The sequence below is a fragment of the Calonectris borealis genome, chromosome 3 (assembly GCF_964195595.1).
Source record: "Calonectris borealis chromosome 3, bCalBor7.hap1.2, whole genome shotgun sequence".
Lineage (NCBI taxonomy): Eukaryota > Metazoa > Chordata > Aves > Procellariiformes > Procellariidae > Calonectris > Calonectris borealis.
This window is the reverse complement of record NC_134314.1, coordinates 85,454,870-85,556,639: the sequence shown is the minus strand read 5'-3', so window position 1 is coordinate 85,556,639 and position 101,770 is coordinate 85,454,870. Positions and strand designations below refer to the sequence as shown.

At 39.9% G+C, this 101,770-nt stretch overlaps 2 protein-coding genes across 9 annotated transcripts in view; both read right to left on the bottom strand.

Annotated features, from left to right (window-relative positions):
* Positions 1-20,327: 20,327 nt before the first annotated feature.
* On the bottom strand, positions 20,328-72,742 carry MTR (5-methyltetrahydrofolate-homocysteine methyltransferase). 2 transcript variants are annotated; one of them, XM_075146528.1, is made up of 33 exons: positions 72,605-72,742; positions 68,226-68,440; positions 65,527-65,616; positions 64,631-64,700; positions 63,421-63,513; positions 63,222-63,328; positions 61,707-61,766; positions 59,402-59,496; positions 55,220-55,320; positions 54,807-54,868; positions 53,913-53,980; positions 52,717-52,793; positions 51,456-51,568; positions 49,921-50,061; positions 49,073-49,258; positions 48,307-48,486; positions 47,189-47,305; positions 46,950-47,090; positions 43,180-43,269; positions 42,397-42,549; positions 41,712-41,819; positions 37,968-38,068; positions 35,842-35,909; positions 34,856-34,976; positions 31,224-31,305; positions 30,336-30,434; positions 29,032-29,107; positions 27,689-27,844; positions 26,852-27,048; positions 24,150-24,350; positions 22,711-22,903; positions 21,874-21,986; positions 20,328-21,740 (listed from the first exon to the last, which is right to left on the bottom strand). In XM_075146528.1, exons 1-33 carry the CDS (start codon positions 72,639-72,641, stop codon positions 21,654-21,656), a joined length of 3,798 nt encoding a protein of 1,265 aa, XP_075002629.1. In that variant the 5' UTR covers positions 72,642-72,742; the 3' UTR covers positions 20,328-21,653. The 2 variants fall into 2 exon arrangements, with proteins under 2 accessions (XP_075002629.1, XP_075002630.1); XM_075146529.1 differs by lacking the exons at positions 20,328-21,740; positions 21,874-21,986; positions 22,711-22,903; ... (5 more) ...; positions 31,224-31,305; positions 34,856-34,976 and adding an exon at positions 35,172-35,312.
* An 11,843-nt stretch (positions 72,743-84,585) lies between these two features.
* The window catches only part of ACTN2 (actinin alpha 2), a 67,214-nt gene continuing 50,029 nt past the window's right edge, over positions 84,586-101,770 (bottom strand). For 3 of the 7 annotated variants that reach the window (XM_075146523.1, XM_075146520.1, XM_075146522.1), the window contains 9 exons: positions 99,684-99,792; positions 98,713-98,853; positions 98,138-98,320; positions 96,850-96,984; positions 96,182-96,361; positions 95,670-95,816; positions 88,334-88,399; positions 87,258-87,416; positions 84,586-85,925 (listed from right to left, as the gene is read on the bottom strand). In XM_075146523.1, the coding sequence (XP_075002624.1) occupies positions 85,767-85,925; positions 87,258-87,416; positions 88,334-88,399; positions 95,670-95,816; positions 96,182-96,361; positions 96,850-96,984; positions 98,138-98,320; positions 98,713-98,853; positions 99,684-99,792 (1,279 nt within the window). In that variant the 3' untranslated portion in view covers positions 84,586-85,766. Of the gene's footprint in view, positions 85,926-87,257; positions 87,417-88,333; positions 88,400-89,541; positions 89,620-95,669; positions 95,817-96,181; positions 96,362-96,849; positions 96,985-98,137; positions 98,321-98,712; positions 98,854-99,683; positions 99,793-101,770 lie in introns of all 7 variants that reach the window. The other 4 variants (XM_075146526.1, XM_075146524.1, XM_075146521.1 and 1 more) reach the window with 4 other exon arrangements.

Sequence of the window (101,770 nt, the reverse complement as noted above, 5' to 3'; positions counted from 1 at the left end):
CCTCCTGGAAAATTCATTTAAGAGGATCAGATGTGAGCCCAGAACATCAAAGCATTTGAAAATAACACTAATCTCTTATGGAAAATCACTGCAGAGAATGAAGCATTTGTATGAGTTAGGTAAGATTTTCAGTTGTGAAAAAACATTTTATATAGGCGATGAAATTAGGTAATGCATAACAGCCGAGCCAGGAGGAAGCTCTTTGCCCCAACAAACTTGCTCTTAGAGTTTGCATCATAAGAATCAATGGTAGAGATTGATGCTTAAGTAGTCCTTGAAGCAAAAGGTATTTGACAATGGGAAAGCACGATACTGTGTCTTGTTTGACCATTCAGTCCTACACCACATACCAAAACAGTGAGGAACAGCAGGGCTAGAGAGACACCAAAATGGTAGGAGAAATAAACGTGTATAAAAGAAGATTAGATAATATCAATGGACAAGGAAATCACAGAAGCTTAGATCTGAATGTGCATTTTCCTTGCAGAATGAATTTCATTGTACAGATGGTTACTACTTTTTTGTCTCAAAATAAAGACCACTACACTGTACACGCTGGCTTCTGCTCAACAAATACGTTCTGTTCCTTTCCTACCCCCATGAATATCCCGCTTTTCTTTAATATGAATTTTAAGACGTTTGAGCTTACATAGCCCAGTCACAGATCCAGAAACTACAGTTGAAATGTAGCTCTGAGCTGTGCTCTGGCCCTCCCTCAGAGAGAGCTCTGGCTAGGTAAAGAGCTATAAAGTCTCCTTTAGGTGAGCAGAAGGCTTGTATATTTGTGTGCCTCCTGACTGGTAATATTCTCCAGACACTCATGCATGTATTTAGGGGTGGCAGTAAACATAAAACTCAGGAGCTGAAATCTAAAAATCTGCTATGCTAAATGATGGAAAGTTTCCTTCTTGGTCTGGGTCTGTTGGCTTTTCTTTCTCTTTCAGTGTTACATAAAAAAATCTTACAGGTTTGATTCCATTTAGTTGTCAGCTCTAGTGGATATTTTTAGTCCAAAAATTTCAACACTATCTTGAAACAGTGTTAAGCTAAGGACGGACAGCGATATGAACAAGTGTAACTTGACCCTATTTTTCTAAACAATATAGATACTGAAACTATTAATCTCTCATGCTGTATCTATGTTTTCAAACTAAAACTTCCAAGAGGAAAGAAATTCAGTAAACATCTTCAAGTACACAAATACTGTCCCTGGGTAATTATCAGAGAACAGAATCCACTGTAGAGAAGATGACAGATGACAGGTTACTTAAACGTTTTTAAGAAATCCAGACTTGGAAACGGATACACTAAATTATGTCCTTGTCCATGACTGCTTCTGTGTTTGTCTCAAGTAGCGTTCTTCTTTTTCTCACGTTCATGTGCAATTTGGTAACTTTCATTAAAAGAAAATACATTATTTCACATCGACCCTATAACAATGGAAAGGACATTTAAAAGAATCAGAATAAATACACTCATGCTATTTAGACTTCTGGCAATCTTTATGAAGATGCTGGAATGCAGATAGCTACATCCTGTGATACAGTGATGCCTACACAAACACTTGAATTTGTGGTAAAATTTAAGCCATGTGAAAAACCAACCTTAATTCTGCGTCGCCCCTCACAGCACTGGCTGTGCCTGCCCCACCAGCGCAGGGCTCGGAAGGAGCTCTGCAGCCACCTGGGGCAGAGCAGCACCCTGAGAACAAGCTGCAGGAGATAAAAAGATCCTTTCTTTCTAAGAGCTCCCCAGAATCAGGTGAATGACAATATTTTTTGGTCTTTTGTTTCTAGCCTGAGAAAGGATGAATATTGACAAAGAGAAAATTGTCATCTATTGGAGATGTACTCTTTTCTTCCACTTCAATGGAAGAAAATTTAATCCAGTTAAAAGAAACCTTTAGATGCAAAGCAGCCCTAGTTCCTTCAGTAATATTATTCAGTATTTAAATAACCAATTTATCAAGAACACAAAGGCCTAATTTCAGAACTGGATATCAGGTGGATATGCAATTAACAGCCTAAAGGGAATTAAAGTCCGAGCCTATTTAAATGACTGTTGTGATTAAGATGTTTGACTGTCCTGTTTCTTTCCTTCTTGGACTTTTTATTAGCCCCATAATACCTCAGTGATTCTATCTAGGCAATAGGACTTTCAAAGTGTACCTTCCCACTTTCAAAAATGTACCTTCTAGGGATGTCACTATGAAATTTCATATACCTGCATGAAGTTTTTGCTTACATATCTTTAGTATTTTTATACCAATTACTGTTTCAGATTGCCTGTTCTGTTCTCCCACTGAATATAAATACTTATTCATTATCCCAGTTTCAATTCTACCTGCAAAGCCTATTCATTTTTAGCTTTTACCATCTTTAATTTTGTTTCTGAATGGTCAGCTGTACACATATACGTTACTACATGCTGAAAAATCCATTATTATACTTTGCTTATAGTAAGAATTGCTTCTAGTTGAACAGGTATTTTTGGTGACTGGTTTCAAAATCATACTAGATAGCATTTTGATTAGACATAGTAATTTGTCACTGAATCAACAACCATGTTTCTCTAAAATTGAGAAGGTGGCTGGCTATACATCCAGCTTTGATATTAAATCCCCTCTAGTTAGCCATCAAAGTAATTTTCCTAAACCACTTGAATACCACAGAAAGTGAAGTTTGATCAATTGCAAAATCGTACTCCACAAGCTTTCCAAAGGGGTATATGAGAAGAGGGATGCCAGGGTTCCCAGGCAGAATATTCAGCACTTTTAGCCTCTCATTTACTGCATTAAAAAAAAAAAACGACCAAACACTAAAATGAGAAACATCATAGGAAGCCAGAAGACCTACTGTACTATAGATAAGTAAATATAAGATGAATAATATATTTTTAAGATGATAAAGCTGCAAACAGAATATTACAACTTTATTCTGTTCTGACTGTACAGGTAGAAACAAAATATTGATTTTTACAAGATTATTTTTTCATGAATAACTGGCCAAAGTGAGGGCTCTGTGTTTTGTTTACTGTTAGCCAGTTTAAATTTACAGTACTATAGAAACAGGCTTGAACACTAAAGATGCCTAGCCTTCAAAATTTGCTAAAGACAACACAATTACGGCAAGGCACTCATCGAGACAGAACTTTAGATTTGCTTGGATTTTATACCGTCTCTTTGCCTTTCCAACTACTGATGAATAATTGCATAGTGGGAAGCCCCTGCAAATCTAAATTCTTAAAGAAAAATCTCAAACGTTAACTTAAGCATATTAAGTTTTCCCTCCCAGTAAACTTAATTAAGTGAAATCTCCTTATAACTGCTTTTTCTCCTCTTGTATCTTTATAAATATTATTCAGAGGTCTCAGAGTGACCCTGAACAGATTGTGATGACTGAGAAAGCTAGCAAGAAATGCCCCAAGTGTTTTTCTCTGGTCTTGCCTTACTATCAGAGCACAACTCACAAAGAATAAATTGCAGAACTGAATTGCAAGGTTCAGGGAGGGGAAAAGTTTAGCCGGAGCTTTTCAGCTGTGTTGTTGTCTGCAAGCACATAAGAGGAATCATATTATCTACAGGGCTCTGTATTTCTGAAACAAAATCAAGCATCAACTAAAGACAGAGATTTTTAATCCTACAGCCTACGTGGCTTTCTAAGAAAGACGATGTAATTTAAATAGGAGGTAAAGGTATTATGCAGAATTAACTAGTAAGGTTCTACAGCCTGTAGAAGAGATTAGAGTAGATGATGATTTTAATAGTCTCTTCTGAGCTTAAAAACTGTGAAAGCCTTGCTCTGCTTTTTTCCCAAAGTTGACCATCACGACTGCAGTGCCTTTTGACATTTTTGGACAAGTCCCAGGCTAATATAGATACTGCACAGATTTTCAAAACTTAGAACATTTGCTAAAACTTCCAAAAAAAGAAAATTTTGAAAAACTGGCCCCACACAAAGTTTAGGAAAAGGGACGTGTGTATTACCAAGATTTTTCATGCATACAGGTTTGTCTGTTCTTACTGCACTTGCTATTTTGCTAACTCCTAGTGTGTCCATCATGCTGGCAATGCTCATGTAAACTTGTTTTGCAGCAGCTCAGTTTTTATCTGGTCTTTGCAGCTTGGGGGACTGGGAGTGCTTCTCTGTTTACTTCTCTGTTACAAAACCACAGAGTCTCTTCCAGCACATAGAAACCATTAGAATGATGAATTATCTCTTCTCTCTGCTCCCAGATATAACCGTCTCAGTTACTTGTACGACTAAATATTTGTTGTCATCTCACATTCGTAAGTATTCTACTGTGGCCAAAAGTGGCAAAGCAGCAACACTAAATCAAAAGTTTTAATTTTCCATTCCATATGCCACTGTCTGCTAGAAGATTCAAAACACACTGAAGAAGCTGTAAAGGAACACAGACCTTACAGCTGTGTGTATAAGAGAGCAAATGTAGACATTTACCAGACCAGTTAATGTTGTGTAGACCTTTTATAACAATTATTTGCCTAGCGCTTTTAGTGTGTCATTTTTATTATGCTGAATGGAAAAGCAGTTCAGCTGCTGCCCTGAATCTCTCTCTGAGGAAGGATTTTTCTTTCCGCAGCCCATACAGGGAACCTAGCACAGTTGTGTTCCTAAATTAGGTGCCCGAACTTAGGCAACGTGACTACTCTTGTGCGTAGAATAGCACGCACTTACACCCACAACCAAGGCAGCCTTCTTGCCATTTGAAGCAAATAGCAGAGTGCACTCTCCCAGGCGGGCTTGTTTCGTGCAGTGGCAGTGTTTTGCATTCAGTTGAAACCTGTGTGAACAGCATGCATCTGCCAGAAAGTGCCCTATAGCTGTTGCCTTACACGGCCAGCTGGGAGGCCAAAAATAATTGTGCTCTCTCTCACGCTAATACAATGTCCAGGTGCTGCAGTAGGGTCGGGGAGCATCAAAGGAAGGTGCCTGCACTTACCCCTTTATGCTAGTGCACACAGCTCCAGAAGAATGGACTATGTCTGGGGTAACATTGCTGTGCAACCGCCCTTCTCCCAGAAGAGCTGCCCAAGCTCTCAGCTCTGCCAGCAGCACATGACGACGTGCCAGGGGAAGCTTTAGGCTGGGGGGAGAAAGAAAAGCTCAGACCTGACGGGTATGAGGAACGTGAAAATACAGGGAAGGGGATAGCAGGATTCAGGGCCGAGGACTGATGTTTTACAAGGGGTGTAGGAGGCTCCAGGGATCCGTTGTGCGGGGCTGTATTTTAAGCAGTAGACCTGGGAGCAATTGTAGAGCTTCACTCTAAGCTCTGTCTCTATTCCTACTTCAGCCCCACAGACCTCCTTTGCTGCGTTTCTGTGGCAAGGAAACCACTGAAAAAGAGGTACCCCATGCTCCAGCCAGCCCCACCAGGCTAGGAGGAGAGTAGGGTGATGGGGTGCAGGGCATGGCAGTCAGTCTGGGTACAGCCCCTCTGTCACCCCCCCTTCCCCTGAGCCTGCCTTCAGCTTCACCTCCTCAGTATCCCCTATGCGGCCCTCTGTGCGAGGAGGAGGAGGAGGAGGAAGCCTTGCTCCTTGCAGGACCCAGAGAGTAAGGACACAAACCCGCTGAGAACCATCCTTCTAGCCCTCAACATTATCAGGAAGGGCAGCAAATGCTGGCTTGGGGAAGGAGGCCCCTTGCAACACCCCGCATTTCTTCCACTGTCCAGGTGCAAATTCAAACTAGAGCTGGCCCTCCCCATCCTTTTAACTTCTGTCCCTTCCCTCTAAGAATTTCCTTCCTTCCTACACAGTGGGTAACATTGATGGACTCCTTCTGGCATATGCTGATAGGACGCTAATAGAGTAACATTTAGGCGTGAACAAATTCAAATGTCAGTGACCTGGACTTGCACGAGGTTTAGTTATTTCAACTTTTTTTCTTTTTTTTACCATTTGTGCTGGGGGAGAGGGTGGGGGGAAGCTGTGTGAAATGACTGGCTTTGTACTGTGCTCCAAAGTACACTGTTTGGGGCTCATTCTCATTGTTTCTAGCAAGTTATTCTGCAGCTTAAACTCATGGGATTTGTCTCCACAGTAGGGAGCTTTTGGTTCGTTTGTGGTAAGTGAGCAGAGATATATTTTGGTAGTAATCCTTTAGGCTGGCCAAAGATAAGATAAAATAAGCAAAAAAGGGAACAAGTTCTTGCCTAAAATTAGGCAAGGTGTTGACAGAGGCACTGCAATGTACCATCCCAGTTAGGAGTTTCAGATTTTGACCATATTATCTGACTTCTCTATAGCACAACAGAGATTTCACTACGTGACTCTGGCACTGTAATTGCAGATGAAAAGATTGATATCTTTCAGTAAATTAGTTATATGTTAGAAAATCCTTACTATTTTCGCACTTGGTGATTTGTTCATCAGGTAGTTACTCTGACTATAAAAAAAAAAAAAAAAGGTATGTTTTTCATTTCTCATTTGATCTACAGGCTCCTGCAGGCCTGTTTCTGCAAGATGGGCAGGAGGAGGTGGGTTCCTCCTTGACACAGCCTGGGAGACAAACCCCCGAGTGCAGCCACAGTTGCACCAGGAATGCAGCACAGGTCTTGGCATAGCTCCTCTGTACTGTACAGAGCAATTTTATTACACTGTTGTGTAAAGCAGAGCCCCTCCGCAGCTGAGCAGGGTGGCAGGTGTTTGATTGCTCACAAAAACATGATGCAGCTATTTAAGACAAGGGCTACGGAGTAGCGTGCTGAATACGGGAAGGATGTAGCTGTCCTCATTGAAATATGGCTGCTGTTAACATTTCTGCTCTTGTGAAAATCACTATACTCGTGCACTCTTCCATGACCACATTTGGGCAGGACTTCACTTTAGAGCTTATGAAGAAGCCTTTCTTCCCACAAGAAAGGATTTTGCAAAACTGTCAAGACTTTTCTTTCTGCATTTACTCCTTCAAATAGTTCAGCAATTCTGAAGCCTTTAATTTTCAGTGCTTGGAATAAGCAGAATGCAACAAAGCTTTAAGAGCCTAAAATATTCGTTTACACAGTACTTCTTCCTGTTATACTTTGTATCTGCCACAGGTATTTTTACTCTGCTTTTTAATTCACTGCAATGCCATAACTTGAAACATACTCCTTAGATGTCAGTGATTCAATACTGAATAAACAAGCGATAAGAATCACTTTAAGTCAATTACCCTTTTAGTCAAAGAAAAGTGTATGGCTGAACTGCGGACTTTACAGCCAGATCTCATTACCACACCTTTCAAGCAAGCACTTCTGAATAGTTTAAACATCACCAGCAAACCAGGAATACGAACATTTGCAGGGTAAGTTAGGTGTCCTTCAGTAGCATTACACCCTCCAGCTTAAGAGATGACTGCTGCTTTTGCACTACCATCTCCCACATTCATAACCTTAACTACTGTGGAGTCAGGACTGCCATTTAGCAAACTACTGAGCTATGCTTCAACATGTATTTAAGCTGACACTCACTCCTACCATGTATTTAAGCTGACACTCACTCCTACCAAATAAAAGTAGTCCTCACACCTTGCCCACCTTTCTCTCTGCATGTCTCTTGGACATTCTTAATTCACAGTAAGCAGCTGGACAGTAAAACAAGACGAGGTTACTTTTCAGCTGCTTTGGCTTCGCAGGCAGGGTGGGGAGAGGGTTAGTTCTGCAGCCACATTAGTTCGCTGAGGCACCTCCCCGCAGCCACGAGCACTGGTGCCAGGCGGGAGGAGCGCGGAGGCTGGGGACAGGGCCAGGCACCGACAGCACCAGCATCCAGGCACGAACACCACCAGTTGGCCACTGGCAGGCTTCCACTTCGCACAACCTGCTGTGCATTACTGCAGTCTAAATAGGCATTTGGCAAGCCTCGCACCACCTCATACAAGAGCATCTCACTCCCCAATGTCATCTTTAATTCGGTACTAAACGCATCTCGTTTCAAGTAGGAAACAATAAAGAAAGGCAAAATTCTGGAGGCAACAGTGCAGAGAAGCCTCAAGAGTTGTGCTTCCAGTGGATAGTCCTTAGCAACAACATTCCAAGGCTTTCAATAGGATTACCTCAATGCGGTGAAAATCAGAAAATTTGGATTAGAAGTAGCCAGAAAAGTATATAGATCTGAGCCAACTCAGTAACACTTTAGGTATTAGAAGTAAATCAATTCATCTTGAAAATCCTAGGAGTTTGTCTTCGTTACTGAACAATAAAGCTGCAGGACAATCTTTCACATAATTCCACGACAAGCCATGATGTTGCAGTAGACATGTATATGCCCAATTTTAAGAAACACAGAAAATATAAGCAATTTTAAACTGTATGCAAAGAACCTACTAAACTATTATGACAATGACACACATGGAAATTAAAATATGCAATCTCAAAAAGAAAAGGTTTGGAAACAAAGGCACTCAAATTGCATTTTTCTGAAACAACTACTAAAATAATCTGAAGGTAAAGGGGTGCAGATAACACCGTTCAGAGGATATCTGTGGCGGCATGTTACAAAGATGCCTCTTTTCACAGTCTATGTATATCTCAAAACCTTTATTTCTAGTCAGCTAGAAAAAGATTCAAACTGTTTATCCAACTTCCACATGCATGGTACATACATTTATTTGTCTGCTTACCCTCTGATGCTGATGCTAAGCAGTTTCTCAAACATGTACCTGACAATATGTAGTGCATCCTATAAATTTGCAGTACTTATTGCAACATGAAGGATGACGAAGGAAACAAAATAGAGTTGCTGTCAGTGGCAACCAAATCTTTTCGGTTGATGGATGATAAACAATTCCTCAGTAAGGACCTTGATAATTAAAGTGTGGACAAAGTTATGTTGTCCTTCCCATATGAATGATATCTCTAATTGTCCTAATTAACATTTCTGTTGCAGAGAGGCTGGTATTCTCTATTTCACAAGCAACAAGGAATACAATCCCCCACAAAGCATGTGAAGACTTACAAACTGTGCTTAGCTATACTCTAAAGGCATAGCATATAAAAGCTGTAAACTCTCGAGCTGAATATAGAATTCTCCCTCTTTTTAGAGAATATTCATGCTGATCCACACAAGCATTGGTGATTAACTACACTGTGCTCCTCTAGTCCTCCTTTATGGAGCATAAGGCTGTGCTTGTAGAATAGCACACCTGCTAAATACATATTTATGGAACAAAATCCAATCTATGCTTACCTCATCTGCTCCCATAAATGCTGTCCAGTTATCTTTCTGAAAGCAGGAAATATTTTATGCTTATACAGCATTTTTTCCATCAAGAAGTTACTTCTTAAAATTATCGTGCCTTTGGAAATATAACACGCTCAGCTATGCTTTGTGTCTAGTAATCTAACATTCACTGTTCATGCATTCTAGAATTAAAACAAAGTATGTAGCAGACTTCAAATTTTGGGATCAGTAGGAATTTCTCTGGCTAATAAAACAAACAACCTATAGGACAGTATATCTGGCTTCTGCAGAGTAACTGGGTACCTGTATTAAACAATATTTCATTTTACTGTGAAAAGGCAGGGTGGTTACTCTCTACCAACAGAATATATTTTAAAGCCAGGCCAACTGCATTCTAAGATGGATCAGGTTTGTATTACAAATTGGAGTTCAGCCAATGTTTGAGTTTTGATTAAAGGATCAAAAGATTACAGTGGCTACATTATCTAGGAGTATTTCATTAATGAGTCATATTCATTGGTTTTAAGAGGCCCTTTTTGGGGCTCAAATTGGAACACAAATTGCAGGCTGGTTAGACATATCTAAAGTGCTCTGTTGCACGGCTATCCAGCTGCCGATTCCCCAGCCCTTTAAGTAGCGGTGTCTCTCCACACTGTGCTACACTGGTTGCTTCTGCAGGCAAAACTTTCATGATTGCTGCAGCTACTCTGTGGCAGCAGCTGGTCAGGAATCCCAAGAATCAAGACTAAAATTCACACAAGCTATTAGAAGAAAGCAATCTGCTTTTTGTGCTGACAATTTTGCATGGTAGCTTCACAGTAAATCAAAAGAGGGGTCATATGGGAACTGGATTTCCCTGATCCCTAGCCATCAGACAGGGTAGGTCTACATCGTACTCCATGCACAAACTTGGCTCTCCTCCCCGTGCTTGGGCATACAGCCATGCTGAAGCTGAGTGGACCAGAAACTCTATGGAACCTTGTGCTGGTTTAGGCTGGGGTAGAGTTAATTTTCTTCATAGCAGCTAGTATGGGGCTGCCTTTTGGGTTTGTGCTGGAAACAGTGTTGATAACACAGAGATATTTTAGTCACTGCTGAGCAGTGCTTACACAGTCTTTTCTGCTCCTCACCCCACCCCACCAGTGAGGAGGCTGAGGGTGCACAAGAAGCTGGGAGGGGACACAGCTGGGACAGCTGACCCCAACTGACCAAAGGGATATTCCACACCATATGACGTCATGCTCAGCATGTAAAGCTGGGGGAAGAAGAAGGAGGGGGGGACATTCGGAGTGATGGCGTTTGTCTTCCCAAGTAACCGTTAGGCGTGAGGGAGCCCTGCTTTCCTGGGGATGGCTGAACACCTGCCTGCCGGTGGGAAGGAGTGAATGGATTCCTTGGTTTGCTTTGCTTGTGCGGGCGGCTTTTGCTTTCCCTATTAAATTGTCTTTATCTCAGCCCACGAGTTTTCTCACTTTTCTGATTCTCTCCCCCATTCCACTGTGGGGAAGTGAGTGAGCGGCTGTGTGGGGCTTAGTTGCCGGCTGGGGTTATACCACCAGGCAAACCTGCAATCAACATTCAGCCCATTTCCCGTTGCAGCAGTGTTGCATGGCAAACACTCACCAATGCAGTCACGACAGCCTGGGCTTCAGCTGGCTCTGCAGCATGGCCACGTGGGCACCATGCATGCTGCAGCTAGCAACGTGGCCCTTGCTCAGCAGGCACCACAGGCGTTTACCTGCCTCTTGACCTGCACCTAACATTACACTATTGAAACAGCCAAGTTCTGCAGCGGGGTGTGGGTGTGCTTTAAACACCGTTACCATGACTGGTAACAGGTCTGAGCCTTCATGTCCCACTGCCCTTCTGCAACACCTGCACTGTTCTGCACCACAGCTGGGAGAAGTCACGGTGCAAACTGTTGCCGTTCACAATCGGTCTCCCTCCAACCCTGATGGAGTAGCAGCACTAAACACCAGCCAGGTGGGCTGGCAGCAAAGTCTTGTGGCTCTTTTTGTTTTTGTTTTTTTTTTTTGTATTGGTTGGAAACAGAAGTGCTGAGGTACTAACAGGCTGACTCCTGTTCTTACCGCTGCCATCGGAGTGGTTCCAAAGAATGTTTATCAATATGGTGATAAGTGCTTTATATATATAAATACTGGCTCATGGTTACCAGTAGCAGACTAGGAATAATTTCTTTAAAATATTCCCATGCAAAGACAACTGTTAAGTTTCATGTGCGTTACATAGCTGCAGGTAAAGCATGTAACAGTTCATGGAAATACTAACTGGACTCATGGAAATACTAACTATCGCAGACTAGCCTGGAAATTAGCATTTAAAGTTATGGTTGTTTGCTGTTAGTTTTTTGGGGGGGTTTTGTTTGTTTGTTTGTTTGTTTTAAAATCCAAGACTTGCAACCATTTAAATATGTAGAAGCAGAGGCCCTAATGACTGCAGTCTTCCAAAAAAAAGAAAATACCAGAACTCTCCGCCATGTTGTGCCAGAACTGGACCCAGAAAGTGGCTACTGTGGCTATGAGAATTCAGCCTTTGAAAGACAGAAATGTATCTGCCAGTCATGAATCCAGTGGCAGATTACTGTTCTTAATCTGAAACATTTCCCTACGTACGTGGCTGTTTCCAGGGACTGACAAAGCCGATTATGACTGGAGGACCAGTCAGCTGTACTGGGGAGAACTAGCAGATGACCAAAATGAGCATACTTGAATGAAGTGCCTAAAAGTTCAACACCAGTTTTGGACAAATCTCACTTTTGATAATGTGGGAATTTCAGCCCTTGCACAGCAATCTGTGGGCAGGTACCTACTATCCTTCAGTCACAGCTGAGAAGGAATCCTGAAAGCAGCACGCTTCTTCCCAAACTGCAGGAGTTATCGTCAACGCTGCCTGGGGCTACTGCAAGCCATGTGCCTTTCCGTTTTGCTTATACCAAAGGTGGAGAAGGGGGTAGTGAAAATCCTCTCTCCTCAGCTCATACCGACCTCCAAGCAAACCTCCAGCAAAGCCCTGCTGCCTGCCATCAAGAGGAGGGAGTGAGGCCGAACACAATGAGTAGGCAGAATTCCCTTAACAGCTGTAATTGTAATATTTACGTAGAAATATCAAACATTAAATAACAGCTTTTGCCCAACAGCCATCAATGCAATAGGCGTACCCTTTACAGCAAGGAAAAAAATCCCCTATCACAAATATTAAAAAACTTGTGATGGTTGTGACATAGACATACGAAGTGCTTCAGTTTCTGCTTCAGAGGAAACAGCCATGCTGCTGCACCCACAAACCAGCCTATGGAAAACTTATGTCAGAGACAAAAACAAAACCACGTGTTTCTTCTTAAGCGAACTGTTCTGGCTTTTCAGGCTTATTAATGTGAAGAGCTACATTTAAATTTAGCAGCAGTCTCATGTTCGATTTCCTCCAATCTTGTAATCGTTATTAGCTTTGTAACAAATAAAGTAATTCTTAGCTGGGAAAGGGGCAGAAAAACAGTCCATGCATTTTTAGCAATCAGCGAATGCACTGTTACAAGCTTCGGAATATTAAGACTCCTTTTGGAAAAAGAGACCCCTGTAACCCAGCCGAACAGAGATAAACATTTACATCCTTCACACACTGACTACCAAGTCATTTTCCAGCGCCTTCAACTCCTCAGCCAGGGGAGGGAGGATACCAGCTCTGTGCAAGACGTCACTTTTCCAGCTGCGCCACCAAAAGCTCCATGGGCGCTGCTGCTTCTCATACCACCACTCCAAAGGCTACGAGATGAAGCGTTGAGTGCCATGGCTGCCTTACAATTGCTGGGGCAGGGGTAGGAATGCATTGTTGTTTCTTATTATTTGTAGATTCCCAAATCTACAAATTTGAACTGTGAAACCAACCTGTAGCCCCGAGACAGGAATTCATTTTACCATCCTTTACCTTCACGCTTCATGAAGAAAAGCAGCTGCCAATAAAGGCCAAGACATACCGTGGGCAGATGGCTTAGAAAGATTCCCACCAACAATAAAGCTGAGTGCAAAGCATGGCCTCTTCACAACTGGTGGCATTTCCAACAGAAAATATCAAAATAGTAAGTCTGACTTCCAAGCTACTTGGCAAATAAGCATGAATGGAAGATTCTGGAAGCTAAGTAAAAATTCCAGTGGCAAGAATGGAAGCAGCAGCAGCAAAAAATGATGAACGAACCTGCCAGTTCCAAAGAAGTAAGTATATAGCCATTAAAAGTAGCATGAGAAAGTGAAAAAACTATCAGTTTACTTATAATCAAGGCATATTTTACTGACAGATCAAGAGATCCCATGATAAGATGTTTTACGTAACCTCAAGAATTTCACATCATTACAGACCTCGTTTGAGCTACAAATTTCTGGAGAGAAACCATAACACAATTCTCAAATTTATTCGGACTGATTAACAATAGCCATATTGCAGCAGCTGCCTTGCCATTGCTCAGCACTTTGTGTGCACAAACAGCATGAAAGATGTGACAGTGCTGCGATTTTGCTGACATTTGTAGAATTACATAAGAAGAAACATATATTTAAGGAGGAAATTTAAGTAAAAGGCAGCTCTTCTTTAAAAACGGCCAAATGAAACTCCAAGAGTATACAGAAAGTTAGCACAATGTATATTCACATAACCTTCAAGGACTATAAAGCTCAAAATCTCATTAAACAGTATTTGTTTTAAAATCACGAGAGGCTTGAAATCATGAAAGTATTTTCAGAGCATTTGCCAATCTTCGTCTGCCGAGCCACGGCACCCTTACACCTTCCATCATTCAGAGTGCAAAACAGAATCAATACCCATGCTGCCGGTTCTGTCCGGCCATCTCCCTCAAACGTCCCCGAAACGGATGGTTACAATTGATCACACCGGACCCACAGCTGGAAAGTTCATCTGTTCCTGGCCTGATAGGGTAGCACTTTCTGTCAGGTAAGTGTTTCAGAATGAGAGTAAAAATGACTTTCATAGTCCCAGCCATCTATTTCAATGAAGCTGTGCCACTGAAGGAGGTTTAGCAGCACATCCTGTTAGTCCTCAAGTGGTTTTGACAGGACTTTTAACACCGAATTTTCTTTCCAGATTATTGCTTAGGACTGATCAAAGTTGCGTTTCAGGTAAGTAGTAATTTTCCATAGACTTTAACAGCAGCTGGATCAGACACTAGAACACCTGCTAAGAGGTGTTCTAGCTCACATTGCCCGAGCAATGAATATGACAGCAGACAGATATGCTAGTCAAGATCTGCAAATAAAAGAGTAAAAACTCCTTTCACTCTTCACTCCCTCCTCCAACATACTTGGAGCTGTGAGGAAATGCAGGCTATTTGATTCAGTTCACTGAGTAGTAAAAAAATGCATCAGTACCTGGAGACTTTTTGAGGAAGAACAAGTATTTTACAGTTCAAGAACTTGGAATGTTCATCTACAGTGTGGTGCTTTAAACACTTTTGGAAAAATAATCCTGGAAATGCACATCAAAATCTTCAACAAAATCCATGTCAAACACTTCTTGTGGAATAACCAGGAATTTGGATGCAGCAGCAGGATTCAGTTGTGGGAGAAACTGACACAACAGGAGGGGCAAAGGACGCAGTGTAATGCCTAAAATGACATGAAATGCTGCTGAACCAACATCTCAAAGTCTAAAATCTCCACTTAGCCTTAGCTGACTGCTGACTCCTGTCTTACAGCATCTTCACCTCCTGTTTATCTGAAGAGTCAGGATAATATTAATTAAGTACCTTGTACACTTTTACATCATACTAAGTTTTGAATCTCTTGCTTTAGTGCTTCTCACCATACGCGTATAGATGGTATTATAAGAATTGAATCAAAACTTTTATTTCTTTAGCTGCCCTGGAGCTGCCCTGCTACTGCGAAGAACAGTATTTGGAAGAAAGTAAAAGTAAAAAAATTAAGTGCTTACATTTATTTCCTAAATAGAGTGTATTAACATGGTCATGTTTTTGTAAGTAGCAAACTTCTTGACTAACAGGATTGGTCTGCAAACCCTTGACCACATGAGTAAACTTGTTAGATCAGGTGTTGATAATAAAATCTGATCTTATGGGCCTTAGAGAAACAATGGATTTATTTGCTCGATAACAGTATTCTGAAGAAAGCCATCTACTTGGTTACAGAAAGGTTTACGAAAGCCAAAAATACTTACTGCAAAGTCATTCATTACAAATGCCTGATTAAGCGAAGACGACCTTGTACAGTATTCAGCAAAGCAGGAGATCTCATGAGTAGCGATTCCCTGAAATAAAAGCAGCTGAGGACAGACAAGATTGAGACAGCAGTTGAAAATGCATCCTGATCAACAACAGTAGCTAGAGCGCGCGTTGTTCCAATGCGTCTCTAAAGAACAGTTTGCTAAGGTAGTCCTTTGGCCGTACAGGGCAGCTTCTTCTCTCCCTTACTTCCTGCGCTGCTGCTGCCCTAGTCTAGGGGGAGAGGTGCGTGTTTGTTCTCCCAGGCTCGTCACAGGGACAGGCGTGCGGGAGGACTCCGCCAACCACAGAGAACTGACGCCTTTTTAGACCTCGTATTTGCACTCCACTTCTGAACCTCAACCTAGATTTCCAACTGATGGCCAGATAAAAAGGAATAATGTTGTCCACTTCCTGGGAAGAGGACATTTGGCAAGAACCTTGCTGAAATTCCACAAAAAACAAAAGAATATGTATTTTTTTAGTTAAAAAAACAAACAAACAACAGAGAACTCCGAGTTACATCTCCACACCTGTATTGTGGAGCAGGAAAAGGGGAAAAGAGTACAGACCAAGTATATGAAAGAGTACATCCAATGCACATCCAATGGAAGTTGCACTCCCCATACAGAAAAAATTGATCTTTTAAACACCTTGAGTAAGGGGAAAAAAAAAATCCATTACATCTACACACCCAGCGCTATTTTATCTACTAGACTGAAGTAATTCTCAGGTCAAAATTGCACTAATGTCTATGTGCAGCTCTAGAGCTGCTGCAGAGTTTTAACCCCTTTGAAAGTCCTGGAAAAAGCAGGATGTTTTATTTTCATGTATATTCTGCCAGAGTCAGGGAACGCCAGTGTCAGCTGAAAATTCTGTCAAAAACTTTCATCTAAGTAATGATTCCAACAACTCCCAAGAGGTGGGTTTTTTCCCCCTTTTTTCAACAGCGTGTTACTTAACCCTAGAACAAGTTCACAACCTAATTATTATTTCCTCCTCCTTCTCTCACTCATAAACATGCGAATATAACTCATCAATCCCAAGCATGCATTAGATTAATGAAAGCTCCTTAAAAATTCTTCTCAAATTGCATTTCTTATACTCTGATGGTATACATAAGGTAGAGGCTACAGACTTTATTTTCATTTACTGCAAAACTAATATTGAGAATACCTGTTTTTTTAAGAGACATATGTTTGCCATAACTCTTACTTAATCTTCCAGCTCCTCCCTACGGAACTGCCTGTTCTTCTGAAATTAAGTTACCCGCTGTGAATCCCACGCCACTTTAGCTTCTTTTGTTACATGTAGGCAATCCTACATGCATAGAAATTTCTCCAAGTAGTGCAGCAAACTTTCCAGTCTCCTTAACTAAGGCATTTTATCAGCTATTTCTAGACAGCAGTGCTAAAGCCTTTTAAATCAAATGATCAGTGTTTTGTAACCTGCATTTGTACTCAAGATAAATTTTTCATCATAAAATAATTAAGTCATCAACTACCTAAAGAATTTTAAAAGCATTTGTGATGACAGCAAGGCACGATAAATTCTCTACTTCATCTTAACAATTCATACCATTAAAATACTTCAGTTGAAAGTTATATTAGTTTTATATAGTTTTATTATTATTAGCTTATTAATTATTAATTGTGGGCTTAAAACACTATACTGACAAAGGATGCAATTAATACACATTTTGGTTTTGCTTTCTAGATGAAAACAACCACATAACTAAAGATGCAGTTAAGGCATAGGGAATTGTTTAACACATCTCGTGGCCTTCTCCTTAGCTGTTATGAATGACTGACATACATCATATAAGGCTCCTATAGGCAGAGCTATTAGTACCATTTGTTATTAATGTTGTCCAACACTGGCCAGGCAAAAATTCCTCTTCCTGGAACAACTAGCTGGTTCGGGCTTGGAGAGACTTATTTAAAACCTTCTACAGTTCCATTTTGGCAGAACCTAGAGAGGACCCTGACATGCAGCTAAGGGGGACTGCTGGAGGGAAAAGGAGGAAGAGGTGGCTGATTCCACAGGGAGATGGGGTAGAAAAGACCATGAGCTAAGAACTAAGATGGGGTAAGCCTGACTTTCCACACTCCCTCCACTTATTTCATGCTCTTTCTGTAGGAAGGAATGGCAGGGACCACCCTGGTGCAACAACTCTCCCCGTTAGCCTGATCAGGAGCTTTAGGCACAGGCCACACCGGTGCAATGGCCGCGAGGCAGAAAACAGGGACTTTCATTTTGGGCCCCTCACTACAAGAAGGACATGGAGGTGCTGGAGCGTGTCCAGAGGAGGGCAACGAAGCTGGTGAAGGGCCTGGAGCACAAGTCTTATGAGGAGCGGCTGAGGGAACTGGGGTTGTTTAGCCTGGAGAAGAGGAGGCTGAGGGGAGACCTCATCGCGCTCTACAACTACCTGACAGGAGGCTGTAGCGAGGTGGGTGTTGGTCTCTTCTGCCAAGTAACTAGCGATAGGATGAGAGGAAATGGCCTCAAGTTGCGCCAGGGGAGGTTTAGGCTGGACATGAGGAGAAATTTCTTTACTGAAAGAGTGGTCAGGCCTTGGAACAGGCTGCCAAGGGAAGTGGTAGAGTCACCATCTCTGGAGGTATTTAAAAGACGTGTAGATGATGCCCTTAGGGACATGGTGTAGTGGGCATGGTGGTGTTGGGTTGACGGTTGGACGTGATGGTCTTAAAGGTCTCTTCCAACCTTAATGATTCTATGATTTCTTAGTCATCATGGCAGCTTCAGGCCAGCAAGGATAATTACCAGCTCGCTTTTGCCATCCTGGTTCAAGCTGAATCACAAATCCAAAATGCCAAGCTTGGTAATCTCAGCTGAGTTCTACTTTGCACAGCTATTTATATCAGGCATGTGGCATGGTCAAAAATCTCAGGATATTCAGCCATGGTGGTATTAATAGAACAAACATCGACACTTACTGCATTGGTTTTTCGGTCCTGCCTTTAGCTGGACAGTATACAAATGATGTGTGAAAGCAGAATAAACACGTTTCTATTCTGTTCACAGTGTATCATCATTCGAAAAATGGCACCTACAGACGCCTGACAATCAAACAAAATGACTTTGTAGAGGGGCTGAACAGGCTTTGCCATGACAAGGCTATGATAATTGAGGGCACAGGAATTATTTCTCCAGTGACTGAGAACACGTGCTGCTGTTTCTGTATGGAACCACCCTCCTGAACTAATTAATGAAGTTATTTCTTTTCTTGCTCGTCAAACTCTTTTAACACACTGAATCCACTTTTTCATGGCATGTTCAGGTAAATCAGCCAAAGGTTTCAAAGAGCATTTCATGAAACCCTGTCACAGTTACTAGTAAACTAGCCCCTTTATAAAAAGAAAGGCCCTCAAAGGCCTCTCACTATTCCCCCGTTTCCGGACATCACTTGTATTTTAAGAAGCAGAAATTAACTGAAAGGGTGTACTGAGGTTCATGTTGTTGAAGAAGGAAGCAGAAGATTCTCAAAGAAATGCTCAAATACTCGCACAAAAAATAAATGTGAGTTTTGGGGTTTTTTTTGAGGAATGGCCTGACCTATGCTAGCACCCTTACCCCAAAATTAACTGCACTACAACCTTCCCAGGAGTAACAGCAGCACTGAAACAGAACTCATAATGAAGGGGCAGATTTAGGGATAGCATTCCCTCCTGACACTCATAAATTAAGATCTGTGCCTCAAAGCTTAATCTCAGGGCTGCTGGCCTGACTTACAGGAAAAAAAAACAACCAACAACAAAAAACCCCACCAGTATCCAAAGTAAATTATTACAAGAATTAAAACAGAATTGTTAACAAATCATTCTTAATTTTTCATCATCTCTACATCTTGTATCTTTGTTAGTAGTACGTAGAAAAGCACCACAAAAAAATCTTTTACGCATTCTAAAATTGTTGGTCTTTCCTGGGCAGTATCCACTCCATTTCATTACTCCAAAGAGGTATAGTCTTACCATGGCTTTTCAATATATTTTCAGGGAAGTAAAGTAGTCTTACCTGGTAGAACTGTAAGACCATTTTCCTTCACAATTTACCTTTGCTCTGGAGAGAAGAATGAAGATTTGTCTTATTCAAAGTGTCAACTGACAATTTAAAGTAAGAAATTGTCCTTTGTAAAAACATTTGCATAATAACAATGAGTAATTCTTCCAAACAGGTTCTCACAACGACAAGTTTTGCAGGCAAAGATGAAGATTTTTCTCAGTGTATGATGCCATGTGTGAAGGGATAAAGTAATTGCACACCATTTGAAACCCTTTGCTTGTACAGAAGGTAACACCACCAGCACTGCAGCTACTGCTCTGTCAGTCTGATTCTGCTAAAGCCGTACGCACTCAACTATGTGCTACTGATTTCAGGAAAATAAATAAATAAACAAACTAAGCTGTACATGATCAAAACTTCAGACTAATAAGGCACTCTGCTTCCAAATATAAGAATATGGAAGAGTGGTGGAGAGGAGATATTACAAGCATTAAATTGATTTGCAAAAGTGCAAGTACCAAAAGGAAAGCAAGAGGATTTGAATTTTTACAGGCTACATGTTTCAGGAACAAATTTTCCTTTATATTAAGAATTTTTAACTGTATTCTTGGCAACCTAAAAGAGCTTTCTACTGAGGAATCATTCCAGCAACAAGAATCAGCTGATCAACAAGGACATATCTCAAGTCCCTTGATATGGATGGGGGGCAGGGGGAGGGGATCCATTTAGGCATTATTTTTGTAAGTCATTAAAGGATGAGACACTCTAAAACATAGTTAAGAACACACTCCACTGCTTTAAAAACCCCTTAGTGGCCTTTATAATTTCAGATTCATGGTACAACGTGCATATTAATTTTGACATTATCTGTTCAGACTATTGCACACATTTTATTGTTGCCATTTAAAGGATTCTAATAGGATAACACCACTGACAGCTTAACCTTTATTAAACTGTTGATACAAGATGATTCTTTTAGCATAAAGTCAGATGAAGACATTACAAAAATTATATAGCTATTAATAGATTACAGATAAACTATTTAAAAGAACATTCTCTTTATAATATTGGTCTTTTCTTTACAATTAGAGACCAGAAAAATGAGGGGTTTCTGTCATAATATTTTACTAAATTAGCATTTAAATAATACCTGAGGCACTTTCAGAGATTATTAAAAGCTATGAACAATTAGCTCATTCAGAGTTAAATCTGAAGAATAAGCCTACGGTATTAACTGTTACAACTTATGATAGTATTGCTACTATTTGCTTTTAAAATCCAGGTACCCTGAAGCTTAAAGAGTTTGTAAAACTGAAGTCAGCTCCAAGCTTTCTGTCTGTCTATAGTAACAGTTCTGCTTCTCTCATATTTTTCACATACAAAAGATTGTTTAAATACAAATTACGCCTCACAACATAACTGTAAGGTAGGAAGTGCCATTACCCTTTATACAGAGCAGAAACAGACTGTGGCTTGCTGAAAGGAAAAGGAAGCATGAGGTGGACAATTCCATGGGCTCAGTCATCCCATTTCATATTCTGTCATAATACAGCATTGCTCCAGCACATTGTATTATTTTGATAGTTCTAACTACAGTCATAATCACAAAGTAATTTAAAATCCTGATATTATTCACAGAGGCCAACATATATTCCCAATCACATGACATAAACACAGAGCAGACAGATTTTAAAAAAGGAAATCTGTTGTACTTCAGTTGTCCTTGATCACTCAGTATAAAACCTTTGCTGACTTTACAGAAAAATCACATTGTACATGGACTTGCCACAACACATTAAAATAACAGAAGTCAAATTCTATTCCATGTATAACATTATATCCACAGCCAATGGGATAGAAATTCTTGCCCCTGATTTCAAAGCCTTCCTGAAGACAGGAGAGCTTTGCAGCTTCTACATCTCACCCTACATGTAGCTGCTCAGCTAGAGTATTTGTGCAAGAAATAAAAACAAATAAAAGTATATTGCTATGACTGAGAGATCTGCAATGCATTCATGGTCCCAAGCCAAGAGCACAGGGCAGATCTGAACTATTAAATTCCTTGATCAAAAATTAAAAACAATCAGACAAGCTATTGGGATGGATGGAAGAAAGCTGTTTTCAGTGGGAAGGATTTTCTTGTTCCTTCTGGCAAATAGACCATCAAAAGAAAATGTTCATCCACAAGTGTCACAGTTATTCAGTATCATATCCCAAAATGGGTCCCAGCCATTTCTCCACCTCTGCCACAGACAAACTTTTTCTCCGTGCATAATCTTCAACCTGCAAAGGGACCACAAAACATGATGAAGATTTGGAAACTCCAGGTTTTACTGTTTACAAAAATTTTTGGAACATCTGCTCACAAGGTGGTTTTGAATTCTGTAACACTACCACAATGGACAGTGCAAGTTACCTGATCTTTACATATCTTGCCAACAGCAAAATATTTGGATTTGGGACTGGAAAAGTAGAGGCCAGAAACTGCAGAAGCAGGTATCATTGCTAGTGATTCAGTTAAACCAATTCCTGGAAAAGAGAATGAGAGTTTTCTTATTTCTAAATTAATAATAAGCATAAATTCAGAACCTTTTTTTGTTGGGCAGCTTCAAGCAAACTCAAGGAGCTTTCAGATGAAATAAAAACAAAACCATTTTCCACTTGTTAACTATTAAAGAAATACACATAGGTTTAAATATATGGCAGACTTTCATTACAGTATTACTGTAGAGTATGTACAATTTGAGGGGGCAAATGAAATGGATAACTAGAGATTTTGAAACACAGGAAGGTATGTTTGGAATTGTGGAAGTAGCAGTGAAGTGTCTGACACATAAAATAACAGAGGAAAACAAGTGAAATTCATTCCTTTAAGAGTTACCATGTCAAGGTTTCTGTGGACCAGGAAATACACTGCTGAATTGGCTTTTTTCCTGTTTATATCTGGAATGTCTTCTTGCAACCATAAGGATGCTAGAATTTTTCTCTGTGTGGCAGAACCCTGTTTGCATGCAATCTGCTAATTAGGGACATTAGTCCTTCACCAAAAGCACTGGCAGTATTTTGCAAATCCTTCTTTGAATCAGGCAAAATAAAAATGGCAATGAAAAGGGGAAGGCAGCAACTCCCAGAACCGCTTCAGTTTGGTTTTTTTATGTAGCTCTGCACCACCCAATTCGCTGTTTTGTTGGCATTTCAACCTTTCATTTGCATAAAAACAGTTTAAAAATCTTAGTAAAGCAAATAGAGGTACCTGTTGTTTCCTTAATGTTTGCAAGTTTCCACATGGTGAGTTTTTCTGTATGGTCAGGCTGGCTTGGATATCCAGGGGCAGGGCGAATTCCCTCATATTTAATTCTGCGTAGGTCAGAGAGATCTAGCTGCTCAGTACTACAGTAAGCCCAGAATTCCCTTCGAACCCTTTCATGGAGCTCCTCAGCAAATGCCTTGGAATAGAATGCAAAGATTTTTTCTTTTTTTTTTTTTTAGCTATTGCATCAGTCTGCACAAATTATTTGATGAAGACAAACAATGACAGAGACTTTCTTCCCATTCCCATTTTAACTTTTAAGGGAGCTCTTATCATAGGTGAGAAATTTGATAGCATTAAAATACAATACTTATTTTGTTAATTCAAGTATTTTTGTTTTTTCTGTTATTGGGAGGCAGTATTTTTTTTGTTTTCCTGCTTTAAAATCCTACATACTTGAAGAGGCAAAGATGTGGACAAGTACCTGGAAGAGATGAAGTTCATCAGCCTATGGTAGCAATACACCATTATAGCACTGAAGTCATTCGGTCTTGACTATCTGGGTATCTCGTCCAGGTCTAGCTATGGAAGGCCACATCATTCTTGCATCCATGCTAGTATCAGATGTAAGTAAATGCCGCTGCCCTTTTTAGGAGAGGACCTTTCCTCTAGCCGAAAGTGGGCAACAGCTTTTCTTAACTGCTCTTACAGCTTACACTATTTTGCCAGCAATGGTTGCCTTCAGGAGAAATTTCGACTTCAGTAAATATCATTAGATGGCATCTAATAGTAATTTCTGAAACTCTGTTATAGCTTGAAATACACAACTAGAGCTAACCTCATTTGCATTGCACCGAAGTTGCTCTAAATTTCAACATGGTTACTTAGGTGTAAGCATGGGGGCAGGCAGATGGGGATAGAGGGGTAGGAGGGAGCATTTTCTAAACCACTTCAGTTAGAGCTTTAAGGACATGTCTGTCTAAGCCTAAGACACATCAAGTCAAAAGACTTGTACCCTGGATACATCTGCATGGTCACCATTAAAAGCAGAAGGCATGTCTGCAATTCAAGAACATAATCGGTGGGTCACACCTGGGTCCAAACACATTCTCATGTAGACGAAACAAGATTTAAAGATAGTTCTTTTTAAACAGCCTTGTTTTAAAAATCTACTAAATTCTATCAATCGTCAAAACCCTCATAAAGAACTCAGAGATGCTTTTCAAGCTGGAAGATATGGACAGCAGAGTCCCCTCCGGCTCAGAAGAGGACTCTCCTCTGAAGACAATTTCAGTAGAACCCATTCACTTTCAGATTTAATGCAGAGCAACACATTATAGGCAACAGTCTAAGTTTGTGCTAAACTTGAAACAGCAACCTGTCAAGCAAATCTAGTACACAGTCAGAAAATTTGCAAGGAAACACATGATAAAACCTCATACCTCTGCCAACCGATCGCCAAGAGCCTTTACCATTATGATGTTGTATTCATCATCCTGTTTCCTAAATTCATTGCATAACTCATCTACACCAAAGCAGGCCACAGCAAACAGGCCTAAGTAGTCACAAATGCCAGAATCCAGTGGTGCGATGAAGTCAGAGAGGCAGTAATATGGATCTGTGCAGGCAGAGTCCTTTTCAGCCTAAAGTAACAAGAACAATGCAATAAATCAGAACATTGAAAAAACATATTAAGTATTAGTGCACTATTAATCTAAAGACTAAAGGGCTTAAGGCATTTCTGACAAACACCTAACTAGTCTTTGAGCCATGATGGCTTTCTTGTACTTGAATTAGAAGAAAAACACCTCTCTTACTCTGAGGGTGTTTGGATCACTGAAGAACAAAATGTCAAAGAGATGCTGTGCTGAACACACATATAGATATGTTTTGCTTCTGTTTACAGCTAGTAAGATTTAACAGCTTATTATGCAGTCAAATTATTACAAAATAAGGAACACTCTTGTACCAACCACTGGGTAAGAGGAGGAATTTTCCATCTCTAGCACTTACAGATTCCACATTTGTTAGCAAAACTGATGGTTGATCGTTTGCATCCCAGTTATGCAAACTGCAGAATTCTTCAGCAACTCCCATTTTAGAATGGCTGTGAGAGTTTATAAACACTCCTAGTTTCTTATGCTACAAACCATGTGCTCAGTAATCCAGACAAAACAGTGCTCCAGGATGTAGGTTTACACTAGCCACGCACAAATGCAAATAAAATGCATCTATCACTACTGGAAAGTTGAATCCCAAGTAAAAGTTCAAGTGGGTTGACGCAAATAGGAAATATCCCGCTCACTGGATCCTTTTCCAAAATGGAAAAAAGGCAATAGAAAGAGGTGACTGAATGCTGGCCACAGCACCTAACAAGAAGTCTTACAGTTGAGGATCGTATCAGCGTATTCATTGTGGGAACACGACTGCTATTTAAAAAGTGGCACAGCTCTTGTAAATCTACCCAACTTACAGAGAGATGAAAGTTATTTCATGGCCATCACTTAGCTGAAGATTCCTCTCCGCATTTTCTTATTATATGACAATATTTTAACATTGCTTTCCACCCACTCCCAACTGCAGTTTAAAAAATGAATAAACCACCACCACCACGAGAAACGAAGGAAAATGGTCAACTGATTTCCTAGTTTCTATAACCTACTAGGTTACAGAAAGTACCATAAAACTGAAGAAATATCCTTTTTCCACACAGGTGAAATCTACGTTAATTTTAAGTTCTTTTGTAATGATTACAGTTAAGGAAAATACTAAGCACATCTCCAACTTCTAGATTTACGTCACAGCCTTAATAGTGTCAATGTCATGGAGAGAACTCTGTGTACCAAAAGGAACATTTTATATGAGAAACGGGAGACAATTATTCTCTTCTACTTTGCCTCTGGTAAAGCCTCTGCTGAATTACTACATACACCAGATTGAAAGAGACGTAGCTAAAATACATAGAGTCCAGAAGAACAGTACCCACAATAGCACAATGTTTCATGGCCTTAAGCTTTGAGAAAAGCCTGAATAAATAGGGAATATACAAAATAAAAAGATTAAGGAAAATAACAGTATTCCAATAGTAAAAGCCATTACAAGAAGAACATCAAATCAGATATTCTCCTTGGGAGAACCCTGGGAAAAGACCAGAAAAAGAAACAGTAGTAAACTTGCTTTACATGGGATATCAAAATGTTTAACTAGGTAGTCAGGCCCTGGAACAGCCCTGCCTGAATGCCTGTGAGAACAGTTTATATAAACATCTGCCATGGATTGCCAAGATACACTAGATCCATCTCCATGCAACAGATAATCTGTTCCAGGGAACTGGAACAGATAAAGTCATGTATTTCTTAGTACAGTTCTGCAATACTGGCAAAGGACTCCAGAAATTTAGGTAGTTGTTAAATTTGTTTCTGCCATGTTGATGACTCTGAATATGTGAACTATGAAGAAGCCAAGTCAGAAGGTAGGGAAGAAGGAGAGGCAGAATATCTTGAAAATGTTCAATCTATCAAAATAAATGCAAATCTAGGTAAGTATGATTCAAGCATGAATACTTAGAATAATTGTTCTCTCAATCAGAATTAGCAGTCATAACTAATTCTAAACTGCCTCTTCATATGGGGAATTTTACATAAAAATTAAAACTATCAAAAACACTTATCTCCATTGAGCTTTATTTTCCAGGTATTTTAATTGTAAGTGTTTTTAACCTTTAACACATTCAAGCAGAATTTCTCATCTAAGGCAGAATCCAGGGATATTAGAGAACTAAGGTTCATTAGGTTCTAATTTAGTACACAGGATCCATGTGATGAATTTATACAGCACAGTGTTTTAGGACATCTTAAATATTAAAATGAAGACAGAAAATGCACGTCATACCTGAAGATGTCAAATCTACAAAGCATTTTGTACAACTACTACAATGCAAAAACTACAAGTAGTACAATACAAATACCTAGGTCATCACTAACAAGATCGTGTTATTACTGAAAGAAATGGCAAGACAACAGCTGCAGACAGATTACAACCACCATTTTCTGCACAGATTTTAATAGGGCACTTCTGTTACATTCTTGCAATTCAGGGGAAAAAAAAAAAATCGCTTTATTTAACAAATGTTCTGTCATTGTACCTGTTGCCTCAAGCCATAAAATTTTGCTATTGGTTCCGAAGATCCCACTGCCTCTTCTACAGCATATAAATGGATATCATCCTGAACACTTTGAGCTGGCCAGAACCCAACCACACCTCTGGCTTGTAATTTCTTTTGATTAATCAACGTTTTCAGTAGATTTTGAGCATCATTATAAACTCTCTTTGCTTCTTCACCTATCAAAAAAAAGAGAACCCTTTAGAAAAGGTATGTTTTCACAACTGGCTAAATGGGTTTAAGAATTGCTGAAGATTGGTTCATTTTCCACATAATTCTCTGATGACTGCAACAATCTGTCAGCTACAGCAAACAGAGAGATAGCAGTGTAATTATACAGTGTCTATACAGTTGTACATATATCAGCCAGCACCATTCTAGTAGAGGCAGAGGATGCAGAATAAAATGAGCAACAGAGCACATGTGTGTGCACCTACATTACCACAGTGCAGCAGATCCAGAACACTGATTTCAGTGTCACCCTTGCAGTTTCATTATGTATTTCAAGGCCTACCGAATAGTTTCAAAAGGCGACCGAGCCCTCTCGCCATCTTCACCCACAACAGGGACGCAGATATACTAAGTGCTCTGCTGCCACCTCCCTGTGTTTTGGCAGGAGAATTCTAAATAAGGTGATTGAGCATTTTTCCCCATTTATTTTTCAGCCTCACATGCCAACACTTGGTTCACTAAGTGTTGCTTTAAACAAATTAGTTCAGTGACACTACGTTTCCACGTATTTTCACTATTTCAAAACATTCAGAATCTTAATGCAGCATGGCAGTTCTGTTAGGATTATTTACATGAAGTAATACTCACCTACAGTTTTATCATTAAAGACTTTAGGGAAACCCCGGTTGGGATACTTTCCCCTAAGTTGCCAGACATCAAAGAAAGGCTTCCAGTCAATGTATTCTACCAGCCTATTCAGGTCATAATCTTCAAAGACTTTTGTGCCGATGAATTTTGGTTTAACTGTAGGAATAAGTAGTACAATCTGACATGATGAAAATAATTTAATATTGCTCTTATATGTGTAGCATAATTGATGCTCACCAGCCTCCGCCACTGCAAAGGACCTCTTCCAAAGTATTTGTCTTAGAACTCTCACTGTCATATCATACTCTACAGTTACAATGTGATTTAAAAAAAAAAAAGCATAAAAGGCATATAAAGTTGAAATAGAAGATTTAAGGCCTTTTCATATAAATCAATATTTATTAGCTGTTGGACTTCCGAACTTATTTCATTGGCCAAAATATTGGCCAAAACAGAAAAAAAACCTACACAACTTATCAATACCTAACATATTTTTTGGGCCTATACCTTCCATATTTAAAAATCCCGCTTTCTGTACACAGACATATTACCTGCTATGGTACTGTAGAATAGTTCTGTAAATTAGTATGTAATTTATAAGAACTTTTGCAACCACCACACACTTGTTCAGATGCATGTGCACAAGTGAAAAAGCAAGATGTATCTATGTTATGATGTAGCCACAAGCTTTGCACTTGTTTTGTCTCTGGTGTTCAATACTTTATAATGCAACCTTTATTAAAGATGAGCTATTGAAAATTAGCATCTCGTTGAATCTTGTAAATGAAATGGCAGAAAGCAGTGAAGTGTTAGTGTCACTGCAGGATGCAACTTCTTGTGGAATGCTGTTTATACTTTTAAAAAAAAAAATCAAAACAAACTGGTACAGAAACTGATGGGGGAAGGGTAGGAAAAAGTGTAAGGAGGAATTTGATACAAATACTATATTAGGTGTGTTCCCTAAATATGGTATAGTAAGCTTTGCAATATAATAAGCCAGTCTGACATTATTTTGCAAAGCAGGCATTAGACTTATGTTCGATTATATGGTGTTATGGGTAACTCACTGTTTTATGATTTTTTTCCCTTTTTTTTATTAACTATTAATTTATTTTTTAAATATACTGTGAAAAATATAAAGCAGAAACCAGATGCTCAAATTTATGCAAAAAAAAAAAATCTCTGCTCAGACAGACACCAATTTACTCAAGTTGTTACACTACTATATCCTGAAGTTTAAGGAAGCATAATCTAATTAAAAAAAAATATATAAAATAAATACATAAAGTAAAATAAAATAAAGTAAAGGCACAGCAACAACAAACAACAACATTTAAACTGACCTGGTTTATGGCCTGATAACCAGTCATTATGGAAACCTTTTCTTCTAGCTTGCTGTAGAGACAAGTATCTTCTTTCCTGTATGGACATAAAGGTTAATTTCCCAAAGCCAGCCATCTTCCAGACAGATAAACTGTAACTGTTGACTTGGTGGTAGAGTTTTACTCAAAAATCTGACAACACAAATCTGACAACAGACAGTTTCAGTTCCAACAACTCCCAGTTCACAAGTGTAAAGTAAGGTTACATCACAACCATACCATTATTTTTTCCTGTATACTTCTAATGAAACAGGCCTACAGGATTTCTAGTTCCTCTGACCTACACCAGAAGTTCCTTTATTACTTCAAATTACATGAAAATACAGGTACAGCAAGATATTTTCCTACTGCCTGCAAAAAGCTTAGATTTGCAGTGACACCACCACCATTGGAGCATGCCTCTGGGCAAATTACTGGCTCTTCTGAAAGGCACAGGAAATTTATAGCAACTTCAGTAAGGCCCATGAATTCACTGCTGACCTCTGCTTAAAGGAGAGTGCTGCACTCACTGATCTCAGCTTAGCGGACTGGTTCCCTGTGCAAAGACAGTCTTAAGTTTGGTCACACCAAATGTCCTCAGCAGGAGGCCTCAAGCTTTATCTTTCTTTATCAAGAGACCAGGTAAGAGCCAGGTGACTTTCAGCTTGCTTCTGTGTTTATTTACACAGACAGCCTCTGAGGAGTCATGTTACTTGTTTCCTACTGTTAATTTGCACAGTCCATCTCCACATTTCATTGCTTCCTTCTCTTCACTTTCCTCAAATGGCAGCCTCAGCTCTGTACTTTGAGACTACTCAGATCGCTAACCTGAACAATATGAACACATCAGGAAAGCATGGTGTTGTAAAATACTCAATAGAGTGTGGCTTAGTACCAGGAAAAGCAACCAATGCCATTTTAGTTATCCCAGTGTAGCTCCCCGTTTCCAGCTACTGCTCCAGGAGAGCATTGGTCTCCTGTAGGTTGGGTAAGTTGACATGACTGCCAGCTCCATGGAAATGTCTTAAATACCACTGATTGCCCATGGAGGACAATCAAGAATTTGCCAAGCATGTGTTAAGACTCATGCAGAATTTTCCCTCATAGGTTACAAAATTTGATTTCATAAACACTTCTGGAAGTTTTCCATCAATTCTACCGCACGTTTTAAACAGCACAAATATACTTGAAGGTCTTCATAAGGAGCTGAAACTGAGGCAACTAGTAATGAGGCAAGTACTAACCACTTCAAAAAACAAAAGAAGCTAAAACACTTATATTTGTACCTTGAGAGACTCATAGTGTTCTTGTCTAATTTCTTCATATTCCTCTAATATTTCTTCAAAGAAATCATCCTTTACACTTTCGTCTAAGAGCTGGGAGCACTGAAAAAAGTAAAGAGAAACCGCTAGGTACATACTGTAACATACTATCGTAAGGACAGAGTATGAACTTCAGACTAAGCTATCTGTCTTTCTCCAACTCTTGTTTCCAGTTACACTTGACAACACTAAATTAAGCCTTACAACTAATTTGCAAGCTAGGTTCAAAATATATTTAAGAATATGATTATCACTGAGAGTACTGCCCTACTACAGAGGTAATATTAGCAGAGCCAAGTCTGGCTCTGGAAAGACCCGAGAGAAGAATATTCCAAGACTTTAGAGACTGAAGAGTTGTAGAAACACCACACAGCTTGGCCTACTTCTTTTCAGCAGGTATGTGCCAGCTAAGACTACCCATTTGTCTGACAAAGAGAGCATCCATCCCAGAAAATTTCAGCTAGACGTTTCATAGTACCAATGTTGCCATATCACTAACTTCAGAAATATATCCAAAATAGAGAGAATAGCAGATCACATCTAACCCCATCGCTCTTCACTATAAAACATCTCAAAACTACAGTCAAGGACTCAGAATGAATCATGTCACCCTCACTAGAGAAATGGGCATTTAAATAAAGGTATTCAGTAACAATAATTGACACAAGTCAGATGAGATAACCACGTGGCAGCAAAAAATAACTGAAGCAATAGTAGTTTAGAAACCGGTCTCTGTTGTGGCTCTTCAATTTTCTGCCATAACGTTAGGCCTTAAAGGAAAGGATGAGAGGCACAACAGAAAAACAGGGCATATATTTTTGCATGGATGAGAAACTATAATTTAGAACTTACAACCACAACACTCTTGGATGCATCCAGGACATGAATTACAGGTGCGCTATATCGTGGGGCAATTTTAACAGCTGTGTGTGTTCTTAAATGAAAAAGAAACAGAGTGAGCATTTCACAACTCAAACAAAACAAAACAAAACAAAAAACAGACAAAGCCCCCAGTGAAATAAATCCTGACTTAATGCATAGACCAGAACTTCAAAAGAATAAAACAATTCATCCATCTGCTATGCATGGATGATTAAACAGAGATTTTAATAATAGGTACATAAACACTTTTCTTCAAACAGTATCGGAATGCTTCATAAATAATGTGCCAACTCACACTCCCTCACTGTCTTACCAGCTGACTGAAAATCAGCAACTCATTAGTTTAAGTCTCAGAAAATTTCTGTGAGAATGTTCCAAACTAAGCCTACCAAAACCTAACATTTTTTTCTCAATCTTTTTTGCTCATCTTATATTTTTCCCTCCCACATGCTAGTTTCTGGGTCTATGGATTAGCATTAACATATTTCAATGATGATTACTCCGTTTCTACGATGCTCTACTTCAAAACCAGAGGCACAAGCTCTCTACTCACCTGAAGAAGGAATTCTGCCAGCGGTCAATACATATTACAAACTTGCACCTGCTTGGTCAGTTAAGTCATTCCCATAAAAACCTCCCAATTCATCCGATTATTTAGCATTTACTCATATTCCGGTCCACATGGAAATACTTCAGCATATAATGAAGAATCACTTCATTATAGTACTTTGTACTTATAGTACTTCGTTGATTAAATTTAATTTTGGAATCCTAAACTAAGGCCTAAGCTATCACATGAAATGCAGCTGGCTACCCCTGTCGCTCAGAGTCCTGGCAGACTGTGCAAGCAAGTGCAGGAACAAAGACCTTGCAGGCCAAAGCTCAGTTTGCTTTCTTGAATGCTAAGGTCAAACACCATTTTTTAAATTAATTTAAATCAGAACCCAGGAAGCGATCTTCCACAGCAAAGATCAGATCTCCTTTTTCTTCAGGTTCTGTCAAATATTTAAAGCACTTGGCCATGGAGGTTACTGATGACTGTGCAACACAGATGTGTAACTAACTGTCCAGGATCTTCTTAATTTGCTTCTAAGCAATGCACTTTTGATCTTGGCAGCTCCATTTTTGAGAAGAAGATATTGTATCTTCTATTTTGATAGGAACAAGGGAAACAACCAGGGCACGGTCCTACAATGGCACTGTATCTACTCGTACATATTAATTTTTATATTTTTTAAAAATAAACATTTTGCTGGTTTTGGCTGGGATAGAGTTATTTTTTTCCATAATAGCTAGTATAAGGCTGTGTTTTGGATTTGTGCTGAAAACAGTGTTGATAATACAGGGATGTTTTAGTCACCGCTGAGCAGTGCTTACACAAAGCCAAGACCTTTTCTGCTTCTGACACCAGCAAGTAGGCTAGGGGTGCACAAGAAGCTGGGAGGGGACACAGCCGGGACAGCTGATCCCAACTGACCAAAGGGATATTCCACACCATATGACGTCATGCTCAGCATGTAAAGCTGGGGGAAGAAGAAGGAAGGAGGGGGACATTCAGAGTGATGGTGTTTGTCTTCCCAAGGAACCAATAAGCATGACACAGCCTTGCTTTCCTGGAGGTGGCTGAACACCTGCCTGCCGAGGGGAAGTAGTGAATGAATTCCTTGTTTTGCTTTGCTTGTGTGCACGGCTTTTGCTTTTCCTATTAAATTGTCTTTATCTCAACCCACGAGTTTTCTCACTTTTACTCTTCTGATTCTCTCCCCCATCCCACTGTGGGGGAGTAAGCGAGCAGCTAAGCAGTGTGGGGCTTAGCTGCTGGCTGGGGTTAAACCATGACATTACCACAACAAGACTGCCACCATTATTTGTCAGCATCTGAATTTACCAAAGCAGTATAGTAAGAATGCAAACTTTCATCATTATTGTAAGTTATGAAGAAACTCTATTATGTAGATTCTGTAGCTAAAATCCAGCCTCTCTCTCTTTCAAACTGACCTCACTCACCACCCTTCCAAGTACTTATGTTCTCCTTATTCCAGATAACGATGTCTACTTATTACAAAGAAAAAGTGCAGATGGTTCTTCATTAGCAACCTCTGACATGTACACAACCTTCCAGAATGCACACATGAGGTTAAACTTAAGACTGTGGAAGTAAAATTAAATATATATTACCACTCCGGTCTTCCATGTTTACTTGACATAAATTTTATAGAAATTGTATGTGTCTAGGCATATGCATAAGTATATATTTATATACAGTTCACATGAATAAAATTATTATTTATGTATACAAAATTATACATATATTCTTCAACAATTTCAAGGATAAAACTAGTGCAACCAGCCTTGCTGTTGGCTATGTTCATCTCTGTGAATAAATTCTACAAAATTGTTTGATGCTGGTTATGTGACATCAATTACTAGGCCACAATGCCTTGTGTATAAACACTGAAAAGAGATCTGAAGAAAGGGCTCTCCTAAGACCTCAACTTAGAATAAAGCCTTTTTTGTTTTTCCCTTTCTTGTTTTAAGAAAAAACCCTCCATGTTTGTTCTCAGTATCAAAGCCATAGGAAGAGACTCACATGGAGAAGGAGAAAAAGGATACACTTAACCTTGCATTGTAACTACAGGACCAATAAAAACAGGCAGTGATCCTACTCTTCACTGTCTGTAAAATTACGGGACAATTTGCCAAGGCCAAAAATACAGAATACATTGAGCTAATGGTTCTGCTAGAATATGTGCTGCTCTGATAAAGAAAGCAACACTGCTAACAGCTTCTAGTTATGCAAGAAATGACTTCTGCAGTCTTCTGAGCTGTCACCTACTCAAGCATATTGTACATAAGCCAGTTAGCAAAGCATGACACAAGGCCGTTACACATGGCTAAAATACATTTGTGGTAATGTTAATACTAGGTGTCAGTGAGCTGTCAACACTGGTCTTCAGGACATCATAGCAGTTGCATTATTTCATTTGAATGGATCTGAGAGAACAAGATCTCAACAGAAAAGCTCAGTCTATCAAAAGCAAAATGGTAACTATTTCAAGGCAAGCAGCTAGAATTTATCCCCTATCAGCCTTCTTGAAAAGGACTGGGGTCTCAATGCAATCAGCACAGTGCTGAACAGTGATCCAGGAAAATACATTAATTTTCTTAAAGATAATAGCTCCCTGATGTCAACATGACCATTTCTAGTCTCAAAATCCTGCATTTTCAGAATGCTCTGGTGAATCAAAACAGATCATTTAACCCCTTAGAAGAACAGAACTGTATTCATATGCATATGTGTGTGAACTTTTAGAAAGAAATATCATACTTCCACATACAATATACATTTCCAAAATACATAACACTTGCAAAAATTAAATGTTTAAGATGTCCATTATTTGTTGTGTCCCAATCACATTTTACCTCTATATTCTAGGACTTCTGATATAAGAAGTAACATTCAGTCTTAGGTATATACATACCAGCACATGTGTTGGGGGAAAATGAGGGAAAGGGAGAGAGAAATGGCTATAAGTTTTCTTTTTCCCTGGTTAACACTATTTTCATACACATTCCCCATCTTCCCAACTGAGATATCTTACTTAGAAGTAGTTGCTCCTCCAATCAGCAAAGGAATCTTTATCGCCAGTCTCTCCATTTCCTTGGCGACAAAAATCATTTCATCCAAAGAAGGGGTGATGAGACCAGATAGGCCAATTATATCTATTGCAAATTTACAAACACACATACACAAAAAGTTTAGCAAATCCACTCTAGAAAGATACAGAAATTATTACAGAAAGTGTTCCTTTCATATATCAGATAGCTTCATGCGTCAGACAGAAAACAGTGAGATAAAAAGCAGGTAGTTGCTAGTCTAGAAGCAAGGTTTGACCCAATTAGAAGGTGAAAGCTTTCCAAGAATGAAAGTGATTCCAAATCCCCAGTTTAGGATATTTCTCGAATAGTCTTCACAGCTGCTGAACACCTACTGCTCCAGTTTCAGCAATAAATATACAGTATTCTGATTAGCAAGCTTCAAACTTCAGAAGTTTGGCACTGAGGAGGGAAACAAGACAAAACAATTATAAGCTCTGCTTTTAGAAACAGGAAACGCTTTCGAACTTCACCACCTATGTTCCACAAAATTCATCTTTTCCACGATGCAATAGACTGTTTCAAAGCAACTGTAACTTGTTTCAGAAAGTTAATTATTTATTAGAACAATTCATTCCCGATTTCACACTCACTGATCTGGCAGGCTGAATGCCAAGTTCTTTTACTGATTTAAGACCCAGCACAAAATTATTTAACCTTTCCAAGTCTCCATTTATCCATCTGTAAAACAAATACTGAAACATCTCTCTTGGAGTTGTCCTTTTGATACAGGTTTTCAGTTCCTTGGGCTAAGTTTCACAAAAGTGCCAAATACTAAATAATTACTATTGTTAATGCAAAAGTTCTGATTTATCTGAAGATAGTCTGACCAAATCATAGACAGCATAGGAATGCAATGAGTAGCAATAAAAAAATGCGAGTGGGGTTTAAAATCAAACAATTCAGGAGTACTAATGAAATCTCTGTATACCTGCTTTGTTCTCAACAGCAGCTCTCAATATCTTATCACATGGAGTCATGACTCCTAAATCAATAACTCTGTGAAAAGAAGTGAGATGACACAAGATTCTTTAAAAACAGGTCAAATTTCTGCTAAAGGGCAAATACATTGCTCTTACTGTAAATGACTGCCCTAAAATTGAAGTTAAAATTGAGATTTTTTTGTTTGTTTGTTTGTTTCTCTTAAGACCTCTGTTGGGAGTTTTAATATAGGAAATACCTCTGGGTCTGGCAAAATTTTCAATACATCAGAGCTCCAGATGATACAGTAGAGAAGAAAATTCAAGCGTAAGAGGCTTTTTTTTTTTTTTTAAATAATTTTTTTGTGGTTGTACTGAGTCTGGCTGAGATGGAGTTAACTTTCTTCATAGCAGCTGATATGGTGCTGTGTTTTAGATTTGTGACCAAAGCAATGCTGATAACACACTAATGTTTTAACTATTGATGAACAGTGTTTGTCCAGCATCAAGGCCTTCTCTGTTTCTTACTCTAACCCTCCAGGGAATAGACCGGGGGGTGCACAAGAGGTTGGGAGTAGACACAACCAGGCAGATGACCCAAACTAACCAAAGAAATATTCCATGGCATATGATATCATGCTCAGCAATAAAAAGGGAGAGGAAGGGGTTTAGCAAGGGTTAGCTATCTTTTGCTCAGGAACTGGCTAGGCGTCAGTCTACCTGTGGGAGGTGGTGAGTGATTGTCTTTGCATCATTTGGGGTTTTTTTGTTTGGTTTTTGTTTTTTTTTTTTTTCTCTCTTCTTCCACTTCTTCACTTATTAAACATTTTTTATCTCCACTCACGATTTTTCTTGCTTTTATTCTTCCTTTCCTCTTTCCCCAACCCACTGAGGTTGGCTGGGTGGAAGTGAGTAAATGGCTGTGTGGTGCTTACCTGCCTACCAGGGCCAGCCAACAGCAGTGGCATTTCTGAAGTTATTTGGACAATAGGAAAAGATTTTGTGGACATTACATCTAACCTCAGGAACATAAGATAATTCACATCAAGGGTTTTTTTGTCTTATTAAAGCATACATTTTATGAAATGAGACACTGCATTTCCCTCGCTAGCATTTTATTCCTATTAACCCTAGCCATTGCCAAGGGTTTTTTTTTTTTTTTTTTCAAGTAAGCCATCCCAGCCTGCTACCTTCATTCAGCCTCACTCATACTCATGGTGACAGAAAACACTATGTTTCAGTTCAGTAAGTCCAAATGAAGCTCAAGAAAGCCTGAAACCAATCGACAGAATTTCAAGAGATAATGAAACAGAATATACTGCATATAAACAGCACTGCTACTGGCTTCAACCCTTTGTTTTTTAAAATAAAGAGATCATTTTGGCTCTTTTTAGAGCAAATTACAGCCCCAAGTCAAAAACAAAACTAAAGGAATGAATGGTAAGACAGAGTTGCAAAGCAGATTCAGCTTTGCGCAACATTTGACAGACACCTGACAAAGAGCTCTTGATGGAAACGTGACACTGTTGCCAATCCTGCTTGATGTACACAGGTCTTGAAAGAGCTGGCTTTTCTTGAAGTTCTATCTTTTGAAGCTCAGAAACAGGATGAGAATCTCATCTCTTATTGAACAAAAACATACCCCAGCAAGTTTTTAAAACCTCATAGTTAACAAACTGCTTGAAAAACATACTAAGAGGTTCATTCGAATCTTACAAGACTTCCTTTTTCCCCAACACAACACACAACCCACACGTAGTCTTGCCTACTATAGTCGTATCTGATTTCTTCAGACATTATACTTACATGTTTAAGACATTATACTTATTATATTTAACTAATATAAAAAAATATAAAAATTGATGCTCTCATCTACATTTCGGTTGATGTTAAACTGTATTCACCTCAAACGCCAATTTATTCGAGAAAAAAAGTATTAAAGGAGGAGGCTATACTCCCTCTTGCCTCCCCATTAGTAATAGCTGGTATGATCTGTGTTCCCAACCACAACCTGGCAAACAGAGGACAGTTCCCAAGAAATGCCCACCTCTTATACCACAGCTGCAGCTAGCGTAATATATTAATTAGCTAGTCTTATACAGTTGTGTTCCCAGCTACCTAATGTTAGTCTCTTTACCTGAAGTTGTTGCAGCCCAGAACGACTGCCACAATGTTCTTGCCGATATCATGTACGTCTCCTTTCACAGTTGCTAGTACTATTGTACCATGATAAGGATCCTGAAAGTTGAAGAAATAACACAAGAGTTTAATTACTCAGAAGCCTCATTATGTTTGCACAGATCCTTCAACAGCGCAATCCTAATCCATGACCGATATTCCTATTGCAGTACAAGCAATTGCAAAGCGTAGTAAATGTAATATAGTCAATATTAAAAACTATTTAAAAAGATCCAGGTAATAAAAACTTGCAAAAGAATTATTCCTGCAAATTGCATGCATGTTATTCAAAAATCTGTGTTTAAAAAAACAAAATAGCAGATAAAAAAATTCAGATCTGGATAGCATTTTGTGCAGTGCAATAACTGAACTAAGGTACCTCTGCTCCAAATATAAACCTCACCAATAAAGAATTTAAATAGATTAAATATTTAGAACAAGAGGGTATGAGCACTCATAATTACATGCCTGCTTGTGCATCAAGAACAATCTTTCAATGCAATGCTGAGAAGAATGAGAGGAATTAGCAAAAGCAGAAGAGACTAATTTTTTATTCAACACGAATACCAAGGGAGACATTTCAGCGAAGTGATCAGGCTACTTCAGACTACCCAGACTGAATAAACAGGCTGGAAAAAGGATCTCCTTTAAGGAGGGAAGCTGTACTGTCACAAACTGGTCCTAGGCTAGTTGGCATTCAGGCCTGACAAAGGGGTCCTACCAGCAGGGCACCAGTAGAACTTCTTATAGCAATTCTCCACCAGGACACAGGCCTTTGCAATACATTTTTAGTTGTATAATCAGCGTTGTCATTTGGAGCAGCTCCAGGCTACCACAGTGCCATGTTTGAGTTGTTACTGGCATCTGATCCTGCATCAGACTACTTAAATTGCACAGAATTTAAATAAAGTGGAAACCTAAGCATATTCTATGTGAAACCACAAAATATTTTTCCAGCTGGTATCTCGTCTCCTTTGCAGATGGCAGAACGGGAGGATTAGATCCTTCTATGAAGCATGCTGTATTTCTGGACAGTATCGAGTAGCTCTCTACTTTGTGAGCCCACATTGCCTTCTGTAGTTGCTATTTTCTGGGGGAAAAAAACTTTATTACTATATTACTAAGAGTGATACTAGCATTTCCCATGGTCCTAAATGCTGCTGTTTACTAAAATCTATTATCTCCCCAGTGCTCCTGTTTTACAGAAGACCGGGGAACAGAGAAGGCAAGATGGAGGTCTGTAAGTGAGCCACCTCAGTACATAAATAAAAAAATTTGCAGCTGAAAATATACTGCTGGAACGTAAAAGATTAATCAAGGACTGGGGGAAGAACAAAAAGTGCTGCCCACATGTATCATACCCAATAACTACTCATGATTTAACTAGTGATTGATATCCAAGGAAAAAAAAAAATTGGATTTGCACATGAGAAGAAGGAAAAATCTGTGGTGGGCAGCAAACAACATGGGCCAGAGCACACACTATTTTAAATAAATCCTATTTAGGGCACACTGTGATTTCAATTGTCTCAAGCAAGGAGGTCCTCAAGTTCTGGGCACGCATCCAAAGGGCTTCTTTTTTTAAATCTTGATAGAGATCTACAGCCACAGCTATTTATCCTCAAATGTAACTATCAACACTTTGCATTTCCTGGCAGTCTGTAACTAAAACTGTCCTGGAGGTTACAGTAGCCTGGGTAACATCAGACGAATCAGCTACCAGAGTCTGCAAATCATTTTCCTTCAAGTCAACATTGAACTTTGGAGATAGACGCAGCTGTTTTCTCCTCTCTCAGCAATTCTCTACACAATGACTATTTTTTTTTTAAGAGGAAGGCACTACATCCCTTGCCTAGCAGAAGGTAGAGGAAGCAGGAGGACAGAAGCCCTAATTTTTCCCTCCTGCTCTCCTCAGTCACACAATATCCCACAATCTCTTCAGAGTGCTTGCTCTATTTTTTAAGAGCCTCTCAAATTCCACTTCACTTCTTTTTAGCCAGAGAATAAAGTTCCAGAGGGTTTACAGTAGATCCTAATCCACTGCTCATGGAAGCAGTGGGGTAACGATTTTCACTGACTTCAAATAGCATCAGAACAAACCAGAAGGTGCCAAATACTGGCATTGTCATCTGAATTAAAATAAAAAGAACAGCATGAGCAGGAGAGAGATGACACATAGAAAGGTGACTCATGACAGCCAGAGAACAGATCTGCTTGAGATACTGGAGAGAAGACACCTTCTTCACATTCAGAAAGAGCATGGGAAGAGAGACTTAGGCATTCTCCTTCTTCCATTAAGATTAGTCAGGTTTGATTATTAGGTAATTTTTCTTTCTAAATTATTTGCTGTATTCATTACATTTATGCTGGACAATCACACAACAGATCCACAGCAAATGGAAAGATACAGTGTAAGAAGATTTCAAGGGAAGAATTAGGAACCATTCAAAAATCCACGGAAAGGAAACAAAAGAAATATACAAATATCACAGTTTAGAGAAATTCTGCTATTCTTCCTTTTTTTCTCCCCGCCCCCCCCCCCCCCCCCTTCTCCTGTTAAATACCAGATTCTGATAATAGCTATTGTCTCTGAGAACTCATGAAGACAAGGTAAGGTTCCACTGGACTAAAGAAACGTAAATTTGATAGTCAGACAAAGTCAGACAAAGACGAGAAGAAAAATATTTAACAACCAAAACTGTAAGCACATCACATTATAAATATAGTAGGAAACAGCAAATGAGTATTTAAAAGGGGATTTTGTCCAATTTATCTGAACTCTCTTTTCTACTGAATAGAATCTTGTCAGTATGGAGAAACAAGGGACATCCTATGTCTTCATTTTCCAACGCTCCTATCACATATTCCATTAACCAAATTTGGAAGAAATGACTTCAAGGATATGCACAGGTAGTATATGCATTGATAAAACTATTCTCAGGCATCACCAGCTGTTGGCTGTGAAACAGGAAATGCTATAAAGGAAAGGCCCACAAGGATCCCAAAACCACTGGATATTTTCAATTATATATATTTTATATATTACATAAAAAGTAGTCTTCAGAAACTGGTAGAAACACACATATGAAGAGACAACTGCATTCAGACCCTGTTTTCATAAACACTTGCCCCCTTCAGCTTGGTCATGGCTACACATGCAATGAGCATATATTCTATCATAACAAGAGGTCTTGAAGTTACGATCTATGAAGAAAAAGGATGGAAGAATTTGGTTTGTTTAGCTGGGAGAATGGTCAAGGCCAGGGGGAAGGGAAGAGTTGAATGAAAAGAAACATAGTAACAGGCTTTGAACATGCAAAAGGCAGTTCCATAGTTCACTGAGGGCAGAAGTAGTAGAAGCATTTGCCATAAACTTAGAAGTACCATAAATAAATAACACTAGAATTAAATGCCTACAAAAATACAAGAAATAAGTAACACTGGTATAAAGGGCCTACAAAGGCTTACAGAATCCTTCAGGAAACTTGTGACACCAGCTTCAGCACATACCAAGCAGAGCTCCACAAAATCTGCACTTTTTGAATTTCAGATCTACTTCAAATTATGCCAAGATTGTCAGTATCTATATGGCTGCATCAACTCTCCAGCATGAAAGCTGAATAAATGTCATTAGCAAAAAATAACTTCAATTTTTGTCATGGCATGCTATGAAAGAGTTACAGCACAAAGGACTGTGTCTTGCCTCTTCCTCTATGCTGCCTCGTTCCGCTCTCCTTTCCTCTCTTTCTTTTTCCATATAGGGAATAAGGTGGCCAACTGCCTTCTTCATAACTCGAGCAGACTTTATCACCTGCGTAGATAAACAGAGGGGGGGGAAATAAACAATAAAGATCAGGTATAGGAATAGCCTCAGATTTCTCATAGCTTTCTTTTATACCCATTCAAACAATAAACAAAACTTCATTTGCAAACCCAGATTCCAGCTTTGCAGAGCGTTCTCTGGTAGCAGGCTGCTGGCCCTACTGGACTAAGGGTCTACACATAACACATGCTTTCACAGTGCAGCCTCTCGGACCACTCACAAGAGAATTGGAAGCTACAAACAGGCACAAATCTGGAAGGTGCTAAACACGGCAATTTTTATTTGGATCTTTTTCCCCTCTTGCTCTTTTTCACAGGCCCAGACTTAAACTGCATTTCAAATAAAGCAAAAACACTCCGGAAGAAAGGAAACAAACATGTAAAACTACATAAAGAAAGTGAAGTTCCAAAGTAAAGAAAAAATAGGGCTGCTTCTTAGCAGCACCTGAATTTTCACAATTCATGTGCTATATCTGAAAAAACAGCCAGCATAGAATGTTTTGGCTACAGTTTACAACACTAGTTTTTGCAAAATAGGAAAATATATGAAATCATTTTCTCATTACCTGAGGCAGAAACATCTTTCCAGCACCAAAAAGATCGCCAACAATTTTCATGCCATTCATCAAAGGCCCTTCAATTACATTTAGAGGTCTAGGATATTTTTGCTGATTTAATCTTGCTTCTTCTGTATCTGCAGTGACATACTTCTCAATGCCCTGGGAAAAAAATTGAGAAGCTTTTATCTTGCTAGAAATACAGCTTTTATTTAGTTGCCTTCTTCCCCCAAAAAATCACAATGAAAGTACAGACACTTTACATACTGCTAAACTTTAAGAATACCTCAAATGTGTATTTAAAGTAGGTTTTCTTCGGAAACAAAACACTGTAGTTCTTAGGCATATAAAAAGTTATTCAAAGCAAGAGTCCCCAGTATTAACAGATTGGTTTGTTTTTCTTAACCATGTTATAAGAAAAAACAAACATAAAAAGATTGATTCCTCAGCACAAGTACCACTCAGTGCAGTACTGTTAAAGGATCAAAAAAACCCCTAGAAAGTAAAAGCAATATATTAGAAAGCAAAATGTTGTTACTACCAATACTAGTAGAATAAAATATTAAGGGTCAAAGACTTCAACTTGTGAAGTTTAAAGACAAATCACCACAGTTTTCTCTGTTAATTAATATATTTAATTAGCTTTAATAAGTATATTATTCATCATTAATTAATAGCTTTTAAAAGAATGGCTGTTGAAGAATTTTTAAAGCCAAAGGTGTCCCTTAAAGTCTGAGCTGAGACCATGTCTCTGAGACCTGATGGATAGGACAATTTTCTGCACAGATTCACCTTTATAAGAGCATGTTCCAGCCTTTCCTCCACAGAGCTTTTCCGCCACTCATCGGTCTGTACAACTTTTCTTCCTCCTTGTGCATGATTCTGAAGAGCAAAGACATCCATAGGAGCTTGCAAGCATAAAAAGTACAACTACGGACTTTACTTTTAGAAAAGTGAGGATAATTTCAAGTACTGACCCATAAAATAGTTTTAGATTATTCAAAAGGGTTTTTATAAACATGCAAATCATATTGCAAACCCCTGTGATGTACTACAGACCCTTAGAGAGTCTACATCCCAAAGAATATATACCTCAATGAAGATGTAAACAAAATGAACAAAGAAAAAGTAAAAAACCAAAAGTTTAAAAAAAAAAAGAAAAAGAAGGAGCAGTTTAATAATTTTCACGCTCTTAAAAATGACGAAATGACTAATCCTAAGGGTTTTACTTCTGGGAACATAATTTAAATTGATTCCTGGCCCACACACTACACTTAATTTTAAAATTCTAATTAATTTGGCACTAATTCAGTTTCTGCTGGAATAGGTTATGTTATTCCATATCACAGATGTGTTTTCAATCAGGCATCCTACACTCTCGCATACTCTCTTTGCCTCACACTCCCCTTTGCTATGAATGCAAAGGCCAAAAGGGCTTCACAATGCAAGAAAGCTCGTAAACACCCACCCCAGGAAGGCTGGTGGAAGAGCATGTGTCCTGGTTTTGGCTGGGATAGAGTTAAATTTCTTCCTAGTGCTGCGTTTTGCATTTAGTATGAGAAGAATGTTGATAACACACTGATGTTTTTAGTTGTTGCTAAGTAGTCTGAGTCAAGGACTTTTCAGTTTCCCACGCTCTGCCAAGTGCGGAAGAAGCTGGGAGGGAGCATAGCCAGGACAGCTGACCCAAACAGGGTATTCCATACCATCACGCTCAGTATATAAATAGGAGGCATGGTCCAGGAAGTAGTGATCACTGCTTGGTTATCAGTCAGCGGGTGGTGAGCAATTGCATTGTTCATCACTCATTTTGTATATTCTACCATTATTATTATTATCGTCCCTTCCTTTTCTGTTCTATTAAACTGTCTTTATCTCAATCCACGAATTTTACTTTTTTTTTTTTTGATTCTCTCCTCCGTCCCCCTGATGGGGAGGGGAGCGAGCGAGCAGCTGTGTGGTGTTTGGCTGCCTGCCGGGTTAAACCACAACAGCATGCTATCCATTACTCCAACCACCACACTTCAGGCAAGTCATTTCCTTTCCTCCCTCGGTTATTCCACATAATCTGACATCTTTCAGTCCTTACGAACCTCCTATACTGTTGAGTGCTCGTCAGCAAGTTTTTAAAGATAGAGCCATGGGAAGAATCATGGAAACAAGATCTCACTCATGAGAAAAGCCATGGAAACTAGATCTCGCTCACGGGAACAGAAACCAGAACAAGTTTTCATTCATGTTTATACAAATGTTAGCTAACTTCACAGCTTCTTGTTGCCAAATCTTATTCTACTCATAGGTCTAGTTTGTACAAAGGGAATGAAAAAAGGAGGAAAATGTTGCCCAGAGAGGTTGTAGAGCCTCCGCCCTTATTTATATTAAAAACCCAGCTGGACATGGCCTTGAGCAACCTGCTTTCGCTGACCCTGCTCTGAGAAGGAGGGTTATACTAGATGATCTCCAGAGGTCCCTTCCCACCTCAGTCCTTCTGTGATTCAATGAAAAGGTACCAAGTGCTCCTCAACCTCTGGCCAGGCACTTCAGCAAGGGAACCATTCCAACCTAAAAATAATCCACGAAGCTGTAAGGTAGGCATGCAGTGACCACAGCGGCAAACACTACATGCAGATCTTTAAACCCAGGATGATTATACTGCATGCTGAGGATGAAAAAACCTGCCTTTGGAAGCACAGCTCCAATTGCCATAAATAGGACAAAGTTTCAGTTTGAGAATGTCAGCAGCTATACACTTTATGGAAAATGTTTTTTAATCTCAAACTTCAAATGAAGACTGATCTCCCAAATCTGCAAGGATTAAGTTCCTCATTTTTCCCCACAGGTCTAGCATTCAAACAACTGGCAAGGTACATTACTATTACCTGAAGGAACTAGGAGGAAACTTCACTGGCGCTCTATTAGAGGTGCGATACTTGAAATGGGACTGCACATTTTATGTTTTTTTGTGCAGAATAAACTGCCGTAATTGGAAATAAAAAACCATATGCACTTACTGACTAATGAATACATTTTTGGGTTAAAAAAACCCTTTAGACAAAAGAACTTAGAGACATTCAATTCCACTATATCAGAGGAAGGTCTGAATAAATATTTTGAAATATGCCTCGAACTCCAAAACCTTATGTAATAATCCTTCTCATTGGCTGTAAGCGACTATCTATTTGGACTCTCACATTTGTCCAGAGCCAAGATGAAACCCAAATCAGGATGCTTACCTCCAGTGAAAACCTGAAAGTTGTAATATTTTAAGTTAAATTTTAAAGATGTTTTGAATCAAGAGTCTCTCTTTTTCAGTTGGGGACTGTTTTATTCCCACAATAAAACTACCACCATGAATAAGAGCAGAGATTCCAACCATGGCTTCTCAAACTTCTAGACCTAGAAGGAGTCGTCATCCACTTCCATTTCTACTTTTAATGCTCCATTTAAATTCACATTCTGCCTTCTGCAGAAACACTGCTAAAGCAATCCCTTTCTAATTCCCCTTCTTTTTTTTCTTCCTCTTTATGCAACCCTGAATACTCTAATGGTAAAATTCTGCTTATACAGACAAGATCACTCCCAGGTGAATTGCTTAGACACGAAGAGCACCATCTAAAATAGCCTAAGCACAAGGGATAGGGAGAGTTTTCCTGTACTGGTTTTCAACATGTTGCCATCGTTCCTAAAAAGCACGCACCACCATAGGGCAAACTACAAACCAAATGAAGCTGTGCACAGAAATAATACCTCCAGGAGCTACAAAACGGGCATGCAAACCTTCTTGTACACTTAAATCTAAGAGCCACCTAACCCAGAGAGATTTTTGCTGTGTGTTCTGTTCAGAACAGAATTTCACCAGTCATTTAATGGCTGATAATCTGGAAACCTTCAGGTGTATAATCTTTGTCTTTTATCACCACCATCATTACAGCATCTCAAAAACACTGAATAGCTGATCTTCACTCTTGACATAAGTTACATGAACTGTAAGTCTATGGTACAGCCAGGAACCGCAAGCAACTACTTCATCTTTTGCATATACTCCAAGCAAACCATTACCACTAGAGAGACAGGTTTATTCTTTGTCTCCCACAGTGCACTTGTCAATTAAGCTCCAGCACCAAGATTTGCTTCGGTTGTGGGTTGACCTTTTCTGATTTTTGTTTGGTTTTTTGCTTGTTTGTGAGGGTTTTTTTGGTTTGGGAGGGAGTTTGGTTGGGATTTTTTGCTTCTTATTGGTTTTGGGTTGGTTTGGTTTTTTTGTTTGTTTGTTTGTTTTTTTAAAGAACGTCTGTGCAGCTTAGTCTCCTGAAGCATATGAAGAACTCCGGTGCAGGATCTTTCAAGGCACCTATGAAATTAGAGAGGCTCAATCTATCACAGAGTTCACATTTTATTCTATATTAATAACTGAACCACTTGTAGTATCATTAGTAACTTCTAACACCCACTGTTAGATTGACATGTGCCGTTTATAGGCTGTTCTACCAATCATCAACAGGGACATGATAAAGCCAAAGTGCTAAGCTAACTACTATTCAAAGCTTAAAATTAGAAGTTACCTGAGCATAATGTAAAAGTTTCTCTGTCGCATCAGGATCTTTGTTCCAGATTAGATTCTCACACAGCTGTAGCAATTCCTTGTGGATATCATCATACACTGGCAGATTCCCAGCATTCACAATTCCCATGTCCATACCATACTGAAAAAAACCATACAGAATCCCCCAACTAGGGCTGTCAGACATTGCACTGCATACCTGCCAAGCGCAAACATAGGGAAGCCAAAAGCACATCATACCTTAATCGCATGGTAAAGGAACACCCCATGCATTGCTTCTCGAATGGCATCCATTCCTCGAAAAGAGAAAGAGAGATTGGAAAGACCTCCACTTATCCTGGCTCCCGGCAGTGTTTCCTATAGGAATTGCACATAGATTTTTAGAAAAGTGCTTTCCATGAAGGAAAACTAAGCAAAGCATTCAGTCCATAAAACAGCTGGCCCCTGAGCTGCGGTGCATTGGCTATGCACCCTTTATCTCTTCCCTGTTCCAGTTCCTTCTAGTTAATCAAATTCATAAAAAGCAATTCAAATCTCTGTAGAAAAAAATACAAGTAAAAGGAAAGATCCAGCCTAATTATGTGTAAGCAACTATCGTGGTTTGCATAGTCATAGGTGCTACTCTAAACCTATCAGTCCTCCCACAGCAGCATTCCAGATTTTCCCCATGCAGACCTACTTACGGCTCTTCCACCCCCCACTCCTCTAGGAACAGGAGCAGCCAACCTGCTTGCTTGCATGTCCCAGGAGCAGGCTGTAGCTGAGCAGCAAACCTCAAGGGTGCACTCTCTCTTCCAGCAGTCCCAAGGTGACAAAATAGCCTGTGGGGTGTTCAAGCCCCAGACTGCTACTGACAGCATCTCTGGACCAATCAAGTTGCCTTGTGAAACACAACAGTGCCACTGCCTTGGCTGAGCATTCAGGTGATGCTCTTCACTGCTGTACTTCCTTACACACATTTTGGCTAAATAAAAAGCCATGTTACTGCACAAATTCCTTCCACAGTAACGGAAATTTTATTAATTTTAAAAGGCAGTTTTCATGTACCTTCAAAGAGGTCCTTTTAGCTAGAACATGAATGTGATGGTTACCTCATTTAATTAATATAGTATATTTACAGTAGAGATAATGGATTGAAATATATTTATAGAACTATTTGAAGTTCTACTGGAAATACAGCAATATTGGGGAATGGCTGCACTTCAGAGGAATAGTCCCCCTTGCTAATTTAAATGTGTATCATTTTGCAGTGGTGGTGTTGTTGTTTGGGGGTGGGGGGTGTTTTTCTGTTTTGTGGTGGTTGGGGTTTTAAGAAACCTCAGCAAAATACTGCAAATTAAAACAAGCTTACAACTCACTTTTATGGTTTTAGTAGCATTGATAAAATTCATGGCATACAGGTTATGTTCTTCCATTCCAGTTCCTATGGTCAAAATGTTAGGGTCGAGTATTATATCATTTGGATTGAAGTGCACTTTTTCTACAAGGAGGTGATAAGCTCTGGAACAGACTGTAATCTTGGTTTCTGTTTCTGTTGCCTAGTGGAGAAAAAGAATTCTGATATGAAACGTATAGACAACACAAAAAATAAACGCCCCAGAAATTGTTTATGGTTCCAGTGACTCAAGACTGGGAATCTGAACATCACAAATATTAGCAAAGCATTATATAGAAGAATCTTGTATTAAAAATATCACCATACCTGTACCTGGAGTTTTGACTCAACTCATTAAAAACAATTTTGCTCCCCAACATTTCATCATCCTATGCAAAGTTTAATATGTGTTTTTTGACATAACTAAATTAATTCACAAAGATTCCACTCTCATGCAAAACTCAGTTTCTGAACCAAAAAAAATCTTCTGTGAAGGAAGGAAGAGTTCAGCATGGCTGAACAGCAAGAGACACGCTCTTATGCTAGCAGAGCTACACTTAGAGCAGTACTCGGATCCCTCAAACATGTGAGCACCATAAGAAATGCTTACATATCAAGGTCAAAACTATTGCTAAGACTATATAGACCTCTATGAATCACCTATGTCAGTGAAACAAAACAACTTTGTCTTGCAGAAGAAAGCCTTGCACTCCAGAATAAAAATACCTCTCCTTTAAAGCAACACTCACCTGCCCCATTTCATCAAAAGCCATGACAACCACAGCTGCTCCATACAACTTAACTTTCCTTGCTTTCGCCAAAAAGTCTTCCTCACCTTCCTTCAGACTGATGCTGTTTACAATGCATTTCCCTTGGCAACATTTCAAACCTGCTTCAATCACTGAAAAGTTGGAGGAGTCAATGCATAACGGCACCTGTAAATAACAGAGAAGTAAGCCAGGGGAATACATACAAGTTATGAGTTTATGAATTAGAGTTCCACATGCTGTTCACCCGTTTATACATAAAAATGCACACAACATTAATCAGCATTTATGAATAAAAAGTTTCCAGAGGTATTTGTAGATTCTCTTTGCTTTAAATGCAAAACTCAGAGCAAATTTAACTCAAGAGCTTCTTTGGCAACTCCATCACATATCATATAGAGACCTCTACTTCTCCCTGCATTGTCTTGTGTTTCTGAATTAGATACTCATTTTCAAAGAATGTACTTTGCAGAAGTATCTTTTAAAGCCATTCTATATCCATAGCAATTTTGTGGAAAGCAATACTGTTATGCACCGTCAGTATAAAGATTATGGTTCATAACTGCTGCAAAAGGAACCTGCATTCGGCTTTTCTAACCAATGAAAGGACTGGCATATATTTAGCTGAAATCAGATAGAGAATGTTAAAACCTCTGTTTCCCCCAAAGGCCTTCCCTGTTACAGTACCTCTTCCTCTTGGGGGACACCTACATCTGCTTATTAAGCACCTAAACTGGTTACTAAATAAATCAGTTTCAAAATTTTCTGAAAAGCAATTTCCAACTCAATAAAACGTTCTTTATTGTGCTTTGGAGTGACTCAGTTACAACCTTTGCAATATCAGGTTCTGAAGAAATCAAGTTACAAAATCTGGTCATTGCAGCAGGGCCATCCAGCATCCCATCATCCATATTGATGTCAAGAACCTGGGCCCCCATCTCAACTTGCAATTTGGCTACACTCAGGGCTTCCTAAAGAAGAAAGTCAAAAACCAAAACAACAGTCAGTAGAAAAAAGCCTAGTCATTCTCAGAATAACATTTCACTTCTCCAAAATAAGCATGCAGCCAAAAATTATAAAATTTATATGACATTCCGTAAGAGAATAAGGAAATGGTCCATAATGTACAACAACATACCGAAGTTAGAAGTGGTAACAAATTTGTTCGGAAAAATATGACACCAGAGACTTAATGTGCTGGTAGTGCCATTGACTTTAGACCATTGGTCATATGCTTAATCAAATGATTTAAGATTTGCATGGTAACAAGGACTTCTGACTGCACAAGATGACAGGAAAACAGTCTCTGTGATGGTATGAAATAAGGGTCTTGCATCACAAGCTCTGCTGTTTTATAACACAGAGTACTTAATTTTTGGAGGTTGTTTGGCATTTTTTCCAGCTGCAGAATAATCACCAAGTGCTAAGAAGGAAATACTAAAGTTTTCCCTCCGGCTCACATAATTATCTGAACACTCATGTCTGTTTGCTTTCTCTTTTTTGTCACTCTGCAGATTGAGGAGAGAAAAAAGAAGGTGGTTTTTTAGTTGCTTACAGTCCCTAACAACTTGAACTTAAAGCTCTCTTTATTTAATAGGTCTAACTGGCTTCGTGACTTCTAAGAGCTTAAATCAGACTTCCTAAAAAACAAACTAAGGCTTTAATTTTGATTGCATCACCTAGAACAGCAGAGCACACTCTGGGGCAAAGTCTCAGCTCTCAAGAAACATCACTTTACGATTTGTTTGAATGTTACAGTAGCAATTTACACCAGTAAAGAATGAGCACTCCAGCCTTTTCACTTTTGCCCTACAGCTGTTTCAAGAAAGCAATTACCTTCTAAGAAACTTTTTCTGTAGCAACTCTCATGTAGCATACTGGAGCCAGTGATAAAAGCATATAAAGATTAGATGCAACCATAATGCTGACAAGAATTGGAGAAGAGAGTGATGGCTGCACAGTGGCATAATCTATCCCAAGTCAGATGTACCCTACATGTTGGAAAGAGGGATTACACCCCCTTTCCTTCCCCCCTCCTCTGTAAATCCACCCCTAGATACAGCACAGACCAGGACATTTTCTAAACCATCATCAGCTGTGTAACTTAATTCAAAATGGAAAGTCATGTTTCCTGTAACACTTTTTTTAAAAAAAAAGCGCCCTTGTAAAACCCTTCTCACAAATTTATTAGGAGCTGGTAAGCACAGAAACAAAGGACAGTGAGAAAGTAAATTCTCCTTGTTTTCTTACTCTTGTAACTTGTGTAGAATAGTGCTTTGTGCCAGCAAAACAAACAATAACACAGTGCAATGGAGCAATGAAAAATCAGAGCGTTAGCTATAAAAATTATTGTTAAAATGTATACTTCATAGTTGCCTGCCATGATGAGTTTAGCAAACTTCCGTGATCCTGCAACATTGCAGCGTTCACCAATATTAACGAAGTTGGTGTATGGCCCAATCCTGAATGGCTCCAGACCTTAAAAAGATATTTTTGAACATATTTGTAAAAACAGAAAAGAAAAAAACTGTGTAAGAAAGACAAAAGCCATTTTCTAAACTGTGAAACAGAGGTGTGTCTCTCTTTAAGAATAGTGATTTCTCAGCACATCAGGATGTGCACAAATCAAATGAGTAACTAGCAAAGAAGTGCCATGAAACAACTTCCAACACACATGCCAAAGGTTTCTATCCTTCCTCAATGATAGTCAATAATTTACCCGATCCACAAAAAATAACAGCCAATTTGTTCAATATAAAATGACGTGAAGCTACAATCCGTTCGGCATGTATGCGTACGCACATACACACCTCTCAACTTCCAACTATGTTATCTCATGACTCTACCACCACCAGAGAAGGAGCCCACTGAATTGACTGACAAACAAGGTCAGCTCTTAATCACGTACCCAAGTTCAGAGAAACAAGCCAAGTGGGACCCTTGGGTAACAGGCAACACAGAGGCAAACAAACCTTACATCAAAACAGAATAAGCTAATGAATGAAATCACAGGCCAACCATGATTTATTTAATTTATGCTAAACTGATTTCACTTTGAGATTAAAATACCATCCCAAAAAGAAGGTACTGTTTTACTTGGATACATGTCCCAAAGGCTTAAAAGAAGGCCTGGCTGAGGAACATACAGATCTAGACTTAGCTAAAACAAAAGACATTCTAGACCTGGAGGTATTGCTGGAACACTGTCCCAGTACGACTAGATCAACATCTCAGGCAACATAGGGCAGCTGTCTCACTGCAGATGAACAAGGATCTCATCCCAGCTCTGCCATCAACTACAGTCAAATTACCTGATCTCTCTGTGCTTAACTCTCTCCCGTGGCAAAGTGAGGATAAAGATACTCACTCACCATTACAAAGTATCTGAGACTAATAAAGTAAAATATGCTGGCTTTGGTATATTATACAAGATCATAATAAAATGTTCCATTAATCCTTTGGCCAAAGCAGTAAGATTTAGATCTGGTTACACATTCCATAAGCTTGGTGGATTGAGCTAGAACCAGAAACTCATAGTGCCGTTCTGATCAGCAGAAAACAGCAAATAAATTTATAAAGGAAGGTTGCATGAGTTGTAAAGCTCAAACTGTTACAATCCATTTTACCTGACAACAGCATGTATCCTTGAGAGAGAGAGGGTGGAACGCGAGGCTTACATAGTTTCACAGCTTCGGCAATTTTCCTGAGTTACAGAAAGAGAAAAGTAAAAAATAAAGTTTTCGATTAAAATTAAACCACTCCAGACAGGACTCAAACAGAACATACTAGACATATACCCACATCTCCAATTTAGCCCTGTAGCAGACAAGACTAATTAGCTTGTTTCACTTTGTGTGGCCAAAGGCAAAAACATACTCCCAGAAGATCCTATCGTGGCTATTTGCCCAGAATGTACAAAGCTGAAGATTTATCAAATACAGAATGTGAAATACCGTGCCAATGGAATACCTGATGGATATCAGAACCAGTCCTCAACCACACTGACTCTTAAAAGTGTTCATGATTTGCTGAGCTGAGCAATTACTGATTGCAGCAAAAAAAAAAAAAGGGACAAACATTGTTCTGTGCTGAGACACGTTTCTCAGATGACAGAATGACTCATGGCATTCACGTTCACTTTCTCTTTGCTCCAGTCAGGAGCAACACACAGTGTCCTCGACATGTTCACATACCATCTCCTCGACATGTTCACATACCATCTCTTCCCAGTTTGTATCAGGGTAAAAATGAATCAAGGGCCCCTTCTCTTTCAAGCCCAGGTGAAAGAGGGAGGTTTTCCCACTGACCTACTTCCAGTGAGAAAGATATGAAACACTCCTCCTGAGTAGCCAGGATTAGCACCAGCTGTACAACGTTCCCAGATCTCCCGTTCAGACATTTCCCACACACACCCACAAACTCTCCTTCCTCCTACCATCAAAGCAAACCTTAAGTTTCACCTTGTGGCCAGAAGGGCCACCTTGTGGCTAAGACGGCCAGAAAGAGAAAGAACATACAGCGTAAGGAAGCAGAGATGGGAATTCTATTCTATCCAACGGTAAAGAGGGTGGAGTCATTCCAAAACAATTTTAGATGACAAAACAGTAGAGGTATAATCCTTGTTTGAACCATGCCTCTACTCATTCTTCATGATAGATATGGCTATGAAAGCCAGGTTATTTCTACTCCATATATTGCTGCTATTGGCATTCAAGTGATCCATCTTTTCAGGAAACTCTAAGGCAAATCATGGAATATTGCTCCACAGAAGCAACACTTAATTTACTTCCCAGTGCACCTACAGTTGTTGCTCATGAGGTACCTGATATGTGCTGGTGTAGTACCACAGCAACCTCCAACTATGTTGACCAAACCATCCAAAGCAAAATTCTGTAAAAGGGAGGGAAAGAGAATTTTGTTTCAAGTTAATAAAGGCATCTTTTTTTTTTTGATAAATATTTATACATATTTTTTCTTTGTATGTTAAGCAATTCAGGGGGATCACAAGAAAAAAAGGTTAAATTAAAAAACATCATTACTATTTCTTCTCTTTAGGATTTGTTTTGAGATGTGGATTCCCAAGGCTAACCAGCAATTTCAACACCTAATTTTAGGAAACTACATTTGAAACTGGCCTATTTTATACTGAAGCCCCAGATGAAAACTTGGATGAGTATCAAAGACTAGTCATACTGTATTATAAAAGGGAATTAACATGCAGCAGATACCGTGTTCTTGCTGACACACTGCAGCTCCAGCCACACAGTTCTGTCTTGCACAGATCCAGTGGCATGTGGAAGGACACCCTGCACTGCAACACCACCACCATCAGCAGTTTCTATACACACAACTCTGTAAAATTCTGCCAATTCATAAAAACCTCTCAGCTTTTTCAACAATTCCCAAATGTAAAAGTAAGAACATAGGAGTGCAAATGAGTAACATCCACAGATCAAGCTGCAGGAAAGCTACTTAGTGTAGGACATGAAAGTAATTAAGGTTTTCACAGTTTCCTATTTTTTCCTAACCTTGTATCTCAAAAGCACTATCCTTCAGCAAATTGTCTATAAACAATCCAAATAGAGCCATCGGGGCGGGGGGGGGAGGCAAGGGGAACCACACCACAGTATTGTAATGAATACACATAAAATACAAGCAAAGAATTCTTGTCTACTAGTATGTCAGATATGACACATTCACGAGAAATATTTCATACCTTTATATGCTTGGCAGTCACTTCTGGAGTTTCATCATAACCACCAAAAGTATTGGGAAGACCTTGAAACGTAATTTTTCTAGTATTACAATTTGTTTGAAGCCCACAAGAACAGAATTAAATTCCGTAAAAGACATATTTAAAGTAGCTACACTTGTATGAGGACTAAAATGCCTCATCACCCTTGCAATCATTACTCAATAGATTATTAATCATGCAAGACAGCATTCTGGGTTCTTTGTCACAGAACTAACAACAGTTACTTTAAGCATTTTAAAATATTCTTAACCTCTTTTTAAGAGTTAAAACAATCATCTTTTTAAGCTAATTCAACTCCATTATTGCTAATGAGATGGCATGGTTTAGTTACATTTCGTCTGCCCATAAGCATAGGAACATGTGCACCAACACACCTGCGTTGGGGTAACAGATGATGTAGGCTGTTGTACATTTTCCAATTGTTTCAATGAATGGTCGCATTTCAACTGCCCCTAAAGCACAATTTAAGCCAATACTGGAAAATAAATTTTCAAAAATTATTTTGAGGCAAAAACACCTTTTACACACAAAACAGACAAATGTTAGTGCCGGCAACTGCTAACTCCCACAATCATCTACAACAAAACCAACCTGATCTCCAATTTCTTTAATCATCATCATCAATACAGCAAGATTGTGCAAAATGAGAACCCTTGGGTGGAAGAAACGCGCAAGGGGGAGGGGGACTGGACTGAATTGAACTGGGAACAGTAAACCAAGTTTTCATTTCAAAATCCAGGAGGAAAATGGCAGCATTTTGACAGCAACTGCAGCAACTCTGTATTGTCTAGGTGAGAGAGAGAACAAATGGAATGAGAATGACAGACTGGAAAGGAGCCTTGTGCTACAAGAAGTAGTATGAAAAAGGTTGAACGAGTAAGTCCTGCTTCAAGCCACTAACTCATCATTTTCTTTTAAAATTACAATAAACCTTGGAAGAAACCAAGTGCGTCCCCCAAGATGCCTCATGGCAGCACTAAGCTTGGGCAACTGAATCTGCTACGTTTTAGTAACCTAGACAGCACTACAGCAGAAGTATTTTTGCATGAATAAGCTTCTCAGACAATTTTACCAGTATATGAGGTACAATCATGTTTTCTTTCATTCAGTGACAGATACTTAAACGTGACTTGCACTCAAAATGTCTACATCAATATTAAAAATGGAAATTTCTCTTTCAGAAAGTATATAAGAGATCTTTTACATATGTTTCCTGATCTCTCTGCACCATTCTAGAAACCAGCTTATGAGCACTGCAAAACTCAAAAGGTGCTCACAGTGCTGCTCTAAGAGAAAGATGTAAAAAAAGCTTTCTCCTTTCCTGGAATAACGGTCTCAGAGAGGATGCAAGCTAACCCACTGAAACAGGAACAGATAACAGCCACATCTCCCAACTAACTGAGCCACAGAGGCTGCCTCAGAGGTAGCTAAGTTAATAAAGTGCACGTATGCCCACTTAGTTTCCCAGAGGTCAAAAGTAATAAAGCCCTGCACAGGACTGGGAGCACAAAATGGTTTTTGACTTTTCTCCTGTTTCCAGGGAGTAGGCAGGGGCTTGGCAACTGCACAGGTAGTAGCAGTAAATGCTTGCAGCCCGATTCACTTGTTGGACAGAATCACAAATCCTTGAGATCCAAGGGGCTCAGAGCAACATCCAAAACCGGGACCTTGAATATCACAATCAGATACCCAGACCAAACAATATGCAAACCCCTTCTTCCAACCACTTAGATTTGAGTTTTTGGTTTTTTGGGGGGAGGGGAGGGGGGGGAGGGAAAGGGGGGTGGGGGTTTTTGTTGTTGGTGGTTGTTTTTTTGTTTGTTTGTTTTGGGTTTTTTTGTTTTGGTTGAGTTTTTTGGGGTTTTTTTGGTGTTTTTTGTTGGTTGGTTTTGTTTTTTTTTTTTTTTTTTTTTTTTTGCAGAGGGGCATATATGTTTGTTTTTCCAAACAGCCAGCTCTACCTTCGAAGTGCTTTTTCTAATGCATCTCATGCGGGCCATTCTATTTAAACAGGAAAACTTTAAAAGAACCCTTTTATTCTCATTTCCCTATTCAGTGTTTACACACATTTAGATCCTTCACACAGATCCCCTGGATATGAATGCACAATTACAGCAATGAGGTTCTGGAATTTATTTCAAAGCAGAGGCTTATCCCTCAGGATTTTCAAAGCAAAGCAAGGTAAGAGTTGTTAACAAAACTGTCCTTATCAAATGCAGATGAATGCAAGGTACTTACTACTGTTAAGTCATTCAATTTACAAGCTTCCAGCTAACACTCCCCACCCCCTCTTTTTAAGCTTTCTTCTGTATCACGCAGCTTCATCTCTCCCTTCCACATTTAATATCCATCTGTCTCTGGTTCTGAGTACAAACTCACCTGTCACTCTCTTTAGCTCACCTTACTAGAGAGATACTGTAAAAGCAGCCAGCATACTCACCAAACAAGCACTTCTTGATGTTCTCACTTGACTTACTGGGCACTGGCCCTCCAGACTGCCTGAATGATTACCCACTGCAGGGGTGGCTGACAAATACATCTATGAGCACGACACCATCCAAGCGTTTCAAAACTGCCAAGTCAAACTAAGCACAGTCACGCACATTCATTCAGAAACAAAAAGTAGCTTCTGTGGGCAGTATCATCTCCCCATGGCACTCAACAGCATCATGAAAGAAAACATTTGAGAAAAGCAAACCGTTAACCGTGCCTTAAAAGCCAGCAGCCTTGAACCAGACTGCTGGTATGCTATCACTGTTACCCTAGTGTAATAACCATCACACCCTCATCTTAAACATCACCTCCCTCCCTTGCTCATTTTTTCACAGCAGTCACGCATCAGCTCCTGTGAAAGCTAAGGCTGCAGAGTGCCCATGGGACCAGAACAAACACCACATGAGGGCCCTAAACTCAGCGTACGTCTTCTCAACGCTACCACAGTAGAAGCAATCACAAGAGCCGAAATAACACAAAGGAAACTCATACACATCTGAGCACCTTGCCACACATCTTTCAGCACTTACTAAGCACAGTTCACCCCTTTCTCAGCTAGTATCTGTATCAACCGGACACAAAGCACACACTTTTTAGGGGGACTCCAAACAAACTGACTTCAGGACAACACATCACCATAAACAGGACATACAAAACCCAAATGGAAACATGTGAACACGTATAACATGATCCCTAGGATACTACTGCTAATCAGCATTTTCACAACCCTAAAGCCACTCTGTACCAATGTGGCAACAGAAACAACATTAAATGCAATCTGCTCCCACAACTAAAACCCTTCTGCCACAGTGCTGTATAGTAGCCTTCACATAAATGGGAAACAGGCCCTAAGCATTCAGACCCATAAGATAGCTTTTATGAAATATGGTTTAATAAATTCTTGATTTCTGCTCCAGTGCCCTTCTCTCCTCTTCAGAGGCAAGAGAGTTATGAGCAAGATTATCTGAGACAGACTCATGCCAAACATGGATCATTAGGCTGTGGTGCTGAGAGAAGAAGTCAACTACCACCCTGTTCCAAGAGGCTCCATATGTTACTTCTGGAGCACCGTCTGGTCTGGGAAAGTGGAGCCTCAAGGGCAGTCAGGAAAGCTGTGAATGCAGTCTTCTGCTTTTGTATCACTGAGATGACAGATTGCGCGTTTTAGTTGGAATTTTGTTGTAAAAACAAACAATGGCTCATCGCAACATGCATGCCATGCACTGCTAACAGTGAATTAAATGTTTTAAGTTAGAATATTCTAAGAAGGGGGGGGGGGGGGCGGAATCTATTTCCAATGTAAATTTTTGTGTGAAGAACCAACCTGAGAGAAGAAATGGTACAGAGGGAAGAGGAGGCAAGGAGGAGGTAGAATAGGGCATAGAAACACAGAAGAATAGAGAAACAGGGAACAATATTCAAACTAACATGCAAAACTTTGCACAATGATCAAAATTTGCTGTACTATGCCTTTTCACAGATCTTAAGCTCATACTTATTTCAACTTTTCTGCCTCAACAGAAAAGAATGCAAGTAAATGGAGGCATCAGGAGCTCTCAAAACAACAATGCACATCCTTGAGAAAAACACTCAGGGAATATACACATTTTTGTAAGAGTTCAGTAAAAAGAACACTGGAATGAAATCTTATGATTTGCTCTTTCAAACCACCCTGAAACATACTGAGCTGGCACTGCCTCTCTCTAAGAAAGAGAGGTAAGCCCTGCCCATAGCAGGAATTAGCTCCTGGCACAACCTGAGACAGTAGGAGATGGCAAACTACAGTTTCAGATTTTTTTTTTTTTTTAATGCTTTGACCTAATTGTGATTTCAGCTGTTGCAAACATAAACCCCCAGATTATTTAGAGCAATGTTTTAAAAATTCAGCATTCTTTGGAAATGTAATTTCTGCTGAGGGAATGACAGCAGAACACATTAGCAATACATGTGATTAAATATGATCACAGCTAGTATAGCTTCCATTTAGCTGCAAGCAAAGGGTTAAAATAGAAAAGAATCACAATCTACAGATAACTTACTAAGAGAAATACACATTTCCTTACCAAAGTGGCTTACTGTGGGAAACACTAATGACAAATGCCTCTCCTGTCTGGCCTGAGAGAGTACGCCCACTCTTATCCACAATGGTTCCAGAAATCTAAATATCAATTGAACACAGAGAAAGGAGAAGAATAAAATTAGCAATAAAAACAAGAATTTAAATGGTTGAACTGCTAAAAGTCAAAGCAGAGGGACTTGTGCCCCACTCAAAGTGATGAGGCACAACCCAAACAGAAAAATGAAACCTTTTCCTCCCTATAAACGTTTAAATATTTTAGCTAGTGGAACAGCAAACCTTTGACCAGTCATCTTTCTCTCTCTCTCTGCCCCTTGGGGGGGGGGGGGAGAAAAAGGAAAAAAAAAAGGGGAAAAAAAAAAAAGAAGAGGGAAAACTACCATGAACCATTCAGCAGCAAGTTAGCATTAGTATCACAGTATCGTTCCGATGATGGCCTCTGAACCAGTCTGCAGTGGTTACCTGTTTAGGCAGCTATCAGCTATCCTCCCCATCCTCCCTACCCTCCCCCTTACGTCATTTCAGGTCTCAGGACTGCTATTAGGTTGTTTGGTGGTGGTTGGTGAGGGGTGGGAAATGGCGGGGTGGCCTTAAAAACAAGTTATTCCTTTTGCCACAAGGGAACATCAGATGTTGCAACTTCATAGTGGAGATAGAAGCCTTAACCTGTTTAATCGTACCTCTTAAGTACTATACAGAGAGAGATGTGCAAATAATAAATAATGTCTTGACCCCAACTAACAATTACAAAGTTGAGAATTCAGGAGATGTTTGAATGAGCCAGGAAAGCCTTTCTAAGCCTACAAATCTTTTTTCCAGAAGATGGAATGAGTTCAGAAGACTCCATGCAAAGGTAAATCCATTATTTACTCCAAAACATGCTTTAATATTGATGCTACTAGAGGTGACCAGTGGAATCCTAAAGAGAGCTGTGCTAAGCGTTGTACTTCTCAACATAACTGAACTGGAAAGGGAGCAGAGAAGGAGGCAACCAAGCTCACTGACCACTCTGTGCAGGACAATGAAGACAAAAAGTCAACTCTACATAATCAGAGAACTCTCAATGCTAACTGACTTGAATGATAAAAAAGTGGAAACTCATTGCTGATAAAGTACAAAGTTGTGAACACAGGAAAAATTCTACATAATGACACCTCCAAACTAGTCTTTACTGCTCGAGAAATTAATCTGAGTAACAAAAGAAAGTTTTATGAATGCAATTTCAAAGCTCACTAGCAATAAGTAAAATGTCAGGAACTACAAAGAAAGAAATGGACGAGGCAGAGAACATCACTAGGCTATCATACAAATCCCTGATGTCTGCACTTTGACTGCTGTATGCTATTCTAATTCCCCTCTGACTCGAGAAAGTGGAAAACAAGAAGGTGACAAGAATAATGAATGAATGGTATGGAGCAGCTAAATAGACAAAGACTCTTCAGCATGAAAAAAAGATGACTAAAGGAGGCTCTCACAGAGGACTATAAATGCCATGACTACACAGCAAAGGGAACGTGGAACAGCTGCTCACTATCACTGTCAAGAAACAAATGCAAGACACAAAAGAAGTTATCAGGCAGAATGTCCAAAAGTAAGCAAACTTTCAAACCAGCACATTCATAAGCTGCGAAAGTTACCAACAGATTATTTTGTGGATGCCTGGGTTCCGCACAGGTTTGAACATAGGTTCAAGGAAGGAGTAGGCACATTCAACAAAAGGGTATGAATGGATACAAACTGCAGATCAGAAAGCCTGGGCTGCAAACTGCAGAAAACTGGAAGAATACATCCGAACTTTCAAAACAAGCTTATTCTTTTTCTATATTTATTCCTATGCATTCATGACTGCCCGCTGTCAGAAAAATACATGTCAGAGAAAGAATATGGATTAGACAGACCTTTTCTGACTTCAAATGGCCATTCATATTGTACTTGAAAACATGGCAGAATTTGCTTAATTTCAGCCTTGAAGCACTGGTTCTTATTACCCTTAAGACAGGAAGCCTGAAAAAATCATGATCAGACCTTTTCCTGTGGTAATACACAGAATGAATACATACTGGAATTAAGTCATTCCTCAGCCTTCAGGTTGATAAGCTGGACAGAGCTACCCAAGACTGATTTCATGAAGCTTTTCGCTTCATGAGTTTTTCCTTTCACAATCATGTGAAAAAAGTACATTTCCAAGACACTTATTTCCTTCATTTCAAAATGCTTTAATCAACTGCCATCTCAGCTAGTTCACAAATCAAGCTTAAGTATATGTAAAATATTAAATAATATATACTTACAAATATGGGTCGGGGAGCATACTCTTCCTCAAACAACATCTGAAGTGCAAAAATAGCTGCCTATAGAAGAAGAATAAATTGCGAAATATTAATGGACGTTTCAAGAGTTCTTCAGTTTGTTGGTTTTTTGTTGGAGTTAGTTTGCCTTTTTTTTTTATTTTAATTTTTTTTTTTATGGCTGTTTATGCAACTTGCTACCTCATATTGCCTGCGAGAACTTAATACACTCAAGAGGTTTTACCCTTACCCCTAACATCTTCCAGATGTTCCAAAACACATTTTGGCAACACGTAGAAAGGAAGTACCATGGGGTAACCAAAGAAGACCAAGACTACTCTGAAACCCAAAAAACATCAGCACGTACTTCTCCCTCATGTCTGCAGCACAACCCCCACTCCAAACATGGTTACGTGTAGTATTCTCAGTACACATTCACTGCCCTTGAATGTGTTTAGACATGATGTTTGCAAAGGATCCTTTCTAACCAACACAGATTTTAACAGTAAGGACTGCAGTAACCCCTTGGAAGGTCCTGAAAATTTACCCTGCGTCCTTAGGGTAAGAAAGTTGCACGTGAATATGAGCTCAGTACAATGTTAAACCTATAGGATCCTAGCCAAACCTCCATGATGACTGGTAAAATCTGCAAAGGACAAGTCATGCCACTGCACACGTTAATTAGCCTGTGGCAAATCCCCAAAGAAATGCTGTGTGCATATCCAGCCAGACCTTTCCCACTTAAAATTGGAAGACAGTTTTAAGCGCCCTAACAACTCCACCACCTGCATTGAGCAGTTATTAGATAAAGAAGGAGGTGTCAAAATCACATGAATTGTGGTTTTGTGCTAAGGTAAGGGTTGTACTTCTCAACATAACTGAACTGGAAAGGGAGCAGAGAATGAGGCAACCAAGCTCACTGACCACTCTGTGCAGGACAATGAAGACAAAAAGTCAACTCTACATAATCAGAGAACTCTCAATGCCAAAATTTTATTTTATTTTCAACATTTTTATTCCTCCTATTTTACCCTTTTAATCCTCTACTCCCAATTTTTCTTTTTTAAAGCTGATGGCAGTTCCCAAAAAAAACACATTTTAACAGGACTGTCTCATAAGCTTTCCCATGCATGCAATCAGATACACTGGACATTCCCTCTCCAGTGTGCATCACAAGCATCCTTTGGACAGACATGCTTACGTATACAAACATCAGATGCATTTGGAGATGTTTTGCAATATAGCAGAGCTTCTGGGAATAAAAGGACAGCTGGCACAGACAGCCAGAAAGATACTAACTGCACATACTAAAATGCAAAGGAAAAACTCTGGAAAAGGCTGTTTTATCATTAAAAACCATCTCCTTACATTCTACCTGTTTGTTATCAACTGAAGAGTCTTTTCATGTATTTAGTAAGCAGTAACTGATAGCTCTTAGCAATACCATGTTGCATTTCCTTAGGTAGTACACCAAATACTTATATTACTGAGTACTTTTTTTTCCCCCAGGAGTCTCACCTTGGCATTGGCTGTATCAAATATGGTCTCCACTAACAATATATCAACTCCTCCATCCAAAAGTCCTTTGGCTTGTTCCTTATACGCTTCAACCAGTTCATCAAAAGCTGTAAAACAGGAATGATGTTAATTTCATCTGGAGGTATCTCTTTCAAGACCATCACCTAAGTTAAATAACTTGATGATTATAAATACTGACTTATGTTCCTGTAATCTGGTCTCTCCACAGATGGTGACACAGAGAGTGTCCTATTTGTTGGACCCATGGCTCCAGCAACATATCTCCTAATTCCTAAACCAAGACACAGGAAAGAAAAAGAGAAAAAAAAAAACAAACAAAACAATTTACCTCTGGTTTTACAATGACAGCCATGTCAATGTAAAAAACCTCAAGGACAGAAGACACACACATCATTCAGCAGTGAAGAACTATAAAACAGGAAATTCCCATCTCAACTCAAGAGTTTCGTCAGCACAAGATTACCCAGCACAGCTGACTTCTTTGTTTTAATCCTATCTGACAAGATGTTCAGTGTATATACACAAGACAGAAGAACATCTATGAAAAAGGGAATTGGCTCAATTAATTTTTCTTCTAAGTATCATTTGTCTCTGACACAGGAAGCTTCATTCAATTACTTTAAATGCACAGCATAGAACTGTCCTGGCATTTTTCACTAGATAACCTGATCTGAATATTCTGGCATGTGTTCATAAAAAAATCCCACCTTTTTTTCAAATCTTACATTTTTATTCCATATTATGAATCACATCAGTAAGGTCTTATATGGACAGCAGCAAGAGCACTGTTAGCTTCAAACACAGTTTGATGCCAGAATACAAGAGGAAATTACTTGTCTTTGAAAGACAGCATTGTCTACAGCAGTGGAAATGAGCTACAACCCTTTCGCATAAAGCCCTGAAGGTAAAAGACTGCACATTTATAGATGATGGACACATAGTAAGCACATTTCAGTAGTTGCTCAGTAAAGTCAAACCAGGAGACTCACACTAGGAGTAACTGGTAATCCACATTTACCTACAATCAGCTATACTAATTCTGTAGTACAAAGACTTGTGCTGTACGAACCTAAGTAACTTATAACAGTCCCTGCTGAATTTGTTTTTCTCTAAAAAAGATGTGTATTGCCTGCAGTCTAAAACAGGCAGGCACAGGACAGCCATCCTGTGGCTGAACACACTAAGGACCAGATCCTGCAAACATGCTGAAATTAGCATGATACGAATAGAGATGTGAAATTGCTACTGCGCCTAAAATGAAGAGTGTGCATGTCTGCAAGTTATGTCCCTGTGACGTAAATCTATCCTCTAGTTAGCAACATTTTAAAGATTGTAGCAAGGCAGTCAAAACCACAAATGAATAATTAATTAAAATAAGTATTACTTACCTGTCTGAGCAGTTACATCATCTGCTGCTTTTCTGGCCACCTGTGCAGAGACTCTGTTTAACCGATATGCCTAGAACCATTACAGAAAATTACCAAATAACTTTTAGTTCAGTACAGCACAACTCATCCTCAAAGAAACACAATGCTTCCCTTCAGTAGCTTGCAGCACACTCTGAAGGCTCCCTAAGCCATACAAATACACATAAGCACTATTACAAAACTTCAAAAGGAACAGCTCTATACACCTTAGCAACAGAGTTACATGGCAGGTCTCATCCCACGTATACCCCAGCTACAGCTGCTAATCATAAAATTTCACTCTGTAAGGTGCTAATTAAATCCTACTGAAGTCAACAGAAGCTGAAGAACAGGACTTTGAGGACAAAATTAACCTACTTTTAAATTCACTTTTTATTTAAGTAGCATATTTCCAAGTATTTTCTTTCACATATTTCTCAAATTCTCAAAACAACACATAGCAGAGAAAAGGTATGACAAATGTAAGATTGAAAGGACTTCTACATACATCAGTACAAACAACTCAAAACATCCAGGAAAAAAGCAGTTCCATTGTGGCACTTGGTAAAAGTTGGAAGGACTGAAGCAAAACATCCCTGTTCACAGAACTGAGACATTCTAGGAATGCACAAACAAAATCTAGGACAAATTATTATTGCCTGTGCCTTCGTCAACAAGAGGCACACTATGACTGTCACACACAGCAAGTGCAATTGTCTACAGCAGTGGAAATGAGCTACAATGCCATCACATGGCTCTAGAGACAGCATGCAGTCAATGAAAACAATACCAAAGGACTCTGGGACTAAGCTAATCTTGGTTGCTAAGATAAAAATCTTGATTAACATTTTAATCTGTAAATAGTTTATCATTCTTACCAAATGCTCAAGGCCATAGTCAGCTTGTGCAACTCGTGTACTGCTGAAAGTGTTAGTTTCAATTATGTCAGCGCCTGACAGCAAGTATTCCTGCAAGATATGAAAAAAAAAAAATCTCCAAGACCTCCAGAACTGAGATCTGGAATGAAGGCAACCCAACTATTTTGTATCATTCAGTTGACAAAAAGTCACAAATCATCTCCTAATTCAAAGCAGATCAAACTCTGAAGGCCTTAATCAAAGGCACAGGGCCAAAGCAATAGAAGTGTTCCATCTAACCGATTTTCAGAGTTTTAGTGTCTGCCACACATTCTATTAACAGATGACATTTACAGTCACCTCCGCCACTGAGTCCAGCACCTGGAGCACGTTCCAGATTTTTGCACAGGGACATGGTGGGACGTAGTCCAATTGCCATCAGCAAGCGAGGGCTGCTGTGGGCAGACTCAGAAAAGGCACCAGTTAAACAACAACAGAGGATTAGAAAATTTAAACATTCTGAAGGAACCTGTACAGCACAAGAGCATACTGGGACAGAGTACAAGCTTAGGAGAATTACGTTTTGTACAGATCACATTTAAAGTTTAACTAATGGCTCAGATTCACAAAACAATTAAGCCTTCTGCTCCAGTTTGGTTGTGTAATTCCCACTGAAGTAAACCGAAATCAACGCCAACTGAAATATTTTTGCAGATGCTAGTCTGTGTTTTGATAACCTCTATCAGTTGCCCTCCTCCCTCCCTAACTCCTCTTTTTGATCAGGTTAACCCTTAGGTGACCCCTGCGTATTCAAGGAAATTAAGATATTTCAAGTGCTAGTAAGTCAAAAATACCGATGTGGCCATTAAACATAAACCACTCAGTTTTTCCTATAAGAAGCAGATGAGTTCAGTGGGTTCAACAGGGCAAACAAAGTCTTGATCCAAACAACAGCAGAAAAGAATTAAATTTGCTTTAAAACATGTTTTACTGCAAACTAATATGCTTTCTCTCAACTCCTCCTGGATACATATGGAAATACCTACAAATAGCTATACGAAAATATACAAGTTCTTATGTGTACGCTAATAATGAAGTAATGAAGTTTCTGAAAATCATCTAGACTAAAGAAACATGTTAAATGTGTACAGCTTTTACTAGCTTTTGTTTAGTTCAGATCTGTCATTTTAGCAAAAACCCTTCAACTTTACTGTCTACTACCACAGAAGGAAATCATACGCTCAAAGCAGGAAGATCGTTTTTGCCTTTGAAAATACACCCCCTCTCTTACCACTGAATCTTAACTTTGCCAGACAAGGTACAGCTCACATTTACTTTTCAAGTTACCGTATCTGTGAAATCTGACTCACTAGGCTGTTAAAAAACCCCAACAACCATACATATAGTGGGATTATAGATACTTTGTAGAAATATTTTCATCTATTATTTCAAGTTCCATCCAATTCTCAGAAGAAATTGGCAGCTATAAAATGAGGCCACTACTCATGGCTCAGAAAGCACCTGACCTAAAAGTTGCTGCAGGCATGGGGACCACCACAGACTTGTTCTTCTGTGTTCTTTTCTTACACTCTTCCTAAAGCACCTACAACTGGCCATTGGAGGGATGATAGCAGGCTACTGTTGGTTTGATTCAATACATTCATTCTCAAGTCACATCACTATTGCTCTGCTAAACCTGCAAAATTCAACTGTTAAACCAGCTTACCCAATTAAAACCACGAGCTATTATAAATTCCAAGGTTCATGACCACTACAGCTCAGTTGACAGTCTAGGGACTGAACTCAATCGACAACTATTTCCTCCTGAAATTTTTATAGGTCAAAGACTCTGATTCTTTTCAACTTGTCGTTCTTAAAATCCAAAGAATAACAGTTAGAATGTAAATATAAAAGTACAAATTACATACCAAGTTTAACAAACAGAAGCCAGTTATGATTCTGATCAATGAAATACAGATCTTTTTAATAAATAATTGGAAAAACCCAGAACAGATGTGAGGCTTCAACTAAATATCAACTAGTTGCAATGCTATTCAAATGTTCCAATTATTACAGTAAGACCTACAAATACCTGCAACTCAAGAAATACAAGACTCAGCAAGTTGTTTTTTAAAGTCTAATTTAAGATAGGAAAATAATAAAATCTGTTTGCAAATTCCCAATGATAAACCCTAGACAGTTTTATTCTCTGGGCCACACATTAACATTCTAGAGAAAACCTGAGAATATGGAAGCACATATACTCATTAGGAAGCCCATATATTCATTAACTATGGAGAGGCCTGCTTCAGTCTGCCACATTTAACAGCTCTTTAATACACAATTATAGAAACACGCATGTAGAATTCAGATGTGTCCTACTTAGATGCATTTCAAGTGCTGGTTGAGGAGTAGAAAAGGAAAGAAAAATGAAATAAATCAGAATCTAGAATTAATAGAAATGCATCAGGGACGTAAGTCAAAAAGGGATTTAAAAACAACACTGCCTGGGTGACATCAGGAACCAAGACACGAATGCTGTGCTCACACAACCAGAACAGTCAAATCTGCTCACTCTTTTTCACATGGTTACCTAGCACTCTCTTCCCTATCCCCAAAAGACGCAGGAGAGCCAGTAGCCTGTGGCATGGGAAAGGGGAGCGCAGAGGCCAAATTCTCCTTCCTTCTCTTGTCAAGAGACAGAAATCAGAACCACCTACCTTGTGTATGTCACAGATTATATCAGGTTGAGTTATACTGAGAAGGTCATTGTTGCCTTTCAAAGGCCTGGAATGATCTTTAAATTCATGCCCTCGGAAATCCTCTTCTGACAGGGCATGTTGCTGGATCATGGTACCCATGCCTCCGTCCAAAACCATTATCCGCTCCTGCAGAACTGATTCAATTTCATCTTCCATCCTTTTCTGGGGATATACTGCAAGAAAATAAGTTCAATATTTAAGCAGCTTTAAAGTTCCCTATCTATACATTTGAGCTCTTCCTCTTCCCATTTAAGAGACAGAATAAAATAACTAATCCTCTACTGAAATCAAACAGTAATTGGTTTACTTCACCTTCAGCTCCAATCACATGATGTCAGGTAACAGCGGCATCTATCTAAATAGAATTAGACTCAGTTGGTCCTTCACCTAAGTACAGTCACCTACATAAAATCAGCTGCAGAAACAAGATTATCAGAAGTTCACGAGGGCATACACCAAACTCTCTATATAAACTAGTCTCCCACACTGAAAAGTGTGATAATTTCCACTACAGCAACATTTGAATGGCAACACAGAGCTTTGGCACCAGACACCAAACTCTAAGTGGTACACAAGTGCAAACCAGAAACCAGTAAACTTCATTTAAAAAAAAAAAAAATTCTACTTTAATCACCTATACCGTAATGATAGAGAAAAAGAAATAAACTAAGCAAGCAAAAACAATTCTTCAACTGAGTCCCAAATTCACCTCCTTCTAGGATTAGAACAGTAAATAACAACTTCTGTTAGTGAGCAAATGCCAAGATACACTGACAGATAAGAGCCAGGTTTTATTTTCTTTTGCACAAACACAACAAGATCTTCTCCTGCTCTGCAACAATGCCAAAAGAAAACCAATCAGCAAATCACATGCTAATTATAAGATATTGGACAGGGTAAGTCTAACACTGACTGAAACAGAAAACTGTAGAAATTTCAGAGCTATCATTAGGAATGAAGATGCAGTATTGTAATGCTTTAATATGCCAAACAAAGCCCATCCCAAACATGAAACAAAAAGCCAAAACTATAATCTGAGACTTTAAAAACAAAAAGAAACACAAAACCCCCAAAAACCCAACAAAAGTAATCCTACTTTTCTGCTTTAGAACGTACACAGAATCATTTCAGAACGAAGACACACTTACATGCATATAGCAAAATAATCAAATAGCCTCTACCAAAAACCCAATTTACAAGAGTGGGATCCAACTTATCTTTCACAACCATGTAGATGAATGATGTGTTATTCTTCATCTCTCTCCTTCATTCAGCTTGGGCTTACTCACTTTGAGTAAGCACCTGTTTTGCATTTTAGTTATGCACTATCATCAAAACACTTGCAAAAAAGAATGATTTCTTCAGCACAAAAACATCCTTACGTCTCACTACAACTCACACACAGTAGTACCTAAAAATCACTGGCAACTGCTAACTGATTTGACTTTTTTCCTTCTGCATTCTTGCAATGCAACTACTGTTTTGACATCAGTACTGTTAAAAAAGATGAGGCCAAGAGTAAAGTATTGCAAGGTTACATTTATACCAATACACTGAAAAAACAGTTCTAAACCAGATGTAGTCTCAGCAAGAAGAGAAGTCAAATAAAATTTGTTCTATAACAAGTATGAAGCATTTGAAGGGAGATTAAAACACAAAAAAGAAAGCCACCCTCATTTCAAATTGAAAGTTTTAACACCACACAGGCAGGCTCAGCAGGTTCTTATACAAGAGCTTAAACCCACTCATGTTAAACCATCAAATTATTCATGAAAATAAAATCAGTCCTTGAGCTAAAGGCTTTCAGAGGCAAGACCCAAAAAACGATATCTGAAAGTATGACTGCAATGCAGACTCCCACACAGCATAACTCGTGTGCTTTGCAAGAGCTACAATCCAATGAGACACACACATTACAGTTTGCTTTTGCTTTAATGTAGCCTCTAATTCCCTGACACTGAGAGCACTGCAGCCCAGAAAGCTGAGCCGGGCCATCAGAGCCTTCCCAGAATCAGTCCTCCTTTCTATAAGCTTCTGCCCCTTTTACCTACATGCCTCCCAACTATCTTCTCATACACACTGGGAAGCAAACAAATATTTACAGTCATCTGTTTGGTTTTAAGTCCTGCACCTCATGTAGTCTGTTTTGCTTTCTCTACAGCTTGCCTTGCTGAACAGATGCCGCTTCAGTGTATGGTTTTGTGCTCATAGGAGCACAGATTTCTGCCTAATCTCTGCTCCCAATTCTGCAGAGAGCTTTATTCTAAAGAAGCTTTCAAAATCTGTGGTTCTTCAGCAGCATCTCAAAAAGCTGCAGGAAATACAGTGGGAATCATGAAGGTGGCCACCAGTGCCAGAGGTACACAGACTCTATGTTTTACAAATGGATGGCATAGCTCCAAGCTCCACCAAAACCCAATTTACCTGTCCTCGCTATGGATAACACTTGACTCTTCTTCCATTAGGAGCCTGCACTACTTGAAGCCATGCTCTGGCACACTGACAATGCAATTTTCAAGTTGGAAACAAAGTCTGCAGACAGGTCCAAAAAGACCCCAGAAATCAGAGAGGATCAATTCATAAAGGCATGCTAAAAAGTACTGAACTCTGCCCATGGGAGAAAAGTAGGGAGGAGGCCGCGAGTCAGCTCTGCTAAACAAGTACCATCATCTTAATTCAGCATTCAACTCACTTGATTTCCCTCTCCAGCACAGTCAGGGCGCAGGAGTTTGCTACAGAATAAATGAAAAAATGTTTCGAGAAATTCCTAAGCAGGGAAAAAACAGGTCAGCTTTTTTTTTTTTCCCTCCTTCTTTTTTTCATTTACAAACCCTGCTCCTACCTCTGCTCAGTGAGAAGTTGATGAAAAATTTATTTTATAAAGATCACTGGTGAGCTTTGAGAAACAGATTCCCTCTTCCATTCAGAAGTGTCCAGGAGAAAAACTGCCTCTAGAGCTATAACAGAAATAGTAGCAAACCAGCAGTGGTAATGGGACCCAGGAACCAACTACCTTGATTTTACACTCTACTGAAACTTAAAATATAAGGTGCATTACCACAGAGTGTTCTAGAGTTGGAACTAGTTTAGCAGACCATACCGAGACAGAACAAAAGTGACCCAACGGCTTTGGCTTAAAAGCCAAATTTTTTCCTTTCATCTAAGATCATCTTTCCTCCAACTGCCACCACTCCTCAAGCTGCTGCTGGAACACCCTCCCTCCCATGTTTCCCATTTCAGCCAAACCCATTTGGTTCTGCAGCAGCAGGGCAGTCACTAGCAATTGCTTGACCCCAAACAGCACAGGAGAAAGGGCAGAGCAGATCAACGCCACCTTTGCCAGAGGAACCTGGAAAAACCTCAGACCACAAAAGCTGATTACGGAGTCAGCGCTGCACACAACTCTGCAGCGAGGACAACTGCAGGCCGTCTAACAAGTTGAGGGATGGAAGCCCGGGCTGAAGTACAGGCTCAGCATCAGGCATTCCCTGAGAAATATTGAAGAGGGAAGTGCTTGGGATCTCTGCAGGTAGCAGCACCACTGAAAGCAGCCACTGACAGAACTGTCCATTTTAAAATACCGACAATGCCAACTAGCAGCTTATTTTACTTCTCCTCCCCTTCCAACGACTTCTGTTTAACCTTCAAAATGGCACTTTTGGCTTAAAGCCCCAGAGCAGCTGCAGCACACCCAGTCCCTACCATCAAGCTACAGCCTCTCCCGCAGTTGGATTTTAATTTCTCTGGCTTAACTGTGTCCGACGGGGCGATGCGGGTGTCCCAGCACCCTCCGGACCCCTTCCAAGTAGAGAGAAGCCTACTGCAAGGAACCTGCTCTGCACCGCAGCGGCCAGGGGCTCCTGCAACAAGCGCCCGTATTCACCACCGCCATCAACACCGCACTTTCGGGTCGGCGCGACCCGCCTAAACGCACGCCGAGCCGCCAAACGCGGCTTTTACAAAAATTAAACGCTGCGAACAACTGACACCCCCCCGCCCGACACTGGCGTCGAACTGCGAGCAAACACCAGAAGCTGAGGGGAGGGCTGCCCCCTCACAAGCCTCCCGGCAGCCCCAGCCGCCACCGGGAAAGGGGGAGAGGGGACGCGGCTAAGCTGCTCCCCACGCTCCCTCTGCGCGTAGGCGGGAAGGCCCCGCCCCGGCCCGCTGCCACCACAGCGGCACGTGGCGGGCCCCGGCCCCCGGCCCGCGGCTGCCGCCTGGGGTGTGGGGGGGACGCGGACGCCATCTCCCCACACACACACCTGGTGCGCGCGCGCGCGCACACAACCCCCACCCCTCCCCTCCCCTCCCCCCCCAGCGGTCGCGCCCGTTACCCGGCGGGTGGGCGCCCGCCGGCCCCGTGGGCGCCATGCTGCCGACACGTCAGCGCCGCTGCGCGCCGCGCCGGAGGGCGAGGGGCCAGTGGGCCCGCGCGCAACCCATGAGGGGACCAAGAGCCGCAGGGCTGCTACATCACCCCCTGACGCGCGAGCTCCGCCCAGAGCGTGGGCGGGAAGCGCGGAGTGCCGCCGCGTGAGGCGGCCGTTGCTGCCGTTGGCCCGCGGGGAACGGACGGCGGGAACGGGGCGGAGGGGGTGTGGGGTGTGTGTCCCGCACGTTGTCGGCCTTGCTGGCCGCTGCCCGGGAGCTGGAGAGCAGCAGAACCCGCTGAAGCTGTTGGCAGTGGATCGGCATCCGCAGTAGCAGGCTGAAAACTCACCCGCGGAGCCGGTTTGCTTTCCTTTTGCGGCCTGAGGACGGCAGCTCTTAAGCTTACGGTCGGATGGGGAAAGCAAAGCCTGGTTTAACTAACTCTCCTAACGTTAAATGCCGATAGCTTTAGATGCCCTTGTAGTTACTGGGGGGTAGTTTTGCTGCCAGGCAGGGTTAAACAAAATGAGTTGTCCCCTCATTGGGGGAAGACGAGGGGGAAAGTAAGTCTTTCAAATGCCAAAACCACTTGTATTGCAATTAAAGACTAACTTAGTGTTGAGAGGAAACATATGCAAATAACGCCTTACATAAACTGGAAATTAGACTTGCCAGTGATGTATGTTACTGGCATGTAAACCTGGAAACAAGTTTATACTAAAGGAATGGAGCAAATTCAGGCAGAGTTTGCTTGACAGTCGAACAAAACAAATAAAATGTGTCTTATTTTGACACAAGAGTTTCACTTCTCTTCCATAGTCCATGATGATGCGTCCTTTCAACTTACCTAAGGACTCACATTTTAAAAGAAAGAAATACCTGCCTGTTACAGCTGCAGAGCAGCCTCGCAAACATTACTCTGCATGTAGCAAATGCTTGCTTGCCAAGAGTCAGGATAGCTCAAGGGAATGATGTCTGCACTCCTTTAAAGTGTTGGTAATTCAAATGCCAGTAATAAACATGAACAGCATTGTCATTTGAACTAGTTCAGTGTTCAAAATACGAAAAGAAGAAGGAACTTTGTAAAATGGGTTATGGACCAGCCTTTCCTGTTTTCCATGGCTGGTTCAATAAAAGCAAAGCAAATACTGCAGGTGAAGATGCAGAGGCTGCTGGTTCTGTGTTACGGGAATGAACTGTGTTTGCTTCCCTCCTTCAGGCACCTGAGCCTCAGCTCTACGCAGCAACGGTGAAGCCTTTTGTCAGCTAAGAGTATGTGTTGCTACATGTACTGTTAATAACAGCTTCTGCATTTTCCCTGGAGAATTTTTAGGAGACTCAAAATGAGTTAGAAGCCATTAGTGTAGATGATTCCTGGAGGCTAAATGTTTACTCTTGAACTTTCTTTTGAGACACAAAACCAGTTGGTTACAAACCCTTTGAGTCTAATGCAATCTAGGAACTTTTATAATCAACTGTCACTTCAGTCAATGGTAATGCAAGTACATATAAAAAATACAGCTTTGTTTTCAAATAATACGTATGTCTAATTCAGCTTCAGAAGAAATACAGGCAGCTTACAAATCAACTAGATAGTAGTCCGACTCCCACTGTAGAGGCCATGCTCCAGTTCTGAATGCCAGGAGACATGGCTGGAGAGCAGACCTTGCCTCTCAGCAAACCATTCCAGTGGTCAGCCCAAGCTCCCACTGCAAAAATGTGTCCCAAAATTCCAGTGTAAGATGCGATGGTCTGGAAACCCATAAACTTTAAAAGTTCTGCCTAACAACAGAAGCGGAATACACTAAATAGAAGCAAAAGTTAGTTACTCCTAGAGACTGCTTTATTTTATCACTTTTACACATAATTTGCATATATTATAGAGATAGGCAACGCTCTGAGAACTGTTCACCTTTTTCTCATGCCACGCAACACTATGAAAGTTTTCTCTGTCAGCAATTCGGGTTAAAAAGCTCACTGTCTCCACAATTGCTTTCTGGTGACAGATCTTGGTACCACAGCTCAGCACGTCCTTCTGTGTGCTGGTGCAGCTGTTTGTGTAACTGCTGCAAAGTAGGTCAGTGGAAAAAAAAAAACCAAACTGAAAATTTGAAGGTGCTTTTGAAAAGGATCATTTCATGTATCCCATTTACTCTGCAGTTTCACAACCAGTTTGAGCCAGTTTGACTGTGTGGTGCTGTGAAAAAGCAGTCCCAAATTCCCAAATTCCACCCTGCCCCATCCTCGTATTTCCACAGAGTTCCTTGTGTGGGTGCTAGCCCTCGAACACAGTTCCTCCTTAAAGGTCAATTTTCAGTGAGAACAGCTCTCTGATCCAATTCGTCTGCAGCTGAACCGTCTCCAGAGCTGACGCCCGAGCAGCAGCCACCCAGCCTCAGACTGTTTAACCTGCTCACAAAACTGGAGTTGTGCAGACAACTGAATGAGCACAGCTGAGGCAAGATACACTCCAGAGGGTGCAGGGAAGAGGAACGAGTGGTTAAGGGTAGCGATTATCAAACCAGATCATTCAACAAAGGAGTATCAACACAGAACTTCAGCCCTAATATGCTTTGCAATGTTAGAGGGTCTCAGGTCCCTTTTCTTGGTTTGGTTTCACTGATGACAGTACTGCACAGTGCTAACAGTCCAGGTGCGTGTCCCTGTCCCAAGGCTGCCCCACACCTGCAGTTACCAAGATTTTTGAACTGTTTCTTTGAGAAGCTCTAATACATGGTGTGTTTGCAGGAAACTTACAAGGATTTGCAGCGAACATGCCCTTAAGCTTGCAAAGTGCTTTTTCTTTGTCTTACGGAGTATTGTTCTTATTTTACTAAATTAGACTGTCAAAATACTGTTCCCTTTCATGCATTTAGAGTAACACCAGGAGCAGCTTAGAGTTTCTGGAGCAATGGAGTAAAGGAAGGGAGAACGCAAAGGTGCCGTCATTCCCACATCTGAGAAACCTGACCTTAATGCTGTTGGGAATTAGTCCTGCTTAAACATCAGTTTAAACATAGTTTCATTCATGCAAACATCTATCATCATGCTGAGAACCCTTGTTTCTGAAGGTGGTTATAAGTGGTGCCTCAGCGAAGCTAACATCTTCTTAACTGCAACAGGAATAAACAATAAATACAAATTAATATCCTTAGCAAAAAAAAAAATTCTTTAATCAGATCGAGTTCTGGTATTTCAAGTATATTTGAAGGTATTTTCAAACTACCACTTTCCCCAGCCCCTCACACACACAGCTAAACTTTCACAGATCTTTTGAAACCAGGTAGTGTTTGAAGGAAACAAAGCTATCTTTGTATTTTGGTTTTTTTTTCCAGTGCCAAGGATATGGTTCACCAGTTTGTTACTCTGCTTTCACACCCGTATATTCAAATGACATACTCACCTTATGCGTGTGTAAGATCAAACACAGGGGTTTAGCACACTCTTTTAGCTTCTGCATGTGTGTTTTAGATACCTTCATAATATTCGTCACAAAAATATGCCTTTCATTCCCATATTATCTGCCTTTATTCCTGAGGACGCAGTTCCAATGGGCTATTCACATAAGTAATCCTTACTTGAATAAGAACAGTGGGATTATTCATGTTACTAAAGAACACTCATATTTCAGAGGATTATATCCAAGTGAAGCATTCACAGCACCATGCAGAAATCTGAAAGAGAAAACAGATTAATCTGACTTCAGAGCACAGCTCTTGGCACTCTGTTCTGTAAGGTTACTTACCACTTGTGCTATTTTGCTGCAGCTGGATTCTTGCTCTATTTCGGATGACTAAGTTACGCTACTTGGTTTTTATTTTCAGAATTCCCTCTGTGCTTAAGAATTACAATTTCTATTTAACAATTAATTTTCTAGCCCCACAACTTAGAGGGTGATTTTTTTTGTGATCCAAATCCAAATTATTTGTTCCATTGAAGTCAAATTATGATGCTAACATTTCTATTCCAGGATCAAAATATTACCAGAAACCAAAAGAAAGCTGATATTGTTTCAAGATCAATTCCAAGCACACTCCAATTGTCAAAATAGCCTATTAAATGTACACAGCTTAGAGGAGTATCAACAAATTTATTCTACTTACCATAGAACAGATTTTGGGCTTCACTACTTTAAAAAAAGCCCAAAGACTCCATCACAGTGAAAACAAACACACTAAAGTGACCTGAATGTAGCCTTTTGCAACTCTTTAGAGAATCTGTGTTGATCAAAAACAGTGTAAATGCCCAGAGGGGCTGAAACGCGGGCATGAAGAGGAGTGGGAATTCAATAGGGGGCGTAGTCTTACAGTTTATCTGTACCGCTGCGCAAGGCAAACTCTCTCAGCTGCTTTCAATTTATTACAGGCTTCATACAATTACGAAATTTTGCAGCATTTTTAAAACCTTCGGTATGCACCTTTCAGGCATCCATGTCAAATTCATAGATAAGAGAGGAAGAACCACTGCAGGCTTGCCAGCTGCCCCTTGACAGCGTGGGAAATGGGGAAAAAGAGCCAGGTCATATGCACTAAATGTGTGCACCGAAGAAAACCTGCTCAACATTGAGCTCAGAGAGTTAGAAAACATTTTGCCGTGGAAGTGCATGAGATTCTCAGCTTCTTAGCACAGCCGAGTGAAGTCTCAGCTGCACTGCCCCTGCCCAGGGCAGGACAACATCTGCCCTGGATCAGTCTGGACTGGTTATGGAAACGGGTTTCTGAAGGTACCTTCTGGTCTCTTACTTGCTGGCAGAGCTTCTTGCCCGTGTTGCCAGATGTCCACAAGCTGAGGGGCTAGAGCAAGACATTTATGAAGTTCTCCATTCAACAGACAATGCCTCAAAAATCAGTCGAGGCTGCAGGGCTCACCCTGTGAAGGAGAACTGGAAGGTCTCGGTGACAGGGTAGGCGTGAGGGTGACAGCAAGGCAGGCAGGAGCAGTAACCTCACAGGCAAGGAGGCAGTCCCGCAGTACTCAAACAAGAAGAGCAGGTCCGGTGATGCTACCAGGTTCAGCCCACAGCCCAGTGATCACTAGACAACCCATAGCCATGAGACAGGGCCAAGGTCAAGCCAGGAAGTCTCGTCGACTAGGCAAGACATAGTATACATACAACATAGCTCAAGCAAGGAGCAAGGATGAGGGCCTGAGTTAAATGCATCTCCGTGGCTAACGGGTGGGAGGTGCAGGGGTGGAGGTCTGATATGTAGCTGTTCAGGGCAACTTGAGCCTGCTGGTGTTCTTAGGGCCTTACCAGTAGATAGACTAGCTCGGAGATACAGACACAAGAAGTTGAGGGGGACTATCAGAGCATAAGCCCTAGGCATACTTTTGCTGCCTGCGCACTATAAATGGGATCATACTCCACCTGGCAAGCACATCAGTTTGTGTTCAACACTGCTTGAGATCTATGAAAATAGATCTATCTGTCTAATAAGGAGGATTGTAGAAAGGTTTGGCCAACTTGGAAAGGTGGACAACATGAGAAGTACAAACATAGCCAAGTAATGCAGCCATCTGCATCCTGGTAGTGCAGACGTAGCACAACGGGGCAGAGAAGAGGGACATGCGCAGGTCATACAACGTGTGAGTGGCATTGGAGAGCTTCAAGCAGTGCTCACAGCTGTCAGTCATGACTCCGTTCCAGGGAGTGAAGAGCCTCTATTAATATAGCTTTCTTTCATTGAACAGCGAACCTTTTAAGATTTTCTGCGAGGGCAGAGGGAATCCTTTTGTGTAATATACCTTGAAAGACCAGCGCCCTACTTGGCTTTCTCTGACTTACACATACAAACAATCCTGTATGTTATTAACTATCTGTTAGAAAAGCATGTTTTATAGGCAATTCTCTTTCTTTTAAAGGACTTCGAAACTGCACGGTTCATTCAATTTGTTTTGAAGTCTAACCCGCTAGGTTTCAACCCTTTGTGAAAACTGCTTACGATCACAGACATAGCAGTGACATTTTCTCTACCCTTTCTACTGGCAGTCACAACCTCCTCTTTCTTCGAAGTGGTTTGAGCAATGCTATCCCCTCTCATGTGTTCAATTCATTCTAGGTAGAAGAGCAGAAACAGAGAGGGGAGCAGGAAGCTGATGAGGTCAGGACCAAGGAGACAGGGGGCAAGGATTTGAGTCCCAGACATGAGGTAGAAAACAAATTTAAGGAACCATTTCCAGAAATATGAACTCTTCTAGAGAACTGCTTTTGCTGGAAATATTAACTGTGAATAAAGAAAACAGTTTTCAAATCAAAATATTAAATGAAAGAAATAGGCAAGTGGTATAACGATATAAACTTACCAGACAGAAAAGAACCTTAATGCTGAAAGTCTTGTATGTCTTGAGATATGAAGAAATACTCACAGGTGGTTTTGGTTCTAAATCTTGCCCAAGCTTCAGAAATTAAATTGTGAGGAAGAAGCAGCCTCTTGCATCTGCAAGCAGTAACCACAGCATGGACAAGAGACACTGACAGGGAACACTGCTCTAGGGCAGAGCCCTTCTTTTGTTATCAGTAATACAAATTTACATTAAAACAAACATGCCTAGAGTGTCCTTTGTCACCCTAAAGGCCTAATATTTCCACCCTGTGGTTACTTGCACCAGTCAGGTCTTATTCTTTAGCTAGTTTTCAACATGGAAGTGAAAAGTTTTTTCTGTAGCCCATAATCTACAATAATTCCCTTTGCTTTGTTTTTTTCTTGACATCTCTTTTTGTCTTGTCAAACTAGAAGACTTACTTTTGGGCCTTAGCACTTGTAAAGCCTAAAATATATTGAGGAGTCTAAGATCTGCTGACAAGTCCTCAGAAGTCTCTGTTAGCATTACTACATCCCATCTAGCATTTTCTGAGTACATTTCCCAACTGTTCCTGTGGCTAGGGGCAGTCTTTATACACTGTACAGCCCCTCGTCTAATAGAGTCTCTGTCAATGACTTGAGGTCCTGGGTACCGTCAGAGGGCTGCAAGACAAAGTAGATCTGAGAGTGCCCACAGCCTCCCTGTTTATTCTGGCACATGAAAATGCTCTGTATTCCCCTCAGCTTTCCTTCTCTCCTACCTGCACTTCTAGGTGCATGCAGGGCAGGTACCTTGGGAGCTGGCAAAGCTACCAGGAGGGTATGAAGCGGGTACGAGCTGGGGGGTAGGTTAGTCAGGCTTAACTCTCCTCTCCCCTCTTTGCTGTGTAGAGCTAAACTCACTGCAGGCACCTGGATTTTGATGCCAGAAAGTGCTGGTGGGATAATCTGTGGTTTATATCTTCATTTTCCATGTGGTTTACAAATGTCTTTCCATATACAGCTGGTGGCTGGGGAGGCATACTATCATTCCTGTCTATCGAAGGGTCTTGAAGGGTCTAATAAGTACTCTAGGAGTAGCAGGTAAAGCTAAATATGTTAAAAAAAACCAAAGGGAATAATACTTTTTTTATTGCCTTAGTACAAATCAAGAATAACTGTATTCTGATCAAGTAGAAATAAAGTGTTTCCCTTCAAAATCTGATTCAAGGGAGCCTTGAGATCATTAAACTAGATTTACGTTAACATCTCCAGTCAGGAACATTTAAGCTCTGAAGGACAGCTGTTAGGAGTGGGAAAAGGGCAGTCGCAGAAAGAGGTTGGTGACTGCATTGGAAGGGAAAGTAGTCTGAGAAGAGACAGTAACGCTCGCAGGAAGGGAGATGCCTCCTCCGAAAAGGCAATTAAGTGGCCACTACTAAAGACAGTCCTGTCTGCAGAGTAACACTTCAGTTAAATGCCACCATCGTAAAAAGGGTAATAACTCTGAGCTAGGTGTTGCCATAAGGAGCTATTCCAAAAGGACTTTGGCAGAATATTTATTCCCCTATAGCTATTCCAGTCGATTGTCCTCTGCAAATAAGGCCAACTGGGCCTCTGTGTTCTTGGTCTGGTTTGAACAAGCAATGGGTCTCACAAGAAATCTGCCCAAGCTCCCAGAAGGAGAGTGGCAGGGCGGTCAGCAGGGGTCAATCATAAATGAATGTTTTCGGGTTTTCTTGCTGAAATAAAATGAAAAAAACAGTTATTCCTTTTTGATGGAAGGAAGGGTTTTGCACACACATAATCAAAATATTTAATTTGGAGTGTATTGGGGCCAGTCTTGTTAAGTTTAAGTGGCTGATGGAAATGTATTGGTTGTTAAGGAGAAGAAGGAAAAGTATTAAAAAATATGTTGTCTTTTTTTTAAAAAGTTTACGTTTGTGTTTTTGCCACAAGCATCATTTCAGCTTCTTACATGTGCATATGCAACTATATTCAAATGAAAAATGGGAAAAAATTAAATAGAATACAATGGCTAAAGAATGTAATGATACTTGTACATTTTTATTTACGTAGCAAAATATTAACATTTCTGCCCCTTCTTCCACAAGTCACTTCAGATAATGACAGTTATTATTTCTGAGTGGCAGAAGTGTTTGCTGGACAGCACGGTTGCTTGCCAGCTTGCTGTGGCAAATCAGGCTTTGTCACCTTCACTTAGCAAATAACAAAGCTAAAAGTTAGAATTGTCATGGAGTGTTGTCCCTAGACGATGCACAGGTAACAGCAAGACTGTGATTGAACGTGCTGCACAATATTAAATTCCATGTCATTCGTTTAATCACAACGTCAGTCGATAGGACCTCAAGGGATGTAGTGTCCAACAGCATTGTATCTGCCATACATATTCATCATGCTCACCCCGGCATCTACCAAACATTACTGGGTGTCTGATTTTCATTTAAATAATCAGGTTTGCTAAAGAGTTTCTTAGAACTGTGGCTGGGTTTTTTTGTTTTTTATCTCCCAAGAGGTAGGATTTCCTTGGATTGCCTGCATTTTGCAAGCATCCTTCAGAAAGCTGGGATCATGCCCATATAAGGAAAATAGGATTATAAATTCTGACAGGTTAAGTGTAAACAGATAATAAGGGGAAACCAAAAAGGCTTTGAGGAACAGCTTGCAAAAGATAAAAGAACAAACAGCAGATCTTTTTTTCAAGCATATCCACTGTATATTATAGCAGGTATTGCATATTTGATATTTGAGCATTTTTGGCATCTCAGTGGATGTTGGGACGTTTCTCTGATTCTGAAAAGAGTGTTTGGGGTGCTTTTTGTGTAATGCAGTGAAATGTTCCCGCCACAACAGTACCACCTCCTCTAGTGCTCTGTCTCCAGGGAAGATTTTTCAGATGTAAATCCTGACATAATACAATAATTCAAAGACCACTGAGCAGTTTTCCCTGGTAAGAAATAAGCTAGTCAGGAATCCAAAGCATGGGCATATTGCGCTAACCTTTCACTGTGCTGAACTTACAGCTGCTTTAATGTCATTTTCTAGCGTAACACAAGCAGAGAGCCAGATCTAAAATTTATACTTTGTGCCTAAGATATGGAAATGATGCGCATGCTTTCTTGTTTGACTGAGCTGATCCTTCTTTATAAGTAATTTTCATGAGATTATTCCCTGCTTTCTTTGTTTATATCAGACTTTCACTGACTTTGTTCCTATTTCTGTTGAAGAATGACGTCAGACTTGATCCTCTCTTAAAAGTCCAGAACTCCATATGACACCAAGAGGCACAGTCCCACTGAAGAAGATGAGGACCAAGGACTTGGATTTGGCAAAATTAAGTGATGAATGTTCTTCAAAGAAGTGTCACCTCTTATCTAAGTATTATTTTCTCATCTAAATATTACCAGAACTGTTTGTAAAAGCACACCAAAAAATACTGACACCATTGCCAATGCTGGAGGCATGCTCCTAAGGGCCTGTTCATATACTAGCAACGATCAATTACTTCCTTACAGAATTACTCTCAACCACAAGCCATTTAAATCAAAAAAGGAAACTGCTAACCCTCCAAATCCAGCTGCTAACAGGAACTATTTTCCTCCTTCATTGAGACCACTTGTGTCTGGGATAACCTCTACAGACACCAGGAACTACCTGAATAAAAGAGCATGGTCTCCTCCAATAAGAGGGCAAACTGAACAACAGGATGTTCTGATGAAAATACAAGCCGCTAAGTGCAGCTCTGATCCAAGCCTTTTGTGGCCAGTAGGTAAGAAAAGGGCTGGAAACTCTATGTGTGAAGAAAGGAGGTATGAAGGTGGCACGGAGCTGACAACACCGTGTTCTACCTGCATCAGCACCTTTCTGAAGATCAGTGGCTGAAAATGATTACTACAAAATCAAGATTATCTTGGCAGGAAGTTTTTCAAAGAACTGTTGTATCCATGTACAGTCACAGAAGACACCCGCGTTACTTAAAACCTTACTGACTTTTTTGAATTTTAATTTATTCTATAACCTTCATTCACATGATCATCAAAATAATGCTGTACCTTCACCTGTTGAACCTTGATTTGGCCCCTGTAATTGGTACATTCATTACCTTGGGCTCAGTTACTGTGCTTTTTTAATAGTAAAACTAGTTTGCTGCCAGAATTGCGGAGACAGAAAGTGCCACTGAAGCCACTGATTCCCAGTGTGAACAGAGTGATTCTACAGAAAAATACAAATGCCACCTACTCAAAATGGAGCCTTAGAGGAAAAGGAAATCTCTCTGTTAAACCCATTGCCCTTGAACTTGACCAGAGAATGTTTTAAAAACCTTGAATTTTACCCACTTCAGGGTAAAATAACGCAGCTTGCTTTAAGTGCTGGGAGAAATAACTTTATGATACATCTTTTTTTTACGTGAAAGACATATTGAAAGACATAAATATGGTATAACATTTTTAGGCAAGTACAGATGGGTAATTAATCCCTGCAGCGCTCTGCCACTGATTCTGTTCACTCTACTCTAGAAATTAGAAACCTGATATGGGAACAAAAAAATTACTTGGCAAAAGGCTTTTTCTCTTGCTCCTGATAACGTTATCTCTCACGTGCTTTGATCAACAAAACATTTAGCTAAAGGAGGAGTTTGGAAGTCTCTTCCATACTATTAAAAATAGGAAGAATAACACAATATAAAAATTAGCAGGTGGAGAATATGAATGACACCCAATAGAAAGCGTCAGATATAAACTGTCTCTGTGCCAATTTTTAGCATAATCCTGCCTGTAGTACTGAGATTTTTTTTCTGTGCCATGTTTGGAAGCTCACTGTTTTATTCTTCCAGCTGCATTAAACTGTGACAATGAGAGATATAAAGATTTATTTTTTAATAGGATTCAGCCTGGCCTTCAGTCATTTAGCTGGAAATGCCATTGCTGTAAGGCAGAGCTTCCCGACTTAGTTTGTACGGGCACTGTCATCACAAAAAGAGACGGCACTGCACCACGTCAGTATCAGCAGCGGCAGTAGCAGCTACTGCCTGTGTGCAAGGCAGCACATGCGCTGTAGGAGATGTGATTCTAGCCCTAGTATTTCTGTAAGTCCTCTGCCGGCCTTTGTACACAAGGTGGAGGAGGAAGAGGTATTCGGTCATTGCCTACCTCCTCTGGGATTGTTTTGAAATTGCTCCCATCACATGCACCTTACCTGCAGGGTGCCTGCTTTAGGAACGAATTTGAATCATTCATAGGTTTCAAAGCAAAGGCCAGTGAAAGCATCATTACATACTTAACATCTGCACATGAGGAAAAAGAGAGATACAGAAAAGTTAAGGCCAACATCTTCAAAAGCATTAGTGCCTAAGTCTCACTGAAATCAATTTAAGCGAGGAGTCTAACAAGCTATGGACATCTGTGCTCAGGTGACTTAAATGGAAACTCTGTCCCACTCATTCTGAGCTCTACCTCACTTCATGAGGCCATACCTGTCCCTCCAGCACGTAGTGACCATTGTTCATGCAAACACAGTGTATAGACATGCATGACATACTTTTTGAACTTTTACTTTTAGCAGACTGAAACCTCCTTTAGTGTTCAGAAATATTTCCAGTTCTTAGAGAGAACCACTAGATGATTGCCAATGACAGAGTCTCATAAGGTTTTGAAAAGCAGACTTTATTTAATAGGCACATCATTGCTTTAATAGCACTGGGCTGCACAGCTCACTTCACCATTTGTAAATGGTTTTGTTTGATTACATTGCATTTCCTCAGTGTCGGTAGGATTCAAGTAAAAAAGTTACTGCTTTTATTTCTCTATCATTTCTCAAGATGGAAAAAAAACAGTACAACAACTAGCGCATAGGAGCATAATACAGACAGAACTGCCTGCGATCCAGTTGAAGTCAAGACAAACTCTAATTTGAGCACTGAACAGTTAAAGCTGCAAGACAACCACACTACGTTTGCTCAGATAGGGTTTTGCATTATGCAGGATAGAGATGAATGTTGCCCACTAATACAACAAGGGACTGGCTTTCTTATACTGAGAAACAAAGACTGTCCAACACAGACAAGAATGAGGGTTTCAAAACAAAACAGCTCACATGAAATTAGCTTCCTTATTATTTCTGATTATAAAAGCTGTACTCCCTCAGCTGTAAAAGTTAAAGGCTTAAAAGAAAAGTACTGCTTACAGAACTCTAAACCTGCAATTTAATCAGTTTTCAGCTTCCCCCCCCATATTACAACTCTTTGTGATAAGAGAAAACCATCTTTAAGAGACAAAAGCATTCTGGATTATTTTCGTAGTTAAGTAGTTTACTTGGTTGATACATTTCTCCCCTGAAAAACTGCATTTTAGTATTTTATTAAATTCCACCAGTAGAAGCATACAAAATCAGAAATCATTAGAGGAAAATAATATTGCTCTATGAAAGAAAAAAGCATGACTTCTAACATAGTTTTATGGACATCGTAAAAGAAGCACATGTGGCGTTGAAACATTTTGAAAATGGAGAAATATTTTGTGAGTTTCAATGTTCTTAGGTTTTACATTCTATTTTGTGAATGGAGAAAGTTAATATCTTGCAGGTTGTTTAATATATTTTCTAGCATTGTATAGGACAGACAACCTAAAACCAACAATGCAGAAATCTAGCGTGGCACACACTGTAATATACACTAGTTACTTTAGTTACTAGCACTTTACACTGACGGTACCTACTGTATTTGTAAAACTCATTTTTAAATCAGCTTGTCAAAGCTTTTGAGAAGCAATCTGGGCAACAAGGTGGGTATTTTTAGTGTCTACCATGAATACGGCCAATTACAGAATCAGAGGTCGCTCTCTCCGTACAGTGCTGACGAAAAAGAGGTGTAATCCAGAGCCCCAGGAACAGAACCTGGGCCGGTGTATGGAGGCATTCTCTTGATGCAGTACTGAGCCTGCTCAGGAGGCAGCTCTCGACGTAACTCATCTGCCAGGATATAAGGCTGGGAGGAGGGGAAAGGATTGACAAATTCAGTATGTATTCTTCAAAGACACAAAATATGTTTATTTTCTGTAGCTGTGACTAATAACCTGCCTATTTTCCTGAGACCAAATCTTTTCCTCAGTAAATTCCATCCCTAATGATGAGTTGAATCAACAAACTGATTAGGTCAAAATCTGGTCTCAGGATATGTGACTGTGTATGTTAGCTGCCAAGCACTGTGCAGCCATGGGTAGAGTGCTACTGATACAGCTCATCTATGGATAGGTAGTCAGTATCTCTAAAGTGCCCCGCTGCCCCTTCTGCAGTGACAGGACAGACACGTTTCAGTCAGACCCTGTTAGTTTCAAGGTCCTAACATATTTGTAACGAAAGATGCATTATTGCTCTTAATGATTTGCAGTTGTGACATGAAGGATATCCTCTGTTAACAGACTTGACATTATTTAAAATAGCATTTTTTTCCTGAGACCTTGGCTTTCATCTTCCACATGAATTCCTACTGAGAACATGTCTGGAATTCAAAATGTGGTCCACAGTAACTGAGATCACAAAATCAATACAAACAGCCAGAATGAGAAAATCAATAGAGCAAGCTTGGGCAAATAGACCTGTACTGCTGTGATCTCTCTTTCTCCACAGCACAGGACTGGTTTCCTGGCAGCACTGTTTATGGCCCTGACTCCTCCAGAAGCTCTTGTGTTGCCATTATCCTCCCTTTCATTTTCATACACCACTCACTTGGCAGTGGATCTGGCTGTGGGGAGGAAAGTATGCCAAATTGAGGAGCTTCCTCCACGTACCCAGTAACTAGAGGAGGCCTCCTCCTCCAACTCCTCCTAGGATAGGGGTACACCACATTGCATTGCCCTGTTGAATGAGCTGTCAAGTCACAACATGGCTCACAATTAGGTATTGTCTTGTGCAACTGACCCAAGCAATGTTCCAGAGGACCAAACTCTGCATTGAAACATCCAGACAACAGCATGAAAGGCAGAATGAGTTCCCCTCTAATCAAGGCTGTTGTGTGGAAATAACCTGATGTACAATATACCCATTATACAGACAAACTGTCTAAGTCTTGTCTAAGATGTCTAATTTTATGTTGGCTCTCTGTGATATAAGGGTATACAGACCAAGCCTTGAATTCTGCACCCATTTCAGCTAAGAGTCTTGGTTCCAAACAAGGAGAAAAGGCAAGTGCTTTCTCTGAAGTCTTACAAACTGAAAACAAAGCTTCACTATTACTAAAAGCCTTGTGTAAGACTTTCAGCAAAGAAGGGCTAAATAGGAGAGCTATTGAATCCTTACAGCCAGCAGCACGATGACTGACCTTATCTGAAGCCAGGATTCTGAAGGAAGCTATCACTTGCTCAGCCGTGTCTGTGTCTGCCGTTTCTCTGGTCATGAAGTCAATGAAGGACTGGAAAGTGACGGTTCCTTGCCCATTGGGGTCAACCAGAGACATGATTCGGGCAAACTCAGCTTCACCCTTTCATAGAATCCAAAAGAAAAAAAAAAAAAAAGGTCACCGTAATATCAACCGCCAACAGCCTGTGGGTCTCATGAACCAGCAGGGACCAGTGGTTACACAGTCTTTAAAGTATCTTCCTGACTTAGGAACATAAATGCCAGAGTCAGTGAATCTGGGATCTTAAATGCCCATCCCCCTTTTGTGAACAGGACTCGGCACTTTTGAAAAATGTATTCTTTGTCCTAAATACATAGTATGTACCTTTCCATTAACTTTCTACAACTTCTTTCCCCTCCGGCCCTCCCTCAGTGCCTGTTTAACTTGTTTTAACTTAACACTTCATTTTCCACCCCATCCTAAAACCATTGTAATTTAGGTACCGCACAGGGAGGTGAAACAATAGCCCAAGAAGCAGTGTACTTGCAGACCCACTGAACTAAGAAGTAAGGGAAACAATTCTGACAATTTCATGCCAAATATAGGACAGTTCAACTAAGGCTAATACTTTTTTCCACTAAAAAGGGTGAATCTGGGGGGAAAATTTTAGAATAAATAAGTGAAGGAAAGCAAATGCAACCCCGAAAGCTAGTTTATGAGAATTAAACAGCATCAAACTCATTCTTCCTCATGCAGATAAAAAGGGAGAAAGAAAAACAAATTCATTTAATAACTGTTAATTTCAACTTTTAAAGCTTCCTTAATTCAAAAAGCAATGCAGCAGACCACAGAATATGGTTTTCAAGTGTCTAGTTTTACTTTTAACTTCCTTTTTAACTACTTGAAAATAGAGAAAAAGCAAAGAAACAAGAAACTAGTATCTCTAGTGTAAATTATATTATTAGTATTCTGTCAATTTAAATAAGCTTTAGTGTTGCTGTGGTTAATGTTATAAGCTGTAAGCAGAATCAGTTGCCATTGTTTCTTAAAATTCATACCAAATCATAACCCATTGAAATTAAGCAAGCTCTGAAATCATCATGGTCCATCAATCCATTCTTCCTCTATTGACCAAAACAACGTAAGGAATATAGAAGGGAAGGTTTGAAGAATCCAAGGTAATTTCCAGAGAGATGACGAGTTTAGACCATTGGCATATTGGATCCAGTGTATGAACAGTATTCATTGATATTGCCCAAGCAGGTCACCAGAATCATCATCAGTTTTAAAGGAGGAAGAAGTAACTAACATATTACACACAGGAAACGGACATTTTCACCACAAGAAGTGACATCAGGGAAGGTCAGGGGAGAGATAAGGGAGAAGAGGAGGTGAATGAGACAAGAATACAGAGAACACAACCAGAGAAGACAAAGAGAAGGGGAAGGAGAAAAGTTTGTTATGAAACTAGTCAAACTCAGGAGATGTTCAAGCTGCCTCCCTGATATCAAATGTCTTTGAAAGGTTCTGCACGGGATGCTGTAGTAACTAAAAGTACGGTTAAAAACAGTCTGAAAATAGTGTATCACTGACTATTTCAAATACTCCACTCCAAGGCTAAGGTAGGTACACTATGAGAGCTGTCTGCTGACATATGGGAAATAAGTACAGGGATTTTTCCTTCTGACTGCAGGCTATCAAGACCTGGACTACAGCAGAGAGATGCGCATACTGGCTTAAAGGATGAGACTTGCAAGACTTAGAAGGAGGTCAGTTGAAGACCTTGTATAAAAGGAGGTTGCTCATTTTCCAGGCAATAACATATCTGTGGCGTTCCTGGCTCAGGGCTGAGTAAACATTAAATGGCATGATAGTAAGAAGTTAAATAAACATTTCCTCTGTGTTGTGATACAATGTAGCGGTTTGGAGAGAATTTTGTCATCCTAAATCAGGAGAGAGCAGTAGAGAGCTTGTGTTGAGTCCGAGGAAAGGAAAATTAGCAAAAGTCTGAGTGCAAGAAGCTTAGGAGCTCCCCACAGTTATCTAGTAGAGTCCAAACAAAACATCTCAAACCACGTAAAAGCAACAACCTGACAAATCTTTGAAACATGCATAGAAAATATGGCTCCAAGTGATGCTGACAGTCCGTCTAATCCAGTTGTCTTTTCAAAGCATATGACCAATACATTGGAGTTTAAACCCACAATCTCTTTGGCTATTATTATATTGGCCTATCTGAAAACAGAACAATATCAGTTTCCTCTACCTGCAGGTCATTTCCAACCTGTCCTAGACTGATGAGGCAGGCTTTAAATTCATCAGAATGTAGATTGTCAGATTCATCCTAGCATCCCATCACAGGTCATGCATTTGGGAAGGTGAAAGGAAAGAAAGAAAAATCACAGATCAGGTTAGTTGATTAGTAAAGAACATTCTACTCTTGTGTTAATAACGATGTTTTTACAGAACTTCATGGAAACATAATGTCACCATATTGCAACGAATTACCTAAAAAGTGTACAACTTTTGCAGTTTCATGCTTTAGGTTTTTTCTTAGTGGAAGAGGGTCCTTCAACCACAGAGTTAAAACCGTGCTTCCTCTACAGGTGCTTTTTTAACATCTTTGCTGATAAGGCAGTTTTTATTCTATTGAACTGCCATTTGCTTCCTTCATTTTCTATTGTCATACATTGTATGCGAGATGCAGCAAAAAGATCACTGAACCGGGGAAAAACATTTTTCCCCACTCAATTACTGTTACTTCACTCTTGATATGATAATATTACTTAACAACTGAATATGCATATCTCAAAAGAGAGTAGAAGTACAAAACAATTGATTTCTTGTCTAGATCCAAAATAAATTTATAACTGACATAACTTATTTTCAGTTATCTGTCTTCTTTAATAATCTATACAGTAAGGCTTTGCTTTGAAAACTGACTTTAAAAAAGTCCCATTGAATTCCAGGTTAAATGGCTCCCAGTAACACCACATCAGACTGGATCATTGTTTTGAACCAATATTTTCTTCCATTTTGCAGGTCGAGAAATTCACTTCTTAAAACCAGACTGACTCATCTTTTTCTTCCTGTTCATCAGAGGTGTACTTCAGCTTGAGTTAACATGTATGCAATTAAAGAGATGTTCTAAGAAGAAAAATTACTACCGTTATTGATTTTCCAGACTGACAGTTTGGAGAAGATCCAAGGTTTTCTGTCTGCTACATATTTGCCTGCTGGATGAATAATTTATTTTTGAAAATTTCTATATAGTTATGCATAACTAAAATTACAGGAGTTTTAACAGATGCACTGGGTTTATTTAATATACTAATAGGATGAAGTGGTGCCTTATTAAGTTCATAAGACCATGCATTTTTGACATATCATACTGTTATTATATTGACTCCCTCTGCATCAACCTCCACCAGCTCCATAAAGGGAAGATGAAAAATAACAGTGGGAAGTCAATGACGAGAGATAAAGCAAAGCTGCAAATCTGGAGCAGCATTTAGTTAAAAGCCATAATCACAGTGAAGTTTTTATTTCCTTTAACATTTCTATTTTATAGAATAATTTCTGCTATAAAGCATTCAAAATGGTTTATTTTATCATTCTGAAAATGTTAATCTAGGCTGGCTTGAAACGCTCCAAAACCATCCTGGAGACAGGCTACGGGAGGTCACACCAGGAGTAAAGTCAGCTCATTTTACCTTATTTCTAAAGCCAAAGGTATTACTGTTTGACTGCAAACAAAATGATATAAAAATGGGAGCTAAGAGCCAAATCCTGTTCCTCCTCCTCCTCTACCAGGTGTTGGTAGAGCACTATTAGCTATTGGACTACACCAGGGGGGTGCGTGGTCAGTATGTGCATGCGCTCCTAACCAGCCACACAGGGCAGTGGTAGTCATGCAACAGACAGCAAAGGGCAGACGGGAGTGAGAGAGGCCAGCACATCTACCAAGAAACCATTTTCTTTAGGAGAGGAGCGCAATGGTTGTGCTAGAGCTCACAACCGGCATCTGGTTAAGTGGGACTCCCCAGTGAGGGTCCAAGCAGTTGTGCCATGTGCTATAGCAGGTTCTCACATTCTCGTAGTCAATTTTTTTAATCTGCATCATATATGGCCTAAAAAGGCATCTTTGCCTTTGCAGTATATCAGAGTTTCATGGGATACAATGGTATTTTGCAATTAATGGATAGATCAAGCCCATGCAAGGGCTTGGCTCATTGGGAAATGGCTCTTTGTGTTTATTTGTATTGTTTGCAGACCAACATTAAGCACTGAAATTAGTTTTTTAAAGCATATAAATAACTTTGCCTTCTTCATCTTTTCCTGCCAATACAAAGTAAAACACCAAAATCTCCCTCCATGTTTCATTATTAGTCCCCAGAAATCTTTTCCTTCCCCTTTGTGTTTTATATGTGGCCTTATAAAACAAATGAGCTTCTGAGTCATAGTAATACATTCTTAAATATGTCTTTCCATTTCCTGAATGCTAATTGACCTGCATAAACCTGATCATGTGGTTCCTTTAATAGGGAGCTGTTGTTTTTCTGTTAGTAAAATATAGGGTGGCATGATGCTATTGTTCTGTATGCAGAGCTCCTACTTAAAATCTGTAGTTTGCACAAGAATCGATAGTAGAATATGTTAACAGCCGTTAGGATATTACATGCAGAGCAGCTCCAGATAATTTATCACATACTTCACAATCTTGTTTAGAATTTACTAAATATACTGAATCCGAAAAAGGAATGCCTGCATAAAAAGACTTCAAAACCAGTGACTGACAACACATCTGTGTGGGTGTCCCAATTTGTGTGCATACCATAATCCAGCTATGCACCATTTTGAATGCTTCTAAACTGCTTCTGTGATTCAGACACTGTGTCCCACTTTCTCTTTTTTTCTCTATGCAGTCACATTAAGGAAGGAAATATACCAGCGCTGCTGAAGATTTATATTTATACCTACAACTAGAACGTGCCTTCAGGCACAGCCTCCAGCAAGGAGTAGTGGGCAAGCAAGCAGCATCCTCAGGAATAACCTCTGGGGTACCAGCATGCATACATGTCTGTTGGAAACAGAAGAGCTGCCTCCTTGCCCCAAGGGAAATAGCATATTTACCACTTGCTTTTAACAAGGATGATTTGTAACGCTTTCTGTGCTAGCACATCTTTGCTGGTGGATGCACTGAAAGAAACACAACTCTTCCTGCCCTTGGAATTCTTATATGCATGGTGCCCACTTACTCAGTGCAGTTTGAGAATCAGGGGCATGTGGCCCCCAAAAAAACTTGTAAAATACCGAATAGTTTTCTTTCAAATATTCAAGATGAAGAAGCCATTTAAAACAATTCACCCAATTATTTAACTCACTTTCAAAGGATTAACCACTGCAGAGTTAAGCCTCATAATGGATTATAAACTGTAAGATTTTTACTTTTCCATATATTCTTACTGGGGAGGAAGATGGGGGTTCCTTCCTCAGATTTATAACCAAAGGAAGTTGTTTCTAGAAGCACTCTATACAACGTTGTTAGGTTTAAGTGTACCAAAATACATGCTTTAAAACGGAGAAGGGAGCTATTCTGCATATTAGTACTTTGCTGACATCCTTAACATACACTAAGAGTCAAACATTAAGATATGTCTTAAATTGGAGAAATGCCACAGAAGCCAGAGCTATTGCATGCATAAATGATTCTGTTGTGCTTAGGTATTTAAAGCCTACTCGTCAGGGACAGTATTAATTTTGGGGATCTTTTCTGGCTATTCATCACTGTGAATTGCACTCCAATTTTTTCAGTGTATTTTTTAAACTATGGCAGGCATTCAGAAATGTTGCTAAACGCAAAAAAATTTTTACATATACTGCTAATTCCATCTGACATGGAGAGCCCAGTATTTTTCATGTTAGTGCTTATGTTCATATGATCCAGTTTCATCTTCATTTCTATTTAAGGTAATCAAGACCATAAAAAAATCCATTACTGCCCTCTCTATCTAAACTCCAAGTTTAGAATCTTCATTATTCTGTGTACCCTGAAGGAACTCTGAAGCACCGTGGGTTTCCGTTTTTCACCAACACTAAATATTTGAGTGTGTGAGGACATAGGAAGGATATAAAAATGAAAAACAAACCTGCCTTTCAAACATGTTTGTTCAATGTCTCCTTCTAGCCTGTGTAGATTGAGTCTCATCTGCCCATTAAATTACAGTGTAATTTAATCAGTATCAGTTTCTCTTTTATCAGTGTTTCTACTATCTGTGCCCTGCAGAAAGCCTGGCTTGATGGCTGAGTGGTTTTAGATCTTACCGTCTTCCTTTCTTTAGCTTGCATTATACTACTAAGAACATAATTGCCGCACTGTGTCAGTGCAGAAGTACTTCTAGGCCAATTTCCCACGTCTGATGCTAAGGGAAGGGATATGCTAAAGGGGGCATATGCAAAATGGTCTTTCCCTTAACACGATCCTTCCAGACCTCTTTTTTAAGGCCTTTGGATTACTCTGTGATGGGGGAAGGTAAGGTCGGCAGCTAAACTTGCAGTCCAGGACCAGGTTGTTGAGGCCATAGAAACTGATGAAGCAAGCCTCTATCTCCTTCTGCTTCTGACGTGGCGCTCAGGCTTCCTGCAACGGAAGCAAGGGCAGAAGGGACACTGCCTGAAGCCATGACTCGTTGTAGCCTGAAGAAAGGAGACAGCCAGGGATAGGATCTAGGAGTGGGGAAGCGCTTCTGTATTGCACCTTATTGTCACAGCCCATCTCCAACCTGCCTGCAGCTATGTGACACGAGCGCCTCTTCCAGGCCATACAGCTTTTCCTAAGGCCTTGCTCCATTGTAACCTTTGGTATCTCAAAGTCTTACTGTACCTGCAAAGCCTAAAGATCCATAACAATAGGGCTGGTTGGTGTAGGAGTTAGCTTCTCCATTCAAGACCTTCTGGGGTACCAAGAGATGCCCGTAATATCTCCTCAGCCACTGAACCAACCTTGCCGCAAGCATGGCAGAGAACTCATCTATGAACTACAAAAGTACAGGGATGCTAGAAATGGCCATCTAGTGTAAGATATATTAGGATTCAGTCACCTTGCTTCCTTATCTTTAGAGAGCTGTCAAATCTTTGTGCAAAGTCCCTGGTTTCCCTTAATAGGGTCTCTCAAATACTGCTGTATAATTTATCCAGGCCTGGTACTCTGTCTTGTTTTAATAGCTCTAATTGCTCAGTTATCTGCTCCACTGCATTGGAAAAGCCATTTAGTACACTACTTCCTTCCACCCCCAGGAAATTTATCTCTGCTTCTGCGATGTTATCTTCTGCTTCCTTAGAAAATACAAAAAGGAATTATGCTGCACTAGAATCACATTAAGATTTTCCATAAAATCTGTTCCTGGTTCCTGTGTAGCTAACCTTTCCTATGCTTGTGTGCTTCTTCAAAAAGCAGAGGTTTGGCAATTCTGCTTTTCTTTCTAAAAAATTAAGGATATTCTAAAGAATATTTAGCAAACTATGACTGTCAGCATCCAATACACATCAAGTATAAGTCCAGGTATGGGTAACCGTTTTGGGTAGAGCTGGACAAACAGGATGTCAGTGAAAAGAAAGTGGCATTTTGCTATAGCCTGAAATGATTTGAAGGAGCTGACTTGTGATAACAGAATGTAAGTCGGGGGTTAAGCACAGTCTGCTAACTACAGGAATCTGTACTGGGAAAAAGACAACAGCCTAGTGCTGCATTATGGTAATCTTTTTTCGGTATTTGAAATATGAACTTGGTTTTGAAGGTGGGTTCATGTGAGAGACGTGTTTTCATTCCTACTTTTTTATTCATCCATGACTAGATAACTGAAAAAACCAGCCTCTTATTTCCCACATATAGCCAGAAAAATAAAGGATTTTCCTTGACAGCTATGGGTGCCCCAACTATATTTCCCACAAATCTATTTCTAGGGGAACAAGTTGCAATTCAAAGGAAAAAAAAAAAAACTTGTAATCCAGATTACAGCTAAATTTAATGAGATGAAAGCCGCCAGCAAGTACATAGAACATGCTGCATTGCCTTAAAATAAAGGGGCACGTTATTTTCCAAAACATAGATTTATCCAGTTCTACCTGTTATTTGAACAAATACTCAACCATGTTAGCAGAACTATCATTTTGCATTATATTTAAAGAGTACAAATTAATCTTTAACATATCTGTACAATGCTATGATTTCAGAAGGCTGTAAATTTTTTGTTAACTGATCTTTTCTTCTGTTTTAAAAAGAGCCCATTGCTACTGTGTTTGCAGTTTTTTAAAAGGCTTACATTTGGAATGGAAAGAAACTTGCTTTTGGGAACAATAAGTGTTGCTATTTGAGAAAAAGCAGGAGTACTGTACCCTGTCAAAATGATTGAATGATGCTCTGAAGTCATTCATTTGTTCCTGGGTGATACCTTTGGCATCTCTTGTAAGGATCTGAGTCTCAACCTCATTGATAGTTCGAGCAATGGTGGTAAGTAGGAGCTCCCATCCAACACGGATGTGCTATGAGAGAGAAAATACTGATTTATTAAAGAATCAAATATATTCTTCTAAGAGTATGAAAAGTAGGGTAAGCAAAAAATCAGCTCTAAATATTTATGTGATACCTTTTCCATACCACTAACTCTATATTACGACCAAGGATCATTACAAATAAAAATGGCCTTCAGAAAATATGGAACTGGTTTCTAAATGGGTACTTCTTCACTGAAAGTAAAAATAAGTGAAAATAAAACAAGTCTTATGAGATTATCAGAAAGTCTGCCAAATTCTATCCTTTGTTGCAGTCTCTTCAAGTCAGGGAAGGTAGTTATATGGCAGAAGAGGGCAGAATAAACTAACAAGTACAAGAGAGAGTAAATGGCTACCTCCATAGTATAGTTGGTGTGCTTGTTGTCAAACACCAGGGCTTCTTGTATAAGTTGATGATCTCCTTCCAGTTTGTCAATGTTGTGTTTATAGTTAATGATATTATGCTCATATTGCTTCAGCTGATTCATCTGGTCCTCCAAAGGCCCTGTCATTTCAATAGAGCTGCGGGCAATTTCCTGTCAAAAGAAACAAAGACACATCCCCGCCCCGCAAAATTTAAGCTTCAGATTTGCTAATTTGACCAACGTTCACATAAATATGTAGTATTTTCATACTAAGAAGCAATAGTAATAAAACCTTCATACAGCGGAGACAATAAATTTTACTGTAGAAAACACATTTCAAAAGAAATGTGGCACATTTATTTCTAAAATCAGTATTGAGATCCCAGTGATCCTGGTATCTTTCCTTTACAGAAAGCAGAAGCTAAGTAGTAATTGTTTAGTGATTGATTTTTCAAAACTACATCTCCTGCTCACCATCAAGGTACCACTTGTACAAGCTTCCACAGTTTTAAAAATCATCTTATCAGGTGCTAAATACTTCAGGATCAAACAGCTTGTGAACTATCATGGAGATTGCTGTTGACCTGTACATAAAGCAGAGATAAAAAAATTATAAAACACTTTGTTCGTCAGCTTCTGCGTGAGAGTCTGACACTCACCTCCATCTTGGTCTGGATCCATGGCCCAATGACATTGGCCTGAGCAGCAAACTGGCGACGCAGGCGCTCGTTGGCATGCTGGCGGGCTAGTTCCTCCTGCAAGGATTGATCCCTCTGAGGCACCAGCTGCTTCACCTGTTACAGTGGTAAAACACTAAGTGTGAGTAGGCACAATTGAATAGTTTAAAAACATATGGAACAAATAAGCCTACAGTGACTAATTTTTCTTATTGGTCTGAAGATTGATATCAGAAGGACAAGCCAAAACCATGATCACTATTTTATTTACCAGTTCTGTGCTAACATAAGAAATTGCTAACATGGTCTTGGGTAGCCTGACCAGAGAGACTGACATGGAGAGAGACAAAATTCTCACCTCTGACTGGATTCAAGTTCAAGACAATTATTTAACTTAAACTGTTATTAGAGAAGTTACTTTGTTTTTCTTTTGAAACACAGATGATTTTTCAATCTCTAAGTAATTGTTCTAATAGTCAGTGCAAAACATTTTATTTGAGTACAGCCATTACAATAAGATAACATGAGACACATTCCATCCATCGTGTATATCTGAAGATCTCTAATCCATCGCAAATGCTTTTTTTGGCTTACCCTTCTGGATTGCCCTGGGAGATTCTGAATTTATTGCTTGGTTTTATAACCCATTGAGGGTGTGTTCTTGTCAGTGTAAGTTTATGTATTTGGTAAATTCATGCATTCTACACAATCATTTACTTTCAGCATATTATCTGTCTTGGTACCTAATGAAATAAAATTTGTGTGATCGCTCTAAGAGCCTCTCTTTAATACCTCCCCAGTAATTTTTTAAGGTAATTGCCAATTTCTGTCTAATTGGACAGAACATTAACAGTCCCAAAGATGCTAATTTTTGACAACATTTGTGAAAAGCAGCAGCTGGGTAGAAGAGAAACACAAACTACTGTTTACACTGAGAGAAAGAATACAATCATTTTCTGTTCTTTTGACAGCACCCCCTGTCCCATCCACTGGCCAGCCACCAGCTCTGCACGAGCCCCAACACGTGCTTCTCTTGCCCCACCAAAAAGCCAAAATGGACATAGGTAATACTGAGTGATGGGAGCAAGGGATATTGTGAAACAAGCCTAGCAAACATAAGGGAGAGCATAAGATACTTTAGAAAGTTCGTTCTGGCATCTGATGATTTGGAATAATTTGCAGGTTTATGGTAAAGTTCTCTCACTATTCTCAGTATTCCTAAACTAGAATATTATGTTACAATGTCCTTTATGTAGTTAGCATACATTACCTTTTCCCACTTGGTACGAATCTCTTCCACAGTAACAGTGCTGTAAGGATTGCTTGCGCTTATTCTCATGCTGTAACTCTGAATAACTTTTTCAACTTCATTCTGGATTGACAGTATGGCCTGTCTTTCACCATCTGCCTCTGGCAAAGTAGCTTTAAATTGATCATGTGCAGAGATTAAACTCTAAAATCAGAAACAGAGAGGGAAAGCATGAAAACTTTAATGTTCCTTCCAACATCTGGAAGATCTGCTGTAAATAAGCACAGCTCCTCTCTCAGCCTCCCAAACACCCTGTCTACATGTATCTATAGATACAGGAAATAATACATGTAGATACATTCATGAAACAGCCCTCATTGACTTTATCAGGACCTTCGGTTCTTCCATGATCTCTGGAATATGCTTTCATACCAATGAAGAACCCTATTTATAATAGAGCAGACATTGCCTATCACAAAGGAAATGTCACGACAGAATATGTTTTTTTTCTTACGCGTGTTCTACTCTCCAAGAAGGAAAAGCTTCCTTTCTTGTCTTCTCTATGACTGTAAGCCAAAAAAGAGATAACCATTTACCTGAATTTCTTCTATGCTATGAACAATAAACATGTCCTGTAGGTCTTCCATAGCACCTTCCATCCAGTTGTTGAAAGGAGCAGCTCTTTTGGCAAACTCCAGGTGAAGCTGATCAATTGTTTCGAGCAATTTCTCCGTCCTCTGTAGAGGTTAGGAAAGGTACAATCCTTTGTTACTAGGGCAAGACCTAACTCCACACACATACCCACCCATGCGCAAAGTCATGCCTCATCTTTTCAAAAGCAATTGATCGTATTGTTGACTGATTTCACCACCTGCTTTAAGGATTCTCACTCAAGGCAATAGGACTAATTGCAGTAAAGATACTCTCATATCCAACATGTTAAAAGGGGTGTATACCTTTGAAAGATAACAGGTGAAATGACTTTTTCACTACTGATATTTTAAGTATTTTTGTTATTGTAATCTATCTGCAAATCAATTAAAATCTGCTAATCTTGCTTTAGTAATTTCTTGTAAGTATAAAAAGGAAGAGTTAGACATATGTTTTCCACTTTGGCATGTGTGTGACTCTTTTCTTAAGGAACAAAGTTTTGGAAAGTATCTCAGTGCTTTGGAATACTCACTAACAAAAAAATTAACCGAGTGCTGGCCATTATCCTGTACCTCACCTGATTCAGCTCAGACAAGTATGAAAAGGTAAGCACCTCATGGCTTTTGTTGTCCTTGCTGGACATCAAATTCCCAAAGAGTGGTACTATAAACCACATGCCGTTTGTTGCTGCTTTAGGACTGTCCTTGGCAGGTGAGCACAGACAAGTCTGCTCTGAGTAATTCAATCTATTTGCAAATGAAACCACACCAAAATGAAATGGAGATCTGAGGAAAGGGTTTATTGCTGTTTGGATGCCAAAGTGGATGCTCAGTGGCACTGTTTCCAGACCTGGAACAAATGGTTCATTCTCCCCTCCCTACCTCAGCTGAGCTGCTGATCATTGATCATGGTTTACCTCCAGTGCCTCTCTCCTTTTCTGAGTAAGTGTTCCCAGGCTGTCCCATTGGTCACATATCTTTTGGCATCTATCGTTGACACTTGCAGCATCATGGTAGTCCAGTTCACTAAGAAAGAGTGAAGACAAAAATCTGTGTGACTTTCTGAAAGGCAGGAGCAGTTGCATTGTCCACACTCTTCCACTGGCCCTCAGTAATTCTTCCCCTCTTTTTTGCAATATTCTTCCTCCAAGTAAGCAAGTGTTGCAGTATAGACATGTGTGATCTAGGCATTCAGCATTTCAAGAAGCACAGCACAGGAACAGGATCAACCTCTGTTGTGAGAAAGATCAAGTATCCATCTGTGACATCCAGGTATGAAAGACAATTAAGGTGTCTAGCCATCTTTGTCTCAGCTATTCCTGTGGCACAAGCAATTTGATCTCCTGAAAACCAGAATGCTTCAGTCTGAGGCTTTATCAAGTTTCTGAAGATTGGTACAGTTTTAAATTAATTGGCCTGAAATATACATTTCATTTTAAATAATCCAATGATCCTTTCCAGCCTCATATGCTCTGACATTATTCAGCTGAGAAACAGACCTCAGGTTGCATTCAAAGCATAATCTCTCTTTCATAGGCCTGGCAATACTAATAGGAGCTGCCCAGGTCTGGGGCACAGAGAACAATTTTCATCTTCCTCTCCAGGAACTCCTCACAGAGCTACACCCTAGAACTGACTGGTTCAGAGAACAGGAATCTCCAGAGCCACGTATGCCATCAGCAGGAATCAGTGCACCCACAAAGGATGTAGCAGTTAGCGTTGTTTTTTCACTTGCTTAATAGGCTTATATTATCCTGACAGAAAGCAACTTACTATTCTGCCTAAGACTGGAATAACTTTTTTAGGCTCTGTCCTGAGATTCTGCACTGAGTCTATCTCAAATTGAATTTTTGATCTGTGGCAGATAATCCCCTTGGTTCTGCTGAAGCCATCATAACCATAATGAAATACACGTGTTTGGCACTTTGGAAGCTTACTTTTATTGGTAATCATCATCCACTGAATTTAGCTCTTGGCTGCTCCTTGAGGACACTTTGCCCAGTACCAAACATTGCAGAGATTGTGATTATGTGACAGCATGGCAATATGAAGCTAAGATTTACTTTAAGGCTTGAACAAGGCATTAAATGCAGATAGAATTTATTCCCTTCTTTTGAACATTCTTCTTTAGGCAATTGGCAAGAGGGATGTACAGTTCACTTCTACCAATAACTTAGGGAATCAGAGAGGACAAAATGAGAACAGAGGTAGCTCTCCTCTGTGAAGCTACACTGTAGGCCAGGGGCAGTGTTCATGCTTCCTACTCTAATCTCAGTCAGAGCAATCTGTTTCGGGATAAAGTTGAGAAGTATGCGAACCATTCTGTTTAAAAGAGGCTTCAGATCTGCTGCAATCAATCGACTGTTGAAAGTGAAGAATGGTAAAACAAGTAAAAATAAAATGCCATAACAATTTTAAAAATAACAAAACAACCCAAAATTGTGAAAGTAAAACTGTTACATGTAAGGAGAAAGTTGCCAGCAAATCATACTATACAAGAGCTCCTTAACTCAAAAACTTCTTCCTCCTTTAGAGCAAGCCTTTTTGTTAGCCTTCAAGGGATGCAACAAAAGCCATCTCTCCGTTAAGAAATTTTAAGTTAGAAGCATGGAGTTTTGGATGAGATATATTTTGCTGCTATGAGTTTTTGGCTAGAAGTTGGGGGTTTTTATTACAGCATATTGAGATTATTAGATTATTAGATAATTTTGGGCCCCTCACTACAAGAAGGACATGGAGGTGCTGAGCGTGTCCAGAGGAGGGCAACGAAGCTGGTGAAGGGCCTGGAGCACAAGTCTTATGAGGAGCAGCTGAGGGAACTGGGGTTGTTTAGTCTGGAGAAGAGGAGGCTGAGGGGAGACCTCATCGCGCCCTACAACTACCTGAAAGGAGGTTGTAGCGAGGTGGGTGTTGGTCTCTTTTGCCAAGTAGCTAGCGATAGGACGAGAGGAAATGGCCTCAAGTTGCGCCAAGGGAGGTTTAGATTGGACATTAGGAAAAATTT

Coding starts and splice junctions, on each gene's coding strand:
- MTR (XM_075146528.1), bottom strand. CDS start 72,641: ATGGCGCCCACGGGGCCGGCGGGCGCCCACCCGCCGG. Junction 61,767..63,221: donor TTGATACAGCCAATGCCAAG/GTGAGACTCCTG, acceptor CTTCTTCTATAG/GCAGCTATTTTTGCACTTCA. Junction 38,069..41,711: donor GAGGCAGCATAGAGGAAGAG/GCAAGACACAGT, acceptor TTCAACTTTCAG/GATCCTTATCATGGTACAAT.